The sequence below is a fragment of the Sciurus vulgaris genome (assembly GCF_902686455.1).
Source record: "Sciurus vulgaris genome assembly, chromosome: 17".
Classification (NCBI taxonomy): Eukaryota; Metazoa; Chordata; class Mammalia; order Rodentia; family Sciuridae; genus Sciurus; species Sciurus vulgaris.
Window position 1 is genome coordinate 40,353,953 of NC_136478.1, and position 144,179 is coordinate 40,498,131.

General features: G+C 46.0%; 1 protein-coding gene and 1 long non-coding RNA gene across 7 annotated transcripts; one reads left to right on the plus strand and one right to left on the minus strand.

Annotated features, from left to right (window-relative positions):
* Positions 1 to 17,475: 17,475 nt before the first annotated feature.
* TSHZ3 (teashirt zinc finger homeobox 3) lies at positions 17,476 to 86,528 on the minus strand. 5 transcript variants are annotated; one of them, XM_079117102.1, is made up of 4 exons: positions 86,394 to 86,526; positions 56,165 to 56,397; positions 54,707 to 54,771; positions 17,476 to 22,529 (listed from the first exon to the last, which is right to left on the minus strand). In XM_079117102.1, the coding sequence occupies exon 4, from the start codon at positions 22,432 to 22,434 to the stop codon at positions 19,318 to 19,320; it is 3,117 nt and encodes a 1,038-aa protein (XP_078973228.1). In that variant the 5' UTR covers positions 22,435 to 22,529; positions 54,707 to 54,771; positions 56,165 to 56,397; positions 86,394 to 86,526; the 3' UTR covers positions 17,476 to 19,317. The 5 variants fall into 5 exon arrangements, with proteins under 5 accessions (XP_078973228.1, XP_078973227.1, XP_078973229.1 ...); XM_079117101.1 differs by having other exon boundaries at positions 52,232 to 56,397; XM_079117103.1 differs by lacking the exon at positions 56,165 to 56,397 and having other exon boundaries at positions 86,394 to 86,475.
* Positions 86,529 to 86,819: 291 nt separating this feature from the next.
* On the plus strand, positions 86,820 to 108,621 carry LOC306647609. 2 transcript variants are annotated; one of them, XR_013760138.1, is made up of 6 exons: positions 86,820 to 86,865; positions 88,499 to 88,526; positions 99,684 to 99,737; positions 99,831 to 99,985; positions 101,248 to 101,354; positions 107,085 to 108,621. It is a non-coding gene; the product is annotated as an uncharacterized lncRNA (long non-coding RNA). The 2 variants fall into 2 exon arrangements; XR_013760139.1 differs by lacking the exon at positions 86,820 to 86,865 and having other exon boundaries at positions 88,417 to 88,526.
* The last annotated feature ends 35,558 nt before the right edge of the window (positions 108,622 to 144,179 follow it).

Consider the following 144,179-nt stretch of genomic DNA (forward strand, 5'->3'; position numbering starts at 1 on the left):
CCTCTGGGGTGAGTGGAGACTGGCTCCACAGGCCACTCTCCACGTGGGACACCATGGAGCTTCGCTGCTCTTAGGTGGGGAGGCAGACAGCCTTGGGCGCCTCAGAAATTCCAGGCCCTCTTCATCACACATCACCCAGCAGGCATGGGTCACGGATATCCTGAAGGACCGTATCATCGAAGGCCCTGGTCCTCTTTGCACACACCTCTGCCCACCGCCATGCTGCCCCCTTTCCCTCAGGGCCTGGCAGGGCTACAGCGTTAACCCGAACTGGACAACCTTCACACTCAAACCCCACACCACTGCCACCTGTCACCATGCCTGCTCCCCTCCAGGCCAGTGGTTTGGGCTGGTGTCAGTCTCTTGAAAGCTCCTGGGTGTCTGAGGGGTCGACTTGCTCTCAGACAGATACAGTGGCAACAGAGGGGGACACACTAGGGGATGCTGTATCCCTACAGAGGATTGGGATTCCTTCTCCTTAGGAATCCAGGGGCATTTTGTGGCATCTGAGAGCCCAGCCGCCATCCCTAAGAGAAGCAGGAAGTCCTGACGTGTGGCGGGCCAGCCATGCTCAGCTTCAGTCAGGGGCTGTGTGGAGGGATGAGGAAGGTGGTCTCTCCTCTGCTCAGAGCCTCAGGAAGAAGCCCACACTTGCACCTGTGTAACAGGAGATGAGACCGCCCAGGGAAGGAGCAGCTGTTACAGTCACGGTGTGGTGGGGGCATGGGTAGAGTGGCATCAGATTCAGGATGCCCAGCCCTGGGTATGCCGCCATTTCTCATCAGCACCAGCGTGTGATCTTGGCTCCCCAAGGCTCAGTTTCCCTTTCCGTGAAATAAGGTTACAAAGTGACTGCCACCACCTGCGATTACTGTAAGAGGGATTCACTCAGAACCTGGCTCCTACAAAGCCATCAGGTGGCCTTACTCTCAGGGTCCCCTGCTTGGTGAGGAATCCCTTTAAATCTCAGTCCAACCCACAAACGTCTTCCGCGCACCTGTCTGCCACCCAGCCACATCATCTCTGCCAGTCCCTGCCAGGTGCCAGAGAAAGAGAAAGATCCAGGTGCTCCCAGACTAGGGTAGGGATTCACCTGCAAGCAGATTGCAACACAAAGTAGTGACAGATGTTTGCCCAGGGGGCCTCAGGGAGTGACTGATTGTGCCTGGGGTATCCCCAGGGCATGTGAGGCGGAGACACCATGATGCTGAATCAGACACAGCAAGCAGGCACCCAGAGTACTCATTCATTCTTCTCCTTTTTCCTTTTTTTTTTCCCCTATACATTCCTTCATTTCCCTCATTCATTATTTCTTGATTGTCCACTTTGTACCAGGCACAGAGAAATCCCCCAATACAGAAAGAGCCGTTCATTCGGAGGACATGACGGGACTCCACAGACAGAGCCTTCCCCGTCCAAGGTCTCTGTCCTGCCCATCTGCCCTCTTGGCACCACCATAGTCCTGAAGCTGCTGGTCTCACAGGGAGCCCCCACTGGACAGTCTGTCTGGCTACAGCATCAAGCACCACTCGGGACGCATTGTAGGGAGTCAGTAAATGTGTCAGTGGCTGTGACCTTTGGGGTGGGGAGTGCTCCAGGATGGTGCTCAGGGGCTCCAAGGAGTGTCGTGTAGGAGAGACAGAGGGTCACATGGAGGCAGAGGGGAGTAGATGGAGAGGAAGGTATGGCCTACCTGGGGTGGAGAAAGAGCAGGGAGGCCCTGAGGAGCACGCTGTGCTGTGAAGCCAAGCCTGCACACCCACCCCAGGTGCATTCAGCAGCCCCCATTCCTGTGGGTGCCTCTGCTGATGTGTGTGCAGTTTGTTTGGGTACATTACCCCCGGGGAAGCGGGCAGGGATGGGAGAACAAAAGAAGCAGAGGCCAACTGAAGGAAGAATCATCAAACTGGCCCCACTGTGGGTGACGAGGCTCCATCCCAGGGAACATAGGAGGACCCTGTAAAATGTACCCCAAAACCATCACCCCTGGGGAAGGAAGGTTCCCCATCTGGGGGTGAGGCCGATCCCAGGAGCTGCTAATTCACTCCAGTGGAGATTCGAGTGCTGAGCAAGTCCTGTTCGTGGCCATGCTGCAGCATCGAAGCTCCCCTGGGGCAGGATCATGGGGACTTGGCAAGGGCTTGACTTGCCTGGAGTCAGGTTGCTCCTGCCTGAAGGTGATGGCCCCCTGTGGAGCATGCTCCTGCAGAGAGGGCTGGAGTAAAGTTGGTGCTGAGAGTTCCCAGTGGTACAGGAAAGGCGATAGGCTGGGTGGTTTACAGAAAAGTACAAATCCGTGGTCGCAGCTGTATGGCACCAGTCTTTGCCTATGATTATGTTTTCCCAGATTGAGAGCCATGCATTCAAGGGCAAGTCACTGATTTGGGAAGTGCATGGGGGGCTGGGTGGAGGACTGGAGAAGGAAGGTACTCAGTAGAGGGTTCATGAATAGGGCAATGGATAAAGTGAGCAACTGGAACCTAATCCCAAGGGAGGACGCCTGGAGACACACATCTCAAATGTATCCCACCCTTAAGTAAGCTGGGGTGCAGATGAGCCAATTCCCATTGCTCATGGGTTGAGAGCTGCTCTGGGACTGTTAGCTCCCTGCACTTGAGGTCTGTCATGAGGGCTGAGTGACTTTCTGAGGTTTTGGTCAAAGTTTGAGGCAGATTGCAACCATTCCTTCCAATAAAACCCCTTGCCCAGGCCTCATCCACAGGGGATAGTAAAGGTCTTGGAGGGTCTATGCTTGCAATGGCGAGGATACACCATCTTGCAAAGTCCACCCAAAGTGCGCCAGCTGGAGAAATCTCACTCCAGCTCAAGGAGCACTTCTCCCTGGCCTGCTTCGGTTTTCTCCACAGCCTGTCTCACCCTACCAGGCATGAGATTGTGTATTTATTGGCTTTTTGGATTATGAACTGTCTCCTCCAATGATAGACTAAGCTCCCCAAGGACAGGGATTTGGTCTTACTGGCGGTTTTACCCCAAGTGCCCAGAACATATTCAATAAACATTTGTTGAATGGAGGAAGGAAAGACCAATACATGAGATTCTAGGAGACCAGTTCTCAATCAATTCAGTCTCCAGGGGAAAAAAATCCAGGTCATTTCTCACAGCTTAAAGGGAGCTGCTTCTGGTTCCCCCTGGGCCCTAAGGCTGGTTTCCAGAGGTTGGTTCTCATTGGTCCTGTGGGGGAATTCCTTCAGGCACCATCACTGCCATTTCCAGCTGGGTGGGCCTCCTTCGTGAGTCCCTTGGGACTGGGATCCGTGTCCGGTCCCACCTCCTCCATCTAGCCCCGGCCCTGGCAGCCTTCCTTACACATAGTCTGTGGTATAGAGTCACAGCAGTATTCAAAAGGTTAAAACAGAGTGAACTGTTAATTTTAATGCTTTCTCTAAGCTTCAGTTTTAATAAGCGAAAATGATGTTCTTATTTGCAGTAAAGTGGTGTTATAAAATTCTGTCTGTCAAGCTCATTTTAAAACCATGGAAATAAATGATCTGACAAAATCAGGCTATTAGACAAGTGAGGAAGAGTGATTTCCATAAAAGTAGAGGAGCTGTTCCTTAATTTCACACTTGGTAGTCTTTTGGGTCGACTAAATTTTTAAATAAGTGATAAAATTATATTAGCGCAATTGCATTTTTATAGATTTTTTTGGTCATTGTACTCTTTTTCAATCCCTTTATTTTAACTCAAACTGTTCTGCTGAAAGGTTACTCTCAACTTATGTTACCTCGTAACAGTGTCTGCCCACGACACGGCCCGAGGCTCACAAATCCTCAGACCATCCCAGCAGGGTCCAGCCAAAGCATGACTGGAAAATGATGTGCCCTGCCAGACATGAGGCCGGGGCCTGTGATCCCAGCGTCCAGAGGAAGGGGAGGTGGCCCCCTAAGGACATCCCCCCAGGGGCCTGCTGCTTACCTGTTCCTGGTGCCTGAGCTCACTTGATTTTTGCTCAGAATAAGTAAGAGAAGCAGGAGATGGTGTTCTCTGGAATCCTCGTTCCTCAGCTCAGGAGGCTGGGTGTGGACAATAGCCATCTTCTTTACTTTTCTTTTTTTCTTTTTTTTTTTTCTGGTGCTGGGGATTGAACCCAGAGATACTTCATCACTCAGTCATATTCCCATCCTTCTCTCTCTCTCTCTTTTTTTTTTTGGTTGAGACAGGATCTTGCTAATTTGCTTAAGGCCTCACTAAATGGCTAAGACTGACTTTGAACTTGTGATCCCACTGGGATTATAGGCCTGTGCCAGCACGCCTGGCTGCAGAGTAACCTTCTGTGTCTAGACCAGGAAAGGAATTGAACTTAGGAAGAAGGAGGGGATGGGGGCTACCCTGTGATTCCTCCTGTGCCCTCACATCTCCAGGGAGGGGCTGAGCATCCTGTCTCAGGTCTTGGGCGAATTCTAAAGGAAAGCCTGGAATCTCAGTCAGGTCTCATGGGGCTGAACTAGCCCTGATGGGACAGATACAGGCCCAGGTGGGGCAGGAAAAGAGAACTCCTCTGATCTTATTTTTAATCATTAGAACAGCTTCTAAGGCATGAATCTTTAGCATATGTGCCTGCCCTTCCCTGTGCCAATTTCCCAGCTGATCTGACCAGAGGACAGGCCTGTGCCTTCTGTAGCCTCAGGTGCAGCCTCTGGGTTCTCTCCAGTGCACAATTCAGGCCCTGAGGTCCTTTTGCTGGTGTACTTTTGGTTAATTCTGGACCCAGCCAGCAACTCATACTCTCCTCTCCAGCCTGGGTTCCTCTCTTACTCTTGTGGTCACTGTCATACTTACTAGCTTGTCACATCTGGTCATGTCTTGTCCTGGCCACCCTGCCTGATTCAGTCAGGCAACAGTTCATGAAGGGCTACTCAATGGCCACCCGCTCCAGGGAGCTCTGAGCTCAGCTCAGCTCCCACCCAGCCTTGGGGAGGCACGCTGGCCAACAGGTGGTTCTCCAGACTTCGCAGGGCAGCAGTTTTAAAAACACAAATTCATTTCGAGTTAGCCCTTCTCCAGGGGAACTCTGAGACTTGGAAGAGGGAGAGAACGCAGGTTTGCAAAGCACCTCTCGTGCATAGGCAGTGTGCTAGGCTGCTAAGGGGCAGGCACCTTGCGTATTTTGATGGGAAGGGAGTGGTGCTCACCGTGAAGCACAGCTCTTAGGAGAATTGAGCTTCCGGTTCCGGAGAGGGAATGGCCTCTTGTCAGTGAAGCCCAGGGTCTGAGAAAGGGAGAGGTTCACTTCTTAGGGAGGCAGTGAGCTCCAGGGCAGAGGTTTGGGGGAATTGACTTGCCCTGCTTGTTTTGGCATCAGTTTAGCCAAAGTTTTCTTAGCATTTTCTGTGTGCCCAACACTATGCCACCTTCACCAAGAGAAGGCTCATCTTGGAAGCAGGCAGCGTGGAGAGGAGCATTGCTTTCCCCAGGAGGACCTTTCAGGCTGGATCTTAGCACAAGGGGAAAGAGAAGCAACCTGAGAACTTCTATCCTCTCTCTGCCTCAGTTTCCCCATGCATGCAATGCATGCACAGGGTGCCAGGGCTCTCCCAGCTGAGGAATTCCCCAGGCAAAGCCTGTGGTTGTCAGGAAGCGGATACCTGTGAGCCGGAACTGTGTCCCCTCTGCCAGGCACTGCACATTCCTCTGACATCTGAGGGAGCATCTTTGGAACTCAGAAGTCAAAACTGCATTCTGTACAGTCTTCAAGAGGCGACGACTGAGCTGAGGGGAATGTTAAAGTCTCAGGCGTTTCCTGGAAAAGAGGAGGAAGTGCTAGAGGCAAAGCCTGAAGGGTGGCCTGGGAGGGCCAGGGCTGTCTCTCCCAGGGAAGGAATAAAGAAGAAGTCCAAATTAGTCATGTTGTATTACTTCTTTTTATGGCAATGCTCTGAAAGTCTGCAAATGTCAGCATGTTAATTTACTGTCACTCAGTGATATTATTTCATCCTTTCAAAAATGTGTTTCTTGCATTTTCAGTAGCATACTCCAAGTGTTCTCCATCTCAAAGTTTCTATAGATAGTGCGACTACTTTCACTCTGACCGTTGCCAAAATGTAGAAATTCATCGTTGACTGCAGCCACATATACGTTACGAGCGGAGTTGGGAGTCGGATTTCCTGCTTACAAAAACTCGGGGAGAGGTCTGAATTTTCTCTCTGTTCTCCTTCCATCACCTCTTGTCCTCCTAAAGTGCTCTGTGGTTTCTCTCTCAAGGAACACGCAGAGATAAATTTAATAGAGAAATTTTAACACATCAGTCATGGCTGAGTTTGTATATGAAGTCTGAGCCCTCCCTGCCTCCCAACCCAGCCCACCCCCAGCCCCATGCTTCTCCTATGGTGGCAAACTTATTTCAAAAATTCTGATGAAACACTTTGTAAATTTTGTTATTCTGTGATGATAATAAATCATTATAGCCTTAAACACTTCTCGAGCTTGGAGCCTCAGTCACAAATTATCTTGTCATTCTGACCAAAACATTCTCCAAAAAAGCTTGACAAGTGCTAAAACCCAGAACATGAAACCATGTGTTGTTGTGAAAGCAAGATTCAGAAATGTCAATTAATTAGATTAAGAGGCTACTTTTAGCTTTACTTGTGTTGCCAAATAACCCTTAAAATATGCATAGCAGTGGAAATCTACCTCCGCGGTACAGTACTTCTGTGCCGAAAGAAGACAATGGATCGGACTAATGGACGAAATTATTGTATCTGTCAGTCAGCTCGGGAGAATGATCTAGAAGCAAATGTCTTGCTTCTTTTTCCACAATGTAGCTTTACGAGCTGGGTAAATTCTGCCATTTATGAATTCAAGTAGTTTCCACTCCCCCCTCCACTCCACCCTGTGGAAATCATGTACATATCAAGAAGGAAAAGTGGAGTCTTTTTCGTATGTCTTTACTAGTAAGATAGGTTTTTTAATGTCTTTCCGGGCCTTTTTTTTTTTTTTTTTTTTTTTAATTTGCATTTGCATTCTGAAGTTCACTTTGAAAAAAATACATAACGTGGAGAAATTATTTAAACGTTTTTTTTAACCCTGTTTCTTGAAAATCTTATCTTTAAATAATCTATATCCTCAATTTTATTTATGCCATAAACTGTTCCTATATTTTAATGGTCTGTTTGCTTTAAAAGGGGTTGTTGGTTTTAATAGCTCAGTTACTATCTTTGTAAACTAAACTCCTTCTGACGAAATTCAAGCAGATCATCTCTGCCTGTGTGTGGAAGGCACATTCCAACCCCCGAAAAGGAAATTTAAGCCAAATAAATGTTCTGCCCAAATTAAAATACATAAAATGAATAGTTAACTCGGACAAGAGCTGATGGACGGAGCAGTTTGGGCTGCGGACATGTGGGTGTAGGGAGAGCTAGCTGCCAGGCAGGGCCTCAAGAGAGAAAATCCAAATGAAATTAATTTCCTGTAACCCCCTTTGTCCATTCCTCAGGACTAATTGATTGCAGTGCTGGCATGGATGATTTGGGCGAGCAGAAATGGGCAGCACGGGTGGCACTGCAGGGGTGGTGTGAGGCTGTTCCCTCCTAGGATCTGAAGAGGGACGATTGGGTATTACAGCCCCTGTACCCCAGCCCCGCTTGGGGGGTCCTCCATTAGGTCTCTTGGGGGACGACAAGGACTTAAAACTCACCTCCAAGTTCTCAGGGCAGTCATGGCCATCTTGATGCTATTATATTCCATGTGGATTCTGACACTAACTTTATGACAAGTCATGTCATGGAGCAAGGGCATATCTGTGCTCACACAAAGAAATAGCAGGGGGCAGAGAGTGTGAGTACACAGGAAAGATGTCTGAAGCTGTGCAAAGTTGCAGAGAGCTGTGAGAGGGTTGTCCTTCCCTTCTCGGCCTTTATAACCTCATCGCCGACTCCCCTCAGTTATGGCCCCCTAAGGAGCCAGCATGAGGAACTGAGAAAGACACAAAGGAAAGCTGCCTTCTCTGAGCACTCTGTCCCTGGGGCTGGGGTGCTCCCTCTTGCTGGTCAGGGCATTATGTGTCCTATGCCAAACCTTGGACTTCCTGTGGGAGGAACTTCCTGTATGGAGCCACTTCCTGCATGATGTCATTTTGTGGGGCCAAGAGAAGGGAGGAAGTGGGGCCCTGTTGCCAGCTGCCTGGTTCCCCTGTCCCACGACTCCGGAGGGTCCCCTACTCATTGTATTCCCCACGCCTCTCAGTCTATCTCCCTTTTTTAGCCAGCAATGAGGCAATTAATGAGCTGTACAGAAGCCCTAACTTATCTCTGGAACTAGATGGGTAATAAACACATAAATAAGTAAATAATTAAATAACTAAATAAAATAAAACGGATGAGCGAGGCAAGCGGGGCTCTAGCCTCCCTGGAATAAGTAGCACAGGGTTAGTAGGAACAGCTGGTGAGGAGGGCGAGGCCTGCTCTCTGGTCTCAGCTCCGCCACCACCATGGAGCGCATTCCGCCCATGCATGAGGAGGCAGTGCTGCCTTAGTGACAGGAGCTGGTGGAGCCTCATCTGCCTTACCCCCAGCTGTGCCACTCAGAGATGTCCCTGCACAACGGTACAGAGGTTTGCTGAGGACCGAGTGCCAGGTGCCCATTGCAGTAACTTGCTTCTTGATGGATCAGGAACTGGCTTCCTTTCCTTGCCTGCCACAGTCTCCCCTCCTGTGATTTTGGGATCACCTGTCACATGAACTGGCTACACTCAAATGCTCATCTCAGTGTCTGCTTCCAGAGAAGTCCAGCCCACGAGACAAACAGTGAGCAGAAGGGACAGAGGCCAACCAGATTGCCAGTCAATGCCCTGTCTAAAGTGGGCAGCTGCTGTGCCACACTGGCCACCTGCTGTCACATAGGAATGTGGCATGCAGACATGCCAGAAATCTGACTGTGCTATGAAATCTCCCAATTTTCAAAGTTTGGCAATGAATTAAAGTTTTTCCTGTTTTTTTTTTTTTTAATTATGTGGCTCAAACCAAACAAATCTGTAGGTCATATTCAGTCCACAGTCCACATTTGGCAACCCTTGCCAGGTAAATATTCTCTGTTTAGTTCAGGTGCCAAAGAGACTGAGCCAACGGATGAAGTTTCCTCTTTCTAGTAAATCCTAGTCTTCAGCCACGTCAGGGTCCACAAAGAGAGTAAAAGGGAAGAGCGGCCCAGGGACAGAGAAGGCCACTCTGTCCCGGGGGTGCTGGCCCTCAGCTCTACCTTAGGAAAAGAGTACTGGGCATTTCCCACAGTCACCATTGCCCACCCAGAATGCTTTTGTGCCATGGAGGGGAGGGACAGTGCCCAACCCATCAGGAAAACCTGTTCTTGGGGGCCTGGCTAGGCTTCTCCCCTAGAGAATCAAGATCCTTTATTCAGGGACACCATTCTCTCATTCCCTGAAAAATTTGAGACGCTTACAGGGGGCTCATACCCCACGTGGTAAACTGAGGCCACACAACACTCAACATGCACAGAGGAGCACCTACCAACTCAGAAATAGAGCCCTCTGCATCCAGAGCTGGAACGTCAATCATACAGCTTGAACCCGGCCTGGGGGCATGGGAAAAGGAGGCCTCCTGCTCTGGGCCTGGAAGCAGGTCAGGCTGAGCCTCTGACAGATCACAGAGGTTGGTGCGGGAATGGGGACTGGACCTCGTCTTCCTCAAGGAGAACCCCACCCAGGATCTGGCTCTCACTCTTGGGAATGGAAGCTCTTTTGCCCCTCAAAGACAAGTCAAGAAAGGGAAAATCAAACCTCTAAGACAAAATAAAGTGAGGGAGAAAAAGAAGCACTGAGAAAGACAGTGGGACAGATTCCTGGTGAATCACTAAGCACCCACATCCAGCTATACCTGAAGCCCATTATTCTTGGACTTCAGGAACATGAAACAAAATTTTGATTTTTTTCTTAGGATTCTAAGCCAGTCCTTGCTGACAGCATCTTGCTGGGCATCCCTGGCCTCCCAAGCCTGGAGGAGCCCAGTGCCCTACAATTTACAAGTTCCAAAAGGCAGTAGAGAACAGCATTACTAACTGGGATCCACCACTAAGGCCTTCCCTTAAGCACCCACTCCTGCTATCCATCAGCAAATACATGTATGAGCCCACCACATGTTTTCTTGAGGAGAGATTCTACTTCTGGATAAAAGCTACAATCTCTACAAGGTTAAGAAGCTGTGGTATAAAGCCCTAGAAAAATCCTCAGGTAAGAAACACTAGAGTAGAACGAGACGCATCTACCACTAAAAGGGACACAGCAATAGCTTGTGGATGATCCAGAAGGCTCTTCCCAGGATGCAATGGCCTATACCACCTTCAAGAGCAGCCAGAAAGGAGGCTGAGTGAGCCAGCTTTTGTGTGGTTTCTACCAAGGAGAGGATTAGTCCTGCGATGTCCTCCCTGGCAGCAATCTCACATCCAATCCATCCTTCAAGGTCCCGCTCAGACCCCTTCCTGCCCAAATAGCCCGCTCCTGGCAGGCCATTTCAAGGTGCGAGTTTTGAGTCTTGCAATTTCCTCTGTTTTCCACTCAATCTCATAATTCGCTGCAGGTTGTCATTTGTTCACTGCCCACTGTCTCTTCTCTCTCTAGCTGGACTCCAAATTCACCCAAGGCCAGGTCAGGTCACATTTTCTTACTCATTCTTGGTGCTGGCCCAGGGCAGGACGCTCTCAGCAATCACAGAGCTCACTCCATTCTGGGAGGTGGCCCAGGTCCAAGGAGACCTGCCAGTGTCCCCACATGTTTTGGGCATACAGAGGTTACTCTCTCAGAACAGCAAACCCTGCTGCCACATGGATATGAGAGCAGAGTCCCCTGCGGACCCTGTGGTTTCCAGTTCTCCAGTTCCCTCCCTTCACCTCTCCTTCCTCCACTTGGCCCCCAGAGCCTTTCAAGGTTAAAACCTGAGGTACCATCTCCACTTCGGCCTCTCCTCCTCCTGCCCTGACTCCATCTTTCACTGCCACCCTAACTCTGGGCTGGTAGAGAGGAGCTTTCCCGTGGATGCCTCAAATTCTCCTAGAGGAACGAACCCATCTCTTTTCTACTCTGCGGAAGAGTTTTGTTTTGTTTTGTTTTCTTGGAGCAAAGTCATGCAGGGGCAAAGGCCATTTTAGAGCACAGAGGAAGCAGCCAGGATCCCAGAGCATTTGGTGATCAGTAAAATGCTGACTTTGATAATGTGAATGCGGACAGTGTTGGAGAAGGCTATAATGAGAAGCAGGACAGAGTGATGCTTAGTGGGTTCAGTGTGTGCAATGGTCAGACCTTGGGAAGAACAGGAGGAAAACGGGCAGGGGGCTCCTCTGATGTGCTCCTTCCCCAACCCCGCTTCGTCCCTCAGGCCTGAGACCATCTGCTGGTGCACTGCACTGCACCACCACGTAGGAGATTCTATCACCGTGCCAAGAAGCCTATCATGAAATCTAAGATCTACTCTCTCATGGAAATAAGTGCCAAAAATCATCCTCCTTCAAAGAACCAGGGTGTTTTTGGAGGTAAGGGATTGGAGCATTGGGTAATCTCTGGATTTATGCTTGGCCTCTGGGTTTCCAATGTTTCTGAAAACATTAGTCTGGCTGGCCTTCCTGGTGGACACCATGAGGCCTGGGCCAGGCCACTGCTCCTCACTGGACATGATCTATTAATGGGCCCCATTAATAGATCTATTAATCTCTTAATCTGCCTCCCAGGGCTGAGGAAACAGCAGAACAACCTGGGGGAATAACTGTCCTGACAGAGATGACTGGTGCCACTAGCTCTCAGGATATTATGGCAGGACTCTCTGGACTAAGTTGATGTGGAAGAAGGCATTGGCTTTCTTGGATGAGCAAATCATCAGCTCCTCTTACTATACTGGCTGGGAACTTGGGTCTCATTCGCTGCTGGAGAAGGGGGCTCTGTGTTTCACCTTTCCTGCTGGCTGCCACCCGCAGCACTTCCATCCAGGTGCCATCTAACCACGGGGAGGGGAGCATTCCTGAGACCCCAGTTCCACAGGCACAGTCACCAGGCAGGGCTTGGGCTGAGCGGGGAGAACCTGCGTGTGCCATGGTCAGCGGTCTCAGCCACGCCGAGCGGCGCACGCGCCTTGGCGAGTCCAGGCACTGCGGGAAAGCATCCTTTCTTTCCCCGGCCACATCTACTTCTTTCTGAGGGCTTTAACAGCAGCCCTTCAAACCCATTTGACTGGGTTGGAGCGCATCACACTGTCACCAACTCAGTTTTCATTAGGCGGCTGCTTCTCAGTTAGCCTAGCCAAGCAGAAGAACTCAAACACATGCACAAATTAAATCGACATCCAAACTCCACCAATATACAAAGCAATTTAAATGATATTCATTAGAGCGATGACAAGCCCTGATGAGGCTTTCAGGAGCCGGGTCCTTCAGCTTTTGCCGACTCGGTTTCATGGTCACTGAGGCGGAACTCCAGCGACTGTACCTCCATTTTTTTCTTTTTTTTTTTTTTTTAGGCTAAGAAAATGACTCCTTCCTGACACACCTATCTTATTTCCTTTCCCTTCCTCCCAGTCCTCTCAGCTCAAGTTTACCCAGCCCCGGCTTCTGGACACAGGTATGGATATGAATCGGAGAATCCCATAAAGGAAAAGTCAGCCACTCTGCCTTCTTTTTTTCTATAAATGCTCCAATTAAAACAGATTTCAGTTTCTCGTAATTTCATTTCACTTGGCCTGGGAGATCTCTAACTCACAATTACGATGGTCATAAATGTGTCCCTAGAATCCTGCTGTGGGGGAAAAAAATGGTAGTGAAATGTTGAAATGCAATAATTTTTAAAACACAACCCCCCAAATTCAAAAAGCCCCATTTATATATTTTAATTTAAAAAAAAAAAAAAGAGAACAGGATGACCATCCTGCAGCTGCCTGGGGCTAAGAGATGAGTGTGAAGGCCTGTGGGGTCTTCAGGGGTGCCATTTGGGGGACTCACAGGACCACGTATAGAGGCTGAGAGCCTCATCAGCCCCAGAGCCAAATCTCCAAGTCCTTGGGCAAAGAGAGCAGCCCAGGGACTGCCTGATTCATTATCGGCTAAGGGCAGAGCAAGGTCACGGCCACATCCATCAGATCTTTGGGCTTTGGAGTTTGCGGTCTAGATAATATCCACAGCAGGGGGAATGATCAGCAACTTCATACACTGATGCCTGCACTTCTGTTTATAATTTTATGCTCAAGGTTAATTATGTGTGTCCTTGGCTTTGATCAGAGATATTAGCATGTGAGAATATTGCCTGTACCCATATTGGCAAAATAAGGATTCCTAGAAATTCCCTTGGACTGGAAACACACTTCCATCACGGAGGCATGAGCTCTCACTTAGGAAATTGCTTTGTAAATAAAGGTATAGACAGCACCGTCCGATCAAACTTACCATGATCAGATGTTCTATACCTGTGCTGCCGGAAAGAGTAGCTGCTGGCCACATGTGACTGCTTAGCACTTGACACATGCACAACTGAAGAACTAACCTTTTAATTTTATTTAATTGTATTTCATTTACATTTGAATAGCCACACGTGGCTGGTGTCTGCTATACTGGACAAATGGTAAATAACACAGTGTATCCTAATTCCTGAGTTAGCTAATTGTGGATGTTAATCTCTAGAAAGGGGTCACCTTGCTTATCATCATTATCATCAGGGATGATTTATTAAGAATATATTAGTTCATGACATTATACAAAAGTGGTAGAAAAGCAGTTCCTCTGATCTTCTATCATTAGAATTTAATTTCAAAAACACCTGGCTTTTTGGACCAGAGGCTGGGGGCTGACACCAAATGCAGAGCCCTGGAAGCGGCTGACTTTGATCTGAGCCACTCCTGAAGTCCAGAGCTGTAACTGGACTGAGTCACCATTAGGTTGTCTGGGATTATCCCAGCCATCATGGACTGTCAGGCAAAAAACCAACAATCTGGCACATCTATTGTCTTGGCAGGGCAGGGAATGTGTTCTCAAATCCGAAGGCCTTTGGAACCAAAAAATCCTCCCATTACAGAGTTCATTTGCCTTAAAACCCTCATGGGGGGTGATTCCTGTCAAATCCTTGGGGATAGAAAAATGGCATCTGTGAGTCATACAACATCTCCCTCTCGCTTGCGGAAACTCGATGGAGTGCGAGGAAAAAAATAAGCAACCTCCCTGGAAACAAAACCCTGTGTTTGATCGCTGCTCTGCACTGACACTGGAAATCCAGCCCTCGGCTGCAACAGGACTGCCACACAGCACGTGGGAAGGTGGGGTTCTGTCAGAGAGGAGCTTTTTTCCTCAGTAGCTTCATGCTCAGAGACAGAGCCAAAACCTAACCCAAATGAATGAGATTGTTTCTGGAGCTAACTATAGTGTATTTTGCAAAGGCCAGCACACCCTGGAATTGCCTGGAAGCCTGAGTACCTTTTCCATGTTTTCTGAGGTCAGCTGAAGGCTGAAAGGCATCGACTGGCATGGGGCCCCAAGGGAAATGTATTTTCAGGTTTCCTTTGCCAAAGATTACACGTGCTTACTAATAAATCCCCAGAGAGAAAGAAGGTTAGCGTTTCTATTACCCAAAGAATAACTATCTGGCGGAGTAAAAATGGTAATTTCTCCATTAGCTAAAAGGATAATAGCTATTATTTTAAAGTTAAAGTATTTATTATTGAAGAGTGGTGTTGGGGTTTGCTGTTTTCATTTTTATGATTGCTTCTTATAATACAAAGTGTATTATTTTTGTGCTAAATAGTCAACAGAATAAAATGCCGTCGCAATTTTCCAATTTCAGATGAACAACACAGATGAATTTGCAAAAAAAACAAAATCATTTATTTTTTTATTTTGTATTAGATGACTTGGAAATTTCTGGGGACGATAGTTTCAGCACAGGATGTGTTCAATGCAGCTTTGCTTCCCATCAGCTCCTGTCCCTCTAACCACTCTCAGTTTCTATCTTCAGAATTCTGCTCTCTCAAGATGGAGCTTTTTATACTCTGTCACCGTGTTGTGGAACTGTAGAATCAGGGGTTGGGGACAGTGAAGTCCACCTAGCTACAGGGACATAAATCCTTCTGGGGACACAGAGGCCTGGGCAGCCTCCCAGGATACACCACCTCCTTCTGAGCACAGGGCACCCTGAACAGAAGACAGAAGTGCTGTTTGGCCTGGTTCTCTCTCTCTCTCTCTCTCTCTCTCTCTCTCTCTCTCTATATATATATATATATATATATATATATATGTATATATTTTTCCTTTTGCAGAATGAAAATAGAACAAAGGTACCGGGAGATTGGGTCCTCATAACCAACCCTAAGTTACACGTAAGATTTTGGTTAATTATAGAATTCTTGCTGCCTAAAACTTAAAGATACATCCCTGATATTTTTGCTAAATGTTGACTGCAGCGAATAGCTAAGATGTGGCATATTGATTTCTTGTTGTGAAGTGAGCTGTTCAAGCTCCATTTAAGATTTTCATCTTGCATGTAGCCCTGAGCACATCATAGCACCATAAATTAGTTAAATTGCACATTTATCACAAATGTTATTTTAAGATACTGCGTAAATGTGATGGCTGGAAGATATACAGTAGGGCTGCAACAAGACTGGGCTTGGGCGGGGTGAGGTCAGGGTCACCTACACACCTGTGATTAAACCCGCCTCCCCTGGCAACATCCCCCTCCTCCCTGGACCCCTTGAAGACTGGACTCGGACAACCAAGTGCTTCCTCCACTCACCTGCTCTTTAAACACCAGTCACAGAAGATGAATCCAATGACAACAGACTTGGAATTTGACTTTAGATTCTTCTCTTTGATCTCAGGGAAATCAGGGCCATGCTGGGCTGCAAGTCAAAGTCCCTCCCTGAGAGTGGCCCACTCTTTAGCCAGGTAAGGGTTTGGTGCCTTTGAGAGAAAATAGCCCAGCTTTTCCAAGTGGGGTGAGACCCCCTCAATCCAGCCCCACCCCCAGGCTGCATGCTAAAGAGACTGTCCTTATTCCAAGGGGATCTTCATTCAAGCCTGGCACCCTCAACTGCCCAGTTACTATGTCTTCTTGGAAATAAAATCAATTCCTGGTCCCCATTAATATGAGCAGTCCTTTCCTGGCTATGAGCCCAAGATGCCAAAGGAGCAGCAGAACAGGGCTAACCTACCTTGGTTGTCAATCCTCACTTCTCTCCCTAAATTGAAAAGTCCTGAAGATAATCCTGCGAGTAGGGTGAGGAGGACATGGGCAGTGTTGGGTCCTTCTCCCAAACTATAAAAAGGGGGGTCCGCCATCACTCGTACAAATCCCATCTCCCTTCAAGCCACATGGGCCCTGGTAGTGATGGAAGTGTTGTCAGTTTAATCTGTTAGATGCAGGACTTTGGATTCTAATAAACCGATGCTATATTTAACCTGTGAAAAATTCAAGAGTGGAAATCTGGGCTCCAGGATGTGAAGATGGGGAAGGCACAGGAGGGAGGGTGTCTCTGTCCCCTGAGCCAGGTTCTGGGGGGAAACCGATCCCCCAACTCCTCCAAGGAAATGCATGTGTCACTCAGCTCCTCCCAGGTAAAGGCTGGCAGGGCAAAGAACTGCTTGGGGGCAGGGGTAGTCTATGTTGAAGTTGGGGAATGGGGCAGGCCCTGGACCCAAGGGAACAGCTCTTTCCACCCACCTTCCAGCAGAGCCCATGTGTGTGCGGAGCATCACAGGTGAGAGCAGAGCTGGTATGGCGCTATTTGCCAAAAGCTCATTTTAAACTCCAGTGAGGTTCTCTCTAAAAACCAGAAGAGAGATGGATTGCAGAGAGAAAGCAGAGTAGACAGAACATTTGGACCCATCTTGACAAGGAGGGGTGGGGACCAGCCGAAAAGCCCTGGGCGTGTTGCCGAACATCTTTGAAAGGGCTTAATTTAAATTTTTAATAAAAGGGTACGTTTTTCTTAAAGTTGAGGTGTTTTATGTATTACATGGATGTAACACATCTCTCATTTGTATAATTCTAGGTTAGGAGCTACGATGCTGCGTAACTGCAGGAGTAGTTTGAATATAGTAATAAAGGTATTTTACAATTTTACATGATGTTCCCAGCGTTTTGTTGGCATGATTTGCCGGGGCCAATAAAAGCTTGTGATTATCATATAAATGCTTCCCCCCCCTCCTCCCTTAGATGGGTTCAGTCTCCTCCCGTGCCCTTCCCCCGCCTTGTTATCTCTGCTTGCTTTAGCACAGGAGAGCGAGACAGGGACGGACCCCGAAGTCCCACTGCCCAGTTCTGCTCTGCTTTTTGCTCTTTGAAAATCCTAAATCAACACGAAGTAACCACCCCGCAGAGAATCTTCCAAGGATCCTTCTCCTTCAGCTTCCTGCACAGCTCAGGGTCCCGACTGCTCTGCATGTACAAGGGAGACAGACCACGAGGGTTGGTCTGGAGTGACTGGAAGCTCTGACACTCAGTGCTGTCTACCATGGCTTTCCCACAGGGACTCTGACCTCACCTGCATGTCCCCCTTCCTTTCAAATTTTTGTTCTTGGGGAAAAATTCTATCCAAGCGGCCACTGAGTGCTCGCTGCTCTGCAAACACCAAAGTTCACTAAAACTCCCTTGATTTACGTGCAGCCTCCTACTGCCAGCACCTGGCAGACACAGCAACCAACTCAGTCATAAACAGATCGCATACAATTTAATTTTAATGTGCTCGTTAGTCGTAGCACATTTCAGACATAATTGTGAACGCAACACAAAATTATAGCAAAAAGACAATTTTAATGCTGCCGTAGAAAAAAGGGTTATATGAAGAGTCACATAATGGTGTTTCATTGTCAACAACAAAACAGGGCACAGAGTGTGTTCCGGTGTCTGTGCTGTTTACATGCCAATATTTTATACATAGGTTCTCATATGGTGTCAGCTGTCAGTTACTTCTGCAAATTAACTGCCAAAAATGGAGAAGAACAGAATCACTCGGAGAGCCGGTAACCACGGGTTACCTTTCATAAGCCTAAAGATAAAGCTGCAGTGTGGGATCTTGGGAGAATAATTAGGAAGAACAAAACAGAAAGTTACCAATTGAAATAAAAAGGTATCCTACAATATGAAATAGCAACCAAGAGGGCTTATAAATAAGTGAAAGAGGTTGTATCACAGAATGCCTCATGACTTAAGCAAAGTATTACAGTACAAACATTTTAAAGGCTTTATCAATGTTTAGGAAATACAGTACAAGTTTTTTTTTTTTTTGTTCTTTTTTTTCCTTTTCAAATAGACTTAACCCTTTGAGCACTGAGTTTATTTTGAGCGTTCTTTGCTTTCTAATAAATACCTTTAAAAATCATGTGCAAAATAGTATGATGCCTGCCAGGGATGGATTTCCTGGCCTCGTTTATTCAGACTGCTCAAAACAAATGATAATATGATGCTAATAAATATGTATAATTTAAACATGAACCTCTATCAATATAGATGTACTGGGTAGCAAAACAAACAATCATACTTTGCTTTCAGATAATGTTTCTGTATATTTTATAAATGCTATCTGTGGTATCTTCTGTATAATTTACAATGTTTGCATGTAAAAAACAAAACCCATAGACCTTAAAAAAGAAAAAGAAAAAGAAATATACACTATACATAGGCACGGCTTATGCCCAGAGCATAGCAGGTACATAAAACACTGTTGCTATAAATGCAAGAAAAAAGGTCATTTACCCACAATCACATTTTTTTCATAAGAGTCTGAAATCTATACAATATATACATCTATGTTTCAATGTGAAAATAATATTCTTTTAAATTTCAAGGCGTGTTATACCCCTGCAGACCTGCATAAATGGAGGTTCATATTATTAATTATAACTAAGCTGGTAAGGAGTTTAAAAAACAGAGCTTCATACATTATTATTATTTTATTTTATTTTTTAATCAAATTAATGCAAAAGTGCTTCAAAGTACTCAGAGGGCTAAAGATGAAAGGGTGAGAAATACCAGCACACTCGAGTCTCACGGAAAAAGTGTGCCTGATTTCGTTATAAATGCTTAATTAAACTGTCTGTTAATGCATGCAGCTTGAAGCATCGGGGGGATGCTCACAACTAAATCCCATTTACACAAAGTTCCAAACACTTACCACTGCATTTTAACCTTCATATTTTACCAGTAACAACAGCTGATTATGCACCTCTATTAAACACTGTACAGTTATACAAAACAGTCCAGCCCAGAGTGATCCTCTGCGGTTAACATAAGAACATGTGCCAAGAACAAGACAGAGGGGCCTTAAGGTGCCTTCAACAGTTTCCCTCAAAGCAAACTGCAGTCCTTTCCATCAGAAGCAAACGCTACTGCTTCTCCAACTCAGAGACATACAGAAGATGGTCTTCGGGCGATTTCCCATGTGTTTTGCTAAGGTGAAGCTTAACGGCATGCTTGCTCGCAAAGGTCCTATTGCAAAGTTTGCACTGATAGGAGGTCCCCAGGTCCTCCTCCGGGGAGGACGTCACCAATTTTTCTGATGGTGACTTGGTTTGTGCTATTTGATTGTTAATCTGTTCGGTGGACAGTTTGGATAAGTCCCGTAGCCGGAAGCCCAGATGTGACTCTAGGTGGCTGATGTATGTGGAAGGAGTCCTGATTTGTGACGCACAGTCATTACAAAAGAACACGGGGTGGCCAGTGTCCAAGTTTTTGAGGAACTTTGTTCCACCTGTCCTCCGAAGCTGGTATTTCACATTGGCCAGCCAGTGGCTGATGGTGGTCATGGACAGCCCCGTGAATCTTGAGATGTGCATGCGCTCCTGGGGGCTCAGGTCTGACATGATGTACTTCCCTTCGGAGGTCTGCCGGAGGCTGGCGGCAAACTGGGCCTGGAGGATTAGCAGGTGCTGGGGGTTCCAGTTTGACTGGCGGCCCTTCCTCTTCTGCGCAGGCGTCGACTCCTCGGCCTCCTCCAGAGTGGCCCCGTCAATGTCAGACTTCTCAGAGATGCTGGAAGGAGTGGAGGATTTTGACGTGTGGCTCTCTGTCAAGTTCTTCAGCATATCGGATATATCTGACAAGGCATTCTCGCGTAGCGGCGAGTTTGACATGAATGATACGACGGCAGATGTCTTTGCCGTTGTCACCGTGGATGAGGAGGTTGCCGGGGATGTGGACGTGGGGGACAAAAGCACTGAACCCAAAGAGCAGCCTTTGTCACTCTTCCCTTTTGTCAAGTCTATGGGCTGGTCGTTGTTGACGTGGTAGAAATAGCGGTCGAGGTGGTCTGCCTTCTTGGCCTGTAGGGGTGGTGGGGTGGCCACGGCCGCCTTCTCAGCCAGGCTATTGCTCATCTTGAAAAGCATGCTCATGGGGTCCAGCGCTGGCAGAGAGGGCTTGGCAGCCTTGCCCAGGTGGATGTTCATGACCGACTGCAAGGCGCTCAGAGGGTTGACAAAGGGTTGTTCGGGTGGGTGGTCAGTGATGATGGCCGTGCTGCCACTCAGGCCGCTGCTCAGGGGCTTCACCAGCTCCTTGCCGTTCTCCACCGGCTCTGCCGCGGGGCTCCCCTCCTTGCACCCGTCCCGCGGGGGACTGGGGCTGTTCTCCTGGCTTTTGAAGCCCCCGTCGCTGGAAGCCTCCATCTTGATGGGCTCGCTGAGTTCACTGCTGCATGGGGAGGGGGTGGCCCGCTTGGGCGGAGAGAGCTTGCCCTCGGGTTCCTTCATTTTCTCCTCGACTTTGGCAACTTTCTCAGTGACTTTCTTCACCAGCTCCTCCATGGCATGGAAGTTTGTCTTGGGCATCGGGGAAGTCTGGCTGCAGGGCGGAGAGACCAGGGTCTGGGTTTTGGTGGGAGACACCATCTCACTGTTGCCGAACATGGGTTTCAGGGGTGTGCTTTTCCCCGATGAGCCCAGAGACAACTTCATCATGTTGGGGAGCTGGTAGGCGGCGTGGATGCTGGGATAGCCGCCCCAGCTGGGAGTGCCATTCTGGGCCTTGTTGATCGCAGATGTCACCGTGTTTTCTAGGGACTTGAGGATATCTAAACCCCCTTTGGGACTCTCTTCTAAGTCATTTTCAGTCAGATAATGGTACTTGGAGGAGATGTCGTACTTTTCTTCTTCCTCGCCAGGCTTTTCCTTTTCCTTGGGTTTCTCGTCAGGGACTGTCTTCTCCTTGTCCATTTCCTTCTTGACCTCCACATTCAATTTCGGGGAGACACTAGCAGGAGTATTGGAGGGGGACGTGAAAGTGGTGGCCGCCAGGGGCACAGACTGTACCTTCTCATCCAGCAGGGTCGTGATGGTGGGCGTGACGGGCGTCTCCATGATGGGCTTCCCCTTCTTCATGGCCGAGTTAGTGACCTTGATGAAGTGGCCGGTAACCATCATGTGAGCCGTGAGCTCCTGCAGCGTGTCATGGGAGCTGCCGCACTCCATGCACTTCAGGATCTGGGACTTGCGGGCCTCAAAGTGCCAAGCGTAGCTGGCCCCGTTCTGGTGGCCGTACCGGTTATTTGGCGTGATGTAGGGGTTGGAGTTCTTCTGAAGCGCATCATTGGTGTCCGACATGGTAGCTTTGGGGGTTCCACCTGTGGAATCCGGGGAGCTGGGCAGCTCCAGCTCCAGCGAAGCTTTCTTCCGAGCAGCGGGAATGATTTTGGCTGCGACAGGAGTGACGGGTTCCTTCAGAGGCACTTTTTGGTAGTGTTTTGTTTTGATCATGTGGACGCTCAAGTCCTGGAGGGACTCAAAGGAGTGGCCACAGTACATGCACTTCAACACCTTCTGGGCGTCTTCCTTCCCTTCCATCTCCAGCAAGGAGCGTTTGCGAGGCTTAGACCAGCGCTTCGGGTTGTTGTTGTCAGTCTCGTGGTTGTCGTCGCGGTAGTGCCCCGTCTCGTTCATGTGCACCGTCAGCTCCACCAGGGTGTCGTAGGCGGCGCTGCAATCTTTGCAGCGGAACTTGCTGGCCCCGGTGAAGATGGAGCCATAGAGCTTGCTGCTCTGCCGGTACAGCTGCACCGTGCTGAAGAGGCTGGGCTCCGGCAGCATGCGGCTCTGGGACACCTGCTGCAGGGTCTTGGCCATGGCGCTCTGGTGCCAGTCAAAGCTCCCGCTGCCGCAGCTGCTGCTGCTACTGCTGCTGCTGCTGCTGCTGCCGCTGCCGTTGTTCTTCTCCGAGGAGGGCTGGTGCAGGTTGAGGTTGAGGTTGGACCAGTAGGAGTTGGAGAGGAAGTTGTTATACACGGCCTTCATCTGCTCCAGGCTATCCGACACGGTCGTGTCCTCCAGAGGCACCGTGACTTCCTTGGTCTCCTCTTCATTCTTGATGGAGCCACTTTCAAAGTCAGCCATGCGGTCACTGGTCTCACTGATGTGCGACTCGCTGTCCATCTCGTGACTGGAAAACTCAGCCGCCGGGGAGTTCTGGTAGCTGGGGCAGGTCTTGGTGAGCTCCTTCTCGGGGCACATGTACTTGGCCGAGGGTTCTCCATCTGCCGGGTGCTCTTCTGGGTCTATATCTTCGTCTACCAGGGCAGCTGCCTTTAACTCATCGGAAACATAGGCTGCCAGGATAACAGGTGTGAGCGAAGGACAGGCAGGATGGAGAGAAGAGGGGGAAGGAGAAGGAGAGAAAGGGAAAAACACATTAGTAAGTGTTGCTCATACCTAGATTATGTTCTTGGTTCTCAGGAGAAAGCAGCAAACTAGATGGGCACCATTATTTGCAAAACTCAATAGTTAAAATGTGGTGTTTCTTTGGAGCAAAAAAAAAAAAATCTGCTCTTCAAACATAATTTGCCACCTTATTCTTCTCAAGGGGCAACAGCTTGAAATTAAAACTAAATTTGAAATTAATGAAGCACATTCTGGAGGTGGCATTCATTTCTAAAGTAATAAATTACTTGTATCAACCTCAGAGACAGCAGTTCCTGTCTGTCAATTAATATGTCTTATGCTTCTCCTACCCCTAATGCATTTCTTAACAGACAGATTCACAATTTAAATTAAGCAACCATTTTTTACTCATTACATTTTTGAGGCTCAATCTTTAATAAATATAAAGTACAAAAACATCAATAAAATTTTTACGAAGTAAAAAGAAAGTACATCAATTGCAATAAATTAAAAACAAGGTTTTATGGCTTCTTTTTTTTTCCTTCCTGCTGGAAAAGCAGGTCTCCTAAAAGCTCAGGGTGAGTTGCCTCTCAGGGATGGGTGCTGGTTTGCTGCGGTTGGGAGGGAAGATGAGGATCTCCTACCACCCAGCCCTGGCCCTGCTTCCCACGTGGATATTCAGCCCTTCTCAGCCACCTGGACACACACACTATCCATGCAGAATTATGTCAGAACAAGTTCAGGAAAATTGGTATGCGGTGCTCATTCCTGCTGTATAAATATATACAAGACCTTCCAGTGGACCTTACAAATGTCAAAGTGTTTGCTCTTTAGACTACTTTGTCAATATTTACTCAGCATAAGCTTCATGGGCATCCAACAGGGATCCTGTCTTTCTGGAGGCAATGTAACCAGGGACGTAAATCCGGCACGCACTCCCGAGCAGGTGGAGGGCAGGGCCCAGCAGTTGCAGGTTCTAGTAGGGGCACATCCAGAGACATAGGGCCCTGACAACATTTGAGGACAGAGTAGATTTTTACTTTCCCCTTGCATTCAGTGACTCAGGTTTCTCCTGACTGAATCACCTTGTCCTGTGTGCTACACCTGGTGGGCCTACAAACTCTCAGGTGTGGCCAGCCCTGCACAACAATTTCAAGCCAAAGGAAAAAAGGCAGAAAGTGACTTTTTCCTCTCAGTTCCTAAGTACCAGTTTGCCTCAAAATTCCAGAGAGCAAGGGTGCTGGGTGTCTGGAATGCTGTGTTGCTAACTGCAAGGCAGACTAAAAACATAGTAAAAGTTTTTAGAAAAGGAAGGGAAGTTTTGGTTGTAGAATTTGGGAATTTTAAAGATTTGCCCCAGGTGAATTCCACATCAGAAAAAAAAAAATAAGTAAAACAAAAACCAAAAGACAGTGAATTGATTCCCTTGAAGTCAAATAAATATTTTCCCCTGGCCATTCCTTTCTCTTCAGTTGTGATGCTTTTGTCCCTAGGTCCCCTCTTTGGGCACCAAGATTTCTAAGCTGAAACAACAGCAACATCTTAACAATGATGTGATGTGAACTTGGACAGGAATCCCTTCCTAGATGCTCACACCAGCTGTGGGGTGGGGATGCATTTGCTCACATACAATCTCTAAAGCACCAGTCTTGAGCCTGGGCCATGGGATGTCCTTTAGAAATCCCCAGAAGAAAGATCCCTGCTCTGGTCAGCTGAGGTGTGAGATGCTGGGGTGAACCTTAGTCTGGGGCCAAGCACTTAGAGATGACAACTTAAAGCAGCTAAAGCTCTTCTCCTAGGGCCAGAGCCAAAATGCATAGGGAAACACAGCACAGGCCAAGGCAGGCTCATCTGCTGGCCACAAGGAAGAATATGAATATGTGTGCTGAAAACAGAACAGGAAAAGGAAAATAAAAGAAGACATCTCAATCTTCCCTGCAGCCTTCCTCAACTTGCAGCACCTTCTAGAAATCTGGACTCACAAACTCCAACAGATGGCAGGCCTGGAGGGAGGGCAGCCAGGGTAAAGTGTCCCAACTGGCTTGGACCTGTCCTGGCTTTAGCACTGAAAGTCCTGCATCCTGGGAATTCACTCAGTCCTGGGCAAATAGTCACCCTAGCTGAGGGACACACAGCATGACCCAGGTCAGGGCATCTAGACAGGTCTGGAACCTCTTAGAATCCTCGCTGAGGACAGCTTATAACAGGGTAGACTGGAGGTAGCCCCCAATCTGCAGAAGAGCACCAGTTGGGCTCACACATGGTGCTTCTATTGAGGAAGGGGCTCTGTAGTGAATGCCCAGCTTGGGAGAGAAAGAGGAAACCACATAGCCTGTGTCCTTGCCACTGAGACCCAGGGAAACCCAGCCCTGTGCAGACAGGAATAGATACCAAAGCCCTTCTGTCCTGGACACATTCCCAGTCACGGTATAAAGCTCCAGTCCCACAACTTGGGCATTTGGCTCCCATTTTTTACCTTCCATAGAATTAAATCTAGGAGAGCAACAGCCCCAGTAGCCTCTCCAGGAGGACACCAGGTAAGGACAAGTCAATAGTGGACACCAAAGAGCCCACCACGGCAAGAAGGCTACCAGCTGAGAGGCAAAAACTAGTAGTTTTGCTGTCCATCTCCCACTCAGGGGCAGCGTGGCTCCCCAGAGCCTCCCGGCTGACCCCTCCCCTGCTGTGAAGCATCAACACCGCTCTGGGTGACCAGCAGGCTGTCTGTGCACCCCTCTGTATGCACCACCATTGATGTGACCAGCTCCTGCCCCAGGCTGGCCCCCAACATCCTCCAGTAAGCTTTGGAAACTGCACAGCAGTATCAGAATGTCATCAGTCTGATGGCTGAGGAGGAAATTAATATTGAAAGGAAAGTAAGGCCAACCTCCCTGGTGGGAATAAAATCCAACTGAGTGAAATTAAAAGGCTCCAGTGCCAAGAAGGTCTGGATCCTGGGGAGACCTGGCCTCAACCTGCACCCCAGCATGGCCCTGTTGTGGTTTCTGAGGTTCCTACCAAGTGCACTGGCACGCTGCCACGGTGGGAGCCTCACTTCCTGTTCAAAGGCTGTGTTCTTTTCAGACCCAATGGTTAGACAGATCCTACAGGTTCTTCCCTCCACAGGAAAATGGAGGGCAAAGTACCAATCCTTCCACTAGGTCTGCAATAACTGCATTCCTCTGAGAATCTCAGACACGCTAAGTGTAAATGGGCCCAGAAAGACAGCAGAGGGGAAGGGATGGGACATATTCATCTGAACCACAACTACTTCCTGAGTACCACAGGGGCCAGGTAGGTCACCAGCCTCTGAACAAGCCATGGTTTTCTTTCTCTGGGCCTCCGTTTCCCTATCCGCACAACACTGGGCCCTAGAGTAAGGGTCCAGGAGTCCGCCCCCCTCTGCGCTTCCATAACCATATGCCTTTGTGGAGAAAAGGGTGAAGAACCGAAAATAAGCTTGAGCTCTCTGGGTCACTGTCCACAAATACCAGCTCCTCCCAAACACAGCTATCAGGTCATCTACTTAACTTGCAAAGACCCGGACGGACAGAGGGAAGATTTCTGGACTCCGAGACACAGTTAATGCCCTGAATCCGGTGAAGAGGGACAGGAGACTAGGTGTCAGCACCCACTGTCTGTGTGGGCAGTGGAAAGTCAACTAAAGGGGGGGCCTGATGAGAACAGGGCCCCAGCGACCCTGTTCTCTAGGGTCGCTGGGGCCCTAGGGGCAGGCGCCACCTGCACCTCACAAGGACCGTGCACAGCCCTGGGAAGGGCCACTGTCCTCCTGCAGCTCTTTAACTTTCTGTATATTCTTCCTTAAATCCCCTAAGGACAAGGACCTTGCATCCTCACCTTGCACATAGTAGGCAAGCAAGACACTGGCTGTCTCATTTGAAAAGAGGTTAGCTGGAGGTCACTCCAGCAGAGGCGTGTTGTTAACCACCTTCGTAACAGAATCTGCCCCTTCTCTCTGCCCCACTCCGGGTCTGGACCAGCCACCAGCCTTTCTCAAACCCTCCTCAACAAACTCCCTGACTCCGTCTCAGCCTCTTCCATCGAGAGTCCCCAAACAGAAGCCACTGGGATTGTTGTAAAGTAACTGGCTGGTCCTGTCACTCCCTCATGGAACACCCTCAGTGACTTGCCACTGATCTCAGAAGAAAATCCAAATTCCTCAAAGCAGTCCCCAAGTCCTCCACCATTTGGCTCTGCTTCCTCTTCAGCTCCTCTCAGCTTCTAGAATGTGCCAAGACTTCTCGCTCCTTACTTACCATTCTGCCTCCTCTGCTGGAAACCCTGAGGCAGATGCAAAGAAGTGGAGAATGAGGCGCCTGCCCCTCTCCAGGCCACTTCTGGGGAGAGGGCTTCTCTGACTCTAGCTCCTGTGCCATTAGCACCCTTCCTGTTCATATTACTAAGCGTGCCAAATGAGATCACTGGTCTATAGCCAGAGGTTCCAGATGTTCTAACAAACTGTCAGCTCTGTGTGGTCAGATCAGTCCCCTCCAACCCACGCTCCATGCCCCATATATCTGCTACATCTGGCTGGATTAGTCCATTTGCTGTTACTTAGCAAAATACCTGCGAGAGGCCAACTTTATAAAGAAAAGAGGTTTATTTAACTCACAGTTTTGGAAGCTGAAAATCCAAACAGCGTGCCACTGGCTCTGGCAAGGGCCCCATGGCAGATGCCAGAAGTACACGTGGAAGCAAAAGACCACATCTCAGAGCAGGAAACCAGGGAGCAATTCAGTGGTCAGGCTTGCTCTTATAGCAACTCACTCTCCCTAGAACTAACTGAGGGTCCTGCAGGAACTGCCTCAATTCCTTCCAAGGGCAGTGCCCTAAGGACATTAGCCTTACCTTTTAAAGGCTTCAGCCCTTTGCATCTCACATCAAGGATCAAGCTCCAACATAGGAACCCTGGGGGGATACACTCAAACCATTTCCAAACCACAATGACCACTCGACAAAGATCCACAAACTGAAGGAATGAAGGAACATCACAAATGACTTCTTCAAACCTACGCAGTTGCCTAGCATCTCAGATGGACCCAAACTCCAGCACAGAGATGTACTGGAGTGTAATGCAAAGTCCTTCCTGGGTTCTGTTCTCTGAGTGGGACTGGCATTTTCGGAAGTGCTACTTCTTGAGGAAGGGTCTTTGAGATGGACAGGATGCAGAACCCACTGCTGAGGAAGAGGGGAGAAAGCACCCAAGCTGGTGGTCTCCTTGCATCTGGAGTCACTCTGGGCTATGCCCACACCCAAACACCTCATGTTCAAGAATGAAAATGGATAAATGCATACTGTTGTCAGGTATAACTAATTAGAACAAGTCAAAAAAAAATAAAATGTATATATATGTGTATATATACAAAGGATGTATATATATGTTTATATATATATGTATATAAACACACATATATATATGTGTGTGTGTATGTGTATATATATAAAAGATGCACTGTTGCCAGGTGCAGTGGCACTTATCTGTAATCTCAGTGACTCGGGAGGCTGAGGCAGGAGGATTGCAAGTTCAAGGCCAGCCTCAGCAACTCAGTGAGACCCTGTCTCAAAATAAATAATAAAAAGGGCTGGGGATGTGGCTCAGTGGTTAAGTACCTCTGGGTTCAATCACCAGTGCCAAAAATAAATAAAATAAAATAAAAAAGAATGCATACCATGTCGTGCCCCTTTTCTCTTTCACAAATAAGACTGAGAGCTTTGCAGGCAGCTCCAGTGGAGGAGGCAGCTGGACTGGGAGGGGAGGAGGCTCTCATTCAAACCACACAAAAGATGCAAAGAAACAGAGGAGCAGGCAGAGACCTGCAAGCGAGGGGTGAATGGAGAGACTTGTGTCTCAGTTTTCCCAGTCGCCCTGAGGAGACAGTCTCTCCCTGAGATGGAAGCCAAACTGCTGTGCCTGCTTCCCTACGTACATCACCGCATCCCCCACCCTGCCCAGGAGGAGCACGTGCAGGACAGCAGTCCATATGGAGAGGTGAGTGCATGGACAGACTACTGGATCAATTAAAGAACTTGGCTGAGCAGAGTCGAAGGGGACTTGTAGGTAAAGTCATGCTCCTGAGCAATAAAAGCTCCTGAACTTTACAAGAGCTCCTTCCAAAGTTCCCAACACCTTGGGAAGGTCATGTGTTGAGAAAAAACAATGACCTGGCCTAATATGTGCATCTGGGCATGGACATTTTCCACCTGTGTTGTCTCTGACCTTCTGAATGGCCCTGGGGTGGAGAAAATGATCTTGTTTTTACCCCAAGGCCCCGTCCTGGGTCTGAATGTGAGGGGCCCACCAAGCAAGAGCATGGGAGTGGGCACTGCGCTGATGCTGAGCAGGCTGCAGGGGAGAGCCTTCATGGACTCCCCGTGATGGCCAAGTCTGCCCCTCCAGGAGGGCCCTCGGCCCTGCCCACGCTCACCACTATGTGTGCATGATGGACGTATCTAAGGCGCGAAGAACCCACTATGTCAATCAGAAGGTCAGGAGGCAGTAGTTCCCTCGTTAATATTTATTATCATCATTAACTAAATAACCACTAGGTGAAAAAAATTAATATGTTTCATATAAATATAAAAGAGTAAGCTGGGGCTTAATGGAATTAATTTCAGGACAAGTGGGGCTTGCCTTCATCACACTATGACGAACCTCTGCAAAGGTGAAGAGGCCAAGGCTTGGCTCTGTGCTTTCAGGCCATGGGGGCTGCAGGTGGGCAGGTGGGGTGGCAGGGAAGGGGCACTGGGGGTGGGAAGAAAGGAAAAGAAGGTGTGGCTCTGCCCTGCTTCCAGAAGCAACTTCAAAGTGAATTGCCCTGTGGGCATTGACATTTTCTGGGCTAAAATGAAGGCTCTGAAGTTCTAACCCACTCTTTTCAAGTGCTGAGAACTCCCCAGAAGGTGCACCAGCTCCCCACAGATGCACTTTCCCGTCTGCTTAGGAAAGATGGCTCGGGAGAGTGCGCTCCTAGGAAGGTGTGACCATGCTCCCTGCCACAAGGGGGCCCTAGCTGCAGTGGAGGGAGAGGCAGGGGCTAGAGGGAGGGAAGGAGGAAAACCAGGAATCAAAAGTGGGGCTGGAGGTGGTGAGGTGTCCTGCACTTGTCCAGCAGATTGACAAGGACGAGGAGGGGCAGAGGGACTGCAGCAGAGAGGATGAAGAGAAAACGAAAGACCAGAAAGAATCCTTTAGGAATGGTGGGGTGGGAGGTGGGAGAGAGAAAAAGGAGACAAGAATGAAAGAGACTGTATAAGAGGAAAGGACTGTAAAAGGAGAGGGCCTGGAGAGGCGGACTTGGAGAGGCAGCCATGAGGGCAACACCAAAAGTGGCCAGGGAAGAGGTCTCAGGAGAGCTGCTATGGGTCACTTCTAGGACTGGAGACTCCAGGCCTTTTCTCTACCTCCCTTGTACCCAGATTGTCAAATGACACCGTGATTTTTTTTTTTTCTTTTTAAAAAATGATTTAATCAGCTGAGGGGATGGTCAAGGGGGAAGTTACCACTCAGCCAGCGCAGGTGGACACGGTGAGCAGGAAGCAGTTTGGAGACAATCCTGCTTCTGCCTCAGAGATGATCTGAGCCAAGAGGACGTTCTGGGATGTAGTATGGCCAGGGGAGCCCACCCTGGCCTCAGCAAACCTCCAGGAGCTCCTGTCAAGCCCTCAAACATGCTTGATCACACTGGGGAAATGGAACTGTCCAGAAGATGCCAGGGACAGGCCACAAATTGGACAGACTGGGAAGAAATCTATGGGGTCTGTGATTAGGATTCCCTGACCTGGCCCTCCAGGGATCACGCACAGCAATCTCTGCAAACCATTATCCTGATATGCCCTCCTGGCCGGATCTATTCCTCCTGTATCATCAATCAGATTCAAACCCAAGGCCTAAGGTCCCACTGAGGGCCCGAGTCCTCTGCATTGTTGTAGAATGTGTCTGAACAAGGACAAATGTCAAGATCCTCAGGTGGGTCTTGGCCACTTCTGATGCCACTGCCTGCACCCCTAGCACCTGGGCCCACAACGAAGCAGACTCCCAAGAAATCAGTGCAAGAGCAGAGGGGAAGCCACAGTGGCCTGCTGCCAGGGACAGCCATCCAAGAGAGCAGCAGCCTGGACCCTGCAGAGGACCTGCCACTGCTGCTGGCATTTCTGCACTGCATTGTCTTCTGTGAAACTGTGCAGGGTCATGAACAGCAAGCCCTGGCTCATAGTTTCTGCTGTGCCCCCCGCTGGTCACGTGGCTGTGATTCAGGTACCTGAACCTCCATTTCTTCTCCCATGAACTGGAGAGAGGGAGGGTGGCATACTGACCATGCCTACCTCCCAGGTATTCCTGAACTATTTCCACACTGGAGGGACTCTTCAATTAGAGGTGCACCAACAGCACAGGGGCCCAGCCACCATCCAGCTCCCAGGAGGCAGAGTCCAGTGGCTGCCCCTGGCCCCCTGAAAGGCCTCTGCTGGGCATCTCCCAGATGCTCCACGCTGATCTCACTGCCTCACGGGGAAGGCCCTGCGGGGGTGAAGCCTGTGCTCCCTCCTATTGCAGCCTTAAGATGAGGCCTGTGGAAAAGGAAGAAAGCCTGACAGGAAGGGAAAGAAGGGAGGAAATCAAAGGGTACTGAAAGGCAGCAGCAGAGGAGGGAAGAGCAATGTGAGATGAACACATACAGAACTGTATTCCTGACCCTGCACACCTGCTGCTCCGCCGGCCCCAGCCCTGTCCTCAGGACTTCTAGGAAGGAAGCAGGCAAGGACTGGGAACAAACTTGGCTCCATCCACTGTTCCACTGCTTAGACCTGACCCAAGAGTTTCCGCAGGTCTGGGGTCAGAGCCAGGTGTCTGCTGGAGAGGCCAACTCAGACACCCAGACCCAGTGGCTGCCTGTGTCCCTACAACCCCAGCCTCCAGCCAGGTTAGCTTGTGCCCTGATCACCTTCTTCCGTGTGGGGAAAAAAAGAGTCAAAGATCCCTGAAAATTTCACCTAAATCTCACCTTTTTCTAAATATACCTAGAAAAATCCGGATGAGCTGACCCATTTGACATAGAATTTCTGCTGCTACACCATCCTCCAGGTCATTTTTAAGCAGGGCTCTACTGCAGAAGCATGCTGCACACCTCATTGTGATCCTTCTTAGGGAGGCCATTCAATGCCTCTGCTGTGTCTGCTGCAACCTGACTTGGGGCCTAGAGTTCTCCCTAGACGTCCAGAGGTCCCACAGTATGGGCTACTCAGAGGTAGCCACTCACTGCTTCAGACCTGACAAGGAGCCTTGGAGGGGTGAGGGGTCCAGAGAGGGTGCTCAGAGCTGGGTCAGCACTGACTCAACACATTCACACCCTGTGGGCAGTCCCAGCACCCTGACACTCAGCGGCCCTTGGCAAGAGGAAAAGCAAGACAGAGTGACATCCTCCTGGCTGCTCACAGGGGGAGGGCTCAAAGCAGCAATACTACAGTAGGACCCCCTTTTTGTGCCAAGACTGAGGCAGTGGCTGAAGCAGCGGCTGAAGTAGTGGCAGCATCCCTAACTAAACATGCCAAACTAGCACCATGGGCATCAGATTACATACTGCACCTCTCTCGGGCCATTAAATAGGAACCAGAGAGAGAGAGGGAAAAAAAAGGTTCTAGAGAAGGAAAGTTTATGCCTGGTACCCAGCAGTTCAGTGCAGCAAAAAACACAAGTCTCTATCCATCCATCTAGCCACCTGGAGTCACATAAAGACATCTCCCAAACTGTCTCGGATGATGGAGGTTACAGCCTCTAGGGGACAAAGAGGGAATGAGTGGTCTTCTTGGATGGTACTAGTGACCTTCCAAGCAGTCTTGCTTGGCATGGGCCTCCCTGGAAAATGGGAGAGTATCCAAAGGTCTGAAAGCAGACCAGAGGGGCTGCTGGGGAAGGGCATGGTGTGGCTCTGCAGGGAAGGACACGTGGCTGAAACTATAATGGTCAGGACTTCTCCAGAAGGCTGGCCGCGTTAGGATGACAACCTCCTCTAGATTGATTGTTCTTCCCACTAGCAAGGTCAGGAATATTAATTTTGTACACGTTAATTTGATGTAATGTGCGAGATGAATGCTTGTTCAGTTGGGTATCACTGTGCTAATAAAGCTGCGAGGCTTTCATGCCAAGAAAAGCATGGCATTAGCTGATGGGTGAATGAAGTCAGTGTGAAGAAGGCCACATTACTCTTTGGCAGAGCCAGGGTGCCCAGTGGCTGTTAAGGCCACAACAGGCTGATGCTGCTTGTTAGGGGACTGATGACAGCAAGCCTCTGAAAGACACCCGCCCCATTGTTGGGAACCCCAGCCTGTTACGGAGACTCAGCATCCAGAGCAAGTCCTGTCCCTCCAGGTGTGGCAGAAAACAAGAGGCCAGGAGCCTCAGAAGCCATGCCTGGGGCTCCCACCACTGGATTAAGAAAGACACACTGCCTTGGGCCTTTTCCTTGGGATTCATGTTGCTCTGAGAGTCCTCTTCTACCATCTCAGAAGCCACTAACCAGAGCAGCTCAGGAAGAGAGGAGGCCTGAACCTTGGTAGGCCCAGCAAGATCAGAAAGGAGAGGCAGCTTCCCCATCCCTAAGTGACTCCTCAGAATGCTCTGGATGGTAGGCTCTGCTGCAGTTCAGGTGCCAACCCTGTGTGAAGAAAAATAAGGACACACACCACAAAAGCAACTGCCTTGGACAGTTCTTCAAATAAGACATAGTAACTAAATACTCAGTGCAGAAACCAGCTGAGTCACCTTTGTCCTTGGCTTCAAGCACATACCAACCAATTGAGCACCTGATCAGTAGTGGAAGTTGACCACAGCCAGCTCTCTGGGTGTCTGAACTCATGCCCTGGGTCCCACAGGAGGGCTTCATTGTTGAAGTCACCCCAATCCACTGTGGAGCTGACAAGGCAATGCCATAATGCAGGTAGCCTGGCAGTGAGGGAAGGTTTGGGTTGACACCTGCCAGATAGCCCAGTGATGATCCATCAGCTGAAGCAAGGTTCCTGGTGTCAGAAGTTCTGGCAAGAGCAGTGACAAAAGAAAAGCTTGCTATGAGTGCCATATCCCCATTCCTCTTCCTGAGATCAATGTATTTTCAAATTCTCCATCCCCTCTGGATTAAAGAATCCAAGCTCTAAACTCCTTCCCTATATCCTTTTTCCTTTTTACTCCACAAAACACATAGAGTAAATCCTAATACACAATGAACCCAATAAATTGGGATAACTTCATCCAAAGAACAAATTTTCTCCTTGGCACAATAGGTGTTGGGTAAGCTGTCAGGAGGAGGGCATGGGCTTGGCTTTTTCAAACTGTGCACATGAGCAGTGGTCAGTTTTACTGATGGCTCTGTGCTTATACATCTTTGGACTGAAACATGACAAAGTGATGGTCATGAGGTTGCTCATGGTCTCCAATGAGGCAGTGAATGAGACCTAGAGGAACTCTTGCTGGCCTACACACTCAGTGGTCTCAAAACCCAGGGAAGCCTCAGCTGGGCAATGAGCGGAGGAAGTTTGGGGCAGCCTCTTCAAAGTGGCTATGCATGTATAATTCAAGTTCTCACTGGGAGTTCCTGGCTTGTCTCCATAATACCTTAATAGCTATATCCAGAAAGAAGGTGGATGGATGGCTTATGTGAAAGAGGAATTAAGATTTATATGAAAGAGGAGGCAACTGATTCACCCAACCCATCTACCTATCTATCCATCTACACATGAGTGGTGCATTCATCCACTCATTCATCCACCCACCTACTCATTGATTCATCTAAGCACCAACCCATCCATCCATCCATCCATCCATCCATCCAACTCATTCACCATGTATTAGACACTAATTACATATTCTGGATGCTTTAAGATTAGGAATTAGAAGTTACCAAAATAAATGAGTCAGAGTCAAAGGTTTTACTTTAATGTAGTCAAATGACCTTGATTACACAGAGCACAAGGAAATTAGAGGATCATATGTCTTAGCACAAATGTCTCAGCTTGACATTCAAAGTCCAAAATAATCAAGCCCCATGTTACCTTCCAGTTTTTATCTTCCACTTCCTACTTCCACACACACAAGCTTTCCTGATAATGTTTCTAGTTCTTGGCTTTGATTTATCTTGTTTCCTCCACATTAGAAGCAATACTCATCTTTTCAAATCCCCCTACCTGTCCTCCAATGTCCTTCTCATTCCTCTGCCCCCAGGAAGTCCTTTCTCACCTTATTTCTTTTTTGGTGGGTGCAGGGTACTGGGCATTGAACTCAGGAGCACTCGACCACTGAGCCACATCCTCAGCCCTATTTAGTATTTTACTTAGAGTCAGGGTCTCACTGAGATGCTCAGCGCCTCGCCATCGCTGAGGCTGGCTTTGAACTCGTGATCATCCTGCCTCAGCTCTTGAGCCACTAGGTTACTGTGACTCTTCTAGTGACTTCTATAATATCAAGAATGATAAAAGGAATGAAAAGTCCTTTCTAAACTCTAAACTCAAGAAAGATATTATTATTGGCATTATTTATGTCTAATTTGCCATTAATCTTTTGCAACTTTTAGAGTAATTAAACACGTGCACAAATTGTCTCCCCCTGTACATGACAGGCAATCCTTACTTCTGTGTCCTTCACATGGTCTGCCCTACCAGCCAGCCTCAGTAACTTTGGATGAATTCGCATACTTTGGTTGGTGGTTCTTGGTCTAAGAACCACCTCACACCAAAAGTCACCTCAAGTGGAAATTTCCACCAGTTTCCTTGACAGCTTTCAAATGCTGGGTAACAGAGTCGGGAATGTCCTCTGACCTCCTGGGCATCTCTTCTTGAGGTCTCACTCCATTTCACACAGACACTTCAATATAGAGCCATGGCTGCAAGGGTATCTCAGGAGAACCCACAAAGGTCCCTATCTGATAACCTGAAGACAGACCTGAAGAGGAAATGCTCACAGAGACCCCAGAGAAGCTCACCCCTGCCCTCTCTGCACTGAGCACCAGCATAATGGTCATGGTCAAGCCATTTTCCTACAGCCTATAGTACTGCCAGCACTGAGCCAGGACTTAGCTAGCCCTGACCTAGCACTGACCTATCACTCAGCCAGACTTCACCCAGTACTCAGCATTCAGTCAGCCCTGGCCCAGTAATCAGTCAGCACTGATCTAGCCCTTACCTATCCCTAACACAGTACTAAGTCAGTCCTTGCTCAGTACTCAGTCAGCACTTGACCAGACCTTACCCAGTACTCAGCCAGAACCCAATCAGCCCTGGCCAGTCCTCACCTAGCACTCAAGCCCTGACCCAACCCTCACTGATCACTTAGCCAACCCTCACATGGCAATTTCTGAGCACTCAGTAAGTACTAATCAGCACTCATTCAATCTTCCCTAAGCCCTGACTCAGCATCTAGCACTCACCTAGGATTTACCAAGCATTCACAAAGCACTAACTCAGCAATCATGTAGTACTTGGATAGCACTAAGTAATGATCCACTACTCAGTCACCACTCACTGAGCACCCAGCCAGCACTCATGTACATGTAATCACCATTCGGATGCACAGTGATGAAATCTTCCTAGTCTGTTTAAAGGAACAAAGGCAATGATTCAAAGGTTTGAATTGTTTATAATTTTGACTGACATCTATGCCGGCAGATTTCAATTTCATTTCTGTCCATTAAAATAGGTTTCCCCAAATCGATATATAAATAACACTTATTGGCTAGCTAGCACTGCCATATATATTTTCTTAGTAATTCAAATTTGTATTGACTTAGTCTGAGTTTGTGTTTCTTATATTAGATTCAGGAACCCTCCATACCTCGCCATTCATTGAGGGTGGGGGGAGGAGGAAGAGAAAAGAAACTTACCAAAACAGTGTAAGTATCCCTCGCACCAGTTGGATCATGCATTACTAGCCATAGACTCTTCCTAGAGGATAATTCAGAAGTATAAATGAAAATTGGAAATTCTGATATGGTTGACTCAGTTAGAAATTTATACTATGGATATGCTCATACATGGGCGAGAAAACCCCTTAGGTGTTTAACCTTCCTTAGAATACAGGAAAAAGTGGATAAAGAAACTAATACCATGACACATTATAGCAACTGATAAGAATAAGACAGGAATACCACCATTAGTGGAGATAGGAAACAACTAGAACTCTCCTTCATGGCTGCAGTGGTACAAACTCTTACAAGCATTTTGAAAATCTGTGTGGCACCATCTACACATACTTGGTGATCCAGCAATTCCACCCCCAGACCCATTTCCAGTAAAAATGCATACAAAGATCCCAATGATATCCTTGGTATACAATTCATTGTAGCAAACTAGAAAAAAGCCAATGTCCATCAACAGTAGAAGAGATAAATCTTTCATGACATACACATACAATGGAATATCATACAGCAGTGAAAATGAACTATTAAGGAAACAACATAGAAGAATCCCACAAGCATACTATTAAGGGAAAGCCACCAGATACGTGTGTGTGTGTGTGTGTGTACACTATCTGAATCAATTTATATAAAAAATTCATACCCATGCAAAACTAATGTCTGGTGTTAGAAGTCAGGAATACAGTGACTTTGGGAGGTAGTGACCAGGAAGGGGCACAAGGACTCCTACGGCACTTATGTTCTATTTCTGGGTCTGGCCTCTGGGTACATAAATGTGTTCAGTTAGAGGAAATACTGATGCCTTTCTTTTGGATGTTATATTGCAAAATAAACTTTACCAAGTAATTCTGTTAAGTTTTCATGTGGTTAGATATCTAAGACAAATGCGGGTAAAACAAGTCTCAGAAGTCTCTGTTTCTATGCAAGCTAGGGTGGGTGTGGTTGTGCGGCAGGTGCTCAGGGAAAGGATCCTGGCCTGGCTATTGACAGGCTTCCACCGGTATGGGTGTGGGAGGGCCATGTCATTGTTAGGGACCCAGAAGGCAGGACGGGGAGAAGGGTTCTCTTCTGCATTGCCTCACGTTTCACAAGCACACATTCAAGCTTTGTGAAGTTCAACAAAAATTAGAAAGGCAATTTATTTGTGTCCAGCACCTCCAATGCGTCAGGCTCTGAACTGGGCACTGTCAGCGGAGAAGACTCGGACAAAGTGCCCGTATCCACACTTGGGGAGTGTAGGGCCTGAGCAAGTGGCTTCCTGCACCGGGGTCTCAGCAGCTTCAGAACCTGGCTCTGCAGCTGGTATTTCTAAACGTCCTGCTTTAGAGTCCTTAGGGCCCTGACATTCTGGGTGATACTGTCACCCACCGTGACAACGGATTGAGGGAAAAGAGAGGCACAAGGAACCTCTGTGCTGAACTACGAACCTTAGCAGAAGGAAGAGGCAGGAGCCACTTTTCTGCCAGTCTAGAAAGCTCTTGGGTGAGACCAAAGCATGCAGAGCATGGCTCCCCCAGCCACAGGTGTGGTCTGGTTCCCCCTGTGGGTCTTAGGTGTCTCGGATTTAGATCTGGTTTCTTTGGGGATACCAGTGGGGTGAGCCCACCCTTCACTGGCCCTGTCCTTGATTCCTCTCAAGCCTCCACCCCAACACTGTGGATCACCTCTCTGACTCTCCCAGGACCCTGAGGTGGACTGGCCAGGGCAGGTGTCTGTGGGACAGGTGAGGTGTGCGGCATTACCTCTTTGGGCCCCCACTCCTCTCCTGTTGGCAGATTAAATGAGATAATCAGCGAGCACAGAGGGTAAACAGAGGTGGCTTACTCCCACTACCCACCTCAATCCTGCCCCTTCTTAAAACTGACAGAAAATCCTGAGGCTAGATTTTCTGATTTTGATACAGCTGCTCCAGAAACACCCAGGCTTACAGGCGGCATTCAAAACAAACCAGTACCAGATGCGTTGGCGCCCAACTGTAATTCCAGCAACTCTGGAGGCCAAGGCAGGAGGATTGCAATTTTGAGGCCAGCCGGGGCAATTTGATGAGACCCTGTCTCAAAATAAAAAATATGAAGTGCTTTACCACTGAGCTAGGGACGAGGCTCAGTGGTGAAGCACCCCTGGGTTCAATCCCCAGCACAGAGAAAAAGAAAAAGACGAAAGAAAAAAGCCAGCATGAGTGCCCCCACCCCAGCATGCATGTGCTTCCCTGGCCACTCCCTGACCCAATGCACTCTGACAGGCATAGCAACTTCATCCCTAAAACATAGCAAAGAAACCTACGACCACATCGGCAGACATTTCCTGAGACAGCTTCAGGCCACCATGACTGGTACTGGGACAGTTACATGGAGTTCCCTGTAGCTTCCTCCTCAATAACCCGACACTCCTCAGGTGATACTCAGGGGCTTTTAGGATCTCAGCAGGTCCCAACTTCCCTGGCGGTTCCCACGAACCCAGAGAAGGTCACTCTGGACCTCTGCTCACGTGACCAGGAGCATTTCAGCTCCCCAAACCCAGCTGATGGCCTATCTGCCCTGTGTTTCATTATTCTCTCCTTCCTAGCTGATCCTTCTCACCTCTGTGCCCCAGCCCTCCCAGGGTTCTGCAGTTAGAGCGAGTCCTCCTTTCCACAGAGGGAGGAGGTCTCCACAGCCCCCAGCCCAGGCAGGGCCCTGGGCATTCAGTAAAGTACAAGGCCTGGGCATGTGCACGCTGGGCATTCGATAAAGTTCTTTCAAATCTAGCCAAACTTCCCCATTAAAAGATGTCACCAGCAGGGAAGGCAGACTTCGTGCTTGCTCTTTTTGTTTCATTTTGTTTCCTCGAGATCAAGCAGCATTTCCATGAAGAATCAGAAGCCCAGAACTCATTAGCAAGGCACAAGGACATCCCGTTCACCTGCAGCTGCTCCTGCTCACAATGGCACTGGCCCACGCGGGGATGCTTGGTACTCCTGTGGGTACCTGCCGTGCGTGACCTCAGCCCAGGGGCACAGCAACCCAGGCAGGAGGGCGAGCCCCACCTGAGTGTTCCATCTCATGGATAAAACTGAGGGGATGATTGAGGGAGACGCAGAACCAGGCGTGGCAGTCACAGGCGGGGACTTTCCCTGCTGTACCTCGCTGCTTCTCTCCTGAGTGCACATTTACAATGCTCGGCCTAAGGGGAAAGAAATGGAGTGAAGGTTCCCTAAGGCTTGAAGCGTGGTGCACAACCAGGTGGCCACTCTCAAGACTAGAGGGAGACAGGCTGCAGTTCTGCCATGCCACCTGGGTGGAGTGTGGCTCCGTGAGTCTGCCCCACCGAGCCTCAGTCCCCCCCCCCCCCCCCCCGGCAAAATGGGGCCATACGGCCTACCTTGGAGGCCTGTGGGGAGACACCAAATGTGACACACAAAATGCACAGTTGGCAAAGCAGCAAATGCCACACGGTGGGGTACTAGAGCTCCCTACAGGTCCCACTCATGTGAGTCAGGTTTTGTCTCCTTCTTGGTCAAGAGAGTAAGGAGTGTAGCCCAAAATTACACAAGGACGGGCTGCTTTCTGAATTAAGCAAAACCTGGAATTTGTGAACATCATCTGTGACTGGGCTACAGGGTAGGGGAAGAGGAGGGAGTGGGCAGGTGGGGCAGTGTCCCCACCACCATGAAAAAGTACACCTGTGTGCAAAAGGTGCTCACATCCACACACCACAAGGGAGCTCAGATGCTGCCCCACAGCCCCCAGACTTCTATTCAACAAAGTCACCAGAAAGACCAACAATGGAAACTACTTTGTGCGTCTCTCACCCATTCAAGCCCAGGTTGGACCCTTCTGCTGGCTGCCTCTCGGAGAGGGCAGTGTGAACGGTTTATAGCCGTTACTGGGAACATGGAATGTCACGCAAGCAAAGACACTTGTCAAATGCCTTTCCCTTACAAGCACCCTCATCATGACCTGTGTTAATGAAGTTAATTGAATTTAAGATCAATAATGGTTAATTATTGCAATTTGACATTCAGAGATAAATGGCTTTAAGACAGAGAAGGGTGTGTGTGCGCGCGCATGCGTGTGTGAGTGTGTGAATTCTCTCAAAAGAAGGTGAACGCATTACAAGCCTAAGAGGGATCCCACAAGCCTTCCATTGATTCTGGTACAATCTGATCGACTTCATCCTCTGATGAATGTGGGCTTTTCAGAGCTACAAGTAAATGTTCTACAAGACTACTCTAACCCTTGTCACTGGCCAAATCTATATGTGCTGTACACCAGAAATCTATTGAGATAGATTAAAGAACTGCTGTAGAAACAAGAGTGGCTTCAATAAAGGTGAAGGTTTATTATATTGACTATTAATGTAACTTAACTGTATGCAGTTATGAATGCTTATGGATCAGGGCAGTTTAATTTGGGCCAGTTGGATATGATTATAATTGAACACCAATTTTTTTTATATCACCAAAGATGAACTCAATTCAAAATAAAAAAAAAAAAAAAAAAAAGAAAAGAAAAGAAAAGAAAACCAACCCAGCTCAGAAAGGAAGTTACAACTTGATTTTCAGATGGTAGAGGCCCCATAGGGCTGGCCACAGGGGCGCTGGCCCTGCCTCTCTGGGGCTGGCACTCACCACTCAGCCACCCCACCCCCAGTCCCACAGCTGCCCTGGCAGTCTGTGGCCATCCCCCCCCTCAGTTCACAGGCAGGGCTGCTAAGTGGCTCATTTGATTTCATCCCAGTTAGTGAAAAGTTTACTTTTTAGTAGGGTTTCTTGGTAGGAAGATATGTCCCCAAATACGCCTGTAATGACACTCCTACATGCACCCTGAAACCAGTTAAATGACCACTTACAAGATTCATAATGACAAAGTAAATGTTGGCGGGGAAGGAAGTCCTACTGATTGCAGAGTACTGACAATAAAATGCGGCTGAGGAGTTCTGTCAAAATGTAAGATTATGCAAAAACACCGTTGAGAACACTGCTAATCATCTGCTTGTGTCAATTACTTGAAGGGTCTCTGACAGCATATTTACATTAAACACATTTCAGGAGCAAAATCCTTAATGCTATATCAGAATATTTTTCATTACCATTAGTGAATCTTTAAAAATCGTTTTTTTCCCCCTCGGCTACAATAGGAGCCAAGGCGAGACAAGGAAGGCCGGGTGGGAGCCTGTGGGGGTGCAATGGATTGTGGGGAATTTCAGCTCAGCCTGCTGAAAAGCAGACGGTGAGGCCGACTCAGCTGTGAGGCATCCCTGTCACGCTCGACTCCAAGGGCAGACAACGGGGCCCTTCCTAAAAGCCCATACACCAAATGAAAAGCAGCACTCACTCTCCTCCTGGTTATGATGGCCATCTTCACCTGTGTCCAATGTCACCTTTTTTAATGAGGTAAGTGACAGGCATAGAAGGGCAGTCACTGGAGTTAAGACTTAGATGGCATCTACTGGGACTGTGCACAGTTCTACCATCTCACACAGGTCATGCAGTTGTAGGCACAATAGGGATGACGTGGAAGTGACCCGAAAAATGGCACAGGGCCTGGAGCGGTCCAGATGCCTGAGACGTGTCCCACAGTGAGGCTCTGGCCTGGGCAGTACATCATCACAGATCGGGGACACCCCAGTGAAAAGCGCAATGAGGTCTATACTGTGGGTTTCCTTGGAAGGTGACAGAAGTTCAGGTGGGAAGGAGTCCAGGGGGCTTGGGAAAATATACCTGAGCACCCTCAGGGAGTTATAGCCAAGACAGCCCTGGGCTTTGCTGACAATCCAAAGGGCTGCTGTGACAATGGCAGCCAGGATGCTGTGATTTTTCTAATTTTTGAGTCCTTTATCAAACATTTCACACATGCTGCCTTCTCTTCTCCTCCTACCACCACGCAAGACAGGTTTGGCTGCTCCAGTACTCCACAAAGGCATGGTGACCCTCTCAGACGCTGAGCTGATGGAGTGGAAAGCCAGGATTGAACTCAGGTGTCTGGGGCTTTTGCTTATACGCCATGCCAGGGGTGTCTACTTACAGTGACTGCCAGTCAGCCCTCCAGGGTCCCAGCCCTGTAAGCACCTGATGATATTTCTCACATTCAGAAAGGCAGGCAAAGGGCCCAGGAAAGCCTGGCAAGCCTTGACATCACCTTAATCTGGTGAAGTGTGTCTATGCCATCACTCTAGACCATCACTCCCAGGGCATCCTGAGGCCCTGGGGTGCACGGTATGGCACCACTGTACCCGAGTTGCTGCCCACACTCCACAAGGGCCAGGAGGCCTGGGGCTGACCTAGCCCTTTGTGATCATTGTCTCAGAAAGTGGAGGGCTATGCTGGTGTCCAGGGAGGAAGATGGCTTGTGGTATAAATGAAACACAAGATTCCAAATCACATCCAACCTACTCAATAAGAAATGCTCAGGACGTGTAGAAAATCAAAAAGGACTCACACCCATTCAAACAGCCTATCTAGGGGATTCAATATTTGTGCTCATTTTAGAAATCAGTATATGTTGTATGGAAATTTAGAGTAAAATGCATTCCCTTTAAAAGAGTCTATATTGTGAATGTTTTATTAAATCAAATGTTTCTTCCCCATTCCCTAACATTTCCCTGACCTTCATAGCTGTGTGGTTTAGTTTTATGTTTATTCTATTGTTTAGGGAATAATGTCAAGGAAAGAAGTCTGTCCATGATCAGTACCGATACATTTTCTTTTCTGAACATTTGCAATCTACAGTTGATTGAACCTGCAGATGTTGAATCCATGGCTATGAAGGGCCAACTACATATATAAGTAAATCGATGTATATACACACAATAGACATGTACATTTTTTTCATCACAGTGTGTGGGTGAAAAAATGCAGAGATGTCACATTAACCCTCTGATTGCACATTCACGTCTAAAGTGAGATCTATACTGAGGAGACCACAGGTCAAAACAAGCATCCAGAAGCCAAAGATTCTAGTTCAGTAAGGTCAAAATTGGGGTAGATTCCGGGTGCTCCATTTCTTGCTTGATGGAAACAAGATATCATGGATAAATTACGTGGCTGGGTTCACTTTCATTTAAAAAATCTATATGTATTAAATACACATATAAATATATATACACACTGTATACATAAAGATATAGGCACACATTTATCCATACATGCACACAAAACTGAATGAAGGTGATTTCCCTACAAAGTTATCCTGTAAACACGTTGTAGCAAGTGACTGCAAACAAACTTACACCACATGAATACACTAGGCAAGAGCAAGTCATCCAAACCGGCAGGGTCTGCTATTGAATCATTAAGATTCCTGACATTCAAGCACCTACTCCAGGAAACTGCCCCTCATCTTTCTGGGAAGAGAACAAGACCAGTATGGCTCTGAGCTGCAGACCCTGCATCTTGTAAACTGATCTCATGCTCAGGTTTGCGACTGGACACTGGTCACACTGCCACACTGAAGTAGCCAGCATCCTTCCTTGATACAGCACAGGTTTGGCTCATCAGAGGCATTTGGTCCACATGGGAGCCCATGGGTTCAGAACAGAGCCCAGTATCATCAAACCAAGGGCTCCGTTCATAACAGCATGAGGGACATGACTTAACTTTCATTGGGTCCAAGTGGTACTCTCACCCGTCACTGTAGGGTTGCTGAGTAGACTGAATCAGATCTGGGTGAGTGTCCCTTCTATTATCCTTTAAATATAACATACAACTGCAAACTAACAACACCAAGCTTACCCTGGTGTGGCTGTTCCTCCATCCCTGCCTGCCTTCCTTTCCTCCTTTCAGGTCAACACTTCTTACCTGCAAGGTGACTGAGTCTCATAGGCCAGATTTCTTAGAAACCCCAAAGCCCACTACTGAACGTGGGCAGCATCAAAGGAATGGACTAGCGCCCCCTGGATTAATTGTTGGCCTGTGCCAGCAAAAGCAATGGATTTCAGAAAGATGCATCTTTTTGTGAGAATTTAGGTGGAGACATGCAAAATGATAAAAGCTAACATTGACCGGTCCTTAATAAGGCCAGCTGCTATTCCAACCCCTTCCACACATTAACTCAAACACTCCCCATAGGCTCTCACGAAATGCACACTCTTATCATTTGCATTTCACAGATGGAGACTCTGAAAAAGCAGTTCAAGGGGACAGAGCTAACCATGCAGGGCCAGGACTCTGGAATCATCTCTCTGGATACAGTTTCCAAGCCTATCTCTCTCCCACCCTCCCCCCACCTTCCTGGTAGATCTGTACCCCATGTGCATCTCTGCTGTTTACAGAAAGAATCCCCCTCCCCCAAACTGTCAAACTGGGACCATAACCAAAAAAAATTAATCTCAAGTTTTTAAAATATCAAAACCTTAAAACGTATAATTAAATTAATCATCATAAATTACTTTTTAGCACTGAGAGTTGGATTTATAATATCATTTTCAAACCTCTCTGTGAGATTTAAATATTTTATAGCATATGTGAGTTAGAGGGAAATGTGTCTAAGGGCTTAAATATCGCTGCAGAGCAGCAGACTTTGACAAAAACTGTAGCACAACTGTTTCTAAGGTAGTTTGTAAAAATTATTTATTTCCATACCAGTTAATTATGATGGGAGTCTTTGTTGAATGCACAAGCATTAAAAAAGTGCTGATATTTTATGCATCTTTAACTGGAGCGCGATTCCCCGCAGCGCACTGGTAACTCCTTGACATTTAGCATTCACTCACAGCAACTGTAATAAGGGGTTTGATTGCTTCCTTTGCAGATGCAGTAATTTAATAACTGTGATCAGTTGCATAAATTTACTATACAACCATCTTAAGTTAGCCACATTAAAATTAAGCAAAATTGTAATCTGTTGACAGATTATTGCTACTGAACAATTCTACTAAAAGCATTTCAGATTAGCAAGTGCCACAAGCATTTGTGTTTTATAAGCTTGTAAAAAAATACAGCAGCTTCCTCCTTCTGCACCCCAATCTCCTGTCACCCCCCCACCCAAATGCACACACACCGTACATCTCACTATTAAGTGATTTCATGAAATTCTATGCTTTCTGCTAAATCGTCTGAACTGCGGATTTCAATATTTGAAATGTTCTGTGTGGTGAATTGTGCTACCTGGAAGGAAGAAAGAAAGAAAAAAAAGCAGCATGTCAGTTTCCTCTTTCTTTCTTCCCAGTAATTTCCTTTATGCAACTTTGCTTCCCATGGCTTTGAAGGTTTCCTATAAACCTCCTAGCATGGAGATCTCATGAAGAAAATGATCACGTTCCCCAGAGCAAAGGGAAAGCGCTAATTTCATACCTTAGCTGGAGAAAGGTAAAAGGTGCCCAGCTCCCTGTGAGGGAGGTCCCTGCAACAGGCATCCTTAATTAAGAAGACTACATGGAAGCCTTTTCCTCAGTGGCTAAAGAACCCCTCACTGAGTCTGTGGGTAAAAAGAAGGCACAAGCACCATGGGCAGCTTTTACCTCCAGCACAGGGATGAAGAAAAGAAATCTGCACCCTTGCCCACTCTTCTCAGAGCACCCTGAGACCCACATTCCTGCTCTGTGCCCTGTTAATTGACTTTTCAGAGCAATGTTTAGCCAAGCAGGCAAGTCAGGAATAACTGTTTCTGATACTTCCCAGCAAATATCTTTAACCATCTGTTTACACTTGCCAAATATGCTTCCAAGTTTCCAATTTTATCAGTATATAAAAAGAATATCTGTTTTTAAAAAAAAATTGTAAATATCTTGTGATGCATCTTTACATAATTCAAGAGAAATTTTTAAAAAATCTCACTTGAAAGCCAGCATGATCACAGATTTGTTTAAACTTTCATTTACATAGAGGTTTGGGGTGGGAGCCACAAAACTGGGTAGGCGCTTTTTTGGAACGGCCAAATGTCAAAGGTGAGTGACTTCCCTGCACGATGACTGAAAACATGGTGGGCTCACTCTTGGGGCAGCCCTGCATCTGCAGCTTGTCACTTCAGATAGAGTTGGGGGGTCTCTTTCAGGCAGGTGAAGCATCGGGGCTGGGCTGCAAGCTTCCTTCGGAGCAAAGACCACTGCTGAGCTTGACAAATTGGATGGGACTTCACTACCAAATTTCCTGCCAAGAGGCCTAACAGTCAAATGTCTATCTTCTTCTCATCACCAACGAATGATGCTATGACTTTGACAAAGTGTCTCCGTTACTTAAAGATATAGTTAATGCAAAGTGATCGAGAAACGTGAGGTTTGTAAAACTTTTAAGAGCCAAGCAAAGGCGGCTTCTATCATTGGCTCTTTTATCCTGAGAAGAAATGTGTGTGTTTGGGGGGGGGGGCGTGCGGGGGCGCACATGTACAAGCAGGCGGGTGTATGTGTATGTAAAACCTGAATTTGCATTAAGCAGCAAAGAACCCGGGTTTCCACTACAGCCACCATTACCTGTAATTCTTTATAATAAATTGGAGATACCCTGGGCTAGGTTTGTTTGCTTCTAATTATAACTAATTATGCTTCTAAATATGTTCTTTAGGGTTACCTTGTGTATAAAAATGGAGGGAGGAAAGAAAGAAAATGCATCGGGATTATTAAAAGAAAGAGAAACATACTAATTAGCTAACTAGTATACTCATTTCAATGTTTAATAATATTTTTTAACATTCCAGCATACGCTGCAGAATAAAAAATTACCCACAGCACCACCTGTGCGTCCCCTGGGACATGCGGATTTAGAGTTCTCTCCTGCAGTCTTGGAGTCCTCATTTCTAAATATTTCTTTGATATTTCTTTGTATTCCACCCATCCCACCCCACAAATTAAAAGCCAAAAAAAAAAGATAGTAAATTTTGTTCCCCACCAAAGCCTTTTAAATAACATCTCTACAAAGCCCAACTTAATTACATAACTCAAGTGCTTGAGGAAAAAAAAGTCAGATCTATTCCCATAATTTTGGAAGCTGCTTCCACCGTTTCTATATGTGCAGACTGCATTGCTCTGTGAAATGCCAAGTGCCGCCCTATTCCCTCAGCCTGGGTAGGAAAGGGTGCCATTGTCCCCCTGCATTTTCTCCATCTGCTTAGTCCTCCCCTCTCTGTGTTCTGGGAGGGCTCTGGGCTTTGTATGGCCTGCGATAGGGCCAAGTGCATGTGGCTGAGGAGACCCAGGGAGATGGAGGGATGCTAAGGGTTCAGAGAGACACAGCGCTGGGCACCAGGCTCCATCCACCCTCTCACCTGTCAGCAGAACACGTGAGCAGAAAGCAGAGCTGGGTGGCGCTGATCAGGAGTAGACAATTAAAACCAGATAATGAATAACCAAAGACAAGGGTGGCCCCCAAGTCTCTGGGGCTAGCCTACCTTTAACTCTACTTCTCACTGTGGGTCAGTCGTACACAAACAAAGCCTTAACAGAAATGTTACTGAGGAAATAATAGCCATTTCCAATGATAATACACAATTTTAGCACTGACGCTTGGCTGATTTAGGTGTTCGGCCAATGTGTCAAGCAGCCTGCCTTCCTTAGGCGGGCCTTTAATGGGTAACTGGCAGGCTCTGGCAGCCTTATTTCTGTTTTAGATTTGGTTTGTCATTGGGTATCCATTACCTGCCATTCATCTTTGATCTCTTTGGACAGGCCTGATCAAAAGATGTCATTTGACCTACTCCACTTGGCAGAAACTTGTATGACTCTCATAAAGGGGCCACCCCAGCTATAAATAAAATGACATTATTATTTTTCTGTCCTATCATGTAGAAGAGACAATTATGATAATGCAGTGTCTGTCATCGGGAGCCCAGCAAATTGCTAGCTCTCACGCAACTGTTTAGCTTTCTTATTTGTTTTTTGTCTGTTTTCCTCCATTTCAAGTTGAAAATAAAGCAGAATTGAAATCCCTAATACTCTGCCTCCCACTCCAACAGTCTCAGGGCTTCTTCCCATGGCACTGACATGCAGGTGTGGCTAGCAGCTTGCGTTTGTCAATGGTGGGCTGCGGCTGCGTTGGCAAGGAAAGCCAACAATGGCATCTAGTCTGTCCTTCATTTAGTGTTTTGAAAACAAGCTAATCTCTGAAATTAGAACTGAGAGATATGACTGCAAATAGATAAAAATCATGGCCAGGGTTTATTGTCTCCTTAATCAAGTCATAATAAGGAAAAATGCATTGGAACGTTCACCCGACGGCAAAATAAAGACAGGGAAGGTGCTCTCACCAGGGAATCTGTGGCCTGGGGGCACACGGAGCCACCATTTCTACCTTCTCCAGCGTGGACCCACAGTACGAGCTCCGTTTTTATGACACTGGCTCTCAGTGCTTTCTGGATATGGTCGTGGGTACTGCAGATCTGCTTCTTTCTCTGGCTGGCTTAGGGCTCCACAGGGACATCCGGGTAATGAAAAGAGATAACTAACCCAGTAGTCATTCTCTGCTAGTCAGATTGTGTGAACCAGATGCAGCGAGTTCTCCACCCACTAAGTGCCAGGAACCTTCCCTGCTCCATGGTCTCCTCCCAGTCAATGTTCTTGCTTGGGAAGGGAGAACTACGGACACGGAATCAAAGACCCCTACTGGAATTCCAGCAGGGTCAGCTCTGATTCAGATCTTTCTAGAGCTAAGGAGGGAGCAGGAATCATAGAGACAGGCACTGATTCCAACACCTCATTCACCAGAGGTAGGAACGAGGGAAGGAATGCCCACAGGTAGCAGTTATTAATGGTAGAGCTGAGACCAGATTCTAGACCTTCTAACTCCCTGATCAGGGACCATCCCAATGACAGGCCACCTGTCTGCCATTTTCTCCAAGGCTAGCCCAAGAACTTTGCAATAAAATATGAATGACCACGGGGTTGTTCCTCCACAGGGCTGCTGCTGTCCTTGGGTACCTCTGGAATGAGGGCTGGTTCCAGCTTTGCACCACATGAAGATGCACAGAGAGGTGTTACTACTGGTTTTCTCTGGCAGATACCATGTTAGTGAGCATCCCTCCATACAGTGCTCTGGGCTCAGGTAGTAGCAGTATAGAACTTGGGTTTCTAATGTCTCTCAATGCAACCATTTATCCACTCTGGGGACAGGATATGGGGGAAACCCCAGGGAGAGTGAGGTAAGTGGGTGGGTGATTGAAGAATGGAAAGATGAAAGGGAGGGAAGGAGCTGATTCTGAATTCCCCACCTGAAGGAGGAAGTGGTCGCTGGCTGGATGAAGACTGATGGAGCCATGTTTTCTGCAAGAAAGTAGAAGAAATAAATGCTTTGCAAGTACAGGAGCGCAGAGGGGCAACTCAACGCCCTGATGGAGCAGGGATGCAACAGAGACTCTCTCGCTTCTCTACGTGGCACTCATTTTATGGAAGAACACATCTAAATGACTTCTCAGTTTTGAGAACCATCAAGTCAACAAGAGTAAACATGTGGGTTAGCTGGGAGGTCAAGAAAGGTCTGGAAATGGATCTGGGAAGTCTAGACAGAAAAATAAAAAGTATAGAAAACTTGGCACTTCCTCAGTCATATAGATGTAGCTTCTCTTGCAAAGCATTAGATAATGTGGCCCCAAAGAGAGAAAGTGGTTCTAAGCACTAGTTACCCTATTGTTCTCTAGGACTTAGCTGGGGCACCCCCACTTTCAGGAAGCCACTTCTAGTTTTTTCTCACTTCCTAGGATGAGCAAGACATCCCTCATCATCATGTTCCCAACCTGCTCAGTGTCAGTCTCAGTCATGGTACCCACATCAGAATTACCTGTGTCTGTCTGTCACATCCTCCACCTTCGAGCCCCCTTGAGGACTGCCTATCTTGGTATCCCCAGCACCTGCCAGCACCGGCCTGAGCAGGTGCTCAATACATGCCTGCTCAAATTATTTCAACACATACTCCAGTGCCCTCAGGGGAATTTGTGATTACAGGAAAATGCATACAAGTACGTTTTCCTTCCCTGAGCTTAAGCAACCTCTCCTTCCCCAGTTCTAGGACCCCAGGTCCCATTCATCATGCTGTCACATCACAGTTTGCTGAGCCTCTACTAAGTGCCCCAGTTTTCTCATGTCTTTCCCCAACCCTGGCCCCAGATAATGAGCCTCTCTTTCCTCCAAGCTGCCTCTCTGGTGCCAATGGATCAAAACTGAAGACAGAGTTGAGTGAACCCAGCAGAGTGACAGGCAGACCAGAAGAGAGAAATTATAGTCTTCCTTTAAGCAAATGCAAGCTCCCAGATAATTGGGGGCATTCCACATGCATTTTCTTTTTGGTATAGCACCAACCCCAGGAACCAGCATCCAGGGTGGTCTGCAAACATCTGCTCTGTGGATGAATGAATGAACTCAGGAGCATGAGGCTTGGAGCCAAGAGGAGAATGAAAACAGAGAAAGGGCTGGGCAAGGCGGTGGCTCTTTGTGGTGCATATGGCATGACGAGAAGAGACACCAGAATCCTCAGGCCTAGTCTTTGTCTTCTGCTCTGTCTGAGCAGCTGGGGAACCAGGGCAAGTTACCGCAACTCTCTTACGTTTCTGATCCTTCGTCTTTAAAACAAGAATAGAAGTACCCTCTTCTGAGAACTGCAGTTGATGGAATTATGCACAGAAAGCACTTAGCACAGTGCCTGGTATGGGGCAAGCATTCAATAAAGACAAGTTATTTCTGGTTATAGAAATTATGATGTTCCATCAGCTAAGATGATCCCTGCAGTGGCAAGGGCAGGATCTTCACAGTGACAGGATCAGTCCCCCACTGGGTCCCACCCTTGCAACTGGAACAATCATGAAAAGTCCAGGAAACTCCTGCCTGAGCAGTCAGCTCAACCTCCTAAGCCCAGGAAGGAGGGTGATCACATCTACAAGGTGGTAGCCAAAAAACCCTTCCACTAGCCAAAACTCCCTCATCTCAGGTGAAGAACTTCACCCACTCCAAGACACACAGACTCTGAGCTAAGCTGTGTTCTGCTTTGGTTACTAATAAAGAGCAGAGCAACCCTGAGTAGGCTGGGATAGGAGCTGGAGAATGAGGCGGGGTGAAGGTCACACGTTCATCCACTTAACACTCTACTTGTGGATTTACTTATCAATTCATCCCCCAACTCCCACCACAGATCAAGAGCATTAGGAGAAGGTGGAAGGGCAGGGACACGAAGGGTGACCCAAAAGGTGTTCCAGGACTCTGCTGGCTCTGGCCTGCCTTCCCTCAGGGATCTCCTTTGGAGCCAGAGGCAAGAGCTGAGGATAAGATCTGGTCTGCAGCCTCTGGTCTGTACAGGTCTTTCCTTGGAGGAAAAGGCCTCAGTCCTATGGAAGCCCCCAGCCCACGGGGCATGGAATGGAGGAGAGGAGGGATGGGGCTTGTTTCCGTGAATGACACAGAGGCACCACACCAAGGCTCAGAGCTCCCTGGGGCTGAAGGGAGGACCCGAGCAAGCATGGGAATCCGTTTGAGAGTGAGAGCACTCTGAGTACAGCTACTCTCTCTTGGTATCCTGGCTTCCGCTTACAGTCTTCCAGCCTCAGTTTCCCTATCTATGGAATGGGAGTGCTGAGGCCAACTTTTCCCGGAGCTGCAATGGCAGGGGTAGTACACAGGCGTTTCCTGTGGTGCTCGGCGCTCTGCACACCACTACACAGGGGAGGCCAACTTCCTCCCCAGTGCAGACAGAAATGATAAATCAGCAGACCCCCGCTTAGGTCAGAGAAACAAGCTCAGGGCCACCAAAGAAGGACCTAGAGCTGTGCTGTCCATAAGAAGAGTGAAGTTGTAGAGAATGAATACTGAATGAAATTAAAATTCAGTTCCTCGGTTGTACTCACTTTTCAAGTGCCGTGGCTGGTGGCTCCCGGGTGGGCGGGCTCAGAGTAAAACTTTTCCAAGAGGGCAGAAGGTTCCACTGTGCCGACTGGAGGGACCTGTTCTAGTGCTTCCTGAATCCTGCTCCCTAATACCTTCCCCCTTTCTCTTCAGAAGACACTTTCCTATAAGAATACTTTTAACCCTTTGGGGGTTAAGCACCCCTTTGAGAAGCTAGGGGAAGTCAACACTTGCTGAAATCCAGGGTGTCTCACGGTGGGGGAGGAGTTTCACCAGTGTCACAGGAAAATATTAGGTGGTTCACCTTGACTCACACAGCCATAAATTACTCCCTTGTCAGTTCTGTCTTTTTCCTTCTGATTGCTTCAAGGAGAAAGTACCCGGTGGGTGCTGTCGGTCTTTAACACCTCCCTAACACTTGCTCTTCTCCCTTTTTTAAGACGAGAGATAAGGCATCAAATTCAGGCTGTAGGCAAGCAGGAGAATCCAGCTAGAATTTAATGACATTGTTTGATTTCACGGCATTTATTTTTATGGTTATTTTCTCTTTATGGCAAGTGATTCTGGGTCTTCATTTATAGGACCGACACACTTTCCTTTTAAAAATAAATTTATTTGAGTTAAAAACGTGTGTAAATAATAATGTTCACCAGTACATGTAGTATGCAGATACGTCAAAAAGCATGACAGGTTTGGGACACAGGATGCCAAGCCTGCTCAGAGGCAAAGCACAGTCACAGAGGGTTCTGCAGGGAACGCTGTGAGGGGAGCACCCAGTCCACAGGGAGGGATTTGGTCTCCTAGTTAACAAGCAGGATTTTCTGTTAGGATTTCCAACACCCCAGACTTGTAAGGGAATTTGGCAGATTGCTACTGAAAACTCTAAACTTCCAGTTTGGGAAGGTAGCAGTTATCAAACCTCAATATGAATAAATACGCTAATAAAAAATGTAAAATTTGCAATGAGCCATTATCAATTAAAGACAGGATGCTTCATCTCTGAATGATGGCTCCAGCACTTGGCTTCTGACCAGAGCCTGGCCACTGAGTCTGCATTGCTGGGAGGGCATCACCAGAGTCTGGGATCCGAGCGTGCCATCTGTGGATCCAGGGTACCTGGCAAGGACATGGCAGTGACGTTCCTGGCATCTCTCACCACTGCCCGACGGGCTGTGGAATTGCTTCCTGTCCCCACACATCTGCCAGTCCCTCTGTGAGGGTGATGCCCGTCCATCTTGCCTGGACCCCCAGCAAACTGGCAGCAACACATGAACTTCCCTCGACTTTGAGCTGATGGGCTGAGAGTGGTAATTATCAAGATGGGTGGCCACAGTCATCTGGGAAACGAAAAGAATTCAGGGACACGAAGGATCCCTGCCCTGGGATGGAAAAGGACACACCTAGGTTGAGCACATCTGAGACAGGAATCTGCTTCATGGTCCCAACACTTGGACTTACCAGCATGGAACTTACAGAAAATGACTGGATGTCTTTACACCTGAGGGGTTTCACCTGTAAATGAGGTAACACCTTCATTCTGGGTCATGACTCTTCCTACAGTGGCCACATAGAGAGCTTTTCCTTCTGGCCTCTGTCCCATGTTCATGCCTGGGAAACGTGGAGAAGAGCCCCTGTCCTTGCCTCAGTGGTGGCCATCGGGCCCAGTGGAAGGGTGCTTTGTGGATGAAATGACAAGATGACACAGAGGTGGCATCCTCAGCACCCTGGAGAACCAGGAAAGATGCCTCTGACCTGTAAGGCCAGGACTTCTTTCCCTACAGTCTGCAGGAGAGAGAGGTGAGGCCAGACCCCAGCCGCGCCTACTCCTTCTGCCAAGTAACGCCACAGAGGGCGGGCACTCTCTCTGAGCAGGCGAGGGTGTTTCCGGAGCCAGGAGAGACTGCAGCAGTAAGGGACAGTCGGCCATCACTGCAAGGAGGCTCCATGCGTGATCCTGAGAAACAATGTGGGCAGGCACAGCGATTCCACCTCCGCCGCGGGACTCCAGTCTGTCTCAGCTGTCTGGCTCCTCACCTCCTTCCACCTGACATTCTCTCTCTGAGTTCCTGATGCCTTTTGAATCATTTCTAATGAGAGGATTTCATAGCCCCTTGTGATACTATATTCTTGTGCAGAACTTGTAATTTGAGTGATTGTGAATTGTTCCAAGTGCCAGATTTGTATTTTGCAAAAGATCAGGATTTTATTCATATCTGAGTGCATAATTTTGCCTCAAGATGTGTTAGATTACATTAATTAACTTTGTAGCCAGAATGTGAGAAATTAACCGTTTGGGTGAACCTTGCTCTGTAATCACCGTCATTCTCAGACCCCTTGTGCGTGGCCCTCTGGGGCTGTCTGGAAGAACAGGCAGAGAAATCGGGAGAAGGAAAAGTTGCAGGGGATGGATCCAGAGGAAGGCTCAGCTCTCTGACCCCTTCAAGGAGTCATATTCCTGGGACTTGGAAGATGCTTACCTCTATGAGAAAGGATGATGGTCCACACGCTTCTGTATGTGCCTTCTAAACTTTATAGACGCAGGCTGGGTAGAGAAAAGGAATGGAACGTGATCATGAGCAGGGAATCCTTCCACCAGCTGCTGCCGGGTCGGACAATTCTGTCCCCGGAACAGGTTAGGGGAAAACAGCGATGCTGCCGAGATGCAGCAGAAATTTATGAGCTACCTCAAACAAATGCTGAAGTGGGATTATTCTGAATATTACCTGCTCACCAATCCAACTGCTCTTTAACTATTCTATTTAATTTTTGTTCCTTTTTCTTTTTCTTTTTTTCCTTTTCTCCTCCTTCTTTGAGCCTGGGCCCCAATCAGCCATTCAACTTTTCTGAGTTACCAATCTCCTATGGACAAGAGTCTCCCCACCCAATCCTGCCCCAGTCTGCCCATAACCTGGGACTGGAAAAGTATATTTTTCTTTCATGGTAAATCTCAGGGGGTTCTAAAAGCCCCACTTTTAGGGGCAGGGTGCTGGGCACTGCCAGGTGGCCTGACACATCAAATCATAGGCGGCGTTCCAGGCCTTAACAGAGAGGGGCCCCTCCTGCCCAAAGCTAGAGAACAGGCGCTGTGGGCTTGGAGTTTCTCACTCGCCACCCAGCTTGGATGGGCAAGGCATTAAAAGGTAAATATGAGAAATACAATTGGAATTATGATAAACAGAAATAAAAAGGGGCTAAAATCAGAAAGGTTTTGTGAAAAGAAAAACGGCTGGCAATAAAGCTGAAAACAGCAGTGCTCCGAGGCAATTTAGACTGCAAAACACAAACCATTAAGTTTGTGCATTATCTTTTAATTTAATCTTGAATGATTTATAATCCATCACGCAAGGCTTCAACCATATCCAATTATTCTCTGCTGCTTGATTGACAAGAAAGGTGATTTATTAAGCTAATAAAAAGTGATGTGAGCTGAGCTCATATAAAAAATAACCAGCCGGACAAAGACTTTAAAGAGACATCGACCATTTTTTTTTTCCCACCGAGAAGGGTTTTGTCACTTTTACCCATTCAGCACTAATCAAGTGGCAACTTAGGGGAGAGTGGCAAGGTGTAATAATTACTGCTATATAAAATTAGACTTCCACCTCGGGTGGGATGGGAAGGGGAAGGAAATAAATAGCAAGGCAAACGGGAAAGGTTTGGAGCCCGAAGAGAGCCCCAAATGCAGGTGGAGCTCAAAGTCTTCCGTGATAAAAGCAGCACTCACACACACAGCTTGGTTTTGGTGGGGGAGGCAGGAGTTCCCGCTACTTAAAATGCCTTTCCCATTTTCTAGGGGAAAATCTGCCTAAATCTCTAAATGTCTGTTAGTGAGAACTCCATTGTGCTTCCTACAGCAGCAGTAGCGCTACAACGCCTGTATGCATGAATTAAAGGGGAAGACGGCACCTCCAAAGTCATCTCCTGTAATTGTTTACCTAATGCTGCTCGGAGACTCTGGGGAAAAGGCAGGTTTGCAAGATGAAGTGGTGTGTGCGAGGCCTCTCCTCATACACAACAGGATGCCACTTTAATGTCCAAGATGCTGGTGTGTTTCAGTGAGCACAGCACTTCAGGACTAATGATGCAATCAAGCCTCTTGCAATCAAACAGCCTGGGCTGGGGAAATAGTGCTATTTGCAGCAGCCGCTGTGTCGTGTACTAAAATTTTCTGGAACAGAGAGGAAATAAGAAAGTAAAAAAGCAAAATTCTAAATTTTCATGGGGGAAAGGAGGAGCTGTTCGGGAAGGAGATGTTAAAAGTGTCTGCTTTCTACCTCGAGTGGAAGAGAGGGAAAGAGAGAGAAGAGGGGGGCTGTCCCCCTCACCCTCACCCCCCCCCCCCCAGCTCACTGTACGCTGTGCTGTGTCACTTAACAGTCTTTTCAGTCATTTCCCCGTTTTATTTCTCAATTATTTGAGTCACATATGCTCCGGCCAAATATTCTCTGCTTGCTTTTATTTTCTACCGCAATCTATATTACCTACAGTATATTAAGCAATCTATAAGGGCCTGGCACTTTCTATCATTCTGGAAGAAGAGGATGCCAATGACTTGCAGAGGAATTACAACAAAGAAAGGACCATGGGAGTTTAAATGTACTTGAGGGGACTTTTTAAATTTTTTTATGGACAAAATTCTCTTTCAAGGGATTTTTTTCACTTATCAACAAAATCCTAGGCTTCTTTTTATCAGCTTCCCCGGGCCCAGCTTTCCCCCCACCTCACTGGGCATGCCCCCAGCCCCAGCCAGAGCCCCAGTGGGCCAGCTGCCTAGAAAGGAGGCACAAAAGCACAGATGTGCAGCAGTCTAATGCCCCAGACATGTCAGGGCAGCTATTCCTGCAGAGCCACACCACAGCCAGGGTGTGACCCACTTCAGCCACATCAGGACAAGGGTGGACGCTCTTCATAGTGAGGAACTCGGAGAGCTAGGGGAAACTGGCTTCACCCTGATATCTAGGCCCTGCCAGAGATTCAGAACCTACCTTCCATGTCTCCTGATTTTTAGCCCAATCTCCTGTCACACTGACCCCAGTGACCAAGTCTGGTAAGGATCAAAGAAAGTCTAAGGAGTTCCCTGTTCAAATTAAAGACAAAAGGAAGGAAAACAGGATGCTTAATTAAGAGGAACCAAGTCAGGTGTGGGGAGAGCGCAGCCCCAGGGCCTCTCCTGAGTCAGCACCAGGAGAGCAGAAGGACAAGACTGACCACTGCAGCTTGCCATGCCCATGGCCTGCCCCGTCGCTCCCCAGAAGGGGGCCTGTTATCCTTGGTTGGTGGTTTTTTTTTTTTTGTTTTTTGTTTTTTTTTTTCTCTTCCGGAAATCGGACCTGAACATCCGGGTGGGAAGAGCACAAAATCAAACTTCATTTAAAAACTTTTCCCTCCTTGTCTCTTTCATGTTCGGGTCCCAGGTGGCCTGGGGCTCTTCCAGCCCCCACCAGCAAGGGGGCCCGGCCATATTGACTCGTTTGTGTGTGAATGTTCAGTTTCAGGACTGTAAAAGCTCCCTTTACCAAAATCAATTCAAAGATTCAAAACAATCTATTGAAGAGTTTTGCAGCTAGCTTTTAAACCACTTATAAAAGACAACACACAGGAAAAATTAACCCCTGTGGCTCTATTAGGAACAGTATAATAAATGTACATTTAAAAGATCTATAAACACATATTTATCTGCAAAATGTTCTTGCATAAAACTGTTATTGAAAAGGCTTTCATTTTATCTTTGTGTTATTGTAATTTTATTGAATTGCTTATTCATTCTTTGATATTGTATTTTAATGGTATTATAAATCTGTTTTATGTCTGATAGGAGCCTCATTGTAAACTGATATAACAGATAATATGGCAATTCACCATAAAAATTCTAAACCAAAAATGCAGATCAGAACGCAAAGAAGCACTTTAATTCATTCTTGGTTTCTTTTCATTTTATTTTTTAATTATTTTTCATGTGCTGGTTGCCATCTGTTGATAAAGGATGGTTGTGTGAAACTCACTGTACAACACAATAGGAACTTTTTGTATAATTCTATTCATAAAAAATGATAACAGTATAAAAGCATTACACTCCTCTAGACTGAGGATCATTAGCAAGTTCATTGTATAAACTGATTTAAATTAGTCACTTTTGGAACAAAATCCTTTTCTGTAAAATATCTTATTTTGGGTAATTTTTAGTATCATGAATAAAAGAACAAAAAAACCCACTTTCTGAAATGTCTCCTATTATTTTTATCCCTTTATTAAAAACAATGAAAAACAATTATGATAAAAGATGGTATCAACATGTAGGGCAATTATGTCATAAACCCAACTATGGCTCAGAAACTTAGCAGGAAGTTCATTCAATAAAAGTATCTTAACTTGCCATCTCTAAATGATAAAATCTCCATTATCAGAAGGAAATGATCTGGTCACCAATATTGTAGCAAACACCTAGTCCCAAGAGGAGGGCTTTATGATCTGCTGGTGCCTGCCTGCAGGTCCCTCGCGTGGCCTGAGGACATTTCTACCAGCCTGGTGCCATGGCTAAATGCGTCTAATTAATCGCAGCTCAACCCTCAGCGGTGATCCCACATGTCAAATACCGGGGATCTGAGAAGTTGATTTTCCTGGGTGAGTACATCTGGATCTGTGCATAGGCACCAAGGCTGTCCCCTGCTAAAAGTCACATTGTTCCTTCACTATAGAAAAAGAGCAGCAAGACTTAGGTAAACTGTGGATCACCACCTAACAACTTAGCAACGCTACAAAAACAAGCAGACTATGAATAGCAGCTGCCAAGGGTGCCTGCCCGGCTTCAGATAAAAGAAGAATGCTATAAACACAAAAGCCTTCTCGCCGAAAATACAGAAAAGTATTTTTTCTTCCTTAAGAATTCTGCACATAAATCAGTTTCCAATAAATATTTTAAAGGTTTCACTGGGAATTAGAAAACTGTATTCATGTATATGAAAACTACTCAGTGAGGCACAAATAATTAAATCACATTAAAGAAGTAAAACTGGGAGAAACCCCAACATGAGTATGTCCAGGTTGTCAGAGGGAAGCCTGGCCTCTTAACCTGTGCTTCTCACCTGAGCCAGAGAAGACCAGCCCTGTAGAAGCCTGATATCTCCAAACAAGGGAGCAGCCAGGCCCCCAGGAAACCCAGGGTTGCCCGCCATATGCTCAAAGCACCCCAGGCAGAGAACAAGTGTCTACTCCAAGAACACAGACAAGGGGAAAGCAGCCACCAGGACAAGGATGTGAGAACCACCATGACCACCAAACGTCTTTTCTCACCCTTGAAGGCGCAACCATCACTGAATCAAGCTCTCTACTCTGCTAAAAATCCCAGCTGAAGGGGTGGGAAAGCAGCTTCATTAACTGGATGACGTGTATGAACTCTTAACATGCAGCCCCCAGAGAGGGCAGTGATCTGGCCGCTTGGTTCCTAATTCTTTCCAAAACAAACAGCGGATAGAAGGGATGGAGAGTTTTTACCGAATCTCCCTAAACCAAGTCATAATTGCTACATGTGCCTCAAAAGTCAGAGCTTAGGGTTGGGATTTTGGCTCAGTGGTAGAGTGCTTGCCTAGCGTGTGTGAGGCACTGGGTTCGATCCTCAGCACCACATAAAAATAAATAAATAAAATAAAGGTATTGTGTCCATTCAGAACTAAAAAATATTTTTTTAAAAAAATCAGAGATTAGAGCTGGAAAGGACCTTCAAGATCAGGGACCACACCCTGAAACATTTTCTCATATCATTTTTGATAATTACAGAAATGCATGGAAGATAGATAGATAGACAGATAGATAGATAGATAGATTCTTAAGTATAGAACAAAACAAGTAAGATTTGATCCATCCCTGAAGTTGCATGTGGTTTGGTTCTTTTAATATTATTTAACCTTAAAAAAAAAAAAAAAGATGAGTCAACCAAAAGATGTCTTACTCTGACACTTGATACCTGGAGTAGGATATTTATTCTGTGCCCTAGGCCCATCTTAGGGAATGTTGTCTGCAGTTGTTCTCATCTTGGAGGCAAGATGATTCCTGACCTGTCTTTCTGAAGGAACCTGCTCGGGATGACCTGCCTAACTGTCCTATCCCTTACCTAGGCCTTTGTTATCATTAAGCTGTGGCTGAGTATTGTCCAAGAGACAGTGCTAACTGTATATAACGGGCTCCGTGATAAACCTAGGTGTTTATGGAAACTTTGGAGGAGGTTTTTAATCTCTGGTTGCAGGAGGTTACTGAGTCCTGAACAATACTGAACTTAGATGAGTGAAGGAGGCAGTTTCCTTCCCTGAGGGTCACACGAGATGGTTGGCAGGTGTTAGGACGGGCTATGCAGCCAGAGCGCTGCATGATGCAAACCCTACAGAGATAGGTTTCTGCCTCAAATTTTTATTACATCTTTGCAAGGTCAAAGTATTGTCTTGCACTTTCCAATACATAAAGACTGTAAAATGGGGTTGGAATTGAAGGATAAAGGGAAAAACAAGCAAATTACAATCCTTAATAATTTCCTTTCATTGTCCCACACCCCACACCAACTCCTTAAATTTGAAAATAGTACTCTGAACCCAATTAATCATTCCAGTATTGAGGCAGGTGATACTGGTGCTGAGACAGAAAGGACCCTCACTTGTGGCTGACATGTACACAGGCAGGGTTGGATTCTGCTCAATGGTTCTCATCCAGAGATCTACCTGATCATCAAAGAGCTCAGCACCAGAATGCCCTAAGACACCTTTATAATTTCTTTTAATCCATCTAGTAACCACATCTGTAAACTACAAGACTAATCTACAAACTTCAAGTCTGCTTGGAACTTCATGGCAACCCACCAATGCTGAGGTGTGTGCATAAAACCGACTCAGGTCCAGTTAATTCAAGTTTCCAGACCACAGCACGGTTAAAGGCATCACACAGGGTTATTCATCGTCTCATCTCCCTGCAAAGTAGGCCCGATGCGGGCAGGGCTGCTTTCCCTCTACATCATGTGTGCAGGAGAGAGAAAATGCGAGCTGCAGTCAGGAGAAAAAGAAGTACTTAACTTTTGAATGAGTGAATGAATAAATGAAACTATCGATCTTCTGCTTGGCCCCAATGATCCAGGACACACCATCAACATCAGGTCCAGGTGTTAGTGATATTCACCTATTATTGAATGTTTGGAAAATAAAGGCATATAGAAGACAGGATAAAAAAGAAAAAAAAAAAAAGGACTTAGATTTTGAGGTTTATTCTTTTTTTCTGTTATAACTAGTGCATGTGTATATGGTTTGTATTATAGTTGGAAACCTGTTTCACCAAGCAATACTGAATTGAGAGCATTTATCTCATGTGGAAATTGTTTTAAATAAGCCTTCTGTCATTGAATGCCGAGATAACCCCAAAGGGGTGAATGTCCACAGGATCAGGCATCAAAGGTCCTCCTCATCCAGCTGGGAACTGCCTGTTCCCACATTGCTGCCATCTACCCCTCAGTACTATGGGGTAAGGAATAAACCCGAGTTTCTGCTGCAGGATTTGGCGTTTTTGCTATTCAATGATCTGAAGGGCTTTGAAAAACTAAAAATCTAATGTTATTATTTAATAATGAGCTCCTGTAAATAGGTTTAATTATAAAAAATTAAATTTATATCAGATGTTAAGGTACATGAGCTTTGCCATTTAAGAAAAAAGACTAATTTCACCAAAGCACACCTTTCTCTTTTTCTTCTTAATTTTCATTATGCTTTTCCTTGTTCACCCTATAAGGATTCTATGTCAAAGAACTCTACAAAGTGGAAGCATTAGATTTAGCTCTGCTCTCAGCAATGCAGTCGGTTTATGAACACCCAGATGACTTCACATTAGGAGACCCATGATAAGCCCAGAGAAATGTCCATATCAAGACCACAGGAAGAGCTTGGCTTCTGCCCATCAGACACATCGGGAAATATCCTACCCAAGGATAGGAAACTCTGTCCACAATAACCTTTCCAATGTCCCACGCCTTGAGGTGTTTCTCCCACATGGGGAAGGCAGCAACTGCTGCCATGCCCCTGAACCTGCCTCTCCTGCGCACCTGGGGAGCTGGGGATGCTGCAGCATCTTCCTTGGATGACCCCCCATGCACAGTGCTGGCATCATGCTGCACAAGGGCTGCTCTCCCTGAGAGGATCAACAGGCCTAGGGATAGCTTCGCAACCAATCGCAGGAGGAAGAAAACATCTCAGAAGCCTACAGTCCGATACAGCCTCTCTGTTCCTGCACCACCATTCAGCAGCCAGGCTCGTCTATGGCCACTCCACAGGCCTCTTGTATGCAGCATGCAGAAACTGAATCACTGGGGAAGCAATCAACAGGGCTTCGAAAGCATTATCGTCATTATTATTGTTACTATTTAATTTCATAGACTGGAGAGTTTTATATAACTAAAAATTAACTTTTTATTTTTATTTTTATTTATTTACTTATTTTTCTTTTATTTATTTTGCGGTGCTAGGAATCCAACCCAGGGTCTGGCCCATGTCAAGCAAGCATTATACCACTGAGTTATATCCTCAGTCCCACTTTTTTAAATTGTTTATAATTTCATTCTTCAGAACAAAAATCAAGATTTGAAACAAAATAAAAACACTGAAAGTTGACCTCAACCCTCCCGCCCCTTAGAAACAATTGCATGAAGACTGAGAAAACTAATAAATAGAATTTATTTAAATATCCTGATTTCCCTGATACCCACGTAAAATTATGCAGGTTTCAAATTCAAACACAACTTTTGGAAACTCAGCTATTCCTGAGTGTCACTTTGCAAGTTCTCTCTGACCAACTTCTAACCCAAAGCAGAAAGCAGGGGCAGAAAGGCCGAATGGAAAGGACTATAGGGAGGGGTTCCAGGTCTGGAGGTCCACAGCCTCGGGCCTATTGCGTGCTGATCTATGGTGTATGGAACGTTCCTAAAATCTGCCCAGACAGCATCCTGCATCAAGTCCCCAACACAGTAGGCCCTCTGCCTCCACTGCCATTCCTTCCAAACAAGGAACAACTGAACTTAGAAAAGGGAGCTGTCCTTGCGTTATTTAGGCCAAGTCCAGAGGGGAAAACACTTTAAAATTAGAGAATCTCTGGGCACAGTGATTCCAAGGAAGCACAATGATTTTTTATTTTTTCAATTCCATGAGTGGAAAGTGAAGAAACCATTTTCATATGAGCATATTTTTCTCCAAGGAACAGTTAGAAAAATGCTGATGTGGTGTCTCAATACATTTTACTACAATGCCATCAATTACCTAAAAACACAATTAAGTCACTGTTTCAAAATCCTTAAATATTACTCAGCCAAAACCCAAAAGGACATTTGCAGTATTCCACGGTCATTATCTAAGAAGCTACATGCTGTAGGCAGCCACTTCTGCCTTACTCCGCAGGAGCTAAACAAAGGTAATATATACAGTCACAAGTGCTTCCCTGTCTTGGCCGCTGGGCTCTGTAAGCATCATCAGGTAATGAGGACACCAATGGAGCAGCCTTTCCCGTCCAGTCACAGAGCCAGGTACACATCACTTACTGCCTCTGCCAGTTGGGATCAGCCAGGAAATGACCATGAGAACTTGGGTTGGTCTCTTCCCCTTTCTGGACCAGTTTTCTCATCAGTCTACTGACAAAATTACTGTACTACAATTTAAAGGGTTGGGATCCTATAAACTTAATACCCATTTGCTGTCACCCAGAGACAAAAAAAAAAAAAAACCAGTAATGGAGAGTCTTATACATGGAGACATGCTGGACACCTGCTGAGCAAGAGGATTGCTGCCTGTAAGAGCTAACCTCAGAGACATGCCCACGCCCACACTTCACAGGGAAGGAGAATGAGTGCCATCTTTTTGGACAGTAATTTGGATGTCTCCTTTTGCCAACAAACCTTTTCAGCTAACAAATCCACCTCTAGGGCTCTATTCCTCAAGGATGTATACAGAAGGATGCTACTGAGTCCTAATATGTGGAAAGATATTCACTGTGGCATTGTTTGTAGAGAAAGTTTAGAAGCAACCCAAATGTCCTCATCTCATGCACTGGAGTAACATGCTACCCTTAAACAGCACAAGGCTGCCCTATATAATATGATATAATACCTGTAACATAAGATGATTGCTAAGATACATATTTTTCTACCATTTTCTTATGCAAGATAAAATACGCACAACAAAGTTTCAAGAATTTTACCTGTACACCTATCACCAAGATTCAAATTTTAATTTTCTTTGACACATGTATATCTATCCATCTATTCATGCATCTTAACTTGTAGATGTCTGTCAAAGTAAATTGTAGATATCTGAGATCTATTTCTAACTGAAAACAGAAAGTTACAATATAAAGTGCATGTGTGTATTTATGATTTCAAATGTGAGGAAGGATATACCACAAACTGGTAACTGGAAACTGCTTGCCCCTGGGCAACCATGCTTACTTGGATGCCCTTTGCCTCTCCTACGTTTTCTATTATGTGCATTATTGCTTTTTTAATAAAAAAATTAAAATGCATTTAGTTTCACCACGAGAAGCTACTGTCAAACCTTCCAAGGCTATACCTATAGCTTATGTCAAGCAGCCCTGCCTGCACAAAGACGGGTGTATGAGCTCACGTGTGTGCGTGTGCGTATGTGCACACCCATGCCCGGAGACACTCAGATGATCTGAGCTTCCACAGTGATGGCGGTGCTGACCTCCCATTATGTATCACTGTAAGTCACTTTCTCGTGAGACTGTAATCTTGGGAGTGTGCAGCAAGTACCTCACGCAGACTCATTATTTAATTTCCAAGTAAGCAGCCGTAAAAGGCAGCATGTTTGTTGCTGTTCGGGAGAACTAAGCACATGGAACACATTAAGGAAAGGCAGCTCCACTGTGTAAGGCTAGCTGTGCACTAGCAGTGCCCATGTCTCAGTCTCTCTTACTGTAAACATTTGTGCAATTTCAAATAAATATCCTCCCAGAATTTCATGCAGCCTTTAGTTCCGATGGAAAGCCTAGGTAATATGGCCCAGTTTGCACAGGCCAGGGAAATATAAAACCACAGGGGCGAAGTCCAACAAGTATGCTAGGAACACCACAGAAGGCATCCTGGAGGGAATGGGGACTTTCTTTATGCACTCAATCAGACTGCTGCAGGCCATCACTTTCTCTTTCTTTTTCAAGAATGGTGCGAGAGTAAAAGGCCATTAGGAAAAAACATAATTAGGCATCACTCTGAACAGTACTATAGGCCACACATTCAAAGAAACAAAACACTATTCCACGGTAACTCTCGACATGTTTATGCAATTCACTTCTTTCCTAAGACCTGTAACTTTAGGTTCTAGACTTGGAGCCTATGGGCTGCTCTTTGTGCAGGACTGCGAACAGCACTAGATTTCCATGTACGTTTTCAACCCTGGGACTCATATTCCACATTTCAGAGATAGTAAAATAAAAAACTGAGATAGCTGAAAATGTGACAAGATCTGTCAACATGTCAGAATAAATACCTGAAATCCTTACTTTTCTATGAAAAGGATCTGGTAGCTAATTAGAGGAAGAGGAATGTAATTTGTTAGCGTTCTACTTTATTCTGTTTGGAAACATGCATATCAAACTCGTATTTTAAAAATCCCTTTGGTGAGGATAAGATTGTAAAAACGTTTGACTTCAGTGAGGTTATGCGTATCTGTATACAACACATACATATACATATAAGACATCCATACGTGCACATGCACACATGCACGTTTATAAACACACTATGCATGTAGTTGATCCAGGCAGTTTACTTAAAAACAACAGTATGATAGTACACAGGGAATATTTACTTTATTGCTACCTAAAAATAATACCCTTGCAAATTACCTAAACTTCAAACTTCAATACACAAAATGAAACCAACTGTAATGGGGAAAAATTTTTTAAATGAGAAAATGCACTACTATATTCTCTTATTTGTTTAATGGTCTCCTTTTCCAGAGTTTATTTGGACGTTGTCTCTAGTTGCATCTGCAAACCAATACATCTGCTGTCAGATCACTAAGGCATTTGACAACATCATTTTAGAACCTTTAGTTACTGAGATATCAATAATTAAATGCATTCAGTTCACACTTTGTTCTTGTGGATACCAGCTATTTATCTCTGTCCTCTGAAGAAGCTAATGGTATAATGGGCAAAACATCAAGAATAATTAAGAAAAACGTTGCTATAAACTCTGTCAGAAGAAATATAACTTTTGCCCAGGACCCCAGCTAGAATCCATTTACACAGGATCCAACCCAATGTCAAAACACCATTTTGAAAGGGTAACCTGCTCCATCTATACACCTCAGGGAAAGACTGGCACCTCCAAGTTGTTATCTTTCCATACACTGGAAAGGCTCAGATGTGTGTGAATAACTGCAGGTGTGAAACACATACCACAAGGGCACCTCTGCCAGACCAGGGGCGAGCCCCTGGAAGGCCAACCCTGGCTGACAAAAGACAGCAGAACTAACCTGCTCAAAGGGCTGGCCCTGCCCATCCAGCACAACTTGCAGGATATTCACCTGCAGAGGCTTATTTGCATAATTAGCTAGTACTGAAACAGAAGGCCTGAGAATGTCTTACTCCTGGAATGGCCAGTTAAATCATTAGTAACAGGCCCATTTTTCTTTAGCAGAAAAGTGTCTCTCTCCTTTCATATCCAGTAACAAATGAAAAGGAAAAAAGTGTGCGTTTTTTCTTCTTTGGGTAACAGTCAGAACTACCTAGCATAGAAGCCTTCAAATAGGTGATAATATTGTACAGCATATTGTAACAATTAATTACAATACCATATACATAACTGCAGATATCACAATATAAGAATAAAGAATTATCTGGAACCACGGTAATAGGAGATAGCGCTGAAGAGCAGCCTTTCAGATAAGCCTTGTCACCTATCTGCATATCCTTTCAAAGATCTTTATTTTATTTGTCACCTAAATGGGAGTAGTTTCCAATCATTGCCCACCAATGGCTTTGCATGAGACCTGATGGTCATCTTCCTATAGGGGTTGTTAGTATCTATATTTAAACTCCAAAAAGGCACATTTACAGAAAATTAAATGCTCCGGTTTGATCTTAAAATTTCACAGGACTCCTAGTCTTGTGGGCAGTGAAAATGTATATCTTGTTATTAATGACAAAGACATGGAAAATGTGAAATTGACATAAGCCACCCAAAACTTAGGGGGAAGAAGTGTTGCAGGCACAGCTTTGTCAACTCTAATTGTGTAATTACTTCTTGGCTTGGTCACCTAAGCTCGGAGCAAGAAAGAAGAGACAATGGTAATTTCTACTGCTGCAATGAAGGTGTCAAGCTGTCTCGTGTGTTCTGCAGAAGGAGAGCTAAAGTTTACGTTTATATCATGTTACCGCAATTACAATCTTCAGGGCACAGCAAGAAATTAGTGGTAGAAGGTCAGCCCTGGCAATAGGCATGCTAGTTTGCTTGCACACAGGTTTACTTCATTCAGCCAGAATCGAGGTATCGTGGGTTTTGGTCAGTGTCTCCGGCCTCATTTCACACCAAAGAAACCAGTGCACTGCTACTGGCCACCCACATACCAATAGCAGTCAAAGAATATTTTTAAATGGTGTAAATAAAGTGGCTAGTAATAATAACTAACCACTAGATGGCTTTAGATTTTTCAATTCTGAAGATCTGAAGGTGGATTATTTAACTGCCTTTGGGTTGTTTACCTGAGTTAAAGCCCACTGTGGAAGCCCACTGCGTCTCTACACTCCACAGATCCCCTTAGAGTTGGAGAATTCATGGCAAGGGCACATAATTCTAGCTTCAGGTCCATCAGCCTTGGGTCAACAAGAACAAGGATCACATGCCAAAGATGCATTTTTTTTTTCACACCAAGTACAAACCACTCCTCATTCTAATGGAAAAAAGGGAGCAGGGACACAACTAGGAAGAGGGAAAAAAAATGAAATTCCATTATAACCGGCTTCCTCAAGCTTCAGCCTAGGATATGAGTAATCACAAAAACTGTAACATCAGCTTTTTTTGTTTTCCTTACACTGGGTTCCTCCTTTATTTCCTTTCAAAGAGGGTCAAGATCCTTTTTTTTTTTAAATTCATAAAAGCTGCTTTGTGATTACTGAAAGGTTGGTTTCTCTCTGTAACAGCTTTGCAACAGCTTTAAATTTGGGGACAAAAAAAAAAAAAATACTCTTACCAAAAAACACTCTCTGAGCAGCTTCTCTGAGTGGACCTCAAGCCCCATGCCAGCCTCCACTTCACATCTTCTGGAATACTCTGGTCAGCTCTGAGCAAGCTAGCTGGCTGGCTGGCCTGGACCCGGAGCTGCCAACAGGGGCCTCAGGAGGAGACTCCTTGCCGCTCCACTCGGATGTTGAGCAAACACAAGACTGACCACTGTGGATGCCCAAGCCCCCAGCGCCGGCTGGTGAGTACCAGGAGCAGGCGAGTGGTCACAGCACCCAGCCTCCCCAAGGGTGTCCCCTTCCCACCAGCGTCATCCCTGTGCAGTTTTTGGGATCCTTCCTCTCCTCTCCAGCACCTCCCAGCTTAACAGCAAGAGGGGATGGGGAGGGGAAAGAAAATGTAGGTTATTGCCATGCTGTGCGGTCCACCTATCCCTTTGGACAGAAAACTGCAGTGCACTTTTTAATAAGGAGGCAACTTCCATTTAAAACTGGGGGAAAAATACCTTAACTCCCAGGAATCAGGGAGCAGCCCAGATTGGGGAAGCTGATCCCGAACACAGATGGGGGTGCTCTGGAAAAGGCTTTCCCACCAGCCCCTGTGGGCAGGAATGAAGCACCACGCACAGAGGGTGGCTATGGGACCCTCAGCATCAGCATGCCTGCCTGACCATCCCGTGGCACGAGCGACACGCAGACACCGGGCACATCCCCAGCCACCATGGCAGCAGGAGGATAACGGGAAATGCAGGACCTGCCAGAGATGGGTTTCCTGAAACTCCCGACACGGGAGCTGTCCTGCCCAAGAGCAGAACTGAGAACCTCCCAAAGGGCTACCTGCTCCCTTCCTCCCTTGTTCCCTCCTCGGAGTCAAGGAGAGTAACAGCACAGCATGCCCATCCTAAGTGAGGCTGCCTGGACCTTGCAAGGTTCCTGCAGGGCATGTGGTTGAAGCCATCATCAGCCTTCCCGGCTCACCTGCACTGGAACTTTAGAAAAACGTGTCTGTAAAATCATTCCCATAGTAAGTCACATTTATTACTTATTTTTGGTGCACTGATGAATTAAAAGGGGGCATTAATTTTCTTTTTTTAGCCTGAAACAGCCTAAAATTTTTGTTACTTTTTTCCCCCAGCATTTCACGTCTGCATGAACTGCTATTATTTCTTTAAATTAATCTGCATTTATACAAGTTCTAGAACAAGCATGGTAATAATGGTACCCAGTGGATGTGGCTAAAATGTGCCACGTAACTTTGCAGCTGCAGCTCTGCTCTGCTCTCCGTGCTGTGTCATAACGGAGGGAAGTAAAATCCTCTCGTGAAGACGCATTTTCTGGAAATGTCATGGATACACCAAGAGGAGAAAACTACAAATAGTCGCAGGGAAGCTGGCGGCTGCATTAGCTGTCTCACTGTGGCCAAGTGATCTGTGCATGAATGTCTACCAATTGCCACCTACCGTGGCGTTGGAGCTGTCTGGTCAAGCCGTGACAGTCTATTGATTTTAATAGAACGTCCATTTTATGTTTCCACACCAGAGCATGCTGTACCTTCACGAGGAGGGGTGGCTGTTTTTAAGGGCAGAGTGGCTGGATTCCTACTCAGCCTGCTTCCCAAACTACAGAAGCTGCCACCTCTTCAGGGCGATTTTTACTGGGCAGTGGCAACCGGAAGGAAAAAGATGAAGTAAAGGAAGAGCCCTCCAAGAAACAAAGGGTATTCCCTTCTCACCCTCTCATTTTCCACACTGTGGTCTCCAAAAAGGAATGTTTCCAATCATGACAATGTACAGAGTTGCTGCTTGAGGAGAAAATTATCCTCCCCTGCTAAGACCCTTGGTCACATTATAGTCAAAACATTAGCTGATCCTCCTTGTCCCTTCCATTGTCAATGAGGAGGTATGCTCTGTGCCCCTGACAATACAATCATCACCAACTTTATTATTACATCTGGAATTTCATGATATGCTTAGTAATTGATTACAGAGACACAGCCCAGAATGCTGCTCCCCCACACTCAGCCACAATTCCAGTAACCTAACTGCTTAATACTCCTGGAATGTATAAACAGTGTTAACAGCTGCACTCCCCACCCTGACATGGCAGAAGGAACCACCAGGCGAGCAAGCTCTGAGAGGTGAAGACGATTTTCATTTACTGAATAAAAGGTCATCATGGGATGTAAACTGAGATCTCATTTTTCAGAGTGATGATGACAGATGACCCATAGTCAGATTTTATTTGGGGGCTCACCCACTACGGTTATCAGCTGTATTTGAGAACTGAGATCAGTAACAAAGTTTGCACAGGACCCTCACCCATCGACACGTACTCTCAATTTGGTGGGAACAGCAGTTTAGCAAACTCTAATTAGAGGCTTATTAAAGCACTCCCCAGCTCCCAATTTCTAATTTCATGGAAACCACGGTAGGGATGTAAGGTAAAGCCAAAACTGCAATGAGATTGGCTGATGCAGACCCATTGCAGAAACATGACTTTGATCAGCTCCTCCAATCCATCACATCATCTTTAAGCCAAATTGTCCATTTCACCAGGAAATCCTCTATCAAACTCCCAGCATGCAGAGCAGCCCAGCTCTCCAGGCAAACCCACCTCAAACCTCCAAATGAGTACCACTGAACATCCTGTTTGTAAAAAAAAAAAAAAAAAAAAAAAAAAAAAAATACAGGCATGCTGACCTCCCCCCACTTAAGCCCCCCACTGGCACCCCCTCAGAGGGTCCAAAGAGCAGAGTGTGTCCCAGAGCTACCTGGAGATCCCATGTCTACAGTCACGCAGGGACCACCTGGACCAGCCAGGCCCCATTCACCTTGGCCAGAGAGACCCTGTTAAAAATGGCCCTGCCATCCACCTCAGCCAGGTTCTCGCACGAACGCTAATAAGCACTTGTTTGTTGAAATGAAAAATCATTACCAGAGAACACGTCAAGTAATGAAAGATGTTTTCCTCGGAGAAATGTTAAATACTTCACTTCTTTCACAAGGAGCCAGTACATGTGTTTCCAAATAATACCTTTCTGCCTCCCCACCCACACTTCATCAGAGTCTGCAGCTCCAGGACCCAACGTGAACAAGCTTGTGTTGCACGGCCCTCTGAACCAAGAACACGCTGTTATTTTATTTATTTTCCTTTGCCCAGTAGACTACGTGTTTGTTCTATTACTTATTCACCTAACCATCTCAGTAGGAACCTCAGTCACGTAGCAGTCCTTGCTGCCTTTACTATTTTATACAGAAAAGCAAGAGAAAATAACACCACCGCAGCCTCATATATTACACCGACATAGTATTCGCTAACTAATATATATGAAAGAGCCATTTCATACAGGCCCAGAGCAAAAACAAAGGCAGGAAATGGAATGTCATGAAAGGGGAGCCCTTCTCCACGGGAAAGCCACCGGTAACTCCATCTTCCCCTCCGGCGAATGTGAATCCTCACCCCTTTCAAAGGCTTTTCCTTGGGCAGACGAGTAGTAATCACTGCATCTTAGGCGGGCCAAGGTCTTTTAAGTGGTTCAAAATGTCTTCACCTACAGGGAGTCACACTGGTTAATATGAGTTTCCTTTCTCTCACATCCTAAGGTTTCAGGCAGAGCCAGCAGGGTGGGGTGGGGGCCCAGCCTGCTTTGAGTCTATGGCAGCTGAGTTAGGAAAATCCAAAAGGACTTCCACATAACCTTGTCTTACCAAACTACAAGAGGGAAATGGATGACGCTTAAATGAAACACTCAAATGGCAAGTGGCCACAAGGGTCAGGGGAGTATTGAGTTTACTCCCCATCAAATACGACTTTGAACATGGCGGCTCTATCCCACCACACCCGCTTCCAATACAAGAGACCCTTGCTGAGTCCCCCTCCCTTGTCCAAGAAACCATAATCCAGGGACAGAGGTGCTAGAATCCTGGCCAAAACACACACTCGGAACCCCAGACTCCTCCAAAAAGTGACCCAAGGCTCCCCTTCCTCCTGGCTCACCCTTCCCCTCTCTTCTCTGTCATGAGTCACTCAAACAGCTGTCAGGGGCTACCTGGGAGAACAAGGAACATAAGATCTCAAGGCAGCACCAGAAAAAAAACGAGTTACAGAAACTTCTCAGAACTTGAAGACTTTCCCTTTCTTTGTTTTGTTTGTCTTTTTTTCGGGGGAAGCAAATTTCAATCTGATTTCGCTGGCATTAAAGGGTGACGTTCTTTATATGTGAATTCATAAATCTACCATAAATGAATCACAGGGAACCTTCTTCCTTTGCCCTTCCCTGATGAACTTCCACATTTTGGAACTGCTCTGGCTGACATTAGGCAGTATGCTTTCTCAGCAATTACTAGCTAAGGGGAGATGACAGAGCTAGGAGAATTTCTCTTCAAGGGCTGAGATGAACCGTCCCCATGGTCCACCTCTAAACAGCAGGGTCTCATAGGGGACAGGAGGGCCAGGCCTACCCAGGCCATCTAATGAAGCTCTCCACCCTCACCAGGCATCCACTGGAATCTCGGGCACGCCTGCAGCACAGTACAGCCCCTGCTTGGTTAAGAACAGGTACCGCTCCAGAAAACACCAAAATTCAAGGACAACTGGTAAGTCAAAAAAGGCAGATATTCAGTTGTCTCCCGGACTGACTTGTGAGTTCAGAAGGCCATCAAGGACACTCTGGCCCCAGAACCCAAGGAGTCACTTGAAGTCAAATTCATTCATTTTCCTGGAGATCAAGTTCTGATTAGGAATAGTACCCTCCAGCTACTTAAACAGGTGAGTCCTCCGAGAGGGCTCCAGCAGGCCAGGCAGGTGTTTTTGCTTATAGGTGTCTCTCTTTCTCTCCCACCTCAAGGCCAGAGCTATAGCACCCACAGTGGGTGTCCAGTGTGAAATGAAAGGAGGTGGACGGCACTCCAGAGGTGTGGCCATAGCACATTCCCTTGGGACTCAGGGTAATGCATTCCCCATGCCGGCATGTGAAGAGAGCAGAGCGTGGAGTCCCTAGTGCTCTGATCTGGTACACCCTGAAAGCAGTGTCCCAACTGAAGAAAAAAAAAAAAAGTGTTGCTTTCTTCCTCCGCATGAATTCTAATATTCAAGCCTTTTTTCCTCCTGCTAATTTTAGAAGTCCTGCTATTCTTTGGGAGGAGAATGGTGTGAAAATCAAGCATAGTATCCAAAAATAAAAGAGTAGATCTGTTTCAGGGTTTGCAGCATATTTAACTGAAAAGCAACTCGAGATATGCCACTTTCTATCTCGTCTTTAATACATTTTCCAATTCCTCCAGAATATTTTAGCTTCAGAAAGAGCAAGAATGAACTTCCTAGTCTATGAATATATTTTTGAGGGTAAAATGGGCACCCAAAATGATCCCTAGACCGTGTTATGGGGTTTTTTGGGTTATCACTTTTTGGATGCGACTCTCGAAGGTGCTTTTTTGAGCTGCGCCAAGAATTCTAAATTTTCCTTCAAGACCTAAAGCAAGTTCCAGGTAGGTGGAAGGCAGGTGGAAGGACACAGAGCTTGCTCTGTGAAACTTGAAGGTGGACATCACAGCATATCTTCCAATCTTCCCACCTCAATTTTTTAAAAAAATATCTTGTTATCTAAGGAGTTTAGTCCCTTCAGACTCACTCGAACCTAGGAAGACATCTCACCCTGATTAGTAGAGTCCCACTCCAATTTTGGGGATCAGAGTAATTGAATGAGATGCAGAGGGGCAGAAAGAACAAATGTGGGTCCCTGGTGACTACGTGAAGACCCTGGTCACACCTCCTCACCAACCAGGAACCAGAGATTTGTAACAGAAAGTTGGGAGTCTGGGTCAAGCCCTTCATGCAAACAATAAATATTACTTCTGCTCATAATCGGACTTTTCTCCAGCATCGTCTTTGAATGTTGAACCTTTTTCAATTAATTAAAAACTATGCACTGCAGAGTGCATATTTTATCAGCCCTCAGCTGCTTAAGTGTCTAGAAAAGACCAGGCAGTTTTTCTTTCTTTCTTTCTTTCTTCTTTTTTTTTTTTTTTTTTTTTCAGGCAACCCAGAGCAAGTACTTGCAAGGGTCATATCTTTTTAATTATCTTTTCTCTCTTTGATTAATTATTCCGTCTGACAATAGCGTGTTTCTAATGCTATTCACCTGCCTTTGATGATTGACAACTTTTCTGTCTGATTCAGAGCAAACAGCTGCTGCCACAATCTCCTAGCAACCCGGGTGTGATGGATGAGCCCCCAAGATGGATGGCTGCAATAAATCATGTCTCCAGCCATAAAACTGAGAAAAGGGGATAAGAAGAAAAGCGAACAAAAAACAAAACAAGGTTTCTTCCCATGAGTGCACTCAGTTCCTTACCAATTACACCTGAAATGGACTTTGCACCTATTAATAGCAAAGTTTTTCTAATCAGTAAAAATGGGATGATGCCATTTGTATCAAAGGTGTTTACAACTGTTCCTGCAAATTGGCACTTGTACTCCAATTACCTCCAACATTGCCCAAGTGCAAGGGGAGATGATCAAAGTTTTGTCTTCTTCCATGAAGTCTCAGCAAGGAACAATATCATCTTTTTATAGCTGGGTGCAATTTCAGGCACCAACAAAGGATACAAATCTGATTCTACCCGATGTTTGGCAGCAGCTGGGCAACCCCAAAAGTGAATCCTAAGTCATCCTTGTGTGCGGTGCAAAGTGTCACATTGCTAATAAAGTTATTTCAAAATGCACACAAAGTTTCCTGGAGTTGGCAAGTGAAGAGGCAGCACTTCCATTTCCTCACCACTCATGGCAGATAGCGGGCCTTTTATATGTCAGGGAAAAGTTTGTCCCAGAAGCCTCAAGATACAAACATTCAGCTCTTGTCATTTCTTTAGATAAAAAACTACTCCAATCTAACTTTCTGTCCCATCATTTTAAAAAATTAATGTCATACAAGATGCCTTAAATTTAATTAGCAAACCCAAATAAAGTCACGTATTTAATAGAATTCCTGACAATTGAATTTGTACTATCAGGGCTCTTTTGGTGGAGGAGGAGGAGTAGGGAGTTTCTGTTTTCCTTTTTCCACCAGGGAGCCAGGCAGCAAGGCCTCAGAAGCAAAAGAGGTATAAAGGCCAGTGCTCTGAGGAGCCTCCCTCTCAGCAGCTGGGGGCTCCAGCTAAGCCAGCCTGCGTCCCTAAGTACTTCCAGTAGGTGGGGGTGTCCTGGTGCACAGAGCTCAAGGGTGCAAAAGAACCAGAAGTGATTAACCAGCAGGGCCTGGAAACAGCTGTCCACATCAGTCCTGGTGGGGGTTGGTGGGGGCCCAGCTGCAGAGAACAGAGTATAGACCCAAAGGGGAAGAGGCTGCTGGGAGTAGGGGCAGAGAGCCGCAAAAGATCATTTTTTAACTGCAATATTCCTGAGATGTGGAAGTCTATGTTTCTTCATTCTCACACTACTAACCAAGCCAACCAATATTTTTTTTTTAAGTTATATTGTGCTAAGCTTTTCAGATAGATTTTTTTTTAAAGCATGACACAGAGTTTAAAAAATCAGACAAGGGTTCTGGCTTCAGCAACTACAGCTCTGTTTATATTTTAATGTTTTGTACGTGACTGCCTCTATGAAGGAAGAAAGAGAGTGAAAAAGTTGCCTGTTAGCTTTAGGGTAAATCACAGACACTTCATTTTCCCTGTGTCCTTGGAAATTATTCAAAATTAAGACCTCTCCACTCCTGCCTCTTTTTTTTTTTTTTTTTTTTTTTTTTTTGGTAGGGGGGTGTCTTCCCTATTATAAATGAGGGCTTGTGTCTGGTCGGCAGCAATGAGAACCCAAGGCCAATCGATGGACACACACACACACATGCACACACACACACACACAGGCCCCTACCCTGCCCCGGCTGGTCCAACTCTCAAGTTACAGGTTTACACGGCAAGTCTAAATAATATTCAAAATGATAAATGGCACCCTAAGCCCGGCATCCACCATCAATCTTTTTTTAAGGAACATCCATCTTCAATAACGCACGTTTGAATCATCTGAAGCCAGGAGCCCTGAGATTCATTTATACCACCCCTCACAAGCCAGGCTGGCTTGAATGATACCTGTCAACCTGGCTTTTTTTTTTTTTTTCTTCTTCTTTCCCTGGATTAAAGGGAGGAAAAAAAGAAGGAAAATGAGAAAAGGAAAATAGGAAAGGGGAGTAGGAGAGTATCAGAGGCCGAACAGTGTGGTTTAGCAGATAATACGAAAGAACATAACCTCTTTTCCATTCCTCTGCCAACCTCGAGCCTGCCACGCCACACACCCCGACAGCCATCCACGAAGCTGGCTCTGGCTCTCGCCTCCCCTCTCCCCTGCCTCTCCTCTCTCCTCCCTCTCCCTCTCGCCAAATCAGCAGTGTTTTCTCTACAAGCCACACTGTACTGTACGGGGAGGAGGAGGAGACAGCATCCTTCGGAACTGGGCTTCCCTCCCCTCCCTGTTGTCTGGCTGGGGCCCATATGATAAATGACATATGTCATTCTGTCAGGAGGGAAGGGTGGGTCAGTGATGTATGACTCCGCTGAAAAGGAAATCGACTGTTTGGCATGGTGCGGCTCTTCTCCACCAGGATTTAGTTTCAGAACTCTGAAATGAATTCTCCGACGTTTCAAGTGCATACTTAGGGCAGGCTGCGGGGAGGCCTGGGGAAATCGTACTTCATCCTCCCCCTGCCCTTCCAATGGCAAAGGGAAAAAAAAAAAAAAAAAAAAAAACCTAAAACAGATTCTGCCACTGGATAGCTGCAAAAGGCCACGCGCGTGTCAACGTCCCCAGCAGTCACACACCAGGGGTTATTAAAAATGTGACTTAAAAAAAAAGAAAGAAAGAAAGAAATGAAGTGGAGTAAGGTTAGTCCTTTTATTTATTTATTTTTTAATGGCAAAGGGCTGACACAAAAGCAAGATAAAAATTAGCATGTTTGAAGTAATCGTCCCGCAGCTTGACATCTGCATAGTAAATTTTAAAGGAAAAAAAATGTGTCAGACAGCCATGAGCCGCTTCGCCCTCCCCCCTTTCATTAGCTCACTGCCAGGGTGGCACTACTGAACCTCATTACGGCGAGAGGATTTATGAAGCTGAACCCAATGGCAAAGAAAAGGCATCTGTCAATAATTGTAGGGAGCTGCACTCACAGCTTTGAAATCTCATTAAGTATGCAGTTATCAGGCATAAAGATCAAAAACATTACTCAACTCCGACAGAATCTTATGGAGGAACATTAATTAGCAACAGGCCTACAGTACAAAAAAAAAAAAAAAAAAAAAAGAAAAAAAAAAAAAAACACAGACACCCTCTCACACCTGCCCAACCCACAAACCTAAAGCAACACTCCCCCTCCCGCCCGAAAAAAAATAATTCCCGGCATCTGAGACTGATCAAGAACATGAAACAAGAGAGACACACACAGAAAGGAGGAGAGGGAGGGAAGGGGTGGGCGGCAGGCAGGGAGGGGAGAGGGAGGGCGGGGAAATTCGGTTGAGAAAGGCTTGGCGGTGAGGAGAGAAAAGGAAGAAGCTGTCAAACTTGAGAAGGATGTCAGCGCTGGCCCTGATTACAGGGGCCTATGGAGTTCTCAGACCTTTTATCATCCTCCCCATCAAAACCAGCCTGGGAGTCACCGCTATGGACCCACAGCTGCTGGTCTGCAGCCCAGGCCAGGGCCTAGACCTAGGACTGTCCCCTGGGCCCCCTGCCTACCTGGCAGGCAGGAGACCATGCCTGCCCAAGGCCCAGGAGAAAGCTCCGCTGCCCCTGGCCGGTCTGCACCCAGCCACCTGGGCCAACAGCAGGACACAGGCCAGGGAATCTCTGCCTACCTCAGCACACCTTGTCCTTCCACTCAGGAGACTTCAGCACTCCCTTCTCACATATCCCCTCTCTTACTTTTATTCTCTGTATGATCACTTAAAACACACCAAAAAACACAATGTAGATGTGGGGAATCGGCACAGAACTGTCAAGCAGACACTGGATCATGAGAACTCTAACATTCTGTCCATACACTGTACAGTAAAGAATTTTGTGTCCACCAGATCCAGAATCAAATTCTCCAAGTGGAGAAAATTAAATGTTAAGTTTCTGGTCCCACCACAACCCCACCTCTTACAAGCTGCACTGATTAAGAAAAAAAAAAAAAAAAAAAAAATTACATGCATTCAGAAACATCCCAAGAGCAGTGTGCACTTGGGACTCAGGCATCTCAGGCAAACTTTCTTCAAGCCCTGCGGAGGTATGGATCCAGGAGGGGTGCACTGAAGATGGGGGCAAGGGTGGTGAGGTGGGGTCTCAAACGTCATTCAGATTTCAGTACACTAGGCAACATGGGCCAGTGCCCTGGGATTTCAAGCAACAGAAACCAAACTCCATCTCCCCAATGAAATGCGCAGGAAAATAACAATAAGCAAACATTCTACATTTTATTTCCCTTACTGCACTATTATAGAAAGGTGGCCTCTGCTTACCCATAAGCACATGTTCGCATACTTTCCCTCTCTTACACATGCATACCCAGGGCACTTCCCATAATCCCACACCATGAGAAAACCTACTGAACAGCACCCCCTGTGAGCTGAACCCTCTGTGATCATTCTCCTTGCTCCTCACTCCCTCCTTTGCCACACTCTCTTCTCATGCCATGGCCACTTCTGCAGCGTTTACCTCTCTCATCCACAGAAGACAAAACCTTTTCTTAATTAGCCACATCTTTAAGGAAACGGGCATTAAGATTCCTAGGCAACCAGCTTGGAGATCCCTCCAAGCCAAGGCCCATCCTTTCCAATAAATGCCTCTCCTTTGGAATATCAATTAACCTAGCTCAGATAAATTGTCACCTATGACCAAAAATAGTCTGGAACACTTGTCTATAAACGAGGCTTGGCGAGAAGGGATTTTAGCAGTAGTGTTACAATAAGGTGTTTATATTTTTTATGTGCTTACCATATTACCTTTATTATGTGTAACATCAAAGTGATTATAGCAATTACATCTAACAGAATTAATTACAGAACTTCCCATCATTCCAGGATACATAATGCATTAGAAGTAAGTCAAAGAAAGAAAACATCTTGATTGTAGTAACTATTGTTGGTATGTATTTTCTCCAGCAGCGATGCCAAACCAGCGGCTGCTTCCAGAGCAATGGAAACTAAGAGGGTTAGTAGGAAATGAGGTATGTTTTCTTAAAATGAAGTAACGCTTTTGCTTAATAATATGTTCGTGCTAGTGGACATATAAAATCAATTTGATTTTTTTTAAGTGTAAATCTTTAAAAGGTGCTGGTTAATCCACCCAACCAATGTTACTACATAAAGGAGAAAGCACATGGGTGAAAGACTTACAAGTCTTTACGTATGCAAAATAAATTCACTCAAGGCTTCATTAATATTAATTTAAATTCAAAACCCATTTACATTAAATTGTTCATTAAAAATTGCCTATTTTATGCAACATGCATTTCTCAAAGAACTCAGAGGAAACTGAATACATAGGACTAGATTTAATGATGGGGATGGAAAATCAAAAGTAAATGAATCTGAGTCACTGCACGTATATCAACAAAGCCCTTTGCTCTCCATTGAAGATGGGTTCCAGTTTGGGAAAGAAACAAGCATGCAGAGTATTTTGTTTTCTGCTTCTATAAACTTGTGAACATGACCTTCTGGCCTACCAGAGGAAAGAAGAGGAGAAAAGAAAAGAAGAGAGGGTGGAGCAGGGAGAGGGTACTGGTAGATGGAGGAGTCAGCCAACTCAAAACTGGGCTTGGGGAGAAATCAGGTATCCTGCACCTCAGAATCCTGACTGTACTCAGAATGCGCTGAGAGAGGAAGGCTTGTTTTAAAAATGTACATTGGTTGACATTTGCCAGTGTCCATCTTGATCTAGAATGAATAGTTCCTCTCTCTCTCCTTTACTCCGCCCTCTGCAATCCTTTATTCTCAAAGCCAAGAGACCAGGAATTTGATGACAAGGAGTTGGTAAGGTCCTTGCTTTGGTACCCAGCCTCCCGAAGACAATCTGAACTTACCCTGTTTTCCCAACAGCTGTTCTGGATGAAGAAAACACAGTCATAATTAATAACATGTGTCCTGACAGTATGAATTAATAATTTATCATTAAGCCCAAACAAACTTAAATTATTCTTCAAGAGCCACACCTCTGCCTAGCTGAGAAAATAAGGTAAAGAGATGGTCAAAAAGTCCAGGTAATGTGACCTTTTATGAAATCCCCCCTCCCCCCGCAATACATCTCTTGAGCTCTTCTGGTTGAAATAATAAAATAATTTACAGAATTGGAAGTAATTAAACCCAAGAATCTAAACGCTGATCAAACCAAGTATATGTACTAGAAATGTCTTCTTTTTTAAATGGGGCTTATAAAATATTCAATATTTGGTCAAGGACATTAAGTAATCTTTCTAATAAAGATTCCTAAACCTGGAGTATGTCAATTGTTCAGTCAGAGATCAGAAGCAGGTTATATCCTATTATTGTCTTTTAAAAAAATATTTCCAAAAATGCACAGCATTATGCTAGTCACGAACAGTGACCTAAATTTTTAAGTCCACATCTAACGTAAATTTTTACAAATGTTGCAAAATGTAGGAAAGCTACCAAGTCTACATATCCATTCCTTACAATTCAGCAAGGAAAAAAAATTTCAGAAAGGGAGAAAAAAAATATTCATAGCTATTGTTTAGTAGGATTTAAAAATTAATTTAATGACTAACTGCAAATACTGGAAACTAGAATTAATCTGTCTGGATTTTTTTAAAAAGGCTTACAGACATTTAAATGCATGTATCAGGACACTTTATCAACCTAACATAAAATTGTCATCTTATCTTATTATATGACTATTTTATGCATGTGTCAAAGAATTTAAAAATGACTGCCTGTCTATTGAGTCTAATTACAACTGCACATTATCTGTCTGGATGTACCAGTCCATATCATTGTTACCAAATACAATATATTGTATTCACCTTTCATTTTTAACTTCAGACAGAGAAACCACAATTTGGAGTATAACTAAAACACACACACACACACAGAGTGAACACCTGAGAGTGTTTTGGGTAAATGACACCACTGTTCTATTCTGTCCTTTCTCCCCCCATGGGCTGTGGGGTGATGCTTGAGAGGTGTTAAAAAACACCCTATTTCTAAGACTGATCTATTTAACTGATCTGCATGCTAACATAGAAGCACAGACTAACATGCCTTACTTTTTAATTCTTATTATTATTACTATTTTACTACAAGACCAAATCTATTTCTACAGTTGTCCAGTGACAGGCAGGAGTAGAAATGGGTCAACAAGACTCACTGAGCAGCACTTGGAGTAACTGACCTGCGGGTGTTACTGGATTGAACGTGCTACGGTACACCAGGACCAGAGACTTCCAACTCCTCTGCATTCCCGCCTGTGCTGCAGCCCTTGCCCTGGCCTCACTTGGCCATGACTCATGAAAGAGGGAAGCACCCCAAAGGGCCCAGGCACTGTGCCCTCAAGGTGATCCTTCTCCTTCCAGAAATCCCAGATGTGGAGGGCGGGGGTGAAGGACCGGTTTTAATTCCATGAACTCACCTGGGTTTCACGGCATTTCCCACGGCCCTGAACAGTCACCTTTCATTCTAATCACTTTACAAAACAATCTTTAGTGAAAAAGAGGGAAAATGCAGACTTGTGAGGCAATTTGGGGAATAAATGCTGATACATCAGTTATTGACTATCTCACTCCCGTTTATGAGCGCGCTCAAGGCAAAACTGAGAACAAAATGACAACATCAACCGCTCACAATCAAGTGTGGCCCTGGAGAGCACTGAAGCCCTCACTGACAGTTGTCAAGATAATGGGGGCACAGCAGCTGATTCTGGAAGATTCTCTTCCCATGTGGAAGGCCGCGGGATTATCCTCGCCTCCTAGCCCCTTTGTTTTTTGCCTTCCTCTTTTTGAGTTTCCTTTTTAAAACCTGCATTGCTCCGTTCATTTCAGAGGAAATGGGGGGTGCGTGTCACAGATTAGTCAAAGCCAGTCATTTTGCTACCTGGGTACAGAGAAGACTACCTGTCCAAAGGAGAAATATGTGGTGGGTTTGAGAGCAAATAAATCCCAAGGCTGATGCTGAAATGCACTCCTGAATGCTCCAGGGGCTTCCAAGGGAAAAGGAAAAAGCTCCTTTCTAAAGGAGACCCAGATTGGGATGGCAGGGACTGGGCACTGCCAGGTGGGCCATCTCTGAGGCACAGCAATGGCAATGTGGAAACCCCCTCTGCATATCCCAGGGGACTTGCAGTGTTCTGATACCGGGAGATCCTAAGCAGGTCCACGTCCCTTTTATGACAGTCAACATACTTGAAGGTTTCCCCTCACGATGTCACTACCTAAGAACTCCACAGATTTCTCCTTCTCAATGAAAAAGACTGGAACGGCCAGGGCCAAGTTGTGGTTCCTTGAGAATTTTTTTTTTTTTTTTAATGCAGGCAATGACCTGCTATGATTTCACATTTCCTCCAGAAAATGTATACGAATGAATAAAATATTATCTGCTACTAGGTATGACTCTAAATTTGTTTCTGGCATTTTTAGAAAATACGTATTTAAAGACAAATACTACAAATAGGAGAGGATCATATTTTAAACAAAAAATATGGTCATTTTGCCTAAAGGACACTGGCCTTTGCTAACCCTGCTTCTCTGTGCTTCTACAGGCAGGAACATCTACCCAGCACAAACGTACTGCCCTTTGAAATTACATGCCTGAAGAAAGGAAACTCCTGTCCAGGTTTCTCCTCTGCAGGTAAAGAAATATCTCTCTCTCAGTCTCTCTCTCTCTCTCTCTGAGAAAAGACAATAGGTTTTGCATAATTTCTATTTAAAAAAAAAAACAAATTACAGAAATACATCTTTTCAGGGATTCTTGGGAGCCTGCTTCGGCCTTCCAGAGAGCCGTGCTACATTTGGCCTAAATATAAAGATTGTGTGCACCTGTGTGCTATGTCTGCAAGCTCTACCCAGCTTTCAGCCCTTTGTGGTTGTTATTCTACCCCAGACCATTAAAAGGGCCCTAATTCCTATGACATGATTATCCAGGTACCAAAGCCCATTTGTCACCTGCAGCAGAAAATTGAGTTAATGCACAACTAAAGGCAGCCAGGACTGTGTAATATCAACTTGATTACATCAAACTAGCTGCAAACCTAATTCTGCTGGATGACACTGCGTCGAGCTTGTCATCTCCAATCATTAAAGCTGTCAGGAATCCATCAGGTTTACAGCTAATTAGGTGAACACTAATGAAGCTGGCAAAACAACTTTTCTTTTTTTATGGCTGAGCGGACCTTTCAGTTTGGAGGGGGAAAAAAATTCTCGAGTATTCTCAAGGTTGCTGGGGACTGGATTTCCAGTTACCAATCAGCAGACATCTTTCTTTTTCCCACTCTCTATCAGTACAAAGCAATCAATTTGTCATCACTCCCAGTATGCCACAAAAGCAGGAATGAACCTTATAACTTGCAGCTGTGAGAACTGAAAAAGGAGGGAAAAAAACGGGAAGTTTCTCATCCATCCAAACAAGCAAACAACAACAACAACAACAAAAAAACTCACATAGTTCACTTATTGGCCTGTGCATACTTATCGCCAGCCTAATGTGGAAGGGATTTTTTTTTCCTCTCCACTCTTCTTAAATAAGTAGCCCTTCAGTCATTCTCCACCCCCTCCTCCACACGTCCATTAGGCAGAGGCATTCTGATAAAGTAAATCCAAAACCAGGGTATGGGAAAGAAAGAAACCACTCACGCTGCCAACTTCTGATTGACCATTAAGCTATTGATGAATGTGCCTGTCAGGAGAGAGACAATTAAATCAAATATGAAACAAAGTCGTTTTGACGGGTCATTTTGATAGAGCAAAACCATTCTTCCATCTCCTATTAGTCGTGCAGTCAAGTTTTTATATAATGAATTTTTCTTAACTGACCTGAGATTTCCTGGCTAGATTTTTAAAAAGGTGCAAAAAGGTTAGTGAACAGGTTGCTTTGAAAAAAAAATCAAAATAAAAACAATAGTACGTTCTCCCCTTCTCTAATAATCTCAGAAGAAAGTTATCAGATAAGAAGTCTTGGATGGGCAGTGTGGAACCAAAAAGATGAACCGCAGGGAGTTCAAAACCAAATGTGAAGATGTAGTCACATATGGTTCATTTGACTGAGGCACTCAGATACCTTAAAATGTGTATCCAAAAGGAAAGAAAAAAAAATCTCAAAAACTGGAAGAAGCCCAAGACATTCCTACTACCCAACTTTGTGAAGGATTCCTCCAAAGTTTTAGAGTTTATTTTGGGTAGATAAGCTCATTGCTTGAGCTTGGAATTTAAAGTAGAAGGTGGGATGAGCAAGAAGCATCAGTGAGGTGAGCTGGGAGGTCGCACTTTCCCTATAAGCACTACTGGAATTTTCAAACTTTCTAAATTTGGGCAACACTGAGGACAGAAAGCAAAACCTGCATTATATGCACCAAACCAACTCTGTTTTCCCCTAAGGTTTTCTTAAGACATTGACAGGCAAGCACATTTTTGGGAGAAGAAAAAACATCCTTCCCTCTCTGTGACCCTGTGTAAAGAAACTAGAGTCCTGAGTGCAGCCAATGTGGGAGCTCCAGTGGCTGTGCTCGATGGCCTGATGGAAATCATCATCGCCATCACCACTATGAGTACCACCAGCACTCAGGGCACCTATGCCCTGACCCTTCTCTCCACCTTCCCCTCTTCAGTCAAGAGAAGTGAAAAGAAAGAAAAGAAGTGAACCCCTAGGTAACCTTCCCCTTCAGGCAGCAACTGAACCACTGCACATCAGAGTGTTACTCGTATCAAAATACATCACGTCCATATGTGGTCTTCTCGCAATCCGCCCCCAAATCCCTGAAGTTGCACTGACAGGGCCCTCCTGACGTCACAGAGCTTGGCCTCACTATTCCAAGTGATTTATTGATGTTTATTGGGAATGAATAGATCAAAGGCAGCAGCATGACGGGCGATCAATCAGTCATCAAATCAAGGGTGGCAAAGGGCCAGAAACCCTTCTTCCAGGCAACATGCCCCGACCAACATTATTGCAAAATAATGTTAAGTGTGTGGGGTTTGTTTTGTTTTCAATGATGCTTTTTTCCAGAAAAGAAAAATCAGTTGTCTTAACAGGAATTAATACTCCTGGCAAAAAAAAAAAAAAAAAAGGGGGGGGGGGAGTACTCAAACACGTCCCAAAACTAAGAGTTCTGAGATGCGGGTAGGAGAAGCAGTGGGGGTGGGGGGGTAAAGGGACACAAACGGGAGTGGAGGAAATGCCAGCATTGAATACTGACTTGACAGTCATCTGACAATACCCAGACCCTGTGCGCTCTGGTTTTCCACCGCTGTGCCGGATTTGGGCCCAATAAACGAAGAATCAATCGAATTAGCAGCAAGGTAGCCAAAGAGACCCGCTCGCTCACTCGCTCGCAGTCTCTTTTGGCAGACACCGGGCAGTCCCCCGCCGGCCCGCCGCGGGAGGACACGGAAGGTGTCCCAGGGAACTCAGGTGACCCCGCCCGCCCCCCACGGAAAGCGACAGACCAGGGCTCCTTCCCATCCGCTCTGCAGCCAGAGACGGGGGAGGCGCGGACCCGTCTCCGCTCAGTTCGCCCGGAGCGCGGTCCCGAAGTGGATGCGAGCGGGAAGGGGGGCAGAGCGCAGCGGGGCATCCGGGGGGCGCCGGGTATCCGAGGCGGACGCACGCACCCAAAGAGAAAAGCAGCAAGCAAGCCGGGCGCCGGGAGTTACTCTGCGCTGGCAGTGGAAGAGCGACAAGGAGTGAAGCGAGGAGCGGGGCTGCCGGCGGCCAAAGGCGCCTGGCGAGGAGAGGAAGAGGAGGAAGGGGAAGCGGCTCGTACCTGCTGCGCGCCGGGGCGCCTGCTGCTTCCTCCTCGGCATGATGCTTCTCCCGCGACTGCCACTGCCGCCGCCGCCGCCGCCGCCGCTGCCGGGCTGAGGAGAGGGAGGGAGGGGCGGCGGGCCCGCGGGGGGGGCGAGGCGGGCCTGCTCTCAGCCTCCCCCCGGAGAGCGGCCGCCCGCAGGATGCTGCTGCGCCCCGGCTCTCCGCGTCCCCCCCTCGCCGCGCTCCGCCGCGATCCCCGAACGTGCGGAGGGAAGAAGGAGGGCGGGCGAGGGAGGCGCGGGAGGGAGGAGCACGGGGGGAGGAGGAGGCAGAGGAGGAGGTGGTGGTGGAGGAGGAGGAGGAGGAGGAGGAGGAGGAGGACCGCGCTGCCGGCGGAATGGGAAGTTTGACAAATCGCTCCAGAGGCCGGAGGAGGAGGGGGCGGGGAGGAGCGGGCCCTGCCCCCCCCCGCCCCGTCCCCAGACGAGGTGCGCGGGGTTCGGGGCTGGGGGGGCGGGGAAAGGGGGAGAAGGCGGGCAGAGGGGTGGGAGGAGGAGCGCGGGAGCGGCCCCGGCCGGTCCTGCCCCGGCCCCCGCCCCCGGGCAGGGGGTCACGGCATCCGGGGGGGCGCGCAGCCGCCGCCGCGGCCCGGGGCTCGGCGGTCCAGTCTTCTGCCCGCGGCGCGGCTGGAGCGGCGGCGTCGGCAACAGGCAAGCTTAAAGGAAAAGGAGATGATCGTGTCACTCGCTTGCCCGCGGGGGCGCCGCGCCCCCGCCCCCAGCCTTGAGCCTGCCTAGGACCCCCACCCAGTCCAGGGACCGGGTGCCGCCCCTCCGCCTCCGCCCCGTGCGCACACACAAGGGCGCGGCGCCAGCCCCGCCGAGCCCGTCCCGGGTCGCTCGCTTCCCCCGCCCACCCCTCTTCTCCACCCTGGCCGCCCCCTGGCTACCCCCAGCTGCTCCGCCCGGCCCGCTCTCCTCTCCACCCACCGCGTCCGAAACCCACAGAAAGGTTCCTGGGCGCGGGCTCGCGCCCCCCGAAAATGCCAGGGCCCGAAGGCGGGCGCTGGCGTCCTCGAGGGAAGAGGCGGGTGCGGGCCGGAGTGGGTGGGGGCCGCCCTCAGGCCCCACACCACCCGGGCTCCTCCCCTGGGACCCGCCGCTGCCACTTCCCCCTATTTTTTCCCCCCAGGCAAACTTTCCCTGGCCCGTCACGGGGGTCAGGGTGGGAAGGGGTACCTCCAAGTTTCCTCTGCTGACTTTTGGAGGATCACCGGCCTTCCACCCCGCCTCTCGCCCCCTCGGACGCCGGGCCGCGCCCCCCACCCACGGCGCCGGCGGATCCCAGGGCGGGACAGAGGCGGGAGAACAAACTCGGCTCCCTTGCCCATCCCCCGCCCCAGGGCGCCTCTGAGAGGGGCCACCCAGCCGCGCCCGGCCTGCCGGCAGTTCTGGATGAAGGGAATTGATTATTGATTGGGTGATTGGGGTCGCTGAGGCTCTGGGCGGGCCGGGCCCGGCGACCGCGGGGAGGAGGAGCTGGTAGGGCTGCGTTGGTAGCAGGGCGAAGCGGGCTCACTTACGGGCGGCGTGGAGGGCGCGGGTGGGCTGGAGCTCATGCGGGCGACCCTCGGGCGGCGGCGGCGGCGGCGGAGCGGGAGCCGGAGCCCGAGCGGCGCGGGCGGCGGCGCATCGATGCGCTGCGGGCTCGATTGTGTCTCCCTGGGCCAGCTCTCGGGCCGGGAATGGGGCGGCCGCGGCGGGGCCAGCTCCGGGCGCTCCCGGGCGGCTCAAGCGGGGGCGGTCGCCAAGCCCACTGTCCCCGAGGCAGCACTACGCCTGGGCGTGTCAGCTGGGGGTTTGGCCCTTGCGGGCCCCGGGGTCGATAGTCCCGGCGAGGGCCGGCGCCCTGCGACCCGGGACTGGCTGAGCGCTTCGAAAGCTGCAAATCCCAGCCTTCTTCCTTCTTCTTTTTCTTTTTCTTTTTTTTTTTTTTTTTAATGTTTCTCTCTTTTTTAAGCCTTCCCTCCCCTTCTTACGCCCTGTCTCCTTTTTATGTTTCTTTGTTATTGTTTTTGCAAGTTTGTTTTAAAAGTTCACAGCATCCTTTCTTTTCTTTTAGACAAGGAGACCGTGATCTCACCCTGACGGTAAGATCAAAAAGTCTCTGCTCGCCCCCAGGCTGCGGGCTTGGGCTCGGTCCAGACGCCTCCCTGAATGCAGATGTGCCGCCGCCGTCTTCCCGGGCTATAAAGCCGCCTCCAGCGCCTTGGCGCGCGCAAAAGCGCTTGGAGTTGTGGGGTGCGGACCCCGGGAGGGGCCCGGAGCCAGAGGCGGGTTGCGGCTGGGCTCTGGGGTTGGTGGCGTGTGGCGTACTCGTGGGTGGGGACGCCGCGCGCGTGTGGTGGCTGCGGCCGCAGAGGCCGAAACCGCGACCCCTCCAGGCCTGGGAGATGGGGGTGTGAAATGCTTCTTGCGAGCGAGGGAACGGTGAGTCGGCAGTCGCCGCCGGCGGCCTTAGGGTTCTGGTGGCCGCGCTGTGCGCTTCTTGCCTGCAAGGAGAGTTGGCGCCGCTCTAGGTCAGCTCCCGCCGGCCTCCGGCCTGCGGCTCACCTTTGAAGCGCCAAGCACCCACTTAGGCGCACCGGTAGCGGCGTGCGCACATCGCTGGGCGCCGCTCAGTGAGGGCAGGGAGTTCGCCCTGGTGATGTTTCCCTCCTCTTTACCTACCCCTCGCTGCTCTTCCAACCTCTACCCGCCCCCCCGCCCCCTCGCGGGCCTCGGCCTGAACTAGGGTCCCCGCGTTGCTCGCCACAGCCGCCGATAGATCGGTGGCTGGCCCTCCCCCGCTCAGGCGCTGCGCGCTGTGCGATCCGCCCTAACATCTGTCTGTCCAACCATTGGCGCATCCATCAGTGTCAATGGGCTGCATATTGCAGCGACAGCCGGTCACGCACAACACGGGCTATGCGGAGTGCACACCGCGACCGCACTGCCTTGCCGGGACAAGCAAACAGAGATTCAGCCCGGCTCGGCGGTGTAGGCTGGATTCCTGATCTCTACTGAGTTCTTTTAACCACCTGCACTCGACCCCGGTAATCTGGGGGCCCAAACACGTGAACAGTTTTTCAGACCACTGTAGGGATGGGACAGATGAAAAGGGGGCAGTGTCGACCTAGTCCTCTTATTCGTCTAGGTTCTCTGCCCTTTTTCTGTGGCTGGGTGTGGCTGAAAGAGAAGAGGAGAGCTTCCAAATCCGTGGCAACCACAGCATAGACCCAGAAACTCTTTGAATGTAGGGGCTTAAACCCGCTTTAATTGGACAGATGCTGGGTTGTCAATTCGTCAGGTCTTAGCTAGGAGATCTCAGTATAAAACTTTGCTGGTCCTGTTTGGCAGCTGCACCACAAGGCCTGACAAGGAGGAATTGGAGAGGGTTTAAAAAAAAAAAAAAGGGAGGGGAATCCCAGGGAAAGCTGAGGGCTCAATTTAGGAAAAAACTGATGTCTGGGTGGCAGTAAGTCTGTAATCCACATGTTATTTAGAGGTAGACCGGGCAGGGCCATATGTCTGAGAAACCCGAGCTTTGTGGACAGTGCCTGGTGTCCATTCTCCCAGAGTGCTGACCTTGGCTGTGGTTGCATGTTCTCCCAATTATGGCCTCTTGCTTCCCTCTCCCTCCACAACTGTCCTGAAGGTAAATATGCACGTGTCTTTGATCAGTCCGACCTGTCCAAAGGACTCTTGTCCTCTACTTAAAAACTTCAGGGGTAGGATGTATATGGGACTTATTCCTCGGACATTTGCTGGGAAGCTGTACCTGGCATTTTACCTGACTTCATTCGTACTGCAAATATTTCTTTCTGGGTGCCTGGTGAATTCTGTCCCCTCTAATGGACTGCGAAGAGGGGAAAACCCTGTGCAGCTGTTCACACCGCAACTGGCAAGTTAGCAGGGAAAAAGAGCCACTTTTCAGTGAATGCAGAGGTCTGTTCAAGTCCAGAGGAGGCCAGAGAAGCTGCAGCAGCGCTGGCTGGGGTTCCTTCCTTCTGAAAGGAGAGACTGCCTGTGCTTTGGGGTGCAGGCTCCGCATAACCACATTCAGTGGTCCAGCTGTTTTTATGCTAGACTAGAGGGCAGAAAAACCTTCGCCCTGCGGAGGAGCTATAATTCTATGGAAGATGCACCATGTAGAAATCTTTTTACCCTACTCTTCAAAGAGTTGCAGGTGTCTTCCAAAAATAACAAGCACCAGTTAACTTCGTAACTTATCTGCTGGAGGCATGCTAGATAGTAAACATTTAAGCCAAATGCCCTCATCTCTGACAGATGCCACGTTTCTGTGAATGATTTTTTTCTTAATCCCTAAAAACTGAAGAAGGAAAAATGGACTGAGGGGTAGTAGGACGACTCACAGAGAAACATCCAGTGGTGAACACTCAGGGGAAACTGGTGGCTCACAAAGCGGTCAGGTGGCTCCCCCTGAAACTGAGTAGTCATGTTGTGAACCCAAACCATTCCCAGGGGCCCTGATGGCAATTCTTACCCCCCAGATTGCAGCTCAGGCCCAATGGAAGCCCGCTGGTCCTCTGCTGTCTGGGCGCTGAGCTGTATTCTACAGAAAAACTCCCAATTTGACTTCTATAGGTCGGGGGTTAGAAGTCCGACTCCAGGTTTTTGAACTTGAGGAGTCTTGGACCCCATCCTGGGTCCTATCTTAATTCTCTAAACCACCCCAAGAGCGTTGTGACCTTGGCCAACTCGACACCCACCTGGACGAGTTCCCGAGGGGGAAAACAGTCAAATGCAGGCGTGGCTTGGAACAGGTGTGCAGTGGAGAGGCAGGGGTCCTGAGCTGCAGTACATCCTGCTGGAATCTGGAAGCCCGTGCTAGGAAGAAGCAGCTGGGCTACCGCCGGGAGGCAGCCGAGGTTATGTCCAAAGTGGAGACTGAGGGCAATGGGTGACAGCTCTCCTGACCCGAGGAAGGCCGAGGTGTGTCGTCATTGGGGTGACCACCTAGGGGGAAGACTTAAAGGAAAGGAGTCCTAGACGCTGCCATTCCAGGGCAGGCTCCAGTCCTAGTCACCCAGGGCCTAAACTCTGACCTTGGAGAGGGTTTCCTGGTGTCTTGAGGGAGGCGTGGGCCACCTGGAGGGGCAAGGTAGTTTGGGTAGTCCACCTCGGGAGCCTGCACCCGGCTTCAAGATGCGAGAGCGCCTGGCCAGAGAGTGGGCCTTTGGAGAACTCGGGACGGAGCAACACCAGGGGAGGAGGCACCAGGTGCACCTGGTACGCTGCCTCCTGGATGGTCCCCTTTCTTCAGTCCTCCCCACACCGCAGTCTGGACCTGGCAGTGGCGAGGAAGTGCCCTGGGTGCAGGGAAGCCTGCCACTTGTAAACCTCAACTAGGAATTGAGTTCCTTGTGGGGACCTCAGCCCCTGCCAAAACCCGAAAGATTCACACCCTGGGGCCAGGCCCTCTCCAGGCGGTAAATTGTTTGCTAAAAGTGCATTTACACAGCAGCGAAGTTTGTTTCTTTTTTTCCGGTAGCTTTGTTTTAACGAACCAGATGTTTTGTCTGTAAATTCTCCCAAGAACTTTTACAGTTTTGACGTGAAATAAACCTTCGAAAATCGGAGCGGTATATTAATGCCACTTTTGTTTGGGGCCTCTGGAGAGATGCTTCAGGCGCTCCCGGAGGTGGGGGGTAATCTTCGTTGAAAAGTAGGGGTTTATCTCCGCCCAAAGTCAAGAATTGGTTTGGGGGTGTGAAGTGTCTCCTCCCACCCCCAAAACAAAAGTACTCTTGGGCGCGCGCACACCCACATACACGCCCAGCCCTCCCCCTCCTGGTCCCCGCTTCCTACTTTGTAAATTTCTTGTGATGCAGGGCACCGGGGTAAGTCCCAGTTTTACGGGCAAGCCGGATGCACGCCCGTTTTTCGCTAGGACCAACTCAACTCAAAAGCAAAAGGGCCTGCAATCTTCTGGGGCAGCCTTGATGCCCGCGTTCTTCTGGGCAGAAGCTGGATCTCCAGCCGGTGGGGAACTCCTGGGCGTCTAGACCCCAGAGAACTTTGGTTGGAAGCTGGAGCGGTCGAGCCCCCGCGGAAGCCAGGGCCCTCAAGTACCCCTCCCGGATGCCTCATTTTCCCCACCCCCCCCCCCCCCCCCCGCTTCCGGACTTCCAGGCAGTTAAAAACGTTTTTTTAAAAAAATCTAAACTATACACCTAGCAGAGAGAGGAAGGAGGATTACCGCTGGGGTGGGGGCGACGGGTCGCCTGGACACCCACTCTCCGGTTGGGTGATTGGTAGCGTTCACTTTCTCGGGTTTCCCAAGACAGGCTGGCAATTTCCTTCTCCCGTCCCTCCTTCCCCCCACTTTCCTGTGCTCTCAGTGGCGCATCTTCAAATAGCTCCTTTTTCTTCCGTAATACTCTTTCGTTCTGTCATTTACCGAACTTTAAAAAAAAAAAAAAAAAAAAACTTTTCAAAGGCGGTTGCATATTAAAGAAAATAGATAATCTCTGTATTTCGGTCCAAAGAGGACAGTGGTACATTAAACCCAGATTGGAGGGCGCGATTACGGGGGAATTATCCTTTTATGAAGTCCCACGTGTAGACGTAGGTTGCAAGGGGAATTTCCGGAATTCCTCGCTGTAACGTTACGTGCCCTCCACCCGGAATGGATATTTGGAAACTATTTGTGAAGAGTTTAAAAGACAAACAAAACCTACATTAGAGACAGCTGCAGCCGCGGTGGGACTCACCCCTGGCCAGGAGCGAGTAGCTCTTTGCTAGTGGGAACGCAGAAATGCCCACCGCTTCCCGCGCGGTTACGTGAACTGCCAGGCACCAGCGGGTATCTGAGTGGAGGCGTGGGCAACCCGACGCCCGTTTGAACCCCTGCTCTCCGAATGCAGGAACCCTGAAGGAAGAGAAGGTCCCAGAAATGAAACCACCGGTCTTCTCTAACCAGACCGTCCAGCTTTTTGCGCCTGGTGACCTCATTAACTGGCCAGGGAATTTTCAAGAGCAGAAAGAATTTGTTTCCCCGTGCTCTTTTCTTACTTCCCTCCTCTTTTCTGATTTATACATTATGATTTTGTGTTTGTTCCCAAATTTCCAAACGGGGAAGACTAAGCATAACTCTCATCAGGGCCGGTTACACGAGAGAGGTACAAGGGGCTTCGTTCTTTTTCATTTTTTATTTTTGAAACTTGATGAATAACACATGTATTTGGACAATAGAAGGGCCAAGATTGTTGGGGACAAGTGGCCCCAAGGGTCACTTTACATGGTATGTAGGTATCTCTGATCGGGGGCTCTTATAACCCAAAGATTTACCTCCTCTGCAGAGAAACCCTGGATTCTGCCTTGCGTCCTCGTCTGTCTGCCACATCTTCTTCCCCCCTGCGTCTTTCACCCTCTTTCTTCCTTTCTCCTCCTGTTTTCGTGTTCTGTTCTCTATTCTACCAGTTCCTCCTCGACCTTCAGAGGTCAAAGATATTTTTGACTGTCAAGAGGTCGAGTTGTCCTCCCTAAGACGAGGCAGGGGCGATCACCCCGTGCACAAATTGTGAGGGACCAAAGTAGTTTGTAGTTTTTAGGTGTGTGTGGGGGAGGGCGGTCTTAAATAGATTGACACTTAGTTTAAAATAAAAGAACATGTTAAGAAGTTTCAAAGCTGCCAATAAAACCCTTTAAATGGCTGGTGATTCAGTGCCTGGAGTTGCGGTGATGGCATTGGTAAATGACTCTAATGCCCAAAGAAAAATATTACAAATGCCGCTGTCTCCGCCACCAATCGGGCGCCGTTCTCCAGCGCGGGCGGTGGCTCCTCTCTGGCGCGGAGGGCATCCGCATTTGCATGATAAATTGACCAGACTGGCGGCAGCCAATGAAATATTCAAATTAGGCCCGGGGTTGGGTAGGGGTGGAGTCCCTAGGGCTCCCCTTTTGAGCGGGCGGCGGGAGCTGGCCTTACCACCTCTCCATCAGCGCCCTCTAGAGGAGGGACAGCGCGGGCGGCCGCTCTTACCCGAGGTACAAGACCAAGACAATAGGGGGGTATTTGGGACTAGGAGGTGGCAGGCTAGGGTGCTGTGGGGCTCCAGGAGGATTTGGGGCTGGCCTGGAGACCTAGCTGTGCTTTAGGTTTTCTCTATATATCTTGCATTTAAATGTGTTGATGGATTGCAGAAGCAGGTGGTGACCCTAGGAAGGGACTTAGATTCCCCAAAGTGCCCTTATCTAAGATCCCAGAGTAAACCTAGCATTTAAGTTAAAACACAGTGTTTTTGCTGCATTGACTTAGCTTCATGACAAGACCCTTGCCCATTCTAGACCACAACAGGTCTCCCCCAAGCCCCTCCAGAATTGAAATTCTGGAGCAGATACATCCAACTTGCCCTGAGTGAAGGCTTGCACACCTGCAGGCCTTGCACCTCAGCTCTGAACTTGTTTGGGACTGTGGAGAAGCTGCACAGGACCTGGAGCAGCAAAATGTAACCCCTGGAAAACACCAGAGCAGGCAATGCTAGGCTGCTGACCCTGAGCCTCATAAGTTGAGCTTCTCTCCTGAGCAAATTACTCTTGGAGGAAACACAGAGGCCTAAAGGCAGCCCCTACATGAGTGTGCGCAGAGTGTGCACAAGCATACAGTGCTGGTTAGAATGCAGAAACCCAGCCAGGAGGAATGTGCAAGAACACATCAAGGGAACTGGCTGTGGGATGGTGCCGCCCAGAACTCCACTCCACAGGGACCTGGCAAGCTGGCCTCCTGACCTGGAGGCAATTTTGCAGTGGATCCAAGGACCAGTGGACATTGCTTAACTGCTGAGCATCTCTTCCCTCCTCCCACCCCTTCACCCATCCCAGTCTAATTTTTTAAATGAAGCTTTTAGAAGTACAGTTGTCTCTCACTTTCTCTGCTGTGGACTGGTGAGCACCTTATTTCTTTCCCATCTCAGCAGTACTTAGAATTGGATCCCAGTTACCTGGGAGAGTGCATGATCCCTATCCTACTTTCCAGCCAAAAGGGTCTTTAGGTAGTGTTCTGAGTACCTTCTAAGCAATTCTTCCCCAGCCATGCTTGCATAAGTGAGTCATCTGCAGCTGTCCTCCCTGCCTGTTAACCAGAGAGACCCAGGCCTCTCAGAACCCAGAACCTGGCCCCAGGCTAGCTCAATAACTATATGCATAGCAAAAATCATAGATATTGATACAAATTTGAGAGAGAATTATTTTCTCTTTCGATTGTCAGTAACTTTGAAGAAGTGTGCCCAGTTAGGGGATTTAATTCATAGCAAGCCTTTTTGAATCATTAAGGGTTTTTTGGAGAGGCTTTGGGCCTAGGCTTATTGGGAAGGCACTGGGAGAATAGCTGATGGCAGAGACAGGTTTAGTAGCAAAGGGGCCTCCCTGCTTCCTCAAAGAATCTTCATCTGCAGACTGCTTGAGTGCCTGGGACTAGGATTCCTATTAGGAAAAGGCTTTTGAGGGGAGGAAGCCCCTTCCTATCCAACTGTATGGATATACATTATGTGCAGGAAGCCTTCTTGGAAGTCCACAAACCCTCTTTCTTTCTTCCTCAGGCTACACTTGTTGACCAGGAAAGATAAGACTTGCAAATGGGTCAGAATCCTCCACTAGTAGTGAAATTTGTCAAGCAGGTCCATAAATCAGAAATGCCAGTGTGCTTGCTCCTTCTTCCCCTTTTGTACTTAGGGCATATGAAGAGACAAGAAGCTAGATGGGAAAGATGGGAAAATAGAACTGGCTGGTCACTCAGCCCAGCACCCTGCCCTACCTCAACTGAACTATGCATAATGAATTAGGGAAGAAATGAGACATGAAGCAATGTAGAGGTGAAACAAGGTAGTTTCTCTTAGTAGGTACCAATGAGCAACACAGAAGGAACATGCACACAGTGAGTCTGCTCTGCATGTTCACGTGAGGTGTGTTGCTGTACATTGCAGGTGAATGCAAGCTTTGACTGTGATGATGGAAGGCCTGGATGTGTGGCCATAACTTGCCAGGTAACTTTGAGCAAGTCTCCCCCCATCTTTTTGTACCTCATCTCTTTTGTACCTTTTTATACCTCATTTCCACCATCTCTCAAACAGGACAGCTTTCTCCATCTGAAATGCCTAGCATGGACTCAGTGAGGAAGTAGTTGATCAAAGTTGGAGATGCCTTTTGAAATATTTGCTACCTGTTGCTACAAGCTGGGAGCTTTGGGTCAGACCAGGATTTGAAAGAGGCACTGTTGTACTAAGTGTGTCAGTGGGCAAGTCTGGGTAGAAGCTACTTCTCGGAGTCTTACCAGGAAAGAGGCTTACCTGGGTTGCGTACCTGGGATGCTTACCTAGGATGATGTATGTTGATGCCTTGGTTGAAAGCTTAGTGCACACTAGTTGTCCTATGCATGGTGACCCCCTAAAGCCAGGTTGAAGACAAAGACTTACAAGAGGAGTGAGACTGGATACACCTCAGGATGCAATCTGGTGCTTGAGATGGAGCCAAAAAAAAAAAGGGGGGGGGGAGGCAGGGGAAAGAGTTGGTAAAGGCAGGGCCCAGGCATCCTGGCTTCCTGGGAAGATGGGTGTTTGCAGGACTGATAAGATGGGTTCCTCCAGATCTTTCTGTAAGATCATTAGAAGAAGGGGTATGGTAAGGAGCCACACTGATATTTCTATTTTCCCTGTTAGTAGTGACTGGAATTTGCACCATCCAGGTCAGATGGAAAATAGAAGATGGGAAAATCTGACATACACATTGATTTGCTCTCTTTGCCATCGCTACTCATGAGAGAAAGCAATGTGACTTCAAAATTGCAATTAGGAACCTGCCTGCAAAGGATTTCTTTTGTGAGCCCCTGTGCTAGGCCCATCACAAGCCGGCATCTCTCTGTGCTAAAAAGGTAGTTTCGTTCACAACTTTGAGTCCATGAGGGCAAGGAAACATGTCACACCTCCCTGCAAAAATTCATAAAAACCATGGGCATTTCCTCTCATTTTGGTTAGGTCTTGGAGAGGATGGTAATTTCCCCAATGTTTTAAAAGTATTAACTTCCTTTCAAACATTCTTTAACCTTTAATGTTTTGGAACTTGAAAAGGTTATTTTGTTCTGAGGATGCAACTGTTCCCATAATTGTTCAGCTATCAGGGCGAATTCCATCCAAAGCCTGAATTGTTTAATGGGATCCAAACCACACAAACAAACACATGATATGGATACATATTTTGCTCTGTACATGTTTGCACGTATACATAAGAGTTGTGTGCATATGTTCGCACCTGCGCACACACATGCTCACGGAGACTTGAAACTAGATAAACTTCTCAAGCATTCTCACAGAATGATTTCTTTACAGGAAAGTGCATATAAAATTGTTTCTCATGAATGATAAGTTTCACTAAACTTATCAATTTATTATGTGTTACACATGTATCTGATATTTTAAGAAAGGGTTTAGTAACTGTCTAACCTAACATTTCATAAGAGTCAAATTAATAGGTTTGAATAAGAGCAAGAAGGAATTTTCTACAAGGAAACTGCATAAAGTTTATGTTTAGACCCTACAGAATGCATTTCACTTATTCAAGAGGTAGTTCCCAAGATTTCTGGCTCTGATGATTTTTTTCAGATGAAGGATTTCCAGGCAAATAAGGAGCAGTTGAATAGGAGCACTCACCTTAAGTCTTTGTATGTGATTATAAAAAATAAATCTGATCTAAGCCAGGTAATAAATCAGTAGGGGCACTTTGTAAGATTAATACTCATTACACTTATGAGAAAGAATGGATACCTTTAAAAGGATGCAACTTTTACTTAAAAGCAAACACCTTTAAAAGGTCTCTGACTGCAGGAAATGGTCATGAAGGGAAGCCAAGGCTTGCAACCATAATATAGATTCACCAGAATAGACTCTCTTTGGAGTCAAAGCCTCTAAGGATTCATCACCTAGTCATTAATTGCACATTCCTGACTCCAGGAACCTGGTTTCTGATTTTCTATGTTTCTATGTGTGAGATACATAAATATAGAAGACTATGTAAATTATAGACATATGATTTAAATAATGATAGAGGGTCAACACCTGCATAACCAGCACTCAATTACCCAAAGTCCCCCTGACACCTCCTAATGCCAATCCCCACTCTTGCAGGCCACCTCTGTCCTGAAGTTTGGAATGACCATCATCTTACTTTGCTGTTTGGTTTTAACACTGAGTTTATCCTTGTGTGTATTCATAATTAAACCTCATTGGATGAATCATTTTTGTCTTGTTTCTTTTACTTGGCATTGTTTGTGAGATGTGTGTGGCTAGTTCATTTTCAAAATATGTTAGGTTTTTTTTTTTATTTCCAGTTTTTGAGCTCTTATTTTTAAAAATGCCCCTGTGAACGTGCCACATGTAGAAGATTTCCTCAGATACATATGCCATGTGGGACTGCTTGGTCATACAGCATGCATATCTACAACACTGTTTTCCAAATTGTTTTGAAATGTTCCCATTGTTCTATATCCTTATCACCATATGACATTTTTAACTGTTTTTTCTCTCTTTTTTAAAAAATTATTTCCTAATCTAATGGCTGTGGTTGCTTTCTGTTTAATTTGCTTTCCATGATTAGTAGTAAATTTGAGCACCTGTTTATGTTTTTGGTCATAAGCAGGTGAGGCATGTTTTCATATCCTTTTCCCATTTTCCATTGAATATATGTTTCATATTGTTTCACTGAAGTTTGTTATCACCTGGTTTGTTTCAACTTGGTTTGGGACTGACTCATATAGAAATATTTCAGTTGCCAGTAATGGCACAGGCCTGTAATTCTACAGGCTTGGGAGACTGAGACAGGAAGATTGCAAGTTCAAAGCCAGTCTTAGCAATTGGTGAGGCCCTAAGCAATTTAACAAGACCCTATCTCAAAAATGAAGGTTTTTTTTGAAAAAGGGATGGGGATGTGGCTCTGTGGTTAAGGGCCCCTGGATTGGAAGGAAGGAAGGAAAGAAGGAAGGAAGGAAGGAAGGAAGGAAGGAAGGAAGGAAGGAAGGAAGGAAGGAAGGAAGGGAGGGAGGGAGGGAGGGAGGGAGGGAGGGAGGGAGGGAGGGAGGGAGGAAAGAGAAAAAAAAGCAATATTTTAGTGAGATCCCTGATTATCCTTACTAGGATGCTTTAGCCTGCAAACAATATGGATCCTACTCACACAGGCATGAAGATATTGTCTGGTGGTAGATTCAGGCTCAATTTAAACCAGTTTTCTTACCCTCTGACTTTCCCCTCTTTTTTTAGCATCATCTCATACTTGGGGTGTTTCATCTCATGATTTCAAGATGACCACAGGTGGTAAGTGGGACTCCTTGCTTTGTCCCCAGCCAGAATATTAACTAATTAAATAAGTTTTTCATCAGCCCATGTAATCTAAGTCCTTCCTTTTAGTTTTTAGGGTCCTCTTCTGTGGAGCAGTAGCCACCACCAGGAAAAGAATGCAAGTCCCTGACAAGCCTTCTTGGTGGGATACAATGGATATTGGAAGTGTGGGGGCGGTGTAGGGAGAGTAAACCTCAGACAATGCTACATTTTCTATCAACCTGGTATATTTTTTAAATTTATTCTTTAATTTGCATAGAGTCAAATTCACTCTTTTGATGTGTAGTTCTCTATGTTATGACAAATGTAAAAAAGTCATATAGCTACCCCTGTAATCAAGACTGGGGATAATTCATTTCTCACCCCCCTCAGAAATTTCCTTGTGCTCTCCTTTTGTGTCAAACTACCCATCATTTGCCCTTGGTTCCCACTCCCCCATGCCAGGAACCAATGAACCACTGATCTGAGCCACTGATTATTCTTCCCCATGGTTTTGGATCTTTCAGGATGTGACAAATAAAATTACACAATATATAACCTTTTGAGTCTGGTTTCTATCACTCAGCATAATGCATGTGAGGTTTATCCATGCTGTGCATATCAACAAGTTATTTCTTTTTTTTTTTTTTTTTTTTTTTTTTTTTTTTTTTTTGCGGTGCTGGGAATTGAACCCAGGGCCTTGTGCTTGCAAGGCAAGCACTCTACCGACTGAGCTATCTCCCAGCCCCAAGCTATTTCTTCTTGTTACCAAAAAGTATTCCTTTGTATGAATGTAACAGAATCTGCTGACCCATTCATCAGTCAAAGGGCATTTGGGTTGTTTTCAGCTTAGGTGGTTGTGAATAAGGGTGCTCTGTATCTGCATATACAGGTTTTGTGTGAACCTAAGTTTTCATTTCTCTCTGGTCTCAAGGGCTGGGTCATACAGAGAGAGTATGCCTGACTCTATAGGAAGCTGCCAAATGGTTTTCTAAAGTGGCTGTACCATTTTGTATTCCCACCAGCAATGAATGCCAAGTTCTACATGCTCCTAAAGAGGTTTTAATAGGTATGAAAGTGCTTTGTAAAAAGTGAGGGTGCCATGCAGGGTGCCAAGGTGTGAGAGTTCTAAGGAGATATCTCTAAACTCTTAACCTTGTGAACTCATTGGAAACAGAATATTCCATTGCAGGTCATTTGCTCCTCCTAAGGAACTATAAGTAAGTATAATTCTGTTCATTTTTAAAATGAGGCTACAATACTGCTTCTCTTGGTTGAGCCAGGCTGGGTTTATATAATATTATCAAGAACAAGATCCTGTCACCTTGTAGTTTATTGCTGAGTTCACAAAGTACAATGAAGTATGATCATTTAGAACGTTGTTAGATTGTATGGCAAGAGCTAGGAAAAGGGACACACCGAAATATATAATCAGAATGTCAGAGCGGCAGGGATCTTAGCAATTCTCATGCAAAGTTGATAACCTGTTACATGCCCTTCTTCCCAGGATGCCAGCCAGGAACTCTTCCAGCCTCACTGGATTGCCTTAGATGGAACAAGATCAGCTCATTCTGTGTGTGACCTCCCAGAACACAGGGCAGCATCCCACGGAAGGTACAGTGAGATAGGCTTGTGGATCTGTGCATGCAGAAACAGAAATGAGGCTGTACTGCCGGGTGCCCTGTGGCCAGAGATCCTGCTTTCTGGCTCACATCCCCTACGTCTTTTGCTTCTTTCATCTTTAGTGCCCGATGCTGAGGCACCTTCACATTTCAAACACCCTGAGAATATGTTTAATTAGAACTTGGCCATACAGCCTTTTAAAATAAAACAGAAGGGACCAGCTAATTATATCGCTCAGCATTCTGTGGCAAACATATATTTTTTAATAAAACACTTTCCTAACCAGAGTAATCCCTTGAGATGCAAATCCTCATTTATAAGAAGTTTCCCAAAGGGAGTTACAGAGAAGATGCCTTCTAAAGGAAAGGAGACAAAGAGAGCGGGGAGGTGTTTTCAAAGAGCTTTTAAAAGATGGAGTTGTTCTGAGGTTGAAATACAGATATTTTTGAAATATTAATATTTTAAAGATGTACACTTGTGTTTCAAATATCTTGAAACTCTTCTGTTTCTGAACATATCTTTTCTTTTTTTCCCCTTTTTGATTATTATCACAGATGCTAGTATTTCTCATTCTGGAATTTTTCATAAGTACAATATTTAAATAAACAAGTGATTTTCTCAAAACGCTCTTTATCTCCTGCTGGTTATCCTGCCCTCATCTTGCTTTGTGAATAACCTGCTCTCCATTCACAAAGGAACCTCCCAGAATGCATACAGTGCAGTGCATAGTGCTGGGTAGGGGAGGTCTTTCCTGAAGTCGCTCCTGCCCTGAGGGTGAGAGAGGGGATGTGGAGGATTTGGACTCTCCTGAGGCTGCATTGAGTATCCAGAGTGGTGGTCTGACGGGGACATTTGCATCCATGAGACTGACAATGAATGGTTAGTAATGATGACAGTAAGAGCTTATGTTCACTGGGCATTTATTCCATGTCAAGTCACAGGCTGAGAAGTTTAAGTATCTCAGGACACTGATGGGAGGTGGATGTTCTTACCCCATTTTGCAAATAAGGAAGGTGAGACTTGAGAGATGGAGAAACACAGGGAGGGTCTCATGGCCCACAGAAGGGTAGGAATTGAATATGAATGGGGATCTGCCTGCCCCAGAACCCAGCTCTGCAGGACAACAGGATAGAGCACACCACAGAATTACCAGGCATTTCCTCTAATGTGCTTCGTGCCTCTCTTCCTTGTGGGGCACTGATAGCCGTTGTGTTTTCAGTTAAGTTCTGTGTCATTCGGGGTCCTGGTGGGAAGGAGGCAACAGACTCGAATTCAGATTATTCATGGAGTATTTCCTAAAGAGATGATTTGCAAAGGTGAAGACAAGCACATGAGAAAATTAATGGGATGCTCACCACTCTAAGGCATGAAACGCTGAGATAGAAAATGGCTACTGGAAGCCAAGTTGGATACACCCCACCAGACCCTAGTGGGCAGAGGTAATAGTTTGATGTTGATATCTGGGTCTGCCTCCAGGTGTCCAGCAGTAAGCCAGCACAGTGGCAGTGCATCTTGCAAAGCACCAGATTATGCCAGCTGTAGCAAGTGCTGAGGGTAGAGAAAGAGAAGGGACCATACCACTGTCTGCAAAGACCTTGAAGTTTGTGGAGGAGCCTTAGGCCCATGGAGATTGTGTTCACTTGGTTATAGTACTAAATGACCTCCCTAATGGAAGGTATAACGGATGCTCGTTCAGAAAGTTGCAGGTTTGCCCAGTGTGTGCCTCAAAGGGGCACCTAAAATTGAAATGCTTCACTGCATGCTGCCATTTATAGTGCTCAGGAAAACTCCCAAGGTTGACTCTTTTTACTTGAGATATATATATATATTTTTTTATCAAATGCTTCTTACGTAAAATTTAATTGAAAAAATAGAAGAAAAAGAGAAGTCATTCATGGTCCCATTTTCCAAAGATAGCAACTGTTGATGGTTGGGTATCACTCCTTCCACTTGCTTTCTTCTGAGGCTTTTCTTCCATAGTTATGGTTCTAGTAAGTATGCAGTTTTGAATTTTGAATTTTTGGTTGAGCATTCTTACCATATTTTGTCATGTCACATCTTTGATAGAGTTTTTGATGATTGCATAATATTCCATTGCATGCATGCTTAAAAATGTTTAGGTTATTTTGTGCTTTTTGTTAACATTATAGGATGTTATAATGACTAACTTTACACATAAATGATTTTTACATGTTTTAGAATCTTTCTGCAGCATGATCTCCCCAAGATAAAGGTACTAGAAAGTAAAGAACCTAGGAAAGGGCATCACAGAAGAGACACAACTTCAACACTAACTATTCTTATCCCTTGATGAATATTCATATGAGATTCTTTCCTGATTAATAACTTTTCTAGGAGTCTTCCTCTAGAGTAGCACTAGAATAAAATGCAAACCATTCAATTCTGAGTGTTATTGTGACCACAATTTAAAAAGCAGATGAAACAGGTGAAATCAATTTTAATAATAAATTTGACCTAACCAATTTTATCCAAAATTCTGTCCCTTCAACATATCATCAATATAAAAATATGAATTAGATATTCTGTATTTTCTTCATGTAAACCCCTTAAATGGGCATGGATTTTATACCTTATAATGCTTCTCAATTCAGAACAGACATGATTTCAGTGCCACAGAGTTCCTCCATTCTTCTCTTACCCCCCCCCACCATAGAAACAAAAAGTTGTACCCCATTTATATACAATGAACCAAAGTGTACTCACTCTGTAAAAATAAAATGTTTTAAAAAAGAGCCACAGATGTGGCTAATAGCTACAGTACGGGACAAGTAGGTCTAGAGTAAGGAATCAAAAGAGATTTTTTTCCACTGTTGGCATGTTCACCTAGCTTCAAAGTCTAACCACTGTGTAGTGCCTTTACCAGCCTTGTGATCTGATGGTAGACCAGGTGGCCAGGCACAACATGACTTCCATATCATAGCTGGGCATTTTTAACTGTGGCTGTTATTCCTACCTCAGTGTTAGCAAATCATAGGTGTTCCCTCCATCCCACTTTATTTGCTCCTCATTTCCCCAGAAATATTTATTGGGCACTTCTTCTGCATTAAGCCCTGTGCCCATTCCTAAGGATGCAGAGGAACAAACAGACCTTTCTTGTGAAATTTAATTACAGAAGTTACCCATGCTCTCAGGGTCCAGTGGAGGAGATAGATTTTAATCAAATAATTTCTCAAGGATGTAATTTCAAACTGTGATAAGTGCTAGAAGGGAAATGTCCATTTAAAAATGCTAAGCCCTGGGTCATGGCTTGGGTGGCATGTCCGTGGAGGTGTTTGATAGAGATGGTCCAGTGTCTGGTCGGGCTGCCTTGGGAAACAGTGATGTAAGAGAATGGTGCTGGGTAAGATGATCACAAGGTCCTCTCTGGTCCCCAGTCCATTTTCTACGTTTGAAAAGTTTATAAGAGACACAGCAGCTCACCAGTTCCCGTGTTAGTAGCCAGGTCATCTATTTATGTTTATCTTCTCCAAAAAGACTTGAGGCCAGCTGGAATGTTGACAGCCATTTGGAAATAGAGGGCATCTCATTCTTCCTTCCTTCCTTCCTTCCTTCCTTCCTTCCTTCCTTCCTTCCTTCCTTCCTTCCTTCCTTCCTTCCTTCCTTCCTTCCTTCCTTCCTTCCTTCACTAACTCATGTGTTTACACAGTGAGTTTTAGGTAGTACTCTGTGGGGCAGATGTCAGGCACTGCTGTGGACATTCAGAAAAGCAAAACCAGCAATCTCTTTGTCTAGACAGACTACACTGCCAACTGGGCACACTTTCCCAAAGAAGAGAACAATTCAAGGAGGAAAAATCAATGCTAATAGAACTCCTTTTCAGGTTCGGAAAATGACATTGTCCACAGCAGCCGATGCTTTGAGCCTGCGGCGGGGCAGGAAGCATGAGTCTGGATGGATGCAATTTGTGAGTTTCTTAAATGTGGCCAAATAAATAAATGAGAGGCAGCAATGAAGGTGGCTGGGTGGAGCGAGGCTGGGTTCAAGGGGCAAACTGTACCATTCCTCTTCTACCCCCTGAAACAGAACTGGGACCCTCCCTACAGCCCGAAGTCCCTGGAGACAGGGTAATTTCAGCTGCACTTGATATAACCTATACATCACTGTCTTCTCGACCAGCTCTCAAATTAAACTCTGATGTATAAAGTTAAACAAAAATGAGATAAAAATTGGCAGAGGTTGAAGAGGGTCAAAGTAGTCAAAACACAAGGTAGACTATTGCTCCTTTTGATTTATGTTATTCTGTACACTTAGAAAAAATAAAATTATAAATCTCCCTGAGACTTTTTCATTGAGAATGAGGCATTACTAATTTATTTTCAATAGACTCCCAGGTTTCTCAACTAGGAGGAGTGCCCTGGCTATTGTTTCTAGTGACAAAGGCACCATTTGACCTAAAACAGGGACTGAGGTGATGTGACAGTACCTTGCAAAATTAGTGTCTTTGGACAGCAGTGTTAACAATGATGCTACTGTACCTTGCTTACATCACAGAGCAAGTATCTGCTTTGCTGTTTTATTATTCAATTCTCACACACACCTAAGCTGTAAAACACACAGAATTCATTGTTCCCCTTTGATAGTTGAGAAAACTGAGGCTTAAAGAAATCACGTGTCAGTCAGGTATAGTGGCACACGCCTGTAATCCCAGCAGCCCAGGAGGCTGAGGCAGGAGGATCATGAGTTCAAAGCCAGTGTCAGCAACTTAGTCAGGCCAGAAGCAACTTAGGGAGACCCTGTCTCTAAATAAAATATACAAAGGCTGGGCATGTGGTTCAGTGCTTTAGCGCCCCTGGGTTCAATCCCTAGTGTACCAAAAAAAAAAAAAAAAAAAAAAAAAAAAACCAAAACAAAAAAAAAACCCAACAACAACAAAATGCCTTCCATTAATATTAGGGACAAAGACGTAAATAAGACAAAGGTCCTCTCTTAGAGCCCCCCGTCTTCTAGTGGAAAAGGAAATAATCAAGTCAAATGATTTAAAATAAAACATGATTATAGATAGAGTTAACTGCTGTGAAGGAAATGAAGCTGAGAAGGAAATAGGGGAACAGAGGACTGAGAAGCCAGAGGAACGCTTCAGCCAAGCAAGTGACATGATTGGATTTACATTTTTAAAGATCATAAAGGCAACTGTGTGGAGCATTCATTTAGGCGGGCGAGGGCAGGATGGATTGAGGGGACCAGTGAGGAGGAGGCTGTGGCCAGCTGTCCAAATCAGACGGACACTGTGGTGGCATGGGCCGGATGGTGGCAGTGTGGTGGGGTGAGGAGCTAAGCTCTCTTCTGAAGATAAGGCATTTAACAAGGATCCCTGGTCTCTACTCCAGTGCTCTTCCTACAGCAGGCAGCCACTGCAGCCATATGCTGACCTCAGTCCACCCAGAGCAAGCTGCTTCTCCCAGGGTAATAAAGAGAGAGAATGAAGACGTCTGGCCAGAGGAGATGGCACCAGCAAGAAGCAGGGGTTCCAGAGAGAAGAGAGAGAAGGACGGCTGATATTGGAGTGTGTGTGTATGTTGTGTGTGTGTGTGTCCTGCTTACCTCTGTTACTTCCTTAGGCTCCCCTAGTATGACTTCTATCTCTGTCTCTCTCTCTCTCTCTCTCTTTCTCTCTCTCTCTCTGGGACTAGGGATTAAATGCCAGGGTACTCTACCTCTGAGATACATCCCTAGCCCTCTTTATTTTCTCTTTTGAAACAGGATCTCATCAAGTTGCCTAGACTGTCCTCAACCTTGTGATCCTTCTGCCTCAGCCTCCCGAGTTGCTGGGATCACAGGCATGCACCACCATGCCCTACTGTCTGCCACTCTCTCAAGGCCGTGATCCGCTTCTCCATCATCCATCCTCGGGCCATCTGAGCTGCCCTATGACAGATGGACCATATATCCCAGTTACCTGACAGTGGTATCTCAGTGGGTGCTTACACCCGCCTGCCTGGCATGATGGGATGGAATTCTGCACAAGTGACATCTGTGGACAGAGGCCAGGAAGAGGCTTGTGTGGAAGACCAGCCTTCCATCCATTTTCTGATGTAACCTCCCTCCTCTGAGAGGTGGGATGGGTACAGGTGTGAGGGGCCTGTAGGTCGATGTTGTCCTGAGCCCTGGTGTCTCCTCTGTCTACAGATCTGTCCAAAGTTGGCCAGCGCCCAACCCTTACCAACTTTTCATGGAACATCCTCTGAATATCCCTCCCTGTTCTAGATTCTGGGCATGGGGATGGGAACTGGGGGAGCAGAAGACTGACCTACCCAAATCATACTCTTTTTGTGGACCCAGGTAGATGACATCTCTCATTCTCATGCATGATCTGTTGTGGTCACTCAACTAAGTTTTGTATAGAATGTTAGCAGAAATGACATGTTCTGCTTCCTGGTCTAACCCATAAAAAGATGCCTGGGAATGCTTGTCCATGCTCTTTCTCCTTCTACCAGTCGAAAGCAGATGAAGACCAGGACCTAGGCTAAGGCGGAGTCCCACAACAGAGAAAGCCTGGATCTCTGAATGACCTTATGGACATACACACACACCAAAGACTGCCAGGTAGCAAAGAAGAAATGTTCCTTGTGTTGAACATCTGCATATTAATCTATTTGTCACAGCAACTTAGTTTACCCTAAAACAATCCCTGTTACTGGAGTTCACATTCACATTACGGAAACAAGATTCAGCAACATGATTCTGGAACAATGGTAGGCGCCTTAGATGAAGAGGTGAGTTGTAGGGTTTGGACTTTCAGCTCCGAAGTCATAGACTGCAGATCCCTGGGCATGTGGGTTTTCCATCTAAGTCTTTTTCCAGAAAAATGCAGAAGAGTCAGATGGGCTGGGGGAGATACTTCTGACAGCAGATACTTTATAGTCAAAGGTTCATAAATAAGACTTGGAGGAAGTAAAGATGAGACCAACATATCAATACTCTGTAAAAAGTACAAAAGGAAAATGGACCCTAAATACCTGATAGCTTTGACTATACGGGACAGAGAATGGGAGTTCCATAACTTCACTCTCATCCTTTCCTCTGATGGAGATAGCACACCTCTGACATTCCTGGAAGAGGGACTGCCCCCCCACAACCCTCGAGCCAGGGTGAATGGAGAATTGGTGTTGGCCTGCCTCTTTTGCTCCAGGGTAGGGCCCCACTTGTCTGTTTCAGCAGTAAGTTATCTCAGACTCAAAGACTTGATTAGAAAAGCAAAGTCATCTAGCTTTTTCCAGAGGCCTGTGAGGTCAGGAACTTGATGATCCTTACTGAGGCTTCCAACTGTCAACTGAAGTTCCGATGTGGTCTTGGTTCCCTGGCAAGCTCAGCTGGGACCTGTGTGTTCCCACCAGGCTCTGGAGTAGAGTAGAGCAGGCAGGCTGTCACTTTCTGCATACAACTGAAGACACTGGGTCCTTGGGTGACAACTTGAGGGATGCATTTGACCTCCAAGGTGTTTGGAGTGGTCTCCCCCTTTTGGGCAAAGACAAACCCTCATGCCACTGGTTCTTTTTGTGCCTGGACACTATACTCCCTTGCTCCTATATACCTTAACCCTAACAAGTGGGGCCACTCTCTGGATCCCCCACAGCCAAACATGATGGAGCAGGCATCTAAAAACATGGCTTCCAATTCCAGCCCCTGTTTTTCATTAGTGATGTGACCTCAGCTCTCTTAACTCCTGTCTCTTTCACAACTGTTGTTATTAAGTTAATATTCATTGTTCATTAGGTAAATATTGTTCATTGTTGAGTCAAGTTGTATCCTAGTGTGCTTTGCACTGTGTCTGTTCTTATTTTATTTTTCCTAAGGTTAATAATGGACTCCTTTCCATTTGCTCGCTTTACTTGGTACATTTGATGATGTTTTCCCACACCCACCTACAGTCTCTCGATACAATTTTCCACAAGTACGAACATAGCAGTAGCAGCATCCCCTCTGCAGCCTCTGATGTTCTAGTCTGGTTCCTGCTGCTCAGGTGACTGCAAACCTATTGTCCCCTCTAACTTTGGACTTTCCTTTACCTCTGTCAGTCACTGGAATGACTGCTTCCTCGAGTTTTCAGCTCCTCTTCCTTGATTTAATTCTCCCTGCACAACCCCCAGTAGCTGTCCCAGAATGTAGTGGTGATGTCTGGGTTAGGCTGGCAGGACAAAAAAGTTCCAGCCACTTCTCTTCTGGATAATCATATCCTAGAAAAAGAACAGCAGTGGTAAACATGAATAAATAAAATGAGGAATGCTGAAATCTCCTTTTTTATGAAATCAGCAGACAGTCATAGCCCAATATTGCAAAGGGTGTAAAATGGTTAGAGAGAGAGAGAGAGAGAGAGAGAGAAGAGCAAGCTCAGGAACCTCATTATTATATGTCTGCAGCAGGTGAAAGTCAATGTGCCAGTAGAACCCCAAAGTAGATCAGGAATCAAAAAGAAAGGAAGGGAGGGAGGGAGGGAGGGAAGGAAGGAAGGAAGGAGGGAAGGAGGGAGGGAGGGAGGGAGGGAGGGAGGAAGGAAGGAAGGAAGGAAGGAAGGAAGGAAGGAAGGAGGGAGGGAAGGAGGGAGGGAGGGAGGGAGGGAGGAAGGAAGCCATACAAGCAGGGGAAGGGGAAGCCTGGTAAGACACTGGTTACAATAGGAATAGGACTAGGCTTCCTGGTCCCTATTCATGAGCCTGTAAGTCCCTCCCTCAACCTTTCAGAAGATGGGAAGTTAACCACAGGGTGTGGGTAAAGTCTGCTGTTAAACAGGCTCCCAGTTCTTTCCTTGATCTGACTCACATAGTAGAGGCAAGTCAGAGGTCATATTTTCTTCATTGGACTGACTGTCTGATTTTAGCACCTGTACAGATTTGTGAACCTCAACCACAACCAGAATAAGATGAGTCCATCGTCCCTCTCCACCAGCTTCCTTTATAGACACAGCTCCTCCATTCCACTCCACTGACCTATTCTCCGTCATTACCATGTGGTGTCTCCGAGAATGCTACATACATAGAATCATATACTCTGAACCCTTTAGAGACTGACTTCTTTCACTTGGCATAAAGCCTTTGAGATCCATCTAAATTGCATCAGATATTAGCAATGTGTTTCTCTTTTATTTCTGAGCTGTGTTCCATTGTATGGGATGTTCCAGTCTGGTGCCTGAGCTGTGTTCCGTTGTCTGCTTATCCATTCTCCCCTTAGATGACATTTTAAGTTATTTCCACTTTGACAATTAGAAATAATATCACTATAAACATCTGTTTACAGGTTTTTGTGGAAAGACTTTTATTTCACTTGGGTAAACACCCCGAAGTAGGATTTCTGGTCATATGGAAAGTATATATTTAACTTTATAGGAAACTACTGAGCCCTTTCCCAGAGTAACTGTATCATTTTTCTTTCCTATTAGCAATGTATGAGAGTCCTGTTATTACACATCCTTGCCAACATTTGGTATTGGCAGCATTTGAAAAATATTAGTCATTTTAATAGTTGTATAGTGGTCTCTCATTATAGTTTTAAGTTGCATTACCCTAATGCCTAATTATTTAGAACATTTTTCTTGTGCTCATTTGCCTTCATATGAGTGTCTCTTCAAGTCGTTTGCCAATTTAAAAAATTGGGTTGTTTTCTTACTTTTGGGTTTTGAGAGTTCATTGTGTATTAAGAATTAAAGTCTTTGTTGAATAGGGGACTTGAAAATACTTCGTCCTGATCAGTAGCTTCTCTTAAGCTGCCATTTATGGAGCAATAGGTTTTAGTTGTGATAATGGAGGCCATCTTTAGGCTTATTCCCATTGCACTTACTGAGCACCTGTAGTATGCAAGTTGCTATTGCTTATCAAGATTTGGTTTTATAAGACTGATGGAAACTGGTATTCAGAGAATCATTTGATAAAGTCACTGCCCTTCTCCCAGGAGAGAATGTATCTGGTTTAGACCCAAAGCCCTGTGAGAAGCTTGGGACTTGCATAGATTTTTCACATCCTCCACTCTCCTTAATTTCAAAACCATGTAAGAGCATTAGCCCCTGAATACTCTGTCTTCACACACTTGTATAAGTTGTTTTCTCCCTCAGCACTGGCCTCCTGAAGTCTACCTTGCCAACACTTCAAAGCTCATCTTGCACAACCCATTAGGCCCAAAGCATTCCTTGACCCAAAGCTTCTGTCTGTTACTGTGTTTGGTGATGCTTTTTTTTTTTTTTTTTTTTTTTTAATGTACCTGGTAGGGTTTTGAGTATTAAATAATAGGAAGTATGTAAAAATGCTCAACACAGAACCCATTAGAAAAATATGTGAATTGCTGCAAAACCAGAACTGTGTCTCCAAACCCTGAGAACCCATCAACTTAAGATTCCCTGTAAACCTACTTTAAAAATCAGGGTCTAACAAAAGGCTTTGAAAGATGCTTTTAGAGAGAGAGCACACCGTTCCCTGTGTAGCCATCCTGAGTCATGGCAAGAACACTTTCATGGAGGTCTCCTGAAGACAGCATCTCTGGGCATAGGAGAACCACTGAGGAGGGAGTTTCAGACACCTCAGCAAACCAGCAGAAGGAAAGAGCTGAGTAGTAGGCCTTGCATATTCCAGTGTCCCACCTTGACACAGTAGGACAGACTCAATCGCTGGCCCACCAGGGTGCCCCCAGCTTCCCTTTCTAGAACCAGGACAAGCAGAAAGCAAACTTAGTTCTGGAGTCCTGTTCAGCAGGCCCTGTTCCCCAAATGTCAGCTCCTAATAGGCAACAGCTGCCTCTGCGGTTTCTTCTAGGCAAGTGATTCATGTCTTTGCTCAGAAACGATAAGCAGAACAAATGTTTACTTAGACATATAACAGAGGGACAATTGGAAAACAGGAGACTGGCAACTGGAAATATTTTGCTGCTATTTGATCCATGACAATTAGTGGGAATTAGTCATATGGGCCAGAGGCAGAGTGGGGGATAGGCAGATGGCCTTCCTGGAAAAGGAACAGAAGGGAACACAGAGAGCAAGACTTAGAAGTTTGCTCAGAGTGCGCCTGAGTTCCCTCTGTCCTCCTAACGGTGACATTCCCTGCCACCTGCCTTATTTGATACCTGATTGGGCTCTGTAGGTCAGAAGTGAGGAGAGAAGAGAAAATTCTACACACATGTGGCTGGTGCCTTTAAAATCCATTACTATTTTTTTTACACTTTCAGAAATAAAACTTTTAGTAGTTTGGCTTGTACATGTGTGCATGGAAGAAAAAGCTCTTTAAAAAACTTCTAAGCACACACATTAATGAATTTTAATCTTTGGGATGGTGGCCCACATATTTGATTCATCCAGAAAGACTCATACACCTTGAATGCAGAACCTAAAAATGAGACTTTTGAGTAGGATTTGCAGCCTGATTATGTTTATATAATTTAAGATCTTGCATCCTATTTAATACATGTATACACTCCTGTAGTTGCTCTCAAATTTATTATTTAGTAGATATATCATAAATATTTCTATAAGAAAAGAGAAATGTCAGATATGTAATTCAATTTTTTTTGGCCCCAGAGAAGGAAATGCAATATTTTTTATGAAAAAACTTCTCAATCCATTTGGTGATAAACTTCTCAGATCATTCTTGCAAAAAAGAGTCAGGAGGAAAAATAAAGACTAAAGCCCCCAAGCCCCACTCCTTCTTGACCTCAGGTTAGAGTCTTTAAGGAGAATAGAATTTAAAACACAAGCAAGGCAGTACCTCTGGAGGGTGAGCAGAGTCATAGGCAGGCTTGGTTGCAAGAGCAAGCACGGAGCTGAGCAGGGCCAGGGGCTGTTTTACCAGCAAACATGAGGCTAATTTTGAACACAGAGGGTGAAAAACTGGACTTTCCTTTCACATGTGGATTTTCTGAAAATATTCTTGAAAGTGTGTTAGTGGGGTGACATGCCCCCCTCCCCTGGCCCACAAGCACTTCTGGTGGGAGTCTCTCTGTTTGGAACTGAAGCAGAGGGTTATGGGAGGAGCAGAGGGAGCAGGGAGCTCAGCAGAGGTGGCCTTCTGTATGGAAGCAGATACCTGATGCTCTGGGTGGTCCTCTCTCCATTTTCTTTTTCCTACTGATGGCATGCTAATTTTCCTTTGAGAAAAGCACATCCTCATTGGATGAGTGAATAGGATTAAAAATTTCTCCCTGCCTCTGCTGTCTCTTAGTTTCTGGGAAAACCTATGATCCAGCTTGAATCAGTGGACAAGCCCCAGCCTCTGAGGCTGGTACCCACCAGGAATGGTCCCTGGCTCAGTCAGAGTTGCTGAGACTTGGTGTAGGACCTGTAACAGAAACTCCAGGGCACAGCAGCAACCTTCCTGCCACAGTCGCTGAGATGAGGTTGTGCTCCTGGAGTTACTGCTGGACACTTGCTGCTCCACGTCCAGCTATGCTGACACCCTATTCCCATGATGTAGTTTAAGCCCTCGGATCCATTCGTGTTAGATCCACCCTCAGACATCACAGTTGACTCTGTGCGGCTCTAGTTCCAGCCTTCTGTTTGTCTTCTTGATTTGCCTCTTGGAATGTTCAGAGTTATCACTTATACCTACTTTGGCTGAAAGCAGAACTGTAGGAAGCACTGGGAGATGATGGCAAGATTTAGGTTGGACTTTCTGACGCTGAGGATTCTGGGAGGAACAATAGGCTCTCAGGGTAGATGCTTCCTTCACATCCTCCTTGACAGGTCCAGCACTTGCCTCCAGCGATGGAGAGAGGCTCTGTGACTTCCTGAGGGAAGTCACCACAGGAAGCCCTTACATCTCCAAGTTCTTTCTCTGAAGCCCACATTTACCTCATTGGACTGGCAACTGTCCACCTGATTCTCTGTCCTCAAGAGTCACCTTGGAGTCTTCCTCTGATTGCCAAGAGGCAGCCTGAACTGCAGAAGCCAGAAAGCTGGACTCTCCAGCTCAGAACCCCAGACTTCCCACTGTGCCCATAAATACAGCCCTAGGGTCTTCTGCCAGGGGGCCATAGTGCTCTCAGGCTGATGTCCTCTGATCATGTCACCCAAAACTGGCCCAGTTCAACTGACCTGTTCAGGGAGGTGAAGTATGGAACTTGTGAGGAGGAACATGAGGAGGCTGGATGGATAAAACATCACTTCTCATTCTTCCCAGGGAAATAATTTCTACCAGGCCTAAGGTCCCTGCATGTACTTGATCCCAGAGACTCCTGGGACCCTCTTCCTTCCTCTCTACATGGACATTTGCCCTCCTTCTCTCTGGAATAATCTGCCCTTCCATCTTCTCCAAGTTCATTTATGTCCATCTTTTTCAAATTTCAGCTTAAGTGCCCCTTCCTTAAGGAGGCCCATCCTGCCTCCAGAACAGGCCAGAACACTCTGCTACAAGTTTTGTTCATTCATTTCTTCATTATTATGCACGTATTTATTACTTATGGGTGTTTGTGTTTGAAATCTCACTTACCTTTTCCATTGAACGGCAGAAATGGCACTCAGCTGGCATTCTTATGTACAAATAATTGTCTGCCACTGTCCCTATTGCTGCATGAGGACAGACCTGCCCCTCCGGCATGGCACCACATTCTGAGCATCTAATGTAGATATGATGGGTCACAGTGACTACACAAATCCATCTCTCTGATACTTCTGACAAGTAGTTTTTTTTCTCATCATTTATGTCAAATCTTGCTCTTCTTGGACTGATATCCGTGGCCCTGACTCACATCTTCAATGGGAGGAAGATCAGGAATTCTCCAGAATAGGCATAGCAATGAAAAGCCAGGGCCAATGACGTAGGCAGAAGAAGGTCTGGTTTGGGAAGTTGTGGTGTTGGGGCAGGTCCCAGAGTTGCTAAGCTTTTTCTTCTTGGAGGCAGAGACAGGGATGTTGGCAGCTCCAGGCCCTTTTATAATGGAGGAGTTTGCTTCTGGCCCTAGGATTCTCACTGTAATCTGGAGCAGTTGGTGCTGGGACTTGCCCTGCAGAGGGCTAGATACTTTGAAGTGCCTGTCTCCCTGCTGCCTCATGGTCCAGGCAGAAGAAGAGACACTGATGCGTTTTGATTGATACCAGTAGAGATGATGTAGATTTTATTAGAAAGACGGAATGTTAAATGGACAGAGCATTATTAGAGCTACCCAAGAGGCCTACAAGGTTCTAAGTACCTGGGTCATAAATCCACACTGAAGGTATACAGTTTAACAACGTAGCTGCCATGAGCAATTGTGTTTGTGTGCATTTGTATGTGTGTGTGTGTGTGCATGTGCATGTGTGAGAATCTCATTATATATTTGGAATGACCACTTTTTGGAGGCCTCAGAACATAGTCTTATAAGCCATCTTCTGGAGTCAGGAGCAGCTAGAGGCTGGAAATGTGCATACTGGCAGGTTCAGCTCTCTTGTTGTCTCATCAAGAAAGCATAGAGTCCTGCCTCTTGCCCATGGTGACACTATATATCACATAAGGATTAATCCAATATAGACTGGAGAATAAGAATGTCTATGGGTCCTTCTGCTGCCCAGGCTAGGTCACTACATACCTGTCCAGGCTTTTAAACAAAATTTGTTTCCCTTTTTCTAAATTTCTAAAATGTTGTCCATTTACTCTGAGAAAATATGAATTGTACCTGTGCATCCAGATTTTTATTAATAAATATTTTGCAGCAAATCGTGAACTTGTAATTTATTCACTTCTATATATTACTTGAAATACATCAAGAATATTTTGACTGGGTGCAGTGGTATACTCATATTATCCCAGCTACTTGGAGCCTGAGGCAAGAGGATCACAAGTTTGAGGCCAGCCTAGGCAACTTAGACCCTCTCTAAAAAAACGAAAAAAAAAAAAACAAAAACAAAAAACTGGGGATGCATCTTAGTGATAAAGTGCCAGGATTCAGTCCCCTGTACTGCAAAAAGTTATTTAAAATGTTTTTAAATAACTCATAATAATATTAAAAATAATAATAATGTCATTATTCTCCAAAAGTAGACTCTTAGTGGTTGCATAGTATTTCTTTATTTAACAAGTTCATCATTGGATATTTAAGTTGTTTCAATTATTTTCTAATAGAAAATAGATATAAGTGAATAACATAGTATTTAGGCTTTCAGGAGTCTGTTTCTCCTCCTAGGAAAACTTTAAGATCTATGTTTGTTCAACTGGGAAAGAACCTCTCTCTTGCTCAGGCTTCCAATCATGTCATTTGGATATTTGAATCCTGCTGTACCTGGACTTACATCTCTTTGTCCATCATTATGGATAGCTAATCTTGTCACCAAAATTGCCACCAAACTTGTGTCTAACATAGGCATGAAGCACACACTCTCAAGATTTGAAGGAGATCAACCTACACATCCAGTATGTGGGTGTCTTCCACAGACACAGGAGGCCATTCATTATCCAATTCAAATCTTCTCTGGTGTTTTGGGCTCACTACCTTTGAAGTCATCCCATTTCCTTTTTGAAAACTCTTGAGTGTTAGAAAGTTTCCTCTCTTATTAGTTAAAATGTGTTTTCCTGAACTTTTCATCCACTGATAAAGATTAACGAGTATACTTATTGAGGACAGCCAATTCTAATAATTCCCTCCACCTTGCCAATAAGAGCTAGAGGTAACCCTAGTTGCAATGCATAGCACTTCATGCAATGCACCCCCAAAACTCCACATGAAGTTTCCAGTTCATGCATAAAATGGCTTTCTCGTGCAGACCTCTCCTTGCCTGCTTCCCTTCCTTCAGGATGGGCTGAGAGAAGGCTTATTCAGCACGAAGCTATCTCAGCCACAGTTTAGCAAACGTCTGTGGAGTCTTTAAAGCAGTTTCGATCATAATAAAAATATTTTAACTTATAACCCCAGAAAGAGATAGGCATGGGAGTCTTTATAAAGCACGGAAATCCAGATGAGCATAATTTGAAAGTAATTTGAATTGTAATGAGTATTTTTAATGTAAACAGGCAGAAGGAAAAACTTGCTAGGCTCTGATGTAGCTCATGCACCCAAATACATGTCTTTTGGTAGAAATATTAATGTGTTGGGGAGCATAAGATGCTGCTAGCATCAGTGGCATGAATGAGAGAGAAAGGACATTTTCTGTGGCTGCATGGGGGGTTTCAGTAGGAAAAGAAAGTCATTGTGCTATGTGGCCTATTGTCACTGCAGGTCTAGCTCCTAAATGGAACCAAGGACAAGATTTGGCTGCTCTTTTAGTTGGACCAGAGGAATAACTTCTAATGTTCTGTAGCACAGCAGGAGAACTATGATTGAAAACAATTAATTGAATATTTCAAAATAGCAGGTAGGAAGGATTTTGAAAGTTCCCAATACAAAGAAATCATATATGTTCAAGGTGATAGATAGGTCAATTGCCCTGATCTCATTGGTGCTCATTGTATATGTCAACATCTCACACTGTACCCTGTAAACATGTACAATTGCTATATGTCCACTAAAAGCAAAAATATGCCAGGTGCGGTGGTGCACACCTATAATCCCAGTGTCTTGGGAGGCTAAGGCAAGAGGATCATGAGTTCAAAGCCAGCCTCAGCAAAAGCGAGGCACTGAGAAACTCAGTGAGACCCTGTATCTAAATAAAATACAAAAAAATAGGGCTGGAGATGTGGCTTAGTGGTCAAGTGTCCCTGAGTTCAATCCCCAATACAAAAAAAAAAAAAAAAAAAAAGCAAAACTATATTTAAAATAAAAGACTTAGAGGAAGTTGAGCTGGGAAGAGTTTCTAGGGCCAGGGAGGACAGAAATCCCCAAACATCAGGCATCTGATAACATCCTTCATCTAACATCTGTGTTTTCTTTTATCTAATGTACTTGTTCAAATTGCTTCATATTCTGTACTCACACACGTTTGTTTAAAAGGAACCCTTATATCATGGCCACAGATGTAAATCCATGATCACTTGCATTGAATACAATGAAAACAAGAAAACACCATTAAATGCTAGGTAAGTACTTTTGTTTGCTATGGCTCTGAGCCTTAGGTGTTCCAATTTTTTTTTTTTTTTTTTTTGGTGGTGGGTAGTACAGGAGATTGAACTCAGGGACACTCGACCACTGAGCCATATTCCCCGCCCTATTTTTATGTTATTTAGAGACACAGTCTCACTCAGTTGCTTAGCGCCTCTCTTTTGCTGAGGTTGACTTTGAACTCTTGATCCTCTTGCCTCAACCTCCCAAGCTGTTGGGATGTTGCATGGGACAAACGTGTGCCTGCATGGGTTTCCATTTTTGTTGCAAAAGATGAGCAAAACAGGAGAATTATATTAAAGATGCTGGGCACCTAGCTTGATGTAATCAGATGGGGCAGAAAGAAAAAGAACTGGACAAATTTCTGAACCCAGAGTTAACTGTTGTTGAATGAGTTGTCTCAGTGCCGCTTCAAACTTTTTTGTGGGGGAGGGATGAGTCCTGGGGATTGAAGCCAGGGGAGCTTAATCACTGAGTCACATCCCCAACCCTTTTTACTTTTTATTTTGAGATGGAGTCCTGCTAAATTGCTTAGGGCCTTGCTTGCTAAGTTACTGAGGCTGATTTTGAACTTGGCATCCTCCTGTCTCAGCCTCCGGAGTTGCTGGGATTACAGGCGTGTGGTCACGTCAAACTTTTTCAGCTACCTTGATTATTAAATATCTCATATTGATAAAGTCTAATTACCTCTCTTAACAGATGGGAAGACTGAGAAGGGGAGAGGGGAAAGAGCCCTCTGGAGGCTCCCATAGGTTTCTAACTCCCAGTTTCATGGTTCCTCTTGTTTGCTCTCAATAACTGTGCTGTCCACACCATGAGCTCTTAAACGAGTATTGTGGTCCCTAAATATAGGATTGCTGTGTGTCCAGGGTAAACCAGACCAGCTGTCGCATGCTCCTGGAAGAAGAGGCAATATAAAGGTATCACGTCTGCATACAACACCCAGGCTGGGACCCTGCAAGGAGCAGGCAGCAGTGCTAGACTCCAGGGAGCATCCATGCCTCATTTCAAAGGCAAGAACACTCAGCTCAAAGCACAACATTTTCTGGCTCCGAGTTTGGCTCTTAGAGTGGCAGCTGTTTCTACCAAAGCAAATGTTGAAAATCTGTAATTTTCAGAAATAATCACCAACCCTCAGAAAAGATGTGTTTACACCAAAACTTCTCTATGTGTTCATCCTGTGTTAGTTCAGCATCTTGTTGAGATTTTCTCTGCACTGTATTTTCATGCTTCCTCCCCGGCAATTTCTTTTTGCCAGGGAGCATCAACATGTGCAAATGGATCCTGACTAATGTCCAGCTGGGCTCCTCCCCAAAAGGAGCCAGATAATTTTGTGTTGTTTATCACTCTTACATTTTTAAAATCACATCTATGCTTAAGTGGAGAGTAAACACTCAGCTCCAGTGGCTGGTTCCTGGAAAGCTGCAAGGTTTTGCTAGTTCTACTTCAGGTGTCTTCATCGGTCTTGAAACTGGACCCTGCCAAAAAGATAATTAAAACTGCAGCTTCCTGGGCCTTCCGCAGAATTATAGAACCTGCAGTGTGAGATCTCCTGAACTCTACATTTGATATGGGACTTACAGGCCCACCCACTCTAGCCAATGTCTAGATAGTAGTTCCCTCCTGGACAAAAATTCACTCTCTGCCTGACATCCATCTACCCACCAGTCAATCAATCAATTGATCTTAATGGAGTACCTCCTGTTTGTTGATATTTGTTCAGGTCTCTGTTGCAAGGGAGGAGATCCCCACTTTGGGCTTTCGAGGCTCATTGGGAAGGTAAGGTATATACCTGCAATGACTTGTCAAAAGCAAGACAAATAATAATGGAAGACGATTCCATAAGACGTCTGCCAGCCACTGTTCATTTGCTAACTCACCGTTCTTTAGCTGTTTGCTTGTGTGAGGAATTTACAAATAATTTTTTATATTTTTATGAGTTTGGGACATCAGGGAAGCCTGTAACATATGATCTTGGCTCTCTAGGGGCTCACGCTCAGACAGGGAGAATGACTCTTGGAAGAGATGCAGGAACAATATAAGTCTGAGTGTGACCCCACTCCCTGGAGCTTAGGAACAGCTAGTGACCCTGGGGGCTGGCATCCCAGGCAGTGGTTCTGTCACTATCTCTTATGAGACAGACCTGTCCTAGGTGGTGTGTTAGTTTCCTGTGGCTGCTGTACCAAATTACCACAGGCTTGGTGACTTAAAATTATATACATCCTTTCTCTCACAGTTCTGGGGGCTAGAGGTCTGAAATCAGTATCACTGAGTCCAAACCAAAGTGTCACATGGCCTAGCACCCTTGGGAGCTCTGGGGGGCGGGGATACTGTTTCTTGCCTCTGACAGCTTCTGGTGGCTGCTGGCGTTTCTGGGCTTGGGGCATCTTCAAATCCCATGACCTTCTCCTTTTGTGTATGTCAAATCTTTCTTAGTTTCCCTCTGATAAGATCACTTGTGAGTACATTTAGGTCCTACCAAGATCATCTTTTCATCTTAAGATCCTTATTTTAATCACATCTATAATGATCCCTTTTCCTGACAGGATGACATTCACAGGTCACAAGGATTAGGACCCGATGTCTGGGGGGCTGCTGTTCTGCCAGCCACGTGTGGTTCCTTGAGCATAAGGCAGAGCCCGGCCTTTCAGATGTTCTCTTGAGTATTCACTTCACAGACGAAGTCTCTTGTCTTCTTTCTACCACTTTTTGGCAACTTCCCCAGGACACGTGTTCTTCTTAGTAAGGAAGAGCTCAGGGTCACAGATCAGGCTGCGGCTTTGTGGCCTCCCCGGGAGACAGGGCCCAGCCCAGCCCCACCTCCTCCTGTTTGCTAGAGGTTTCTGAGAGCTAATGATCACCTTGTAGCTCCTCGGTATGAATGCCTAATCATTCACGAATGCCTGTATTCTGTGAACAGAAAGAGGGTCACAAGTCAAATGTACACCCAGGGTCAGTGCAGGAACACAAAGGAGATTAAAGGGACAGAGAGGTCGGGGCAGGCCTATTCCCACTGGCGGCTAACCTAGCAGAAGTACAGCAAGACAAGCAGGCTGCTCTGGCCCTCTGGTCCTCCCAATGCCTTACTATTCTCTGCATGAGACATGGGACCATTCACAGAATTCCTTCTACTGTGTTCCAGGGACTTCATGCCACATCCAATAATGCAAACTCTACCCTCTGCGACCCCAATTCTTGCTGAAGTATTACATCAGTGCAGTGATTCCTGTTCTCAAAATATTTCATAGGATGCCCACGGCCATCCAGAGGCCAGCCTTAAAATGCTCATTTTACAGATGAAGGGACTGAGGCCCAGAGAGAATAAGTGGCTCAAACTGAGGACCCAGGAAAGAGAGGCAGATTCTACTGTGGAAACCCTGCGGGATTCTTTTCCCAGCTGTCCTACCTCAAGGACTGAGCTCCTGTTACAGGGAGACAATGTTTGTCCAAAATTTGGCATTGCATAGAAGGGGAGGAAAAAGGCCAGCCCTTGTTTTTTCTGGACACATGGGTCCTTGATATCCTCCAAGTCCCTGAAGGACACTTAGATAACTCACTTACTCCAGAAGTCTCTGGCCACATTTTACCTAGTGTGACTTTCTGGGAGAGTCCGTCTGGGATCAAGGGTTCTTGGGGGAGGGTTTCTGTGGATCCTCAGATGGTTGAAGTTTTAACTCAGGCCTCTTCATTTTATCCCCAGTCACAAGTCCTCTTTAAGGACTTCTCAAATGACCTCAACGAAGCAAGGATCACAGGGGTCTGCCCCAGAGAGACTCATCCTTCCCCCGAGAGAGGCTCATCACGTGATAGAACCCAAATTCTGATGCGATAATGGGGGTTGGTGGAGGGTTTGGGAGGAGGAAGAAGATTTGCCCTACTCATTCCCCTGACCCTATCTCTGTCCCTCAGAACCAGCCCCAGTTGCCAAGATTAACACTCCAGGTGAGTTGGACTTTATGACTTGCACACTGTGGTCTTTTTGCATTGGAACTAAAATGGATATCTCGCTCTAGCCATGTCAGTCACCTTCTTACTGGGGATTTGGGGTTAGGACTGGGAAGACCTGGGGCAGGGCCAGATTTATGGCATCAATGTACCTTGGGAGCCATGAATTGCTATCCTAAAGAAGTAGAGAGATCTCGTCTCCAGAGGGAGACAGAGGGAGGCAGAGGGTTGGAACTGGGCTGTTTTCCCAATTCCAGGTTGTGGGTCTGGAAGGCAGGGCTGTCCTTTCTGCCTTGGGTTCCCTGAACATCTCTGCTTCCTGTCATCTGCATTTGCTTAAGACCAAATGAGTGGTTTCCACTCCTTGCAACATCACAGCCCCCTTCATAGGCTTGGTGAGGCCCCAGGACCATGTGTCAGAGGACAGCTGCTCCTTCAACCTCATTGTGGCCCATGAGAGGCTTGAGCAGGTCTGCCTGGCCCTGACATCTAAATCACCCCATCCTGAGGAGAAGGTCTCTGTGGGAGGGCTGAATGGCATAGACTTTGAGGGCAGAGCAGGATACTTGCAGGGAGAGAGGAGGGATGAGATCAAGAGAATCATCCCAGAACATATGACTATTAGAGGGGTCAGGAAGGACTATCCTACCAGCATGTTAGGTCAGCATTGTGCCGGCTTTCCCCTTGACACACTCACATATCAACGTTCCTAAAGGGAGGATGGCATTGCCATTTGGGTGAGGAAATGGAGGGTAGAAATTGTGTTTGTTTCCATGACAAATCGCCACAAACTGGGTGGCTTTAAAAAGCACAAATGTATTCTCTCACAGTTCTGGAAGTCAGAAGCCTGAAATCAAGGTGTCAGCAGGGCCTCACTCCCTGCAAGGGCACTGGCAGAGAATCTCCTCACCATTTCTGGTGGCTGCAGGTATCTCCTGCCTTGTGACTGTGTCACTTGAGTCTCTGCCTCCTTCTTCTCAAGGTTTCTTGTCACCTCAGTGTTCTCTCCTCTTCTGTCTCTAAGAACGTTTGTGATTGGATATAAGGCCCATGTGGACAATTCATGATGATCTCACTCTGAGAGCCTTCACTGATCTCCAGACTCTTTTCCCAAAAAAGGATGTGTTCACAAATTTTGAGGGTTAGCATGTGGATATGTCATTTGGGGCCCAACATTCACCCCCCTACAGAGAGATTGGATGATTTTCCACCGTCGCACAGCAGGTAGTGTCTGAGACCCAGAAGCAGCCCAACCCGACTACTGTGGTGTTTGCCAGACACAATATAGAGATGTGGGAGGAGGTTAAGGTGGGGACAGAAGAGTGGGAGGGAGGCAAGGGGAGAAAGAACCTTCTACCTCTGGACATTCCCTGCATACTCTGGGAAAAACTAGATGCCATCCATTTTATACTGATCTATGGTTCTTAGAGAAAAACCCACAGGAGAGTCCTTGGGATTCTCTCTGTATTCTTCTTGTACTTTTCTTCCACAAACATTTTCCCATGCACCATGTTTTACCCTCTCAGGAAACACCCTACAGATTGCAGTGGGCACATTGCTGGTGACGTGGACAGGCCCCCGAAGCCCCTCTCTCACTGGAGAGAGCTGTCAAAGCGGCAGGAATTTGTTGGTCCAAGATGAGAGCTTTCTCTAAGGTTGTGCTGGGGGATGGGTGGAAAAAATGGGAGGAGAATTCCTGGTCCTTTGCTAGGAGAGGAGAAGCTGCCCCTCCAGGCTGGCCAAGCAGGAGAGGCACTTCTGCTGGTACTGATGGCAAGTCCCCATGATGCTCGATGTGGGGAAAGGGAGGTCTCCTACCCCACTGCATTTCCACCTCTCTGGACTGGGTACACCCTGCTTTGACATGCCAGGTGACTGAACCTATCCGTAGAATCCACATGGGGAGCTTTACCAGGGCTCCATCCCTACCCCACCACCTACACATGTTAAGGTTTTTGCGTGAGAAGCATGAGTCGGGGAGGGCCCTCCAAAGCCCTCTGCACTGACTCCTCCAAACTCCTCCCTGCTTCACACCTGGCCTCCCCCTTCTACCCTCACCCCTCCCTCTGGGTGCCTGAACCAAGAAAATGCACTCTTCCACCCAAACTGGAGTAAATCATCAAGTGACATAGAAAGTTCAGTTCAACACTAGCAAAAATTGAATTTATCTTGGAAATGTTTTATTCTTCCAAAAGTTCACTTTGGCAAAATCTAATGTACAGAAAAGCATGAAATACTATGGCTCCTGAGGAAGTGCGTTCTTCACTAAGCATTAAGCCGCGGGGTCCGAATCCTGCCTCGCTCCCTTCAACCACTCTCTTTAACTCAAACGCCCATCAATGTCCCTGCTAAATGGGAGTCTCGCGCACATCGCATCTTATCATAATGTCACAAAACCCATAGAATTACAAATCAGGTTTAAGGCAGAAAACATGACAGCCAAATATAAGTACACCAAAAGTACATTAAGTATCCGTCTTCATTTATCCTCCCCATTCCAAACTACCTCTCAGCTCAGACCCACTCCGCGCAGCGCTCAGCTTGAGGTAGCCTAAGATCCATTTTAGAGTGGACTGAAATATAAATGACAGTTCACACTGCACATGAACATAGACAACTGTATAAAATATTTAAATAAAGACAGGAAAGAACAGAGGATTGCCGCAAAGCCTTTGGCAGACCCAGCCTTGGGGAATTTAGCAGCTTGAGATTCATTACAAATTTCATCTTTAATGTTATTTTTAGTTCAATATTTTGTAGCACTCAGAAGTAAATCTTGGTGTGCTGTCTTCTCTCCCCTGGTTTCCTCTCCTTTGGTGTCTGATTCTTCAGTTTTACTGAATCCTAATACGGTTTCAATAAAATTGATTTGTGACGTCGTAATGCTGTTTGTTACCGTCTCCTGTTTCTTGATATAATGGGGGAGAAAACTATTGCATGATTTGGCAAAGTGAAGCGGATTGCTCTTGATTGTAGAATAAATTGACATGAACCTGGAAACCACCCCGCTACAACATGAAAACTCTCCATTTATCCTTCCTGCCTGAGCATCTCTAAGGTGGCCTTACATTATAGCCCTGAGTGCAAAGGAAGAGAACTATCGCCTCAGTTATGGATGCAAAGAAGAGGGAGAAACTTGAGTTTTAAATATCTACTGTTCAATTGCTCTCTTCATTTGACTTTCCACCTGGAAAGTCCTAGCTAGTTTGTCACTTGCAGGTGAACTTCTGAAAAGGGCATTGGTGCCCAAGCTAAGGATAAGTGAAGACCAGTTGCTCTGTCCTGGGGTCATCTTGCAGGCTCTCCGGTCTTCGAGGGAAAATGCAGGGAGTGTTAAACAAATTCTTGTGCAGGAAGCAGCAGCCAGTTAGGAAGGAAGGCAGCAAAAGTTTCCTTGCTGCTCATCTTGCCTCTGGGAAGCATGCCTTAGCAGCAGAGGCAGAACCTAGACACTTCCAGACTAGAATAGAGGTTCTCATTTGTGAATCTAGGGAGGTTTTCACTGCTGATCCAGGGAAGTGAGGGAAGAATAAGTTAAAAGACTCAGAGTGAATGGAGCTCAGAGCAGACTGAGAAATGGATACTCAACCCAAATATCAGGTGACCCATGATATGTCCTCAAGGGAGACTTCGTCAACACACCACCCTCTCTGAGCTGGTTTATCTATATAAAAAATAGGTCTGATGTCCTTTGCTTCCAACTTTAACAGAACTTCTGAGGATAAAGAAAAACAAAAACTCTTTTGGCATGAAGTTCATGATTACATATGCAAAAAGGAAGGAGAGAAGAAGGATGCTTATCTGGGTAATTCATAACTAAATCAAGCCTAATAGTCTGGAAAACAAAAAAACTCAGCTATTTCAATGATGGAAAAAAGAGTACTCAAATAATTCAGGCACAGGCAGGTGGGTATTGGTAGTGATTTTTCTTGGCATTTTCTTTTTCCTCATTTACCCAAATGCTTCCCAGGATACTGTGTAGATGGAGCCTGAGATGACCAGAGCAAACAGGACTCAAATATTTGAGTCCTGAGACTCTGCAAAGGGAGTCCTGAGCTTGTAGCATTGATGGCTACTGGAATTTATGACCTGACCTTCTGACAACAGAAATCATTGGATTGTAATCATTCCAAATTGCCAATAATCCTAAATTTTATACTGCAAATTGCCGGAGGTCCTAAACTATAGTAATTTAATAGAAAACAACAACAACAAAACTCTTTGCAGGGAATCAGTGCCAAAATGGCACACACATGTCTAACTGGCTTCCCCTAATCAATACTTCTCACTCACTCGCAGTTTGGTATGCTTTCTTAAATGGAGGGGAAGGAATGGAGACCCAACAAGTTCATTTTAAAAAGATCTAGAAGACCAAGAGTTCTTCCAGTGAGACTTCCATTTGAACAGACAGGTATCATCTTCCATCCTCTCAACAGGGTCTCCTGAGCCCTACTTGATGGTATTGATTAGAGATGCAAAGGGCTGACGCTTAACTGTGGCCAGGCTGGAGGAAGAGGAGACCTCTGGGTGTATATCTTAGGTTGGGGTCCCAGAAGTAGAAGTGAGGTGAAGATTCTTATGCAAGTGATTTGTGGAAGTAGTGCTTCCCATGAGAGCTTTAGGGGAAAGAGGAAGCTGGGGAGGGACAGGGGAAGAAGCCAGGGGAAGATACGAATTCAGACTAGAGTCTCAGCCTCTGTTATTAGTTAGGGTTCCCAGGGACACAGAACCAATGGGGTGTCTAGATGTAGATATAAGAAAGGGAATTTATTATTAATCATGGCTCACGTGATGGTGGAGGCCAAGAAGTCTCCAAACAGGCCATTTACCAGCTGGAGATCCTGGTAGCATGGTTCAGTTCAAGTCCAAAAGTCTGAGAACCCTGGATGGGGGTGGGCACTGGTGCATGTTCTAAAGTCCAAAGATCAGAAAACCTAAGAGTTTGATGTCCAAGGGCAGAAGAAGAATGTATCCCAGTTTAGAGAGAGAAAGGGAGAGAGAGAAATTTTCCTCTTCTCTGTTTTTCTTCTATCCTGACCCCAGGCAAAATTGGTGGTGTCCACCCCGACTTAAGGATTAATCTTCTCCACTTAGTCCACTCAGACTTATATGTCCATTTCTGTGTAAAGGACATATCCCAAAACAGTTCTTTAGGTATTCCTTAATCAATTCAAGTTCACACCTAAAATCGCCCATCACAGACCCCACGGGGAATATTGGAAGGGTTCCTTGTGCCAAGAGTTGTCCCACCTTTAGGCAAGGTATCTGGGCTTTTGTATTCCTGCATTAGTCTGACATTGGCTGGGGGTCACCCCCATGGGAGGAGGGCTACTTTCCAGGTATTCCAGGGGAGGTGACTTCCAAGGGTTGAAATCATTCCGAGGAGATGCTTTTCCTTATCACTCCCAATACCCATAGCAGCCAGAAGTGTGTACCACACTCTGGCAAAGGTAATCTGACCTGGGTGCTCTCAGCTATAGGCAGACACGGATCTCCCAGAGAAATCTCCTAATATCATTTCCCTTTAAGCTGAGATCTATATTCCAGATCATGAAGACTAGAAAACTCACCAAGCCTCAGTGAGTTTTTGAACCCATCAGAAGATAAACATGCTAAATAATAGTGGTTAGGGAGGAAGCAAAGCCAATGTCTTTGCACTCACATCTTAAGCGAGGAAAGGGTCAAGTTGAGAGCAGCAAAGGGACCGTTTTGCCTTTATCCCCTGATGTGACACTATTCCACTTAAGTGGCTGCTGTCACGTTTGATGAGAAAATATGTGTAAAGCATTTTACACACTGTCTGGCACATAGTAACCACTCAATAAATGTTAGGTTGTTATTATTACCATTTTCCTAAGTGGTGAGGTCAAACCAATTAGCTGAGTTTTTCTTTCTAATGAAAACTCTGATGAGATAATCATTGAAGGTAGGGAGGCTTTGAAACCCCTGTTAACTGGGATGATTAAATTGCACTTGATGAAGCTGTGGCAGTGGCAGCATATAGATTTTTCTAATGCACTAACACCAACTGAGTCCTAGTGGCAGCATTGTTAGGAAGGATTCTGAGGCTGAGTCTAAGGACGGGGGGTGGGGGGGAGAGTTTACTGATTAATTAGTTGTGTCTACCATGCACACCAGAAAACAGGTGTGGGCAAAAGGGTGCTATGTGGCTCCCTCGTCCTTTGGAATTCATGGATTTTTTAAAGAAATCAGGTTACAAGAGGTTCTTCACTCCCTTAGCAGCAAGTGTAAGACTTGGGGCTTTTCACTTTGCAGAGGTGAGATGAACAAGAAGTTCCCAGAATGTATCAGATGTAAACATATTGCTTCAGCAATGCCTGGATTCTCCCAAAAAGAAACAGAAAGGAGAAAGGAAATGGAGGAGTTGGGGAGAAGGGAAAAAACCTCTGTAACTTGCAACAAAATAAGAAGTCTAAAAAGATCGATATCCAGAATATGTGTGTGTAGATTTATTAATAACCACAAACAAATAAGAAAAAGACAAAATCCCAATAGAAAGATCATCAAAGGCTAAGACTTCTTGGATGAAGCCCAATCATCAAAAAATAAAAGCTATTCAATTTCACCATGATAATTGAATGAAGCAACATCTATGCTCTAAATTGGGAAAGCATTTGAATCTGATGATATATGGGTTTGGGCGGGCGTGGAGACTGGGTGGGGGTACATATCTTACAAGCCCTTAAAACACCAGATTGGCAATATCAGTGCAACTTTTGCCCCCCTGACATTTCTGGGCATATACTCTAGAAAAACCATGTGCAGGGATTCACATGGCAAGATGCTTGGTGCAGAAATAGCAAAAGGTAAATCTAGCCAAACTGCCCACCAAAAGGAAAAAGGCCCCCCGCCCCCACCAATAGTATAAGGTTTCCACAAATACGAAGAAAGTATCTTGAAAGCTATGCAGCCACAGATTGTGGATTAGGTGGGGGTTGGGATGCAGAGGGTCAAAGGCAACTTTAGTTTTATCTATGCTTTACTATTTTATAATAAGAATACATGTGCAGATTCTTTGAGTAATTAACAGCTCATTTATTAAAGAGTACTGGCCTTTCTCCCATTCCAGAAACTGGGAACCAGACAACTGAAACGCCAGACAACCACGCCCAGCCATGAGGACTGGATTCCTGCTTGTAATTTTCCTAACCACTGAATTTTTTCTTCCAATAGAATGCCAGCCGAAAAAGGGGAGCACCATTTTTTATATAGGAGGAGTGCTACTTCCATGTCAACCAATCAGCTTGTATTACAGGAATATCAGGATCTTACAGAAATCGGAGCCTGGCTACAGGTGTGCCCCCAGAGGAACTATCGAGAACCCAACTCCTTCCTGCCACAACGATATCTCTCCCCTGAATCAGCTCTACGTCCACACTCAGCAGGAAGCAATTACAGAAGACTGACCTTCATCCATATACCCAAAAAGATTTTCTTATAAAATCAAAAATGGGGGAATGTAATACAAAGCTGATACCCCACCTCCCAACCACTTGTCAATCTGTGCTCCGCCCGCCTCTTACATTAGAGGAATTTCCGGCCTACGCTGCAGCCATTTCCTGCTTCCCACATTATGTCCTAACATGCTAGCTAGCTAGTGGTTCACCGGTCAGCTTGCAAGTATTCTCCACCCAACCCAGGAGATTCCAATATCTGGGAGAAGCGTCTACGCCATCTTTCTCTTTTTCCTTTCTTTTCATCCCGGAGCGGCGCGGTAGTCTTCCACATAATAAAGTCTCTTGTGTGGGGGGAAAAAGAAAAAAAAAAAAGTCCTGGTCCCTGGTCAACATAAAGGCAGGTGGCAGAGCGAGGCCCTGTGGGTGACGTGGCTGCTGTCTGTCTCCACGCAGACTTTGCTCTCCTTCCCTGTGGTTGCTTACTGGCCACATTCACAACTGAGCTCCTTAAGAGTTTGTTTACCCAGGAAGGACAGTCTTCAGCTTTCCCGCTGGAGATTGCTTGACATCATGTTTACAGAGACCAAGATGAAGGGTGGGGAATGCAGTGCTGGTTCCTGCATGGCCCAGCCTCTCAGAGGCTCCTGGGCAGGTTTCCGCCATCTCTGGTGTCTTGGAAGCACAGTGAAAAGCAGAGTGAGTCTTTTCCTGGAGTCCCTGCTCTCCTCGTCTTTGGTGCTGGATGATGATTCCCACCACTTCAATCCTGCCACGGAAAAAAGAGTGGGTGATCAATAACTGCTCAGAGGGGCTTCCTGACAGATATGCCAGAGACCCCTGAAATGGAGTTCTGTTGTGTGGGCTTGTCAGACCTGTCTAGATCCCCCTCACCTTCCATTGCTGCATCTCTAGTTGTTGGGTGTGGCGGGGGATCTGGCTCACAGCCAGGCCTCCTCACCACGGGCCAGTCCTCTCTCTGGGATCCTCTCCAGGTCCAGCTTTGCACCAGCACTTGGAGGAGGCGCCATGCTCTGACTCTCCTGTATGCTTTTTATTTACCAGTGAGAAAACTTCTGTACCTCCTTCCTCAAGGCTAAGAGGTGGTCCCTGGAGAGCTTTGGCTGTGGGTGGGGAGGAGATGAGCAGCGGTAGTTTTTTCCTTCCTTGAGCCCAACACCCCCTCCAAAATTTCCCTTGGTCATCATCTGTGTTGTGCAGAGACCCTGAGGCAGGTTTCATCACCTCTTCCACCCACTCCCTGCACAGCAGAGAGGAGGTTCTGCTTCCAGGGAGAGGTGACAGACACAGAGTGCCCTTGTCATCATTATTATTAATTCAATTATGAAATACAGATGCTCCTCCACAGACAATGGGATTACGTCCTGATATACCCATTGTAGACTGAAACTATCATAAGTGGAAAATGCATTTAATAAAACCTCATCTACCAAACATTGAAGTTCAGCCTAGTCCTCCTGAAGGTACTTGACGTCCTTATGTTAGCCTTCCCTGGGGCAAAATCACCTGCACCAGAAAGGCGAATATCTCATGCAATTTTTTTTAATACCTGTGTCCAAAACCCACTAGGAACATGGTCACTGTAGAGTAAGAAGTGTTTACCCTCCTGATTACATGACCAACTAGGATCACATGACTTGCTGTTACTGTCCAGTATCACAAAAGAGTATTGCACCACAAATCACTAGTCTGGGAAAAGATCAAACATTGAAATTGAAGGTATGGCTTCCGCCAAATGCATATCACTTTGTCACCGTTGTAATGTTGAAAAATCTTACCTATCTCTATTACTGAGCATCTCTATCACTGAGAGTATAGGACACAGAACAAGTCAGGACTGACTTCTGCAGCTTCCCTGCTAGAGATTGCTTGCATCATGCTGGTGGAGGACACGAATGGCTCAGAGCTGCAACGTCTCAGCTTGGTTCTAAGATCAGCTACTTGGAATCTTGAGGGGATTGAATGAAAGTCCGCAGTACCCTCGTTTTCTGTTCTGTCCTGTGATGCACATCATAACTGTGCCCGTCTTACCTGTCTTATGGGCTGTATGAAGGCAGAGTATATCACACAGGAGAAAGGGCTTTTGCAATTTGGAAGACCTGTATTAATGAGGTCACCTGGCTGGGCTGGTGCATTCTTCTGAAGCCCCTGCTCAGGCTCCATCATTAGATCACCCAACCAGGAAAGATATATTGAGAACATTCCTGTGCTGGGAATTCTTCTAGACTCAAGGGGTGCAGAGAAAGTCACAATCCAGCCCCTCAGTTTTCAGTCTAGCACAGGGGATGGAAATAGAAGTTGAAGAACAGAGTGGTAGGTGCTATTCAGGGCAGAAACGAAAAGTACTCTGGGAAAACTGCTGACCATTTAGCTGGGAGGAGAGGCTCCTAATCTGGTTCCTGCCCCAACAGAGTGAGCTGCATGGGCAAACACACAGAAGGCTGAAGGGGCTCAGTGCCTTCTTCAATGTGCATTTCAGAGGGGCTGATTTTCCCTACAGAGATGAAGTTCAAGGAAGAGTGGGAAGTTTAGCAGGTGTAAGAGGATACATTTGGAGTCCCACCCCTGTCCCCACAGCACTCTCAGAGCTTACAAGCAGAGGGGTTTCTACTGCCAGCTCTGCAGCACAGGAGCCTGCCTGCTTGCAGGTGAGGCAATTTAAAAATTCCAGGGAGCTAACACCCCCAAGAACAACCCTCACCCCAAAGCATCTTCCTCCACCCTTGGCTGGGACATGCTGGAATCTATTCTGCTTAGAGTTCCAATTGACCTCAGCAGGTCTGAGATTTCCAGAGCAGTAATGTTTTCATGAACACATTCTGCATTAGCTGCCTTCCCTTCCCCATCTCACTGAGGTGTCTTCTGGGATTATCTCCTAAAAAAAATAAAATAAATAAAGTGAGTCTTTGGTTAGGGACTGGGCTTATCAAAGAATCCAACCCAAGTTAAGCTCTGTTGTGAAAAACCTGATTTGACTTCAACACTCACCATGCATGTTGTTCCACCACTAAGGAAAAGTTCCTAAACTTCTGTCAATCTGTTTTTGCTCTACCTGCTGACAGGTCAATGGAGCGGATGTCAGGCTGAAGGCCCTGCCCCTCCTCAACCCTTTCCCAGTCTCCCCATCACACCCACACCCCTTGTTTACCAAATGTTCAATTTTGGTTATGTTACTATAAAAATCAAGCAGCTGGCAATTCCAACTTGATTAGCAGGTCTCCAGTTTTGATTAGTAAATTACTGCGGTAATCAAGGTTAATTCTCATTGCAATGCTCAGCAATAGATTTTATATTTTGCAGGGAAATGGTTTTCCTGCTTGGGATGGAGATCAGTTCATTAAAGGAACCTAAAGATAGGAAAGAAAGGAGGTGAATCCTAGTAGTACAGAGAATCTGTAGGATTCCTGTCTGTCTTACCCTCCAATGGGCCCTGTCTTGGGGTCAAGGAGACTGGACAAGGCCTTCGGAGAAATGCCAGTCCACAGCCTCAAGGCTTTCTGTGCTTCTTTGAGAAGTAAGGGGAATACTCCTGTTAAAATAGAGAGCCACAAGGGCTCTCAGCTGCTGGGGGACAGGAGGTGAGTGCTCAAACGATGAGGTGTTTGGGGGGCTGATTGCTATCTTTAAATGCCTCAGAGGAGTGTAAGGAAGACCGAATGCTGTCAGCACTGGTTTGGAGGCAGCCCCTCCATGCCCCACCCTGGGGAAGTCACCTTCTCCAGGAAATGAATGGCAGCCATGGAAGGGGACAGGTGTTCTGAGATGCTCACTTGAGCTGGAGAGAAAGCTCTTGGGATGATGGAGCTGGATTTCATTTCTAATTTTATCCTGGGTCTTGTATCTGGACCATGCACATAGTAGAGTTAGGTGTCTTGTGCTATATAGATTGAGAGAAAGGACCAGAGAGAAGAGAAGCAGCCCAGCCATACCCAGGATCTTTTCTGCAAGCTCATTCTACCACCTGTAACTCCCTGAACTATAATCACTAGCCATCAGCTGTGAGTACTTTGCACCTAGAAGGTGATATTTATTTCGAGTGTCTCTTTGGGCGGGTGGACACTACCAGTCCATAGAATTTACACAGCACTCTAGAAGCAGGAAAGGTGAGTGGACAGCACCAGGTATGCTTGCTCCATCCACCCTCCGAGTCGCAGGTTGTTCAGCTTCCCACCCCATCCTGCAAGTGTCTTCACTTCCATGTCCTTCAGTGTCCTCTCTAGCACACACAGCTGGTTGTGACTCTACCTGAAAGTAAAAATGGAGAAGTCATGCTGCAGATTCTACCTCATTCTTCCCTGCAGACAATAGGAGATGCTGTGTGCCCCTGTATATCCTGCTCTGGAGGGAACTTTCTCCAGGGTCACTGTGTCAAGAGAGAAGCAAATTAAACCTATCTTTGTCCTGCTTGAATTGGCCACCTTGTATTCTGAGGACTCGGGAAAGGACTTCCTTCTTGGTGTCCCCCCTTCTCAGTTTCCCTTCCCCAGTGTCTTGAGTTTCCAAAGCTTATCAGCACAAAGTGGGTGGGTGAGGTGGGCCTCAGGTGGGAGGGGCTGGAGAAAGCACCCCTCTTTGGAAATGAGATCAGAGGTCTGAAACCTCAGTGTTCCTGTGGGACTACACACCCATGCTCATCCTGGGGGAAGGCCAACCTATGTCCAAACCACATTCCAAATAGGCTTTGCTAGATAGACAGTTAAAGGGGTTTCGTCCTTCAACTACAACACCTGGGTGTCTGGAGACCCTTTAGAAGTCTCAGGCAAGAGCTCTCCAGTCTTTATCTCTGTGCCTTTTGCACCACATAAACCCACCCATCCTCCAAGCTGCCTTTGGTCACCAGTGTTCTGATGTGCTCACCTGTACTACAAATAAGGTCCCATGAAATCAGAGAGAGCCCTGAGAAGAGGACCAGAGCCCAGAAAGAGATGGCAACCTTTGCCTAAGAAAGATTAAGTCCTCACGTTTGTTTGGGTGATGGGATCAAGAGAATTGCCTAGGGGTAACTGTAGCTTAGGAAGAGGGTTCAGAGTTGACTCCTTCTTCTGAGCCAGAATGTTGTCTGGACTCAGACCCCATCCAGACTTGTCAACAGCAGACCCATCACTTCCCAGTTGTGCCACCTTCAGCAAGGCACAAACTTCTTCATACCTTTGTGCCTCAGTTTCCTCATCTATAAAATGGGCATTATGTAAAATCAGGCTGGGCAAGGAGGAGTGATAAAATACATGTACTTTTACAAGAACTAGTGCAGAAATGTTACCCAATATTACTTCCTCATAAGTGTCACCACTCCAACAGATCAGCCCCAAGGTACAAATCTACACCTGCCTCACGTTTGCTGATGATCCTAAGGAAGTGAAGTGGATCAGCACAGAGTCAAGGTGGTGGGAGTTCTGTCTCACTGGGGCCAGGAATGGAACAGTTCCCCTTGGATGCCTGTATTAATATTCCACTGTTAATTTTGATGTTGAGTATTGGCTTGGAGGAGAAATTCCTTCTCACGCTAAGTGTTTTCTCATTTCAGTCAGGAATGGAAACCTTCCTAGATTTCTATGTCACCTGTAATTTCGTTAAAAACACATTGACTGCCTTGTACCAAAATGACTAACCCAAGTGTGCTATGCATTTCTTCTGCTGTCATTCATAATGATGTGAGTCTCCATATTTTCTTATCTCCTGGACCCCTCCTTCTTGCATCCATTAGATTCCCTTTCCCCACCTCCTTCCCATTCCTTTTGTTTTGACGTGAGACGCCAGACACCTGATGAGAGGGGTAAGGGAAAGAGAACTGTCTTGGGGAGGAAGAAATGGTTGGGGTAGACCACACCCTTCTCTGTGGGCCAATTCATGGATTCTTCATCAAACCCAATATTCTAGTATTAGAAAAAAGTAGTTAGACTAAAGTGTGTTTTGGAGACTAAATTTTACAAATTTGCCTCGTATTATGAGGTTTTTCCTCTGTAGGGTACTATCAAAAGCACCATAATGTGAATGCCAGTTAAAGGTTGTTACCATATCATCCTGCAGGCGACAGTTGAATCAGAACATCTGATTCCAAAGCTATTGTTTGGCATTGTCTCCCCATTAGTGATTGCAGTTGATGTCATTTTGCCAAAAAGAAATTATAAGCAAAATGGATGTTTTGGGTCAGAGTGTGGCAAGGAATATATAGCGGCATTTCCCTCAATAAATCTGTCCTCTTCTGCCCGGACAAAGACATACAACCTACAGTGATTGACGTTTTCACCACTAAATTATGCTATGTCTGTTTCTAGAAGAAGTGTCTCCATTCCAAAATTAGCTAACCATCAACATAACATAAAATAACTTGAACATGGTGTCATTTCACAAAGATATTGATTCATGTGGACTTACTGGATTAATAACTGGTTTCCCATAAAAGGAGTAGTCACTATGTCTTTGGTAGACAGAAAAAATATACACTTTAGAACAATATATATTGGTACATTTAAGCCTGATTGCAAAGTTCAAATAAACAGAACAGTTTTCAGAGGCAACATTGCAAATGAAAAGAGAGGTGACACAATGCCACATACAAATGGATCTGGGGGTGATGGAAAGCTAATAAAAAAAGACAACTATTTATTTATTTGGGGCATTTGATTTTACTCTATTGGATTACACAAAGCTCTAATTTTTCACTGCAGTCAATCTGTATAAAAGTTCAACTGATTGAAGCATATATTTAATTCCCAAATGCCTTTTCTTTCAACACCTACTTCTTCAGAGTTGGACAACCTTTGGTGTCCTGAACAGCAAAGAGGTTTGGCTTATGTTGGAGCAACCAGACCAGCGGAGACATTTAAAGGTAATGCGTGATTTACTCAGTTTCTAGTGACAGCCAATCCACTCTTTTCTCCTTGAGGGACTTGATTTGCCAATACGTTGAGAAAATATGTTTCTTCTCATTTTTTTTTTTTCAGAGTGTTTTCTTCAATGAAGTTCCATGGTAATAAAGTAATTGAAATTAACCTTCCTAGTTACTCATCTAACAAATTATCCCATAGCACCTAGAATGAAATTCAAACTCCTTACCAGATAGCAGAGTGTTCCCCACGTTTGGGCTCAGCTTGTTTTCTAAGCTCACCTCTTTCTGCCTTTCTCCTTGCCACACCCGGGGTTGGCTCTGTGTCCCTCGAGAGTATTAATGTTCATGTCCATCATCATCCCTCTCCCTGGGCCTTTCTGGCTCCTGACATTACCGGATTCTTCTCTTTGGTCTTTGTTTCTCAAAGATATCTTCCCTGATAATCTAGTTTTCTAGAAAAATATGTGACTCTCTATTTTCCAGTTTTATCTCAAGATAGCATTTTAACACTGCCATCTTCTCCCACTGGAATATAAGCCCTTTGAGAAAAGGCAGAGGTTTTATTGGTGGTGTTGATGGCTATGTCCCCACAGGACAAGCCCCACACAGAAGGCACTCAATAACTAAATGGATGCATTTCCGGGAGAAGGATTCAGGAATGAAAGTTATCATTTTGATTCAGTTCCAATTTTCTGTCATGTCTCTGTAGGATAATTGTCTTGTTTGTATCTCAGTTTTTCCTCCGTTAAATAAGAAGAGAGGTGTTCATTTGCTACCCAGAAATGGCTACGCAGGTTAACTCATTGCAAAACAAAACAAAACTAAACAAAACAAAATAAAGCTATCTAGTCGCTTATTTGCCTTTAAGGTACTTTTATGGATTCTTCACAATAGGATTAAGAGGTAAGAGTTTGATTAACATAGAAAACCATCTATGGCTGCTGAGGCCACTTCTCATTGAGGGATTCAAGCCCATTCAGCTCCCAGGTATCCTTTTGGAAATGGCCATTTGAGCTTTCAGGACTCCAACAACTAGTTTTCCAATTTGTCTTCCACTGTTGAAACAGATCACGGTTTTTGCAGTAGAATACCAGATTAAGTAGTTGTATTAAAAATGAATATTTTAAAGCACTAAAAATCACACACCATGAGGTAGTCACCGAAGGAGAGACATGTGGGAATCAGACCCAGAAGGGATTGCAGATATGTGGTTCCCATTTTATGTTTATTTCTGGGCAAAAGCTGATTGAGTGGGTTGCCAGGTACAGTAGCGCACTACTTCAACCCTCTCTTTCTATCTCTGGTCCCCCAGCCTTTCCAAGTGAGTGTGGAGGCATTTGCACCAGCCCCATGGTGGCAATTCCCCTGTAGCTTCAGGCGGTTCCAGATTATTTGTAGCTGGATTTATTGCTTTTCTGGAGAGCAGTGTTGACAACTTCCTGGGAGGATTTGCTAGCTGTGGTCCCATCTGGAGGTGGTAGAGGGAATACTGCCTTGGATAGCTGTTTCCAGGTGAGAGAGGAGGCCATTATAAAGGTCTCCGGGCTCCAGGTAAAGACCGAAACCTCCTCTGTCTGCCAATGCTGGGAAAGCCTTGCCCAGCTCAGGTGCTGGTAGGCTTCCTAGATTATCAAAACCTGAACTGTGTGTTATCTAATCTGCAGAACCTGGAAGTAGTATCTTAAAATTGGAACCAAAGGGCTCCTATTGCTACTGCCTGCCTTTGGACTTTAGAAATGTGAAATCTAGTATTTATTAAATAGTCCCCTTTTCTGGCTTCATACTATGCTCCCCTTGGAGGTCAGTGGCCCTAGAAAAGTCTGCACAAGAAGCCAGGAGTTGGCACCTTAGGCTGCCATGTACTTTGGCATGGCCTTAACCTGTGAACCATTTGGGGTGGGTGGGTCCAAGCATGATTGGCACATGAAGACTTTTTAGGATGATGGGATGCAGAGCTGCTCAAAATCATGTGCCAGTGGCAAAGTCAGAAAGTCATTTTAATCCAGCCTGTGTTTGCATGAGAATGAGCCAAGGGAGAGAGGAGGAGATGGTGGCTGGGAGGAGACAGTCCCAGGAAGGTAATCTCAGCCAGTCACACTCCATGGCCCACCGGGGTTGTCTTGAGAACCACCTCTCCAATTTTTCGACCCTTGCTTCCTTGTTTGTCCCCAACCGCCACCCCCGCAGTGATTCTGTAATTTCCATTCCAACCTTCCCGAAGATAAAAGACACCATAGGCGGGATCCATGAATAAAAGTCGTTATTTATCGATGCTGGTTTTGGGGAACATTTTTCCTTCTGATTCATGAAGTACTTTTCTACATTCGAAAAGCAGTTCATAAATCGTTCAGCCCCGGCAGAAATTAATAATAATGAATCCATTTACATAAAATAGTCTCATCCTGCCAGGTGCTGATAATATTTGAAGCTAGGATCTCTTTGGGAAGCTGGATGGCATATGTGTGTTTGATTCCCCATGGATCAGACCTCACTGTTACCTTTTGTGAGTTTAACCAAGAGTTTAATTATTTGCTGTCCATTCTTGAGCTCTGGGAGATGGTATTGGAGAAACTGGGAAAATAAATAAAAATAGATGAACTAAGATAAAAAGAAAACAAAGAAAGAAAAGAGGGATATTTCAGTGTCTTAAGGAAACAGTTATGAGCCATGTTAAGAGCTTATCTCTGGTCAAATTAACCATCTAAAGTAGTTCAAAATGAATGTCAAGTCAGTGGTTTGATTTATCATGAACTATATTTTCCAAAGTGCATGCCAAGAGCACAAATTCTGTGATAAGTAGCTCCAAGGTAGAAAAAGAATACTGAAATCAAATGAACTGGCATTTATTCTTTCAAAAAAGGGTACACTCGTACATTGTTAGTGAAACTGCAAATTAGTATACCCACTCCGGAAAGCAGCATGGAGACACCTTGAAAAACTAGGAATGGAACCACCACATGAGCGAGCTATCTGGCTCCTCAGTATATATCCAAAGCATTTAAAATTAGCATACTACAGTGACACAGCCACATCAATGTTTACAGCAGTACAAATCACAATAGCTAAGCTATGAAACCAACGTAGATACCCCTCAACGGATGAATGGATAAAGAAAATGTGGTATATATAAACAGTGGAATATTACTCAGCTATAAAGAATGAAATGAGAACATCTATTGGTAAATGGATGAATCTGGAGACTATTATGCTAAATGAAATAAGCCAATCTCCCCCAAATCAATCAAGGGCAAATGTTTTCTCAGATAGGTAAAAGCTAATCCAAAATGGGGAAAGAGGATAGAAGTAAGATCAGAGGAATAAGTAAAGGGGAATGAAAGGAAAGGAGGAGGGATGGGATAGGAAAAGCCAGTGGAATGTCCCCTGTACACATGTGAATAAACCACAGTGAATCTCACCAACAAGTGCATCCACCGAACACTAATTGGGAAAAAAAATAAAAACAACTCTAAGTCAAAAGCAAAAAGATCAATAGAGTAGAGGGAAGGGAACAGGAGGAGGTAAAGGAGAAATACTGGGGACTGAATTAAAACAATTTATATTCTTTGCTTTTGTAATTTTGCTGTAGTATATTCTATCATCATGTATAACTGAAGAGAACCAATACAAAAAAGAAAAAGACATGAACTGGCTTAATATCCGGTCAAGCCAACCTAGATAAGGGACCCGCGGACAGCAGAATCGCAAACTCAGCAAAGGGGTGAAGGGCTGGGCAGGAATTCTTTGCTCTGTTTTGTTTGAGGTTTGCCCCGTGGGGACCAGAGGGCTACTCTTCAGTCTATAGAACTGTTTTTATCGTGGGTCTATATATAATCCCTTTCTTATTTTGGATACAGTGGGCCCTGCCTATCTATGGATTACACATTTTCAGATTCAACCCTCTGTGGATCAAAATATTAGAAAGAGTTTTCAGAAAGCACCAAAAAGCAGAATTTTGAATTTGCTACGTGCTCTGCTGAATCCTCCCAAATGAAGTGATGTGTAGGCATTTGATTAGGTATTATAAGTAATCTAGAGATGGTTTAAAGTCCTCCTGTATGGGAGGATATGTGTGGGTTACATGCAAATAATGCAGCATTTTACAAGAGGGATTTGAGTGTCCATGGACTTTGATGTCTGCTGGGGGGTCCTGCACCGATCCCCTGAGGACATTGAGAGGAGATGTGTCTCCTCTCCCCCCTCACACTACTCTGATTCCTAGAGGAAACTGCTGAGTTTGGTTTAATGAGCATTTTTGCTTTGTTTGCCTGTGTTTTAATTTACATAAATGGTACCCTATAACCGACCCCATTCTCCACCTTCTTTGTTTCTTGGAGCATCATGATTTCACAGGTGCTCCATCTGCGGCTTCTACTCCTGCACAGTGCTTGATGCCCACCCATCCTCCCAGGGGAAGACACCCAGGCCACTCCAACTCCCTATCGCCCTAGGCTCTGCTACAGAGGAGTGTCCTTCCTGACAGGTTTGGGCATTTCTGTGGTGTATGTGCCCAGCAGCAGAGTGGCTGGGTCCTAGCATGTGCTTGTATTAAATTTGACGAGATGGTGCCACATGCTTCAGGGTGACTGGATGCTCCAGCCTACATTCCCACCAGCAGTGACCAGAGTCCCACGTCCCTCACAACACATAGCATTATCCAGCTGTCTATTTTGCCAGTTAAAGGTATGAAGTACAATCTTATTTTAATGGCTTCTTTCTAATTGCCAATAAATGTGAATATCTCTTTCTATGCTTATTAATTAGCTTTCTTAATCTCTTTTGTAAATTGTCTATTTATAGCCTTTGTACATCTTTTTCCTTTTGGGGATTCTACTCTCTTTATTGATTTGTAGGAATTCCTTAGTCTTTGATACTACAAATACCTCCTCTCTTTCCAGCATTGTCTATTAACTGTGCAGAGTGTCTTTGATTGAATAGAAATTCTCACTTTCCCCCTATATTTGTATAATTCAGGGGTAGGCAGGCTTCAGGACATCTTCTCATGATTCCTGCCTCCTAGTAGTTGTGAAGTGCCCTCAACTCAAGGGTGGGCTGAACCTGCAACCTGTTACTAACCAGTGAAATGTGAAAAAGATGATCAAACTACAAAGATTGTGATTTCTGACCTGCAGGTGGCTGCCATGACCCTTCCAGCTTACACACTTCGGTGAAGCAGTCTACCACGTGGGGTGGGCTTCCATGGCAAAGATCTGATCCAGCCAACAGCCTTCAAGAAGTTGAGGTCCTCAGTCCAACAGCCTGTGGGGAACTGGGTTTCCCCAACAATAGCACGAGTTTGGAAGTTGATCCTTCCTGAGTCAAGTCTTGAGATGACAGAGGCTCTGGTCGACACTACGTTTGTACCCTGTGAGACAAACATCAAAGTGGAAATGCCAGCTGAGGCACATGGGACTCCTGGCTCACAGAAAGAGCCACGCATATTGCATGCATATCGTTTCATTACATTTTGGTGTAATTTGTCACTTAGCCATGCATAACTCATACCAGTTCTGAAGTTATAGTTTTGATAATTAAATGAATTTTACCTGTCTAGATTTCATCCTTGTTAGTGGTATTAGGAAGAGACCCAGCTTTAACTTTCAACAATATTGGTCTTGAATTCTCAACCTGCTATGTACATCCTTTCTCACAAGTTCAGGTGATGTTATGAAAAATCACTTAAGGCTGCATCTCCCTCACAAAAAGTCCTGAGTAAAAGGTAGGTGCTGATGTCATAATTTAATACTGTGAAATCTCAAAGGCCAACGTGGATGATGTTTTCCAAGCTTGTCTGACGATGGACCTTTTCCAACAGATCTTTTTGAGTTCTTAGGAACTAACTCTGGAACATAGACCATGGATGAAGGTTTAGATCTTGTCCCTAAAGTCTCCTCTGAGAGACTGGTCTCTTTAGAAGTAGACAAGACCACTTCCATGCCTGACCTTACTGCTGACTAGCTGTGCGCTGTTGAGGGAGTCTGCTTTCTCTTCTGCCCTCAGTTTCCCAATCTGTTCAATGAAGAAGCTGAGTAGGTGATTTCTTTTCATCCTCCTTCCATGAGCCACTCTGACCTCCAAGAAGAAACAGGAAGGGTCTGCAGACTGAGGACTGTCATCTGTGCCTTTCCTCTGTCACGTCCTGAACAGGCATTCAGTCTCCCCCTGTCTACGCAGGGACCTCGAGCTCTCTCAGGCGATATCAGATCTGTTAAACAACTTAAATCTCTCACAAAGGCCTCTTGTCTCTTCTAACAGGCCCAGTGCACTTTGCCAGCAAATTTGCTTTTTAATTTTCACGTCTCTCTCTGTTAGGGAAAGAAATGTAGTGTGTATGTGTGATTCTGACTCACCCAGCCAGTTTTTGAAGTCACTCCTCCTAGAAAGGAAGTTCCATTGCTCATCCGATGGGCAGAGACAGATAAAAGAGGCCTCCCTGTGCTAGAGTCTTGCTGGAAGAGTTTGAAACTTTGCAAAACACTTGACTGGGTCATAAATTGCTGTCTGAGCAAGTCACATTAAATAAGAAGGGTCCTCAGGGAATATGTGGTGTCCAGGTTAGTTCTCAGGAAAGGAATGGGTGGCAGGGCTTCCCAGTGACCATCACCGGGGACTGCTACATTAAGCGGGAGCACAGGTAGTTCTTGTCAGAAAGAGAGATAATGTTACAAATTGATCTGGCTTCTGATTAGCTCCTGCTTCAGTTGTCAGCGAAGAACCCAAAAGCCCCAAAGAAAAACCAGCAACCACTAATACTGCTAATAGTGTTACGACTCTCTATGCTGCTGAGCTTTGCTGTTGATTTATAAGACCATCTCATTTAATCCTCAACACTGCCATGTGCAGAGATACCCTTATTACCCTCCTTTGACAAATGAGCAAGCAAAGATGTGTTCCAGAGCCACTCAGAGAAGTGAGAAGACAGCAACCACAGGTCAATTTATCATCAGTTAAGGAAACAATGGGCAAAATTGAGAGTTGAATGACAGCTTGGGCAAAGACATTTGCAATATTTTGAATGGCAAGGAATGATATCTAAGTATTACAAAGAACACCAGCAAAAGCAACCAACCAACCAAAGAAACAACCCAAATAGAAAAGAGACAAAGGACATGAAGCACAAGAAAAAATACAAATGTTAAAATATTTGTAGACACTCAAACCAATAAATACTGAGAGAAACATCAATGAAAACCATGCGAAAATGCTCTTTCTTATCAATTGGCAAAATTAGACTGCTGTATGATGCCAAGCACTGATAGGATTCTGGGGGCTCAGGAACATTCGTATGGAGCTAGTGGGGGTGCAGATTCATCAAGCATTCTGGAAGATGACCTGGCAGAGAGGTGAGTCTCAATACATCCATCCCTTCTGACCAGTCAACTCTGCTTCTTTGTCCACATCCCTAAGAAGGTCCTGAACAAAAGTGTACTTTGCAGGCTTGCCTGTGGTGATGCGGAGTTAAAAGCAACCTGAATGTCCATCTCTGGGTGGCTAGGGGACTGTCTTCTGGTGAATGCCCGCCTCGGGGGGATTATGCAGCAGTTAGAAACTACTGACTGTGTCAACGCAGGGCCACAGGAAGAGATGTGAAAGTACAGTACTTGGTGAAGGCCGTGAGAGGAAACAAACAGACAAACAAACAGATAATGAATGCTCTGCCATAATGCTCTG

Coding starts and splice junctions, on each gene's coding strand:
- TSHZ3 (XM_079117100.1), bottom strand. CDS start 86,433: ATGCCGAGGAGGAAGCAGCAGGCGCCCCGGCGCGCAGCAG. Junction 22,530..86,393: donor GGCGCCCCGGCGCGCAGCAG/GTACGAGCCGCT, acceptor TTATCCTGGCAG/CCTATGTTTCCGATGAGTTA.